The 120000-nt window shown below is 44.8% G+C and overlaps 4 protein-coding genes across 4 annotated transcripts; 2 read left to right on the plus strand and 2 right to left on the minus strand.

Moving 5' to 3' along the window:
• The first annotated feature begins 23392 nt into the window (after positions 1-23392).
• On the plus strand, positions 23393-35401 carry LOC135530043 (ras-related and estrogen-regulated growth inhibitor-like protein). Its single transcript, XM_064958436.1, has 5 exons — positions 23393-23444; positions 23568-23624; positions 25081-25154; positions 32669-32817; positions 35116-35401. Exons 1-5 carry the CDS (start codon positions 23393-23395, stop codon positions 35399-35401), a joined length of 618 nt encoding a protein of 205 aa, XP_064814508.1.
• A 20195-nt stretch (positions 35402-55596) lies between these two features.
• On the plus strand, positions 55597-79611 carry LOC135530045 (interleukin-17 receptor A-like). The gene is made up of 15 exons (XM_064958438.1): positions 55597-56096; positions 57528-57552; positions 58398-58544; positions 59501-59622; positions 59714-59840; positions 60041-60088; positions 62382-62536; positions 65604-65678; positions 65823-65889; positions 65979-66113; positions 69098-69141; positions 69207-69404; positions 70063-70392; positions 77619-78327; positions 78449-79611. Exons 1-15 carry the CDS (start codon positions 55998-56000, stop codon positions 79183-79185), a joined length of 3018 nt encoding a protein of 1005 aa, XP_064814510.1. The 5' UTR covers positions 55597-55997; the 3' UTR covers positions 79186-79611.
• Positions 79612-82747: 3136 nt separating this feature from the next.
• LOC135530044 (transmembrane protein 121B-like) lies at positions 82748-85657 on the minus strand. Its single transcript, XM_064958437.1, is given in 3 exon segments — positions 82748-85054; positions 85057-85116; positions 85119-85657. Coding segments are annotated over 3 exon segments (1224 nt in total). The 5' UTR covers positions 85567-85657; the 3' UTR covers positions 82748-84338.
• A 2096-nt stretch (positions 85658-87753) lies between these two features.
• Positions 87754-116621, minus strand: LOC135530047 (probable E3 ubiquitin-protein ligase makorin-1). The gene is made up of 8 exons (XM_064958439.1): positions 116334-116621; positions 115260-115394; positions 101632-101855; positions 97473-97696; positions 95471-95685; positions 94417-94527; positions 89468-89606; positions 87754-89233 (listed from the first exon to the last, which is right to left on the minus strand). Exons 1-8 carry the CDS (start codon positions 116399-116401, stop codon positions 89018-89020), a joined length of 1332 nt encoding a protein of 443 aa, XP_064814511.1. The 5' UTR covers positions 116402-116621; the 3' UTR covers positions 87754-89017.
• Positions 116622-120000: the final 3379 nt, after the last annotated feature.

Genomic DNA, 120000 nt, shown 5'->3' on the forward strand with positions numbered 1-120000 from the left:
CTGTATGGTCTCATGAATTAGAGACCGACCAACAGGTAACTGTCTGTGTGGTCTCCTGGTGTCTATATGGTCTCATGAATTAGAGACCGACCAACAAAAAGATGACGCTCCTCTGTGATCCCCTAATTGTCTGTAATAATCATGAGTTAGAGACCGACCAACAGGTAACTGTCTGTGGTCTCCTGGTGTCTGTGGTCTCATGAGTTAGAGACCGGCCTACAGGTAACTGTCTGTATGGTCTCCTGGTGTCTGTATGGTCTCATGAATTAGAGACCGACCTACAGGTAACTGTCTGTGTGGTCTCCTGGTGTCTGTATGGTCTCATGAGTTAGAGACCGACCAACAGGTAACTGTCTGTACGGTCTCATGAGTTAGAGACCGACCTACAGGTTACTGTCTGTATGGTCTCATGAATTAGAGACCGACCAACAGGTTACTGCCTGTATGGTCTCATGAATTAGAGACCGACCTACAGGTTACTGCCAACATCAAGTCAACCCTTTGAGTCAATGAGGGACACAACGCATATTGAAATCAGGTTCTTCCACACCGGTGTGACTCCAGAGTTTACGAAGTCATTTTACATCCCATCATGCATGGGTCATGTATAAAGATGCCCAGTAAGCCTGTTATTTGGGACTAGCATGGGTAGAAGAAAGAGATCTCAGAGGAGAGTCGGGGGGGGTTTAAAAGGTGTCTGCTGTCCTATATTATCAGGAAGTCCTTTCACCTGATTGGCCTCTACAGGGTCAAATGGATTTAGATCGGTGGCACAGAGGAAATCTACCTTAAAACCTCTTGTTTTGGCACCTTTAACTTAACTCACCGGGGTCAAATGGATTTAGATAGGTGGCACAGAGGGAAATCTACCTTAAAACCTCTCTTGTTTTGGCACCTTTAACTTAACTCACCGGGGTCAAATGGATTTAGATAGGTGGCACAGAGGAAATCTACCTTAAAACCTCTTGTTTGTACTGCTTCTTAACTCACGGGGTCAAATGGATTTAGATAGGTGGCACAGAGGAAATCTACCTTAAAACCTCTTGTTTTGGCACCTTTAACTTAACTCACCGGGGTCAAATGGATTTAGATAGGTGGCACAGAGAAATATTGATCTACCTTAAAACCTCTTGTTTTGGCACCTTTAACTTAACTCACCGGGGTCAAATGGATTTAGATCGGTGGCACAGAGAAATATTGATCTACCTTAAAACCTCTTGTTTTGGCACCTTTAACTTTAACTCACCGGGTTAAATGGTTAGAGAGCTTGGTGTGGCACAGAGACATGTAGGTCTCCATCTAGCCCTCTTCGCTCGGATCAGACATTTGTCTTCATTTTCTCTTCCCAATTCCAGTTTTCAATTTTGCCAGCTTGTCTCGCATCTCTCAAAATTAGAAATGATCATGGCAAGTAGGTCTGTGGTGGGGGCTATTTCTGTGGACATGGTTGACCTATCATAGTCACCCATCATTCTGACCTATCATAGTCACCCATCATTCTGACCTATCATAGTCACCCATCATTCTGACCTATCATAGTCACCCATCATTCTGACCTATCATAGTCACCCATCATTCTGACCTATCATAGTCACCCATCATACTGACCCTATCATAGTCACCCATCCATTCCCTGACCTATCATAGTCACCCATCATACTGACCTATCATAGTCACCCATCATTCCCTGACCTATCATAGTCACCCATCACACTGACCTATCATAGTCACCCATCATTCTGACCTATCATAGTCACCCATCATTCTGACCTATCATAGTCACCCATCATACTGACCTATCATAGTCACCCATCATTCTGACCTATCATAGTCACCCATCATACTGACCTATCATAGTCACCCATCATTCTGACCTATCATAGTCACCCATCATACTGACCTATCATAGTCACCCATCATACTGACCTATCATAGTCACCCATCATTCTGACCTATCATAGTCACCCATCACACTGACCTATCATAGTCACCCATCATACTGACCTATCATAGTGACCCATCACACTGACCTATCATAGTCACCCATCATTCTGACCTATCATAGTCACCCATCATTCTGACCTATCATAGTCACCCATCATACTGACCTATCATAGTCACCCATCATTCTAACCTATCATAGTCACCCATCATAATCACCCATCACACTGACCCGTCACACTGACCTATCATAGTGACCCATCATACTGACCCATCACACTGACCTATCATAGTGACCCATCATAGTGACCCATCATAGTCACCCATCATACTGACCCATCATAGTCACCCATCATTCTAACCTATCATACTGACCCATCATTCTGACCCATCACACTGACCTAGCATAGTGACCCATCACTCTGACCCATCACAGTGACCTGTCACAGTGACCCATCATTACTGACCCATCATAGTGACCCATCACACTGACCATCACTCTGACCCATCACAGTGACCTGTCACAGTGACCCATCATAGTGACCCATCACACTGACCATCACTCTGACCCATCACAGTGACCTGTCACAGTGACCCATCATTACTGACCCATCATAGTGACCCATCACACTGACCATCACACTGACCCATCACTCTGACCTACAGTATCATACTTTATCCTCCCCTGATGTTGGGTCAGACCATCCTGATACAGAACTCATAAATAGAAACTTTGGGTCAGTCAGTATTAAGAGATATGAAGTTGCTGGGAAGCTCAACGCCAGACCCTTTTATTAGTTTATTGATAGAGTATTACATCATCGTCATGGTGACAGGCCAACTCCAGCTCTGATCTGAGGGGGAGGGAGGGAGGGAGAGGGACGGAGGGAAGGGTAGGGAGAGAGAGAGGGAGGGAGGGAGGGGAAGGAGGGAGATCAGAAGGAAAATGGAACAGAATCATTCAGGCATATCAGCCACCATCCGAGATAAGAAAAACACATTAACTCTCTCTTTTTCTGTCTCTCTCGCTCTCTGTCTCTCAGCCTCCGGGCCGGTGCCTACTCTCAGCCTCCAGGCCGGTGCTGTCTCTCGGCCTCCGGGCCGGTGCCTACTCTCAGCCTCCAGGCCGGTGCTGTCTCTCGGCCTCCGGGCCGGTGCCTACTCTTGGCCTCCGGGCCGGTGCTGTCTCTCGGCCTCTGGGCCGGTGCCTACTCTCGGCCTCCGGGCCGGTGCTGTCTCTCGGCCTCCGGGCCGGTGCCTACTCTCAGCCTCCAGGCCGGTGCTGTCTCTCGGCCTCCGGGCCGGTGCCTACTCTCAGCCTCCAGGCCGGTGCTGTCTCTCGGCCTCCGGGCCGGTGCCTACTCTCAGCCTCCAGGCCGGTGCTGTCTCTCGGCCTCCGGGCCGGTGCCTACTCTCAGCCTCCAGGCCCCGGTGCTGTCTCTCGGCCTCCGGGCCGGTGCCTACTCTCAGCCTCCGGGCCGGTGCTTTCTCTCGGCCTCCGGGCCGGTGCTGTCTCTGGGCCTCCGGGCCGGTGCTGTCTCTCGGCCTCCGGGCCGGTGCTGTCTCTGGGCCTCCGGGCCGGTGCTGTCTCTCGGCCTCCAGGCCTGTGCTGTCTGTAGGACTGTATAGGACTACATCTCTCTCTCTCTCTCTAAACATTGTTCATGATAACGGTAACTACAGACCTGCATCTCTACAGACCTAAAACCACTGACGAATACGAGCTGTTGTTCAAGGGTTGGTTAAATAAATGTTACAACTATTTGGTTTTAATATCATCACGTCTTGAAGAGCAGAGTCACAACGACACATTTCCCTTTATTCCACGTTGACTTCTATCATCAGAGTTATACAGTTATATCCAACAACATAGTGTCAGAGAGGTTTAATAACATGCTGGTCCAACAACACAGTGTCAGAGAGGTTTAATAACATGCTGGTCCAACAACACAGTGTCAGAGAGGTTTAATAACATGCTGGTCCAACAACATAGTGTCAGAGAGGTTTAATAACATGCTGGTCCAACAACATAGTGTCAGAGAGGTTTAATAACATGCTGGTCCAACAACATAGTGTCAGAGAGGTTTAATAACATGTTGGTCCAACAACATAGTGTCAGAGAGGTTTAATAACATGCTGGTCCAACAACACAGTGTCAGAGAGGTTTAATAACATGCTGGTCCAATAACATAGTGTCAGAGAGGTTTAATAACATGTTGGTCCAACAACATAGTGTCAGAGAGGTTTAATAACATGCTGGTCCAATAACATAGTGTCAGAGAGGTTTAATAGCATGCTGGTCCAACAACATAGTGTCAGAGAGGTTTAATAACATGCTGGTCCAATAACATAGTGTCAGAGAGGTTTAATAACATGCTGGTCCAATAACACAGTGTCAGAGAGGTTTAATAGCATGCTGGTTATTAACTATACTGTACCATCAAGTCCTTTTAATAGCAAGATGTTCCCAGGTTACAGCTTATTGGGCTCAGTTAAAATAATAGTTGTTTACGATCAACAGAGAGAGAATCAGACTGTTATATTGACTGGATAACAATCACCATGGTAAACAGAGAGAGAATCAGACTGTTATATTGACTAGATAACAATCACCATGGTAAACAGAGAGAATCAGACTGTTATATTGACTAGATAACAATCACCATGGTAAACAGAGAGGGAATCAGACTGTTATATTGACTGGATAACAATCACCATGGTAAACAGAGAGAGAGAGAATCAGACTGTTATATTGACTAGATAACAATCACCATGGTAAACAGAGAGAGAGAGAGAATCAGACTGTTATATTGACTAGATAACAATCACCATGGTAAACAGAGAGAATCAGACTGTTATATTGACTAGATAACAATCACCATAGTAAATGACTAGATAGAGAATCAGACTGTTATATTGACTAGATAACAATCACCATGGTAAACAGAGAGAATCAGACTGTTATATTGACTAGATAACAATCACCATGGTAAACAGAGAGAGAATCAGACTGTTATATTGACTAGATAACAATCACCATGGTAAACAGAGAGAGAGAGAATCAGACTGTTATATTGACTAGATAACAATCACCATGGTAAACAGAGAGAGAGAGAATCAGACTGTTATATTGACTAGATAACAATCACCATGGTAAACAGAGAGAGAGAGAATCAGACTGTTATATTGACTAGATAACAATCACCATGGTAAACAGAGAGAGAGAGAATCAGACTGTTATATTGACTAGATAACAATCACCATGGTAAACAGAGAGAGAATCAGACTGTTATATTGACTAGATAACAATCACCATGGTAAACAGAGAGAGAGAGAATCAGACTGTTATATTGACTAGATAACAATCACCATGGTAAACAGAGAGAGAGAATCAGACTGTTATATTATTAGATAACAATCACCATGGTAAACAGAGAGAGAGAATCAGACTGTTATATTGACTAGATAACAATCACCATGGTAAAAGAGAGAGAATCAGACTGTTATATTGACTAGATAACAATCACCATGGTAAACAGAGAGAGATCAGACTGTTATATTGACTAGATAACAATCACCATGGTAAACAGAGAGAATCAGACTGTTATATTGACTAGATAACAATCACCATGGTAAACAGAGAGAAGAAGACTGTTATATTGACTAGATAACAATCACCATGGTAAACAGAGAGAGAGAGAATCAGACTGTTATATTGACTAGATAACAATCACCATGGTAAACAGAGAGAGAATCAGACTGTTATATTGACTAGATAACAATCACCATGGTAAACAGAGAGAGAGAGAGAATCAGACTGTTATATTGACTAGATAACAATCACCATGGTAAACAGAGAGAGAGAGAGAATCAGACTGTTATATTGACTGGATAACAATCACCATGGTAAACAGAGAGAGAGAATCAGACTGTTATATTGACTAGATAACAATCACCATGGTAAACAGAGAGAGAGAATCAGACTGTTATATTGACTAGATAACAATCACCATGGTAAACTGAGAATCAGACTATATTGACTGGATAACAATCACCATGGTAAACAGAGAGAGAGAATCAGACTGTTATATTGACTAGATAACAATCACCATGGTAAACAGAGAGAGAGAGAATCAGACTGTTATATTGACTAGATAACAATCACCATGGTAAACAGAGAGAGAGAGAATCAGACTGTTATATTGACTAGATAACAATCACCATGGTAAACAGAGAGAGAGAGAATCAGACTGTTATATTGACTGGATAACAATCACCATGGTAAACAGAGAGAGAGAATCAGACTGTTATATTGACTAGATAACAATCACCATGGTAAACAGAGAGAGAGAATCAGACTGTTATATTGACTAGATAACAATCACCATGGTAAACAGAGAGAGAGTGAGAATCAGACTGTTATATTGACTGGATAACAATCACCATGGTAAACAGAGAGAGAGTGAGAATCAGACTGTTATATTGACTAGATAACAATCACCATGGTAAACAGAGAGAGAGAATCAGACTGTTATATTGACTAGATAACAATCACCATGGTAAACAGAGAGAGAGTGAGAATCAGACTGTTATATTGACTAGATAACAATCACCATGGTAAACAGATAGAGAGTCAGACTGTTATATTGACTAGATAACAATCACCATGGTAAACAGAGAGAGAATCAGACTGTTATATTGACTAGATAACAATCACCATGGTAAACAGAGAGAGAGAGAGAATCAGACTGTTATATTGACTAGATAACAATCACCATGGTAAACAGAGAATCAGACTGTTATATTGAGATAACAATCAATCAGACTGTTATATTGACTAGATAACAATCACCATGGTAAACAGAGAGAGAATCAGACTGTTATATTGACTAGATAACAATCACCATGGTAAACAGATAGAGAATCAGACTGTTATATTGACTAGATAACAATCACCATGGTAAACAGAGAGAGAGAATCAGACTGTTATATTGACTGGATAACAATCACCATGGTAAACAGAGAATCAGACTGTTATATTGACTAGATAACAATCACCATGGTAAACAGAGAGAGAGAATCAGACTGTTATATTGACTAGATAACAATCACCATGGTAAACAGAGAGAGAATCAGACTGTTATATTGACTAGATAACAATCACCATGGTAAACAGAGAGAGAGAATCAGACTGTTATATTGACTAGATAACAATCACCATGGTAAACAGAGAGAGTCAGAATCAGACTGTAACAATCACCATATAAACAGAGATAACAATCACTGTTATATTGACTAGATAACATCACCATGGTAAACAGAGAGAGAGAGAATCAGACTGTTATATTGACTAGATAACAATCACCATGGTAAACAGAGAGAATCAGACTGTTATATTGACTAGATAACAATCACCATGGTAAACAGAGAGAGAATCAGACTGTTATATTGACTAGATAACAATCACCATGGTAAACAGAGAGAGAGAATCAGACTGTTATATTGACTAGATAACAATCACCATGGTAAACAGAGAGAGAATCAGACTGTTATATTGACTAGATAACAATCACCATGGTAAACAGAGAGAGAATCAGACTGTTATATTGACTAGATAACAATCACCATGGTAAACAGAGAGAGATGGTGAGAATCAGACTGTTATATTGACTAGATAACAATCACCATGGTAAACAGAGGGAATCAGACTGTTATATTGACTAGATAACAATCACCATGGTAAACAGATAGAGAGTCAGACTGTTATATTGACTAGATAACAATCACCATGGTAAACAGAGAGAGAATCAGACTGTTATATTGACTAGATAACAATCACCATGGTAAACAGAGAGAGAGAATCAGACTGTTATATTGACTAGATAACAATCACCATGGTAAACAGAGAGAGAGAATCAGACTGTTATATTGACTAGATAACAATCACCATGGTAAACAGAGAGAGAGAGAGAATCAGACTGTTATATTGACTAGATAACAATCACCATGGTAAACAGAGAGAGAGAGAATCAGACTGTTATATTGACTGGATAACAATCACCATGGTAAACAGAGAGAGAATCAGACTGTTATATTGACTAGATAACAATCACCATGGTAAACAGAGAGAGAGAATCAGACTGTTATAATGACTAGATGACAATCACCATGGTAAACAGAGAGAGAGAGAATCAGACTGTTATATTGACTAGATAACAATCACCATGGTAAACAGAGAGAGAGTGAGAATCAGACTGTTATATTGACTAGATAACAATCACCATGGTAAACAGATAGAGAGTCAGACTGTTATATTGACTAGATAACAATCACCATGGTAAACAGATAGAGAATCAGACTGTTATATTGACTAGATAACAATCACCATGGTAAACAGAGAGAGAGAATCAGACTGTTATATTGACTGGATAACAATCACCATGGTAAACAGAGAGAGAGAATCAGACTGTTATATTGACTAGATAACAATCACCATGGTAAACAGAGAGAATCAGACTGTTATATTGACAGATAACAATCACCATGGTAAACAGAGAGAGAATCAGACTGTTATATTGACTAGATAACAATCACCATGGTAAACAGAGAGAGAATCAGACTGTTATATTGACTAGATAACAATCACCATGGTAAACAGAGAGAGAGAGAGAATCAGACTGTTATATTGACTAGATAACAATCACCATGGTAAACAGAGAGAATCAGACTGTTATATTGACAGATAACAATCACCATGGATAAACACCATGGTAAACAGAGAATCAGACTGTTATATTGACTGGATAACAATCACCATGGTAAACAGAGAGAGAATCAGACTGTTATATTGACTAGATAACAATCACCATGGTAAACAGAGAGAGAGAATCAGACTGTTATATTGACTAGATAACAATCACCATGGTAAACAGAGAGAGAATCAGACTGTTATATTGACTAGATAACAATCACCATGGTAAACAGAGAGAGAATCAGACTGTTATATTGACTAGAATCAGACTGTTATATTGACTAGATAACAATCACCATGGTAAACAGAGAGAGAGAATCAGACTGTTATATTGACTAGATAACAATCACCATGGTAAACAGAGAGAATCAGACTGTTATATTGACTAGATAACAATCACCATGGTAAACAGAGAGAGAATCAGACTGTTATATTGACTAGATAACAATCACCATGGTAAACAGAGAATCAGACTGTTATATTGACTAGATAACAATCACCATGGTAAACAGAGAGAGAGAATCAGACTGTTATATTGACTAGATAACAATCACCATGGTAAACAGAGAGAGAATCAGACTGTTATATTGACTAGATAACAATCACCATGGTAAACAGAGAGAATCAGACTGTTATATTGACTGGATAACAATCACCATGGTAAACAGAGAGAGAATCAGACTGTTATATTGACTAGATAACAATCACCATGGTAAACAGAGAGAGAATCAGACTGTTATATTGACTAGATAACAATCACCATGGTAAACAGAGAGAGAATCAGACTGTTATATTGACTAGATAACAATCACCATGGTAAACAGAGAGAGAGAGAATCAGACTGTTATATTGACTAGATAACAATCACCATGGTAAACAGAGAGAGAATCAGACTGTTATATTGACTGGATAACAATCACCATGGTAAACAGAGAGAGAGAATCAGACTGTTATATTGACTAGATAACAATCACCATGGTAAACAGAGAGAGAGAATCAGACTGTTATATTGACTAGATAACAATCACCATGGTAAACAGTTATATTGAGAGAGAATCAGACTGTTATATTGACTGGATAACAATCACCATGGTAAACAGAGAGAGAATCAGACTGTTATATTGACTAGATAACAATCACCATGGTAAACAGAGAGAGAGAATCAGACTGTTATATTGACTAGATAACAATCACCATGGTAAACAGAGAGAGAATCAGACTGTTATATTGACTAGATAACAATCACCATGGTAAACAGAGAGAGAATCAGACTGTTATATTGACTGGATAACAATCACCATGGTAAACAGAGAGAATCAGACTGTTATATTGACTAGATAACAATCACCATGGTAAACAGAGAGAGAGAATCAGACTGTTATATTGACTAGATAACAATCACCATGGTAAACAGAGAGAGAATCAGACTGTTATATTGACTAGATAACAATCACCATGGTAAACAGAGAGAGAATCAGACTGTTATATTGACTGGATAACAATCACCATGGTAAACAGAGAGAGACTGTTATATTGAATCAGACTGTTATATTGACTAGATAACAATCACCATGGTAAACAGAGAGAATCAGACTGTTATATTGACTGGATAACAATCACCATGGTAAACAGAGAGAGAATCAGACTGTTATATTGACTAGATAACAATCACCATGGTAAACAGAGAGAATCAGACTGTTATATTGACTAGATAACAATCACCATGGTAAACAGAGAGAATCAGACTGTTATATTGACTAGATAACAATCACCATGGTAAACAGAGAGAGAGAGAATCAGACTGTTATATTGACTAGATAACAATCACCATGGTAAACAGAGAGAGAATCAGACTGTTATATTGACTAGATAACAATCACCATGGTAAACAGAGAGAGAGAATCAGACTGTTATATTGACTAGATAACAATCACCATGGTAAACAGAGAGAATCAGACTGTTATATTGACTAGATAACAATCACCATGGTAAACAGAGAGAATCAGACTGTTATATTGACTAGATAACAATCACCATGGTAAACAGAGAGAGAATCAGACTGTTATATTGACTAGATAACAATCACCATGGTAAACAGAGATAGAGAATCAGACTGTTATATTGACTAGATAACAATCACCCATGGTAAACAGAGAGAGAGAATCAGACTGTTATATTGACTAGATAACAATCACCATGGTAAACAGAGAGAGAATCAGACTGTTATATTGACTGGACAACAATCACCATGGTAAACAGAGAGAGAGAGAATCAGACTGTTATATTGACTAGATAACAATCACCATGGTAAACAGAGAGAGAGAATCAGACTGTTATATTGACTAGATAACAATCACCATGGTAAACAGAGAGGAATCAGACTGTTATATTGACTAGATAACAATCACCATGGTAAACAGAGAGAGAGAATCAGACTGTTATATTGACTAGATAACAATCACCATGGTAAACAGAGAGAGAGAGAATCAGACTGTTATATTGACTAGATAACAATCACCATGGTAAACAGAGAGAGTGAGAATCAGACTGTTATATTGACTAGACAACAATCACCATGGTAAACAGAGAGAATCAGACTGTTATATTGACTAGATAACAATCACCATGGTAAACAGAGAGAGAGAATCAGACTGTTATATTGACTAGATAACAATCACCATGGTAAACAGAGAGAGAGAATCAGACTGTTATATTGACTAGATAACAATCACCATGGTAAACAGAGAGAGAATCAGACTGTTATATTGACTGGATAACAATCACCATGGTAAACAGAGAGAGAGAGAGAATCAGACTGTTATATTGACTAGACAACAATCACCATGGTAAACAGAGAGAGAATCAGACTGTTATATTGACTAGACAACAATCACCATGGTAAACAGAGAGAGAGAATCAGACTGTTATATTGACTAGATAACAATCACCATGGTAAACAGAGAGAGAGAATCAGACTGTTATATTGACTAGATAACAATCACCATGGTAAACAGAGAGAGAATCAGACTGTTATATTGACTAGATAACAATCACCATGGTAAACAGAGAGAGAATCAGACTGTTATATTGACTAGATAACAATCACCATGGTAAACAGAGAGAGAGAATCAGACTGTTATATTGACTAGATAACAATCACCATGGTAAACAGAGAGAGAGAATCAGACTGTTATATTGACTGGATAACAATCACCATGGTAAACAGAGAGAGAATCAGACTGTTATATTGACTAGATAACAATCACCATGGTAAACAGAGAGAGAATCAGACTGTTATATTGACTAGATAACAATCACCATGGTAAACAGAGAGAGAATCAGACTGTTATATTGACTAGATAACAATCACCATGGTAAACAGAGAGAGAGAATCAGACTGTTATATTGACTAGATAACAATCACCATGGTAAACAGAGAGAGAGAGAATCAGACTGTTATATTGACTAGATAACAATCACCATGGTAAACAGAGAGAGAGAGAATCAGACTGTTATATTGACTAGATAACAATCACCATGGTAAACAGAGAGAGAGAATCAGACTGTTATATTGACTAGATAACAATCACCATGGTAAACAGAGAGAGAGAATCAGACTGTTATATTGACTAGATAACAATCACCATGGTAAACAGAGAGAGAGAGAATCAGACTGTTATATTGACTAGATAACAATCACCATGGTAAACAGAGTAAACAGAGAGAGAATCAGACTGTTATATTGACTAGATAACAATCACCATGGTAAACAGAGAGAGAGAGAATCAGACTGTTATATTGACTGGATAACAATCACCATGGTAAACAGAGAGAGAATCAGACTGTTATAATGACTAGATAACAATCACCATGGTAAACAGAGAGAGAATCAGACTGTTATATTGACTAGATAACAATCACCATGGTAAACAGAGAGAGAGAATCAGACTGTTATATTGACTGGATAACAATCACCATGGTAAACAGAGATAACAATCACCAGAGAGAGAATCAGACTGTTATATTGACTAGATAACAATCACCATGGTAAACAGAGAGAATCAGACTGTTATATTGACTAGATAACAATCACCATGGTAAACAGAGAGAGAGAATCAGACTGTTATATTGACTGGATAACAATCACCATGGTAAACAGAGAGAGAGAATCAGACTGTTATATTGACTAGATAACAATCACCATGGTAAACAGAGAGAGAGAATCAGACTGTTATATTGACTAGATAACAATCACCATGGTAAACAGAGAGAGAGAGAATCAGACTGTTATATTGACTAGATAACAATCACCATGGTAAACAGAGAGAGACAATCAGACTGTTATATTGACTGGATAACAATCACCATGGAGAGAGAATCAGACTGTTAGATTGACTAGATAACAATCACCATGGTAAACAGAGAGAGAGAATCAGACTGTTATATTGACTAGATAACAATCACCATGGTAAACAGAGAGAGAGAGAATCAGACTGTTATATTGACTAGATAACAATCACCATGGTAAACAGAGCGAGAATCAGACTGTTATATTGACTAGATAACAATCACCATGGTAAACAGAGAGAGAATCAGACTGTTATATTGACTAGATAACAATCACCATGGTAAACAGAGAGAGAGAATCAGACTGTTATATTGACTAGATAACAATCACCATGGTAAACAGAGCGAGAATCAGACTGTTATATTGACTAGATAACAATCACCATGGTAAACAGAGAGAGAATCAGACTGTTATATTGACTAGATAACAATCACCATGGTAAACAGAGAGAGAGAGAATCAGACTGTTATATTGACTGGATAACAATCACCATGGTAAACAGAGAGAGAATCAGACTGTTATATTGACTAGATAACAATCACCATGGTAAACAGAGAGAGAGAGAATCAGACTGTTATATTGACTGGATAACAATCACCATGGTAAACAGAGAGAGAATCAGACTGTTATATTGACTAGATAACAATCACCATGGTAAACAGAGAGAATCAGACTGTTATATTGACTAGATAACAATCACCATGGTAAACAGAGAGAGAGAGAATCAGACTGTTATATTGACTAGATAACAATCACCATGGTAAACAGAGAGAGAATCAGACTGTTATATTGACTGGATAACAATCACCATGGTAAACAGAGAGAGAGAGAATCAGACTGTTATATTGACTAGATAACAATCACCATGGTAAACAGAGAGAGAATCAGACTGTTATATTGACTAGATAACAATCACCATGGTAAACAGAGAGAATCAGACTGTTATATTGACTAGATAACAATCACCATGGTAAACAGAGAGAGAGAGAATCAGACTGTTATATTGACTAGATAACAATCACCATGGTAAACAGAGAGAATCAGACTGTTATATTGACTAGATAACAATCACCATGGTAAACAGAGAGAGAATCAGACTGTTATATTGACTGGATAACAATCACCATGGTAAACAGAGAGAGAGAATCAGACTGTTATATTGACTGGATAACAATCACCATGGTAAACAGAGAGAGAGTGAGAATCAGACTGTTATATTGACTGGATAACAATCACCATGGTAAACAGAGAGAGAGAATCAGACTGTTATATTGACTAGATAACAATCACCATGGTAAACAGAGAGAGAGAATCAGACTGTTATATTGACTAGATAACAATCACCATGGTAAACAGAGAGAGAGAGAATCAGACTGTTATATTGACTGGATAACAATCACCATGGTAAACAGATAGAGAGAGAATCAGACTGTTATATTGACTAGATAACAATCACCATGGTAAACAGAGAGAGAGAGAATCAGACTGTTATATTGACTAGATAACAATCACCATGGTAAACAGAGAGAGAATCAGACTGTTATATTGACTGGATAACAATCACCATGGTAAACAGAGAGAGAGAGAGAATCAGACTGTTATATTGACTAGATAACAATCACCATGGTAAACAGAGAGAATCAGACTGTTATATTGACTAGATAACAATCACCATGGTAAACAGAGAGAGAATCAGACTGTTATATTGACTAGATAACAATCACCATGGTAAACAGAGAGAGAGAGAATCAGACTGTTATATTGACTGGATAACAATCACCATGGTAAACAGAGAGAGAGAATCAGACTGTTATATTGACTGGATAACAATCACCATGGTAAACAGAGAGAGAGAATCAGACTGTTATATTGACTAGATAACAATCACCATGGTAAACAGAGAGAGAATCAGACTGTTATATTGACTAGATAACAATCACCATGGTAAACAGAGAGAGAATCAGACTGTTATATTGACTAGATAACAATCACCATGGTAAACAGAGAGAATCAGACTGTTATATTGACTAGATAACAATCACCATGGTAAACAGAGAGAGAATCAGACTGTTATATTGACTAGATAACAATCACCATGGTAAACAGAGAGAGAGAGAGAATCAGACTGTTATATTGACTAGATAACAATCACCATGGTAAACAGAGAGAGAATCAGACTGTTATATTGACTGGATAACAATCACCATGGTAAACAGAGAGAGAATCAGACTGTTATATTGACTAGATAACAATCACCATGGTAAACAGAGAGATTCAGACTGTTATATTGACTAGATAACAATCACCATGGTAAACAGAGAGAGAGAATCAGACTGTTATATTGACTAGATAACAATCACCATGGTAAACAGAGAGAGAGAGAATCAGACTGTTATATTGACTGGATAACAATCACCATGGTAAACAGAGAGAGAGAGAATCAGACTGTTATATTGACTAGACAACAATCACCATGGTAAACAGAGAGAGAATCAGACTGTTATATTGACTAGATAACAATCACCATGGTAAACAGAGAGAGAGAGAGAATCAGACTGTTATATTGACTGGATAACAATCACCATGGTAAACAGAGAGAGAGAGAGAATCAGACTGTTATATTGACTAGATAACAATCACCATGGTAAACAGAGAGAGAATCAGACTGTTATATTGACTAGATAACAATCACCATGGTAAACAGAGAGAATCAGACTGTTATATTGACTAGATAACAATCACCATGGTAAACAGAGAGAGAGAATCAGACTGTTATATTGACTAGATAACAATCACCATGGTAAACAGAGAGAGAGAATCAGACTGTTATATTGACTAGATAACAATCACCATGGTAAACAGAGAGAATCAGACTGTTATATTGACTAGATAACAATCACCATGGTAAACAGAGAGAGAATCAGACTGTTATATTGACTAGATAACAATCACCATGGTAAACAGAGAGAGAATCAGACTGTTATATTGACTAGATAACAATCACCATGGTAAACAGAGAGAATCAGACTGTTATATTGACTAGATAACAATCACCATGGTAAACAGAGAGAATCAGACTGTTATATTGACTAGATAACAATCACCATGGTAAACAGAGAGAGAGAGAATCAGACTGTTATATTGACTGGATAACAATCACCATGGTAAACAGAGAGAGAGAATCAGACTGTTATATTGACTAGATAACAATCACCATGGTAAACAGAGAGAGAATCAGACTGTTATATTGACTGGATAACAATCACCATGGTAAACAGAGAGAGAGAATCAGACTGTTATATTGACTAGATAACAATCACCATGGTAAACAGAGAGAGAATCAGACTGTTATATTGACTAGATAACAATCACCATGGTAAACAGAGAGAGAGAGAATCAGACTGTTATATTGACTAGATAACAATCACCATGGTAAACAGAGAGAGAATCAGACTGTTATATTGACTGGATAACAATCACCATGGTAAACAGAGAGAGAATCAGACTGTTATATTGACTGGATAACAATCACCATGGTAAACAGAGAGAGAGAATCAGACTGTTATATTGACTAGATAACAATCACCATGGTAAACAGAGAGAGAGAATCAGACTGTTATATTGACTAGATAACAATCACCATGGTAAACAGAGAGAGAGAGAGAATCAGACTGTTATATTGACTGGATAACAATCACCATGGTAAACAGAGAGAGAGAGAATCAGACTGTTATATTGACTAGATAACAATCACCATGGTAAACAGAGAGAGAATCAGACTGTTATATTGACTAGATAACAATCACCATGGTAAACAGAGAGAGAATCAGACTGTTATATTGACTAGATAACAATCACCATGGTAAACAGAGAGAGAGAGAATCAGACTGTTATATTGACTAGATAACAATCACCATGGTAAACAGAGAGAGAGAGAATCAGACTGTTATATTGACTGGATAACAATCACCATGGTAAACAGATAGAGAGAGAATCAGACTGTTATATTGACTAGATAACAATCACCATGGTAAACAGAGAGAGAATCAGACTGTTATATTGACTAGATAACAATCACCATGGTAAACAGAGAGAGAATCAGACTGTTATATTGACTAGATAACAATCACCATGGTAAACAGAGAGAATCAGACTGTTATATTGACTAGATAACAATCACCATGGTAAACAGAGAGAATCAGACTGTTATATTGACTAGATAACAATCACCATGGTAAACAGAGAGAGAGAGAGAATCAGACTGTTATATTGACTAGATAACAATCACCATGGTAAACAGAGAGAGAATCAGACTGTTATATTGACTGGATAACAATCACCATGGTAAACAGAGAGAGAGAGAATCAGACTGTTATATTGACTAGATAACAATCACCATGGTAAACAGAGAGAGAATCAGACTGTTATATTGACTAGATAACAATCACCATGGTAAACAGAGAGAGAGAGAATCAGACTGTTATATTGACTAGATAACAATCACCATGGTAAACAGAGAGAGAGAATCAGACTGTTATATTGACTGGATAACAATCACCATGGTAAACAGAGAGAGAGAGAGAATCAGACTGTTATATTGACTAGACAACAATCACCATGGTAAACAGAGAGAGAATCAGACTGTTATATTGACTAGATAACAATCACCATGGTAAACAGAGAGAGAGAATCAGACTGTTATATTGACTGGATAACAATCACCATGGTAAACAGAGAGAGAGAATCAGACTGTTATATTGACTAGATAACAATCACCATGGTAAACAGAGAGAGAATCAGACTGTTATATTGACTAGATAACAATCACCATGGTAAACAGAGAGAATCAGACTGTTATATTGACTAGATAACAATCACCATGGTAAACAGAGAGAGAGAGAATCAGACTGTTATATTGACTAGATAACAATCACCATGGTAAACAGAGAGAGAGAGAATCAGACTGTTATATTGACTAGATAACAATCACCATGGTAAACAGAGAGAATCAGACTGTTATATTGACTAGATAACAATCACCATGGTAAACAGAGAGAATCAGACTGTTATATTGACTAGATAACAATCACCATGGTAAACAGAGAGAGAGAATCAGACTGTTATATTGACTAGATAACAATCACCATGGTAAACAGAGAGAATCAGACTGTTATATTGACTAGATAACAATCACCATGGTAAACAGAGAGAATCAGACTGTTATATTGACTAGATAACAATCACCATGGTAAACAGAGAGAGAGAGAATCAGACTGTTATATTGACTGGATAACAATCACCATGGTAAACAGAGAGAGAGAATCAGACTGTTATATTGACTAGATAACAATCACCATGGTAAACAGAGAGAGAGAGAATCAGACTGTTATATTGACTAGATAACAATCACCATGGTAAACAGAGAGAGAGAATCAGACTGTTATAATCACTGTCACCAGTCTGACACCGCTAGACTCCCTGTCACCACTAGACTCCCTGTGACCACTCTGACACCACTAGACTCCCTGTCACCACTCTGACACCACTAGACTCCCTGTCACCACTAGACTCCCTGTCACCACTCTGACACCACTGGACTCCCTGTCACCACTCTGACACCACTAGACTCCCTGTCACCACTCTGACACTGTTTTGACACCACTTGACTCCCTGTCACCACTCTGACACCACTAGACTCCCTGTCACCACTAGACACCCTGTCACCACTAGACTCACTGTCACCACTCTGACACTGTTTTGACACCACTTGACTCCCTGTCACCAGTCTGACACCACTAGACTCCCTGTCACCAGTCTGACACCACTAGACTCCCTGTCACCACTAGACACCCTGTCACCACTAGACTCACTGTCACCACTCTGACACTGTTTTGACACCACTTGACTCCCTGTCACCAGTCTGACACCACTAGACTCCCTGTCACCAGTCTGACACCACTAGACTGCCTGTCAACACTCTGACACCACTAGACACCCTGTCACCAGTCTGACACCACTAGACGCCCTGTCACCAGTCTGACACCACTAGACTTCCTGTCACCACTCTGACGCCACTAGACTTCCTGTCACCACTCTGACACCACTAGACTCCCTGTCACCACTCTGACACCACTAGACTCCCTGTCACCAGTCTGACACCGCTAGGGACCCTGTCACCAGTCTAACACCGCTAGACTCCCTGTCACCCCTCTGACACCGCTAGACTCCCTGTCACCACTCTGACACCACTAGACTCCCTGTCACCACTCTGACACCACTAGACTCCCTGTCACCACTAGACTCCCTGTCACCAGTCTGACACCACTAGACTCCCTGTCACCAGTCTGACACCACTAGACTCCGTGTCACCAGTCTGACACCACTAGACTCCCTGTCACCACTCTGACACCACTAGACTCACTGTCACCACTAGAATCCCTGTCACCACTAGACTCCCTGTCACCCCTCTGACACCACTAGACTTCCTGTCACCAGTCTGACACCACTAGACTCCGTGTCACCAGTCTGACACCACTAGACTCCCTGTCACCAGTCTGACACCACTAGACTCCGTGTCACCACTCTGACACTGCTTGGTTCCCTGTCAAGTCAGATCCTCTAATGTGAAGGTGGCAGCCATAGTTCAGGAGGGTCTGCCTCACAATACTGTTGTGGAAACTGGACTCTACTATAGCCTCATTTTGTCGAGTTATTGTCATTTTCTCCCCTCTTTCACTCCTCTCTCTCTCTTTCCCTCTCTCTGTCCCTCTCGCTCTCTCTCTTCATCTGTCTCTCTCGCTCTCTCTCTTCATCTCTCTCTCCTCCCTCTTCATCTCTCTCTCCTCCCTCTTCATCTCTCTCTCTCCTCCCTCTTCATCTCTCTCTCTCCTCCCTCTTCATCTCTCTCTCCTCCCTCTCTCTTCATCTCTCTCCTCCCTCTCTCTTCATCTCTCTCCTCCCTCCCTCTTCATCTCTCTCTCCTCCCTCCCTCTTCATCTCTCTCCTCCCTCTCTCTTCATCTCTCCTCCCTCTCTCTTCATCTCTCCTCCCTCTCTCTTCATCTCTCTCCTCCCTCTCTCTCTCTCCTCCCTCTTCATCTCCCTCTCTCCATCTCTCTCCTTCCTCTCTCTTCATCTCTCTCTCCTCCCTCCCTCTTCATCTCTCTCTCTCTCCTCCCTCCCTCTTCATCTCTCTCTCTCTCCTCCCTCCCCCTCTTCATCTCTCTCTCTCTCCTCCCTCCCTCTTCATCTCTCTCTCTCTCCTCCCTCCCTCTTCATCTCTCTCTCTCTCTCCTCCCTCCCTCTTCATCTCTCTCTCTCCTCCCTCCCTCTTCATCTCTCTCTCTCCTCCCTCCCTCTTCATCTCTCTCTCTCTCTCCTCCCTCCCTCTTCATCTGTCTTTCTCTCTTCCCTCCCTCTTCATCTGTCTCTCTCTCCTCCCTCCCTCTTCATCTGTCTCTCTTTCCTCCCTCTTCATCTCTCTCTCTTTCCTCCCTCTTCATCTCTCTCTCCTCCCTCTTCATCTCTCTCTCCTCCCTCTTCATCTCTCTCTCTCTTCATCTCTCTCTCCTCCCTCTCTCTTCATCTCTCTCTCTCCTCCCTCTCTCTCTCTTCTCCCTCTTCATTTTTCTCTTTCTCTCCTACCTCTTCATCTCTCTCTCTCTCCTACCTCTTCATCTCTCTCTCTTTCCTCCCTCTTCATCTCTCTCTCTCTCCTCCCTCTTCATCTCTCTCTCTCTTCATCTCCCCCCCCTGGCCTTTTTATTTTTATGACTTACCTCTAGAAAAGTGCCTGAACCAAGCCTGTTCTGCTGATAAGCAGCAAACAGTCCAGAGTATGTACAGCGAGCCAGCTTCCTTTCCCACTTCTACTTCAGTTGATAAGATATAACTTATAAGTTCTGTAAAATGTGTAAAGTGTTTTCGCCTGATGTCATGTCTGGAGCAGATGTACGCTTTTGTGCCAATTTGTGTCAGATGTTTTCCTTCCTAATATCAGAGCTCTGACAGTGTCAATGAAAGGTTTTTTGATTATAAAAGTATACTATATATACAACAGTATGTGGACACCCCTTCAATTTAGTGGATTTGGCTATTTCAGTCACACCCGTTGCAGACAGGTGTATAAAATCGAGGACACCGCCATGCAGTCTCCATAGACAAACATTGGCAGTAGAATGACCTTACTGAAGAGCTCAGTGACTTTCAACGTGGCACCGTCATAGAATGCCATCTTTCCAACAAGTTAGTTCGTTAAAGTTCTGCAAGTGCTGTTATTGTGAAGTGGAAACGTCTAGGAGCAACAACGGCTTAGCCGCGAAGTGGTAGGCCACATAAACTCACAGGACGGGACCACTGAGTGCTGAAGCACGTAAAAATCATCTGTCCTTGGTTGCAACACTCACTACCGAGTTCCAAACTGCCTCTGGAAGCAACGTCAGCACAAGAACTGTTCGTCGGGAGCTTCATGAAATGGGTTTCCGTGGCCGAGCAGCCGCACACCAGCCTAAGATCACCATGAGCAATGCCAAGTGTCTGCTGGAATGGTGTAAAGCTCGTTGCCATTGGACTCTGAAGCAGTGGAAACGTGTTCTCTGGAGTGATGAATCACGCTTCACCATCTGGCAGTCCGACTGACGAATCTGGGTTTGGCAGATGCCTGGAGAACGCTACCTGCCCCAATGCATAGTGCCAACTGTAAAGTTTGGTGGAGGAGGAATAAAGGTCTGGGGCTGTTTTTCATGTCTCGGGCCGATGACATTCTAGACGATTCTGTGCTTCCAACTTTGTGGCAACAGTTTGGGGAAGGCCCTTTCCTGTTTCAGTATGACAATGCCTCCGTGCACAAAGCCAGGTCCATACAGAAATGGTTTATTGAGATCAGTGTGGAAGAACTTGACTGGCCTGCACAGAACCCTGACCCTGACTCATCGAACACCTTTGGAATGAATTGGAACACCGTCTACGAGCCAGGCCTAATCGCCCCCAACATCAGTGCCCGACCTCACTAATGCTCTTCTGGCTGAATGGAAGCAAGTCCCCCTGCAGCAATATTCCAACATCTAGTGGAAAGCCTTCCCAGAAGAGTGGAGGCTTTTGTAGCAGCAATGTTCCAACATCTAGTGGAAAGCCTTCCCAGAAGAGTGGAGGCTGTTATAGCAGCAATGTTCCTACATCTAGTGGAAAGCCTTCCCAGAAGAGTGGAGGCTGTTATAGCAGCAATGTTCCAACATCTAGTGGAAAGCCTTCCCAGAAGAGTGGAGGCTTTTATAGCAGCAATGTTCCTACATCTAGTGGAAAGCCTTCCCAGAAGAGTGGAGGCTTTTATAGCAGCAATGTTCCAACATCTAGTGGAAAGCCTTCCCAGAAGAGTGGAGGCTGTTATAGCAGCAATGTTCCTACATCTAGTGGAAAGCCTTCCCAGAAGAGTGGAGGCTGTTATAGCAGCAATGTTCCAACATCTAGTGGAAAGCCTTCCCAGAAGAGTGGAGGCTGTTATAGCAGCAATGTTCCAACAGCTAGTGGAAAGCCTTCCCAGAAGAGTGGAGGCTGTTATAGCAGCAATGTTCCTACATCTAGTGGAAAGCCTTCCCAGAAGAGTGGAGGCTGTTATAGCAGCAATGTTCCAACATCTAGTGGAAAGCCTTCCCAGAAGAGTGGAGGCTGTTATAGCAGTAGAGAGGGGACTAACTCTGTATTAATGGCCATGATTTTGGAATGAGATGTTGGACGAGCAGGTTTCCACATACTGTTGGTCATGTAGTGTATGATGGGCTATTTTATAGGTCACTGAGGTCTTGATGTTACTCTGTGTTGATGGTCTGTGTTGCTATGAGTGAACACATTCATATAGGTCATTCTAGAACCTACTGAATTGAGTCTCTTCAACGAGGAGAATAAAGAGGGTGGGAGGGAAAACACAAACACTACCTCCCCTCTCCATGAAAAACAAGAGTGCTTCTCATTTCTAAAAGCATGCCTCTGATGTCCGTGTCTCACTCACTTCAACCAATGTGTTCGTCATAGTGACGTTGTGATCGAGCTGCTCCTCTCCCCTCTCTCTCTCTCGGTTCAGAACAGCGCGTGCCTCAAAACCCTGAGATAAACCGCTGTACGCAGCGCCGGTACCGGGACGCCGCTCCAACAGATCAACACTTGAACAGAGCGGCAGAGTGGAAACGGTCACACCACTATGGATGCGTCCTGCTCGATATTTTTAAAACTCTTCTTTTGGTGGTAGTGTAATGTAGACTTCAAGGGATTCGATTTTTCAAAGGGATTATTGTTTTTTTTCTTTGAAGTGGTAAACTTTAACAACCACTTTTTAAATCGTAAGGGAATCAAACCGCCATAATGAATGATATTAAACTTGCGGTTTTGGGAGGCGAAGGAGTCGGGAAATCAGGTAAGACAAATGTTTTACCTGTCATGTAAAAACGTTTTTGTTCGGTTGGTTTGGCTTATTGTTTGTCCAAATGTGTACATTGTTCGTAGGCTATTGATTTTAACTATTGTATTCCCTCCTCAGCTCTCATCGTTCGATTCCTGACGAGGCGATTTATCGGCGAATATGCCTCATCATCAGGTAAGGTCTCTAACATACTTAGTTTGCTAAAATAGACTTGTGTAACATGAATACAACTTCATGCTAATTATTAAGAAACAATCTGTAAACAAAACAACAACAAAAAACTTGCAAATGTTTTGTTTTCCAATGGATCTTTGATCCATTGTCATTGATTTTACGCATCATTACGCACGTCCAGTTCTGACATAATTACGTAATTGTTCGATTTCCTGACGTTACCAAGTGAACACATTGTCCTTCATCAGATGGTAGATGATTGGCTACAGCTAGACTCCTTCCTTCAGAAGTATTGTTCAGTTGTATTGTAAGCTACATGCTGTATTGTCGGATACATGTTGTGTTGTCGGCTACATGTTGTGTTGTCGGATACATGTTGTGTTGTCGGCTACATGTTGTATTGCAGGATACATGTTGTATTGTTGTCGGACAAGGATACATGTTGGATACAGGACACATGTTGTATTGTTGTCGGATACATGTTGTATTGTTGTCTGCTAAGATGCTGTATGTGCTCCATGTGTCGGCCACGCGCTGTGTTGTCGGCCACGCGCTGTGTTGTCGGCCACGCTCTGTGTTGTAGGCCACGCGCTGTGTTGTCGGCCACGCGCTGTATTGTAGGCCCCGCGCTGTGTTGTCGGCCACGCGCTGTGTTGTCGGCCACGCGCTGTATTGTAGGCCACGCGCTGTGTTGTCGGCCACGCGCTGTATTGTAGGCCACGCGCTGTGTTGTCGGCCACGCGCTGTGTTGTACATGTTGGATTATTTGTATGAAATATTTTAGGCTACAGTGATACAAAATAAAAGTATCTAGTCAATATTGGTATTAGTCTGTGTGTTGTCATTATTTAGTATTGATCATATTTCTATGGGCAGTAGGTTGAATAACACTCCTTTGGGCAGTAGGTTGAATAACACTCCTTTGGGCAGTAGGTTAGATGGTGACTGTTGTGGAAACTGGACTTTACCGTAGCTTCATGTTATCTAATTATTGTCATTTTCTCTCCTCTCTTTCACTCACCCATCTCTCTCTCTCTTTCTGTCTCTCTCTCTCTCTTTCTGTCTCTCTCTCTCTTTCTGTCTCTGTCTCTCTCTCTCTTTCTGTCTCTCTCTCTCTCTCTTTCTGTCTCTCTCTCTCTCTTTCTGTCTCTCTCTCTCTTTCTGTCTCTCTCTTTCTGTCTCTGTCTCTCTCTCTCTCTTTCTGTCTCTCTTTCTGTCTCTCTCTTTCTGTCTCTCTCTCTTTCTGTCTCTCTCTTTCTGTCTGTCTCTCTCTTTCTGTCTCTCTCTCTCTTTCTGTCTCTCTCTCTCTCTCTCTCTCTCTTTCTGTCTCTCTCTTTCTGTCTCTCTCTTTCTGTCTCTCTCTATCCCCCCCTCTCTCTCTCTCTGTTTCTTTCTCCCTCTCCCTCTCTCTCCCTATATATCTCTCTCTCCCTCTTTCCCTCTCTCTCTCATGCAGAATGCATATACAGGAAGCGTCTGTCTATTGATGGAAGACAGCTGAATCTAGAACTCTATGATCCATGCTCACAGGTGAGAGGAGGAGGAGAACCACATTGTTGACCATCATGTTTTGTATCACAATTCAGTTATCTGAGTGTCCATCCATTGACATGTATGAACAACGATTTATACGCTGAAGAAAAGCCATCTCTCATACCCAATATTCCTCTATCTGAAATGTATGGCACAGAATTATAAATGTATGGTACAGAAGTATAAATGTATGGTACAGGATTATAAAGGTATGGTACAGGATTATAAAGGTATGGTACAGGATTATAAAGGTATGGTACAGGATTATAAAGGTATGGTACGGGATTATAAAGGTATGGTACGGGATTATAAAGGTATGGTACGGGATTATAAAGGTATGGTACAGGATTATAAAGGTATGGTACGGGATTATAAAGGTATGGTACGGGATTATAAATGTATGGTACAGGATTATAAAGGTATGGTACAGGATTATAAAGGTATGGTACAGGATTATAAAGGTATGGTACAGGATTATAAAGGTATGGTACGGGATTATAAAGGTATGGTACGGGATTATAAAGGTATGGTACAGGATTATAAAGGTATGGTACGGGATTATAAAGGTATGGTACGGGATTATAAAGGTATGGTACGGGATTATAAAGGTATGGTACAGGATTATAAAGGTATGGTACGGGATTATAAATGTATGGTACGGGATTATAAATGTATGGTACGGGATTATAAAGGTATGGTACGGGATTATAAAGGTATGGTACGGGATTATAAAGGTATGGTACAGGATTATAAAGGTATGGTACAGGATTATAAAGGTATGGTACAGGATTATAAAGGTATGGTACAGGATTATAAAGGTATGGTACAGGATTATAAAGGTATGGTACAGGATTATAAAGGTATGGTACAGGATTATAAAGGTATGGTACAGGATTATAAAGGTATGGTACAGGATTATAAAGGTATGGTACGGGATTATAAATGTATGGTACGGGATTATAAATGTATGGTACGGGATTATAAATGTATGGTACGGGAGATATAAAGGTATGGTACGGTATTTATAAAGGTATGGTACAGGATTATAAAGGTATGGTACAGGATTATAAAGTCAGTGCAGTGAAAACCCCTGACAGAGTAATCAATCTCACTTATTGTGCCCAGCCATGCATGCAGCAATGCCTTCCTCTTTCCCTGTCTCCCTCCCACCCTCCCACTTTCTGTCTCCCTCCCACCCTCCCTGTCTCCCTCCCACCCTCCCTCTTTCCGTCTCCCTCCCACCCTCCCTGTCTCCCTCCCACCCTCCCTGTCTCCCTCCCACCCTGCCTCTTTCCCTGTCTCCCTCCCTCTTTGCCTCTCTCGCTCCCACACTTCCTCTTTGCCTCCCACCCTCCCTCTTTCCCTGTCTCCCTCCCACCCTCCTTGTCTCCCTCCCACCCTCCCTCTTTCCCTGTCTCCTCCCACCCTTCCTCTTTGCCTCTCTCCCTCCCACCCTGCCTCTTTCCCTGTCTCCCTCCCACCCTTCCTCTTTCCCTGTCTCCCTCCCACCCTTCCTCTTTGCCTCTCTCCATCCCACCCTGCCTCTTTCCCTGTCTCCCTCCCACCCTCCCTCTTTGCCTCTCTCGCTCCCACACTTCCTCTTTGCCTCTCTCCCTCCCACCCTCCCTCTTTCCCTGTCTCCCTCCCACCCTCCTACCCTCCCTGTCTCCCTACCTCTCTCCCTCTTTCCCTGTCTCTGTCTCCCCCCTCTCTCCCTGCCTCTATCCCTTCCTCCCTCTTTCCCTGTCTCCTCCCTCTTTCCCTGTCTCCTGCCTCTGTCCCTGTCTCCTGCCTCTGTCTCCTGCCTCTGTCCCTGTCTCCTGCCTCTGTCCCTGTCTCCTCGCTCTCTCCCTTCCTCTCTCTGACACTTTCCTCCCTCTGTCCCTGTCTCCTCCCTCTGTCCCTGTCTCCTCCCTCTGTCCCTGTCTCCTCCCTCTGTCCCTGTCTCCTCCCTCTCTCCCCTCTCTCTCTTTCTCTCCCTGTCTCTCTAACCCTTCTTATATAGTCACAGCCAAAGTTCTGCACTGCATTCAATACATCACTATAAATCAGACCAGAACCATTTCCCCCACAGTTAATACATCACTGTAAATCAGAACCATTTCCCCCACAGTTAATACATCACTGTCAACCAGAACCATTTCCCCCACAGTTAATACATCACTGTCAATCAGAACCATTTCCCCCACAGTTAATACATCACTGTCAATCAGAACCATTTCCCCCACAGTTAATACATCACTGTCAATCAGACCAGAACCATTTCCCCACAGTTAATACATCACTGTCAATCAAAACCATTTCCCCACAGTTAATACATCACTGTCAATCAGAACCATTTCCCCCACAGTTAATACATCACTGTCAATCAGAACCATTTCCCCCACAGTTAATACATCACTGTACATCAGAACCATTTCCCCACAGTTAATACATCACTGTCAATCAGAACCATTTCCCCCACAGTTAATACATCACTGTCAACCAGAACCATTTCCCCACAGTTAATACATCACTGTCAATCAGAACCATTTCCCCCACAGTTAATACATCACTGTCAATCAGAACCATTTCCCCCACAGTTAATACATCACTGTCAACCAAAACCAGAACCATTTCCCCACAGTTAATACATCACTGTCAATCAGAACCATTTCCCCACAGTTAATACATCACTGTAAACCAGAACCATTTCCCCCACAGTTAATACATCACTGTCAATCAGACCAGAACCATTTCCCCCACAGTTAATACATCACTGTCAATCAGAACCATTTCCCCCACAGTTAATACATCACTGTCAATCAGAACCATTTCCCCACAGTTAATACATCACTGTCAATCAGAACCATTTCCCCCACAGTTAATACATCACTGTCAATCAGAACCATTTCCCCCACAGTTAATACATCACTGTCAATCAGACCAGAACCATTTCCCCCACAGTTAATACATCACTGTAAATCAGACCAGAACCATTTCCCCCACAGTTAATACATCACTGTCAATCAGAACCATTTCCCCCACAGTTAATACATCACTGTCAATCAGAACCATTTCCCCCACAGTTAATACATCACTGTCAATCAGAACCATTTCCCCCACAGTTAATACATCACTGTCAATCAGAACCATTTCCCCCACAGTTAATACATCACTGTCAATCAGAACCATTTCCCCACAGTTAATACATCACTGTCAATCAGACCAGAACCATTTCCCCCACAGTTAATACATCACTGTAAATCAGAACCATTTCCCCCCAGTTTCCCCACAGTTAATACATCACTGTCAATCAGAACCATTTCCCCCACAGTTAATACATCACTGTCAATCAGAACCATTTCCCCACAGTTAATACATCACTGTCAATCAAAACCATTTCCCCCACAGTTAATACATCACTGTCAATCAGAACCATTTCCCCCACAGTTAATACATCACTGTCAATCAGACCAGAACCATTTCCCCCACAGTTAATACATCACTGTCAATCAGAACCATTTCCCCACAGTTAATACATCACTGTCAATCAGAACCATTTCCCCCACAGTTAATACATCACTGTCAATCAGAACCATTTCCCCCACAGTTAATACATCACTGTCAATCAGAACCATTTCCCCCACAGTTAATACATCACTGTCAATCAGAACCATTTCCCCCACAGTTAATACATCACTGTCAATCAGAACCATTTCCCCCACAGTTAATACATCACTGTCAATCAGACCAGAACCATTTCCCCCACAGTTAATACATCACTGTAAATCAGAACCATTTCCCCCACAGTTAATACATCACTGTCAATCAGAACCATTTCCCCCACAGTTAATACATCACTGTCAATCAGAACCATTTCCCCACAGTTAATACATCACTGTCAATCAAAACCATTTCCCCCACAGTTAATACATCACTGTCAATCAGAACCATTTCCCCCACAGTTAATACATCACTGTCAATCAGACCAGAACCATTTCCCCCACAGTTAATACATCACTGTCAATCAGACCAGAACCATTTCCCCCACAGTTAATACATCACTGTCAATCAGAACCATTTCCCCCACAGTTAATACATCACTGTCAATCAGACCAGAACCATTTCCCCCACAGTTAATACATCACTGTCAATCAGACCAGAACCATTTCCCCCACAGTTAATACATCACTGTCAATCAGAACCATTTCCCCCACAGTTAATACATCACTGTCAATCAGACCAGAACCATTTCGCCCACAGTTAATACATCACTGTAAACCAGAACCATTTCCCCCACAGTTAATACATCACTGTCAATCAGACCAGAACCATTTCCCCCACAGTTAATACATCACTGTCAAGCAGACCAGAACCATTTCCCCCACAGTTAATACATCACTGTCAATCAGAACCATTTCCCCCACAGATAATACATCACTGTCAATCAGACCAGAACCATTTCCCCCACAGTTAATACATCACTGTCAATCAGACCAGAACCATTTCCCCCACAGATAATACATCACTGTCAATCAGACCAGAACCATTTCCCCCACAGTTAATACATCACTGTCAATCAGAACCATTTCCCCCACAGTTAATACATCACTGTCAATCAGACCCATTTCCCCCACAGTTAATACATCACTGTCAATCAGAACCATTTGCCCCACAGTTAATACATCACTGTCAATCAGACCCATTTCCCCCACAGTTAATACATCACTGTCAATCAGAACCATTTGCCCCACAGTTAATACATCACTGTCAATCAGAACCATTTCCCCCACAGTTAATACATCACTGTCAATCAGACCAGAACCATTTCCCCCACAGTTAATACATCACTGTCAATCAGACCCATTTCCCCCACAGTTAATACATCACTGTCAACCAGAACCATTTCCCCCACAGTTAATACATCACTGTAAATCAGAACCATTTCCCCCACAGTTAATACATCACTGTCAATCAGAACCATTTCCCCCACAGTTAATACATCACTGTCAATCAGAACCATTTCCCCCACAGTTAATACATCACTGTCAATCAGACCAGAACCATTTCCCCCACAGTTAATACATCACTGTAAATCAGAACCATTCCCCCACAGAAGGAAGACTTTGAATTTGCTCTGAAGTGACAGGAGCATTACCACTAGGAGTTGGATGGGTTTGCAATAACAGAGTGGATGTGGCCAGAAGTGGGCGAAGGCAACCTTGGGTTATAATTCAGCAATGAGGCCAGAGGATGTGTGATATATGGCCAATATACCACGGCCAAGGGATGTTCTTAGGCACGACCCAACGCGGAGTGCCTAGATACAGGTGTTTGCCGTGGCATATTGGCCATATACCACAACCCCCCGAGGTGCCTTATTGTTATTATAAACTGATTACCAATGTAATTAGAGATGTAAAAATAATTGTTTTGTCATACACGTGGAATACGGTCAGCCAATCAGCATTCAGGGCTCGAACCACTCAGTTTATAATTATGATTCATCAAAGTAGAATGAAAGCTATTATTTCAGCATGTGTAGTCAGATCACTTAGTGGAGGCTGGGGTAACTTTACATCAGAGGACAGGCCTAGTGGAGGCTGGGTAACTTTACATCAGAGGACAGGCCTAGTGGAGGCTGGGTAACTTTACATCAGAGGACAGGCCTAGTGGAGGCTGGGTAACTTTACATCAGAGGACAGGCCTAGTGGAGGCTGGGTAACTTTACATCAGAGGACAGGCCTAGTGGAGGCTGGGTAACTTTACATCAGAGGACAGGCCTAGTGGAGGCTGGGTAACTTTACATCAGAGGACAGGCCTAGTGGAGGCTGGGTAACTTTACATCAGAGGACAGGCCTAGTGGAGGCTGGGTAACTTTACATCAGAGGACAGGCCTAGTGGAGGCTGGGTAACTTTACATCAGAGGACAGGCCTAGTGGAGGCTGGGGTAACTTTACATCAGAGGCCAGGCTTAGTGGAGGCTGGGGTAACTTTACATCAGAGGACAGGCTTAGGGGAGGCTGGGGTAACTTTACATCAGAGGACAGGCTTAGGGGAGGCTGTGGTAACTTTACATCAGAGGACAGGCTTAGTGGAGGCTGGGGTAACTTTACATCAGAGGACAGGCTTAGTGGAGGCTGGGGTAACTTTACATGGGTGGACAGGCTTAGTGGAGGCTGGGGCAACTTTACATCAGAGGACAGGCTTAGTGGAGGCTGGGGTAACTTTACATGGGAGGCCAGGCTTAGTGGAGGCTGGGGTAACTTTACATGGGTGGACAGGCTTAGTGGAGGCTGGGGCAACTTTACATCGGAGGACAGGCTTAGTGGAGGCTGGGGTAATTTTACATGGGAGGACAGGCTTAGTGGAGGCTGGGGTAACTTTACATCAGAGGACAGGCTTAGTGGAGGCTGGGGTAATTTTACATGGGTGGACAGGCTTAGTGGAGGCTGGGGTAACTTTACATGGGAGGCCAGGCTTAGTGGAGGCTGGGGTAACTTTACATGGGAGGCCAGGCTTAGTGGAGGCTGGGGTAACTTTACATGGGAGGCCAGGCTTAGTGGAGGCTGGGGTAATTTTACATGGGAGGACAGGCTTAGTGGAGACTGGGGTAACTTTACATGGGAGGCCAGGCTTAGTGGAGGCTGGGGTAATTTTACATGGGAGGCCAGGCTTAGTGGAGGCTGGGGTAACTAATATATAAATATAATAATATAATAATAACTTTACATGGGAGGCCAGGCTTAGTGGAGGCTGGGGTAATTTTACATGGGTGGACAGGCTTAGTGGAGGCTGGGGTAACTTTACATCAGAGGACAGGCCTAGTGGAGGCTGGGGTAACTTTACATCGGAGGACAGGCTTAGTGGAGGCTGGGGTAACTTTACATCAGAGGACAGGCTTAGTGGAGGCTGGGGTAACTTTACATCAGAGGACAGGCTTAGTGGAGGCTGGGGTAACTTTACATGGGAGGACAGGCTTAGTGGAGACTGGGGTAACTTTACATCAGAGGACAGGCCTAGTGGAGACTGGGGTAACTTTACATGGGAGGACAGGCTTAGTGGAGGCTGGGGTAACTTTACATGGGAGGCCAGGCTTAGTGGAGGCTGGGGAAACTTTACATGGGAGGACAGGCTTAGTGGAGGCTGGGGTAACTTTACATGGGAGGACAGGCTTAGTGGAGGCTGGGGTAACTTTACATGGGAGGCCAGGCTTAGTGGAGGCTGGGGTAACTTTACATCAGAGGACAGGCTTAGTGGAGGCTGGGGTAACTTTACATGGGAGGCCAGGCTTAGTGGAGGCTGGGGTAACTTTACATGGGAGGCCAGGCTTAGGGGAGGCTGGGGTAACTTTACATCAGAGGACAGGCTCGTTGTAATGAATGGAATGGGGTTTCTCTCATTCCATTCCAGCATTATTCTATTCCAGCCATTACTATGAGCCCACCCTCCCTTCACCAGCCTCCACTGGTGTGTATCAGATTGCTTGGTTATAGTAACAAGTCCTTGCTGTTTGTGTTGCTCTGCAGGCCTGTGAGGGGAAGTCGACTCTGACCGACCAGATCCACTGGGCTGATGGCTTCATAGTGGTCTATGACATCAGTGACCGCTCCTCCTTCATCAAGGCTAAAGCCATAGTACACCTGATCAGAGAGTTAAACCTGGGAGTGGCCAAGAGGTAACCACACACCTGTTCAGTCCATCCACTCACCTGTCCAGTCCATCCACTCACCTGTCCAGTCCGTCCACTCACCTGTCCAGTCCGTCCACTCACCTGTCCAGTCCGTCCACTCACCTGTCCAGTCCGTCCACTCACCTGTCCAGTCCGTCCACTCACCTGTCCAGTCCGTCCACTCTCCTGTCCAGTCCGTCCACTCACCTGTACAGTCCGTCCACTCACCTGTCCAGTCCGTCCACTCTCCTGTCCAGTCCGTCCACTCACCTGTCCAGTCCGTCCATTCTCCTGTCCAGTCCGTCCACTCACCTGTCCAGTCCGTCCACTCACCTGTCCAGTCCGTCCACTAATACACCTGTCCAGTCCGTCCACTCACCTGTCCAGTCCGTCCACTCACCTGTCCAGTCCGTCCACTCACCTGTCCAGTCCGTCCACTCACCTGTCCAGTTCGTCCACCCTCCTGTCCAGTCCGTCCACTCACCTGTCCAGTCCGTCCACTCACCTGTCCAGTCCGTCCACTCTCCTGTCCAGTCCGTCCACTCACCTGTCCAGTCCGTCCACTCACCTGTCCAGTCCGTCCACTCTCCTGTCCAGTCCGTCCACTCACCTGTCCAGTCCGTCCACTCACCTGTCCAGTCCGTCCACTCACCTGTCCAGTCCGTCCACTCTCCTGTCCAGTCTGTCCACTCACCTGACACTTGGCGTAGGGGGAGAGTGGAGGCAGTGGGACTTGACATTCCATCCTATTATTGTCATTGTGCATCAATAGATTGGACGTCTATGTGTGTTGAACAGCCGCCCACACTGCCCAACAACTGTTACATCAGGTAGTAATCCCATTGTTAGATTTTACCACAGAGATTCAACTCTCTGGCTCATGTCCATGTGACAATTAATCAGCACCTTTTTTATTTAATTTTTTTCAGAGCCAAGATCTAGTGTCTGTATGACCTTCAGTTCTTGCTGGTAGTAATTCCAATACACCACTAACTCATCATTCTGCCCCCATACCAATCCTCTAATAAATATCTAGCTGCTATTGAATTCTCCTGTCACTATGAGAATTCTATTGCTGTTGAGGCATCTCATGTCATCTCTCTATTATGGCTGAACAGATTGCTGAATTGTTTTCACTACTGGTCTTCAGGGTAATGAGGAAACATTTGTCTAGTGGTCTTCAGGGTAATGAGGAAACATCTGTCTAATGGGGATGAGGGAACATCTGTCTAGTGGGGATGAGGGAACATCTGTCTAGTGGGGATGAGGGAACATCTGTCTAGTGGGGATGAGGGAACATCTGTCTAATGGGGATGAGGGAACATCTGTCTAATGGGGATGAGGGAACATCTGTCTAATGGGGATGAGGGAACATCTGTCTAGTGGGGATGAGGGAACATCTGTCTAATGGGGATGAGGGAACATCTGTCTAATGGGGATGAGGGAACATCTGTCTCATGGGGATGAGGGAACATCTGTCTAATGGGGATGAGGGAACATCTGTCTAATGGGGATGAGGGAACATCTGTCTAATGGGGATGAGGGAACATCTGTCTAATGGGGATGAGGGAACATCTGTCTAATGGTCTTCTAGGGATGAGGGAGCATTTCTCTAAGGGTCTTCTGGGTAATGAGGGAGTCTTCACCCACAGCATTCAAAGTTACTACATACTGTAAATGCCCCACCAAAATAGTTTGTGGACAACAACAACGACAGACCTAGAGTTTAGCACCGACACATACAATGACGATACCCTCAACTCTCCATCGAGGTTTTAGTCTCGTAGGTTACATCTGAAAAGGGCTATTCCCTATAAAGAGAGCAATACTCTGGACTGCTTCTTGACCTCATTTTGACATGCCTCTGGTAAGAAATAGTGTCATGTAAAATGGAAGAGGGTGTCATTTTCAGATGTCCCGTAGTCTTTAAATGTCACTCAACCTGTCCTCCTGGTTTGTCTTGTCTTACATCCAGGGACTCGTTATGTCCGTCCTTATTGTGTCTCATATATTTTTATTTCCTGCTAATCCTGTCTTCCTCTCTGTCTCTCTCTCTCTGTCTCTCTCTCTCTGTCTCTCTCTCTCTGTCTCTCTCTCTCTGCCTCTCTCTCTCTGTCTCTCTCTCTCTCTCTCTCTGTCTCTCTCTCTGTCTCTCTCTCTCTGCCTCTCTCTCTCTGCCTCTCTCTCTCTGCCTCTCTCTCTCTGCCTCTCTCTCTCTCTGTCTGTCTCTCTCTCTGTCTCTCTCTCTCTGTGTCTCTCTCTCCCTCTCTCTCTCACTCTCTCTCACACACACACACACATCAGGGATGCAGACACTCTGGTGTTCCTGGTGGGTAACAAGCAGGACCTGTGTCACGTGAGGGAGGTGCGTCGAGAGGAAGGCCAGCGTCTGGCAGCCGAGTCCCAGACCCAGTTCTACGAGCTCTCAGCCGCAGAACACTACCAGGAAGTGGTCCTCATGTTCTCGAAGATGGTCCACAACGCCAGCCTTGGGTGCAAGGCCAAGGAGAGGAGACGGAGACCTAGTGGCTCCAAGTCCATGGCCAAACTCATCACTAATGTCTTCGGGAAGCGGAGGAAATCAGTGTGAAAGGGGAGATGGGAAAGGTCAAGTGTTTACCCCAGGCCTAAAGAAGCCTTGTTACTTTGTTACTCCCCTTGGAACTGTTGTTGAATGGTGAAAGGGATTGTGGGAAAAGGTCGATAACGTTGAATGGACCCACCACCAACAACAACATGGGCTTCACCTACTTTACTTGCTGTTGCTATTATTATTGTTGATCATGAAAAGAGTCAATAATAATTAGACCCCCCACCAACCTCCACTCCTCTGGTTGCCAACCACCAAGGGACAGCTCTATGTGGTATAAATGGTTCTACACTTAGAACAGAGCTTAGTGCTCTATGTGGTATAAATGGTTCTACACATAGAACAGAGCTTAGTGCTCTATGTGGTATAAATGGTTCTACACTTAGAACAGAGCTTAGTGGACTGATAGGACGGCTGCTGCTTACAGACTTTCTGACTCGTGCTTACCATACTCTCTACTGTGTGTGTTTGTGTGTGTGTGTAAATGATACCACAGGGAGACTCCGTTTTTAGCTATGTAAAGTAAATGACACAACAGGGAGACTCTATTATTAGCTATGTAGAGTATATCACCACATGGGGAGACTCCATTATTAGCTATGTAAAGTAAATGATACCACAGGGAGACTCCATTATGAGCTATGTAAAGTAAATGATACCACAGGGAGACTCCATTATTAGCTATGTAAAGTAAATGACACCACGGGGAGACTCCATTAGTTGTTATGTAAAGTAAATGATACCACAGGGAGACTCCATTATTAGCTATGTAAAGTAAATGATACCACGGGGAGACTCCATTAGTTGTTATGTAAAGTAAATGATACCACAGGGAGACTCCATTATTAGCTATGTAAAGTAAATGATACCACGCGGAGACTCCATTATTAGCTATGTAAAGTAAATGACACCACGGGGAGACTCCATTATTAGCTATGTAAAGTAAATGATACCACAGGGAGACTCCATTATTAGCTATGTAAAGTAAATGACACCACAGCGAGACTCCATTATTAGCTATATAAAGGAAATGACACCACAGGGAGACTCCATTATTAGCTATGTAAAGTAAATGACACCACAGGGAGACTCAATTATTAGCTATGTAAAGTAAATGATACCACAGCGAGACTCCATTATTAGCTATGTAAAATATATGATACTATAGGGAGACTCCATTATTAGCTATGTAAAATATATGATACTATAGGGAGACTCCATTATTAGCTATGTAAAGTATATGATACTACAGGGAGACTCCATTATTAGCTATATAAAGTAAATGACACCACGGGGAGACTCCATTAGTTATGTAAAGTAAATGATACCACGGGGAGACTCAACTATTAGCTATGTAAAGTAAATGACACCACGGGGAGACTCCATTATTAGCTATGTAAAGTAAATGACACCACGGGGAGACTCCATTATTAGCTATGTAAAGTAAATGACACCATGGGGAGACTCCATTATTAGCTATGTAAAGTATATCACCACATGGGGAGACTCCATTATTAGCTATGTAAAGTAAATGATACCACGGGGAGACTCCATTAGTTGTTATGTAAAGTAAATGATACCACAGGGAGACTCCATTATTAGCTATGTAAAGTAAATGACACCATGGGGAGACTCCATTATTAGCTATGTAAAGTAAATGACACCACAGGGAGACTCAATTATTAGCTATGTAAAGTAAATGATACCACAGCGAGACTCCATTATTAGCTATGTAAAATATATGATACTATAGGGAGACTCCATTATTAGCTATGTAAAATATATGATACTATAGGGAGACTCCATTATTAGCTATGTAAAATATATGATACTACAGGGAGACTCCATTATTAGCTATGTAAAGTATATGATACTACAGGGAGACTCCATTATTTGCTATATAAAGTAAATGATACCACAGGGAGACTCCATTATTAGCTATGTAAAGTAAATGACACCACGGGGAGACTCCATTAGTTATGTAAAGTAAATAATACCACGGGGAGACTCCATTATTAGCTATGTAAAGTAAATGATACCATGGGGAGACTCCATTATTAGCTATGTAAAGTAAATGACACCACGGGGAGACTCCATTATTAGCTATGTAAAGTAAATGACACCATGGGGAGACTCCATTATTAGCTATGTAAAGTATATCACCACATGGGGAGACTCCATTATTAGCTATGTAAAGTAAATGATACCACGGGGAGACTCCATTAGTTGTTATGTAAAGTAAATGATACCACAGGGAGACTCCATTATTAGCTATGTAAAGTAAATGACACCATGGGGAGACTCCATTATTAGCTATGTAAAGTATATCACCACATGGGGAGACTCCATTATTAGCTATGTAAAGTAAATGATACCACGGGAGACTCCATTAGTTGTTATGTAAAGTAAATGATACCACAGGGAGACTCCATTATTAGCTATGTAAAGTAAATGACACCATGGGGAGACTCCATTATTAGCTATGTAAAGTATATCACCACATGGGGAGACTCCATTATTAGCTATGTAAAGTAAATGATACCACGGGGAGACTCCATTAGTTGTTATGTAAAGTAAATGATACCACGGGGAGACTCCATTACTGGCCCTATTGCCTCTACTGCTCAATGCATGCCACAGTGGCAGACACAGTCCATGTTTCATACATCTTTCATTATGACTCATCTGTATCCCAAATAGCACCCTATATATATATAATGCACTATGTTTGACCAGAGCCCTATGGGCCCTTATCGAAAGTAGTGCACTAAATAGGGAACAGGGTGCCATTTGGGCTGCTGCCTGAATACCGCTACTGAAGAGAGCCAGCAGTTTATTGGCATGGAGGTTGTTTTTGGGGGGAAATTCTCTCTGTGGTTTCCATGGAAAGGTAATGTTTCATAAAATAATGTCTGTCTGTTTAGTTCCATCTTCATGTTGTTAATTATAAACTCATAAAATAATGAATGTCTGTCTGTTTAGTTCCATCTTCATGTTGTTAATTATAAACTCATAAAATAATGAATGTCTGTTTAGTTCCATCTTCATGTTGTTAATTATAAACTCATAAAATAATGAATGTCTGTTTAGTTCCATCTTCATGTTGTTAATTATAAACTCATAAAATAATGTCTGTCTGTTTAGTTCCATCTTCATGTTGTTAATTATAAACTCATAAAATAATGTAAAACTATAATAAACACTGTAATCAAGTCTAGTTGTGGTTTTATGGAGGTGTGTGTGTGTGTGTGTAAGTAAAGAAATAAACCAACTGTAAAAAGACATTTGAAAATAACAGTAGCGGGGCTATATACAGGCACCGGTTAGTCAGGCTGATTGAGGTAGTATGTACATGTAGATATTGTTAAAGTGACTATGCATATATGATGAACAGAGAGTAGCTGTAGTGTAAAAGAGGGGTTGGCGGGTGGTGGGACACAATGCAGATAGCCCGGTTAGCCAATGTGCGGGAGCACTGGTTGGTCGGGCCAATTGAGGTAGTATGTACATGAATGTATAGTTAAAGTGACTATACATATATGATAAACAGAGAGTAGCAGCAGTGTAAAAGAGGGGTTGGGGGGGAACACAATGCAAATAGTCTGGGTAGTCATTTGATTACCTGTTCAGGAGTCTTATAGCGTGGGGGTAAAAACTGGTGAGAAGCCTTTTTGTCCTAGACTTGGCACTCCGGTACCGCTTGCCATGCGGTAGTAGAGAGAACAGTCTATGACTGGGGTGGCTCCGGTCTTTGACAATTTTGAGGGCCTTTTTCTGACACCGCCTGGTGTAGAGGTCCTGGATGGCAGGGAGCTTTGCCCCAGTGATGTACTGGGTCGTACACACTACACTCTGTAGTGCCTTGCTGTCGGAGGCCGAGCTCTTGCCATGCCAGGCAGTGATGCAACCAGTCAGGATGCTCTCGATGGTGCAGCTGTAGAACCTTTTGAGGATCTCAGGACCCATGCCAAATCTTTTTATTTTCCTGAGGGGGAATAGGCATTGTCGTGCCCTCTTCACAACTGTCTTGGTGTGTTTGAACCGTTCCAGTTTGTTGTTGATGTGGACACCAAGGAACTTTAAGCTCTCAACCTGCTACACTGCAGCCCCTTCGATGAGAATGGTGGCGTGCTCGGTCCTTCTTTTCCTGTAGTCCACAATCTCCGTAGTCTTGGTTACGTTGAGGGATAGGTTGTTATTCTGGCACCAACCGGCGAGGTCTCTGACCACCTCCCTATAGGCTGTCTCATCGTTGTCGGCAATCAGGCCTACCACTGTTGTGTCGTCTGCAAACTTATTGATGGTGTTGGAGTCGTGCCTTACCTGACCATGCAGTCGTGGGTGAACCGGGAGTACATGAGGGGACTGAGCACGCACCCCTGGGGAGCTCCAGTGTTGAGGATCAACGTGGCAGATGTGTTGTTACCTACCCTCACCACCTGGGGGCGGCCCGTCAAGAAGTCCAGGATCCAGTTGCAGAAGGAGGTGTTTAGTCCCAGGTTCCTTAGCTTAGTGATGAGCTTGGAGGGTACTATGGTATTGAACGCTGAGCTGTAGTCAATGAACAGCATTCTCACATAGGTGTTCCTTTTGTCCAGGTGGGAAAGGGCAGTGTGGAGTGCAATAGAGATTGCGTCATCTGTGGATCTGTTTGGGCGGTATGTAACCACTAGGTAGCCTAGTGGTTAGAGTGTAGGGGCGGCAGGTAGACTAGTGGTTAGAGCGTAGGGGCGGAAGGTAGACTAGTGGTTAGAGCGTAGGGGCGGCAGGGTAGCCTAGTGGTTAGAGCGTAGGGGCGGCAGGGTAGCCTAGTGGTTAGAGCGTAGGGGCGGCAGGGTAGCCTAGTGGTTAGAGTGTAGGGGCGGCAGCTAGACTAGTGGCTAGAGTGTAGGGGCGGCAGGGTAGCCTAGTGGTTAGAGTGTAGGTGCGGCAGGTAGACTAGTGCTTAGAGCGTAGGGGCGGCAGGGTAGTCTAGTGGTTAGAGTGTAGGTGCGGCAGGTAGACTAGTGGTTAGAGCGTAGGGGCGGCAGGGTAGCCTAGTGGTTAGAGTGTAGGGCGGCAGGTAGCCTAGTGGTTAGAGCGTAGGGGTGGCAGGGTAGCCTAGTGGTTGGAGCGTAGGGGTGGCAGGGTAGCCTAGTTGTTAGAGCGTAGGGGTGGCAGTGTAACCTAGTTGTTGGAGCGTAGGGGTGGCAGGGTAGCCTAGTGGTTGGAGCGTAGGGGTGGCAGGGTAGCCTAGTTGTTAGAGCTTAGGGGCGGCAGGTAGCCTAGTTGTTAGAGCTTAGGGGCGGCAGGTAGCCTAGTTGTTAGAGCTTAGGGGCGGCGGGTAGCCTAGTTGTTAGAGCGTAGGACTATTAACCTAAAAGGTTGCAAGATCAAATCCCCGAGCTGACAAGGTTAAAATCTGTTGTTCTGCCCCTGAACAAGGCAGTTAAGAACAAATTCTTATTTTCAATGATGGCCCCGAGGTAAAAGAACAAACACATTTATCATCTCTACAAATCACACGGATTTAAAACCCAAAATACCACGGGTGTCTTTTTGTGTGTAAATCAACACCTATTTGGATGGTTTCTTGGTAAAGGGGATTATGATCTCATCCAGCTCAGACATTTCCAGCACTCTAGTGTTGTCTTTCCATTCTAGGGCTTCGCTCTCTCTTAAGAATCAACCAGACAATTAATACTCATTTTACTGTAAATCAACCAGATAAATAATACTCATTACTGTAAATCAACCAGACAAATAATACTCATATTACTGTAAATCAACCAGTCAAATAATACTCATATTACTGTAAATCAACCAGTCAAATAATACTAATTTTACTGTAAATCAACCAGACAATTAATACTAATTTTACTGTAAATCAACCAGTCCAATAATACTCATATTACTGTAAATCAACCAGACAATTAATACTCATATTACTGTAAATCAACCAGTCAAATAATACTAATTTTACTGTAAATCAACCAGACAATTAATACTAATTTTACTGTAAATCAACCAGTCCAATAATACTCATATTACTGTAAATCAACCAGACAATTAATACTAATTTTACTGTAAATCAACCAGTCAAATAATACTCATATTACTGTAAATCAACCAGTCAAATAATACTAATTTTACTGTAAATCAACCAGTCCAATAATACTCATATTACTGTAAATCAAACAGACAATTAATACTCATATTACTGTAAATCAACCAGTCCAATAATACTCATATTACTGTAAATCAACCAGACAATTAATACTAATTTTACTGTAAATCAACCAGTCAAATAATACTCATATTACTGTAAATCAACCAGACAAATAATACTCATATTACTGTAAATCAACCAGTCAAATAATACTCATATTACTGTAAATCAACCAGTCAAATAATACTAATTTTACTGTAAATCAACCAGACAATTAATACTAATTTTACTGTAAATCAACCAGTCCAATAATACTCATATTACTGTAAATCAACCAGACAATTAATACTAATTTTACTGTAAATCAACCAGTCAAATAATACTCATATTACTGTAAATCAACCAGTCAAATAATACTAATTTTACTGTAAATCAACCAGTCCAATAATACTCATATTACTGTAAATCAAACAGACAATTAATACTCATATTACTGTAAATCAACCAGTCCAATAATACTCATATTACTGTAAATCAACCAGACAATTAATACTAATTTTACTGTAAATCAACCAGTCCAATAATACTCATATTACTGTAAATCAACCAGACAAATAATACTAATTTTACTGTAAATCAACCAGACAAATAATACTATTTTTACTGTAAATCAACCGGACAAGAAGCATATTTGATGTTTTCGTTGGTAAAGAGGATTATGACCTCACCCAGTTCAGCCATTTTCAGCGCCTGAGCTGTGCTTTGGCTTTCCATGCTCGGGGCGCTCTGCTATAGCCTGGTTACACCACACTGAAAGCTGCTCTCACCTTTGGCTTTCCATGCTCGGGGCGCTCTGCTATAGCCTGGTTAAACCACACTGAAAGCTGCTCTCACCTTTGGCTTTCCATGCTCGGGGCCCTCTGCTATAGCCTGGTTAAACCAGACTGAAAGCTGCTCTCCCTTTGGCTTTCCATGCTCGGGGCGCTCTGCTATAGCCTGGTTAAACCAGACTGAAAGCTGCTCTCCCTTTGGCTTTCCATGCTCGGGGCCCTCTGCTATAGCCTGGTTAAACCAGACTGAAAGCTGCTCTCACCTTTGGCTTTCCATGCTCGGGGCCCTCTGCTATAGCCTGGTTAAACCAGACTGAAAGCTGCTCTCCCTTTGGCTTTCCATGCTCGGGGCGCTCTGCTATAGCCTGGTTAAACCAGACTGAAAGCTGCTCTCCCTTTGGTTTTCCATGCTCGGGGCGCTCTGCTATAGCCTGGTTAAACCAGACTGAAAGCTGCTCTCCCTTTGGTTTTCCATGCTCGGGGCCCTCTGCTATAGCCTGGTTAAACCAGACTGAAAGCTGCTCTCCCTTTGGCTTTCCATGCTCAGGGCGCTCTGCTATAGCCTGGTTAAACCAGACTGAAAGCTGCTCTCCTTTGGTTTTCCATGCTCGGGGCGCTCTGCTATAGCCTGGTTAAACCAGACTGAAAGCTGCTCTCCCTTTGGCTTTCCATGCTCGGGGCGCTCTGCTATAGCCTGGTTAAACCAGACTGAAAGCTGCTCTCACCTTTGTCTCAATTCAGAATACCTCTTGGCAATACTCAACTAGACAAAGAATGGTGTTTAAAGCTGTGGTGTTATGGTGTGAAGCAGGTTGACAGGTTGGTTGTCACACCTGTACGAATCTCTTCTCACACACACACACACACACACACACACACACAGAGACACACACAGACAGAGAGACACACAGTTGCCATCAACATCCCCCAGGCCTCAAGCCCTTCTCTACATCAGGGTGTGACAGTGTGAATGAGTCTGTTTAACAGACTACCTATACATAGCTGCTCTGCAATGGGGGGGAGAGGGAGAGAGATCATCGGAAAGTCAACATAGCTGCTCTGCAATGGGGGGAGGGAGAGGGAGAGAGAGATCATCGGAAAGTAAACATAGCTGCTCAGAGAGAGAGAGAGAGAGAGAGAGAGAGAGAGAGAGAGAGAGAGGAGAGAGGTCATCGGAAAGTAAACAAACACAAAGCCCAGATGCTCTCGTTGCGTCTGACAACAGCTAGGCCCCGAGGCCGACTCACGGAGTAGAAAATAGACCCAGGCCCCGGTCAATCTCACACGTCGGAGGGTCATTATCTGTTATGTCGTCTGAAGCAGTTTCCTTTCCCATTAGGATGGGCAGTGTTAGTGGTGGTTGAAGAGACATGACAATATTCTCCACAGATGACTACGTTTCACCCAAACCATGTGGTTTAACTTCCCATGAGTGATCTGATACATAGTGTACATTACCCATCCTGACCAGGGAATAGGGTTCCATTTAACCAGGGAATAGGGTTCCATTTAAACAGGGAATAGGGATCCATTTGACCAGAGAATAGGGTTCCATTTAAACAGGGAATAGGGATCCATTTGACCAGAGAATAGGGTTCCATTTAACCAGGGAATAGGGTTCCATTTGACCAGAGAATAGGGTTCCATTTGACCAGGGAATAGGGTTCCATTTGACCAGAGAATAGGGTTCCATTTGACCAGGGAATAGGGTTCCATTTGACCAGAGAATAGGGTTCCATTTAACCAGGGAATAGGGTTCCATTTGACCAGAGAATAGGGTTCCATTTAACCAGAGAATAGGGTTCCATTTAAACAGGGAATAGGGTTCCATTTAAACAGGGAATAGGGTTCCATTTAACCAGAGAATAGGGTTCCATTTGACCAGGGAATAGGGTTCCATTTGACCAGAGAATAGGGTTCCATTTAACCAGGGAATAGGGTTCCATTTAAACAGGGAATAGGGTTCCATTTAAACAGGGAATAGGGTTCCATTTAACCAGAGAATAGGGTTCCATTTGACCAGGGAATAGGGTTCCATTTGACCAGAGAATAGGGTTCCATTTAACCAGGGAATAGGGTTCCATTTAAACAGGGAATAGGGTTCCATTTAACCAGAGAATAGGGTTCCATTTAACCAGAGAATAGGGTTCCATTTGACCAGAGAATAGGGTTCCATTTAACCAGAGAATAGGGTTCCATTTGACCAGAGAATAGGGTTCCATTTGACCAGAGAATAGGGTTCCATTTGACCAGAGAATAGGGTTCCATTTGACCAGGGAATAGGGTTCCATTTAACCAGGGAATAGGGTTCCATTTGACCAGAGAATATGGTTCCAGTTGACCAGAAAATAGGGTTCCATTTGACCAGAGAATAGGGTTCCATTTGACCAGAGAATATGGTTCCAGTTGACCAGAGAATATGGTTCCAGTTGACCAGAGAATAGGGTGTCATTTGACCAGAGAATAGGGTTCCATTTGACCAGAGAATAGGGTTCAATTTGACCAGAGAATAGGGTTCCATTTGACCAGGGAATAGGGTTCCATTTGACCAGAGAATAGGGTTCCATTTGACCAGAGAATATGGTTCCAGTTGACCAGAAAATAGGGTTCCATTTGACCAGAGAATAGGGTTCCATTTGACCAGAGAATATGGTTCCAGTTGACCAGAGAATATGGTTCCAGTTGACCAGAGAATAGGGTTCCATTTGACCAGAGAATAGGGTTCCATTTGACCAGAGAATATGGTTCCATTTCACCAGAGAATAGGGTGCCATTTGACCAGAGAATAGGGTTCAATATGACCAGAGAATAGGGTTCCATTTGACCAGAGAATAGGGTTCCATTTCACCAGAGAATAGGGTTCTATTTGACCAGAGAATAGGGTTCCATTTGACCAGAGAATAGGGTTCAATTTGACCAGATAATAGGGTTCCATGTGACCAGAGAATAGGGTTCCATTTGACCAGAGAATAGGGTGTCATTTGACCAGATAATAGGGTTCCATTTGACCAGAGAATAGGGTTCCATTTGACCAGAGAATAGGGTTCCATTTAACCAGGGAATAGGGTTCCATTTGACCAGAGAATAGGGTTCCATTTGACCAGAGAATAGGGTTCCATTTGACCAGAGAATAGGGTTCCATTTAACCAGAGAATAGGGTTCCATTTCACCAGAGAATAGGGTTCCATTTGACCAGAGAATAGGGTTCAATATGACCAGAGAATAGGGTTCCATTTGACCAGAGAATAGGGTTCCATTTGACCAGAGAATAGGGTTCCATTTGAGCGACAGCCTGACAGCCCAAATCAAAACAAATATTATCTGTCACGTGCTTCGTAAACAACAGGTGTAGACTAACAGTGCAATGCTTACTGACGGGCCCTTCCCAACAACAGGTGTAGACTAACAGTGTCATGCTTACTGACGGGCCCTTCCCAACAACAGGTGTAGACTAACACTGTAATGCTTACTGACGGGCCCTTCCCAAAAACAGGTGTAGACTAACAGTGTAATGCTTACTGACGGGCCCTTCCCAAAAACAGGTGTAGACTAACACTGTAATGCTTACTGACGGGCCCTTCCCAAAAACAGGTGTAGACTAACAGTGTCATCAATGTCGAGGTAATAACTTACTTTAAACACGGGCCCTTCCAGAACAACAACAGGTGTAGACTAACACTGTAATGCTTACTGACGGGCCCTTCCCAAAAACAGGTGTAGACTAACAGTGTAATGCTTACTGACGGGCCCTTCCCAACAACAGGTGTAGACTAACACTGTAATGCTTACTGATACCCTTCCCAAAAACAGGTGTAGACTAACAGTGTAATGCTTACTACACGGGCCCTTCCCAACAATGTAGAGAGAAAGAAAATAGAGAAATAATAGAAAAGTCATAATAAATCCACAATGAGTAACGATAACTTGGCTACATACAGGGAGTACCAGTACTGAGTCAATGTGTAGGAGTACGAGGTAATAACTTGGCTATATACACGGGGTACCAGAACCGAGTCAATGTGCAGGGGTACGAGGTTATACCTTGGATATATACACGGGGAACCAAAACAGAGTCAATGTGCAGGGGTACGAGGTAATAACTTGGCTTTATACACGGGTACCAGAACCGAGTCAATGTGCAGGGGTACGAGGTAATAACTTGGTTATATACACGGGGTACCAGAACCGTGTCAATGTGTAGGGGTACGAGGTAATAACTTGGCTATATACAGGAAGAACCAGAACCGAGTCAATGTGCAGGGGTATGAGGTAATAACTTAGCTTTATACAGGAAGTACCAGAACTGAGTCAAATTGCAGAGGTACGAGGTCATAACTTGGCTATTAACAGGATAGATACATTTTTAGGGCCTCATCAGCCGGTGACTGATGTGGTAAAACTCCTCAATGCCATTGGATGAATCCCGGGACATGTTCCACTCTGTGCTGGAGATGCAGTCCTGGAGCTTAGCATCCTCTATATTGAACGCGTCACTGGTACTTCCTGTTTGAGTCATGTTTGCCAAATGGAGGGTAGAGCTTTGTGTGCATTTCTGTATGTGGCCACCAGGAGCGCCACTTCTGAATTAACAATTTCCTGTTTGCTTATGGGCCAATTTAATATTTTTATTTTTATTTATTTTTTACCTTTATTTAACTAGGCAAGTCAGTGGAAACAGGCTAATTCTTATTTACAATGACGGCCTAGGAACAGTGGGGTTAACTGCCTTGGAATAGTGGGGTTAACTGCCTTGGAATAGTGGGGTTAACTGCCTAGGAACAGTGGGGTTAACTGGCTAGGAACAGTGGGTTAACTGGCTAGGAACTGTGGGTTAACTGGTCTAGGAACAGTGGGTTAACTGGTCTAGGAACAGTGGGTTAACTGTCTAGGAACAGTGGGTTAACTGCCTAGGAACAGTGGGTTTAACTGCCTTGTTCAGGGGCAGAACAACAGATGTTTTACCTTGTCAGCTCAGGGGATTAGATCTAGCAACCTTTCAGTTACTGGCCCAACGCTCTAACCACTAGGCTACCCTGCCGCCTCTACACTCTAACCACTAGGCCACCTATACAGCTGGTTGAGTGCGGTCTTAGTGCCAGCATCAGTTAGTGGTGGTAAATAGACAGCTACCATTAAAATATAGATGAAAACTCTGTCTGTAAAATAGTGTGGTCTGCAGCTTATCATGAGGTACTCTACCTCGGGTGAGTAGAAACTCAAGACTTCCCTAATATTAAAGAACCAGCTGTTGTTAACAGAGAGACACACCCTCCCCCTTTAGCTTACCCCCAGCTACCGTTTGGGTCCTGCCTATTGCATAGAAAAACCAGCTAGATGGACACTGAGTGGACAAAACATTAGGAACACCTGCTCTTTCCATGACATCGACTGACCAGGTGAATCCAGGTGATAGCTATGATCCCTTATAGAATCATAGATAGATGTCACAAATCCACTTCAGTCAGTGTAGATGAAGGGGAGGAGACAGGTTAAATAAGGATTTTTTTAAGCCTTGAGATAATTGAGACATGGATTGTGTATGTGTGTCATTCAAAGGGTGAATGGGCAAGACAAAATATTTAAGTGCCTTTGAACAGGGTATGGAAGTAGGTCCCAGGTGCACCCATTTGAGTGTGTCAAGAATTGCAAAGATGCTGTTTTTTTTTCACGCTCAACAGTTTCCCCTGTGTATCAAGAATGGTCCTACACCCACTGGACATCCAGCCAACTTGGAAAAGGAAGAGACTGCGTAAGACATGCGGGGCACCCTGACGAAACTACCACCTTTCCCCTCCGGGTTTATTTGGCGAACGTTCAATCACTGGAGAATAAACTGGAGCAGCTCCACGTCGAAGGTTAGCGATGGCTGTCCTGATGTCCTGAAACCTCTTTCTGGTCGTAGGAAACAGAAACGACGGTGGAAACAGAAGCTCAAGATGAGCTCAAAACAAAAAAAACAAGAAAGCAGAACTGGTCAGGAGCGAGTAAAACGGCAGCTGTCCATTGCAGCGTCATACCACCTAACGGCCATGTGTGAAGTGTCTGTAACAGTTCAGGATGGGGGGGGTCACCGTGCCTCTCCAGTAGAGCAGAGACTCTGTCATGGGGGCTGTTCAGAGAGGTTGTTTAATGCCTAATATCAAACCTGGGAGTCACCGTGCCTCTCCAGTAGAGCAGAGACTCTGTCATGGGGGCTGTTCAGAGAGGTTGTTTAATGCCTAATATCAAACCTGGGAGTCACCGTGCCTCTCCAGTAGAGCAGAGACTGTCATGGGGGCTGTTCAGAGAGAATGTTTAATAATGCCTAATATCAAACCTGGGAGTTGTGTGCTGCTACCCACAGCAGGTACAGGTGTTCTCACTGTTGTTATGGGACAGGACATGGGCTGATGAAGAGGAGCATCTAGCAGGTGGGACTGAGATGTTTAGACACTGAGTGGGCTTGAAGTGTGTGTGTGTGTGTGTGTGTGTGTGTGTGTGTGTGTGTGTGTGTGTGTGTGTGTGTGTGTGTGTGTGTGTGTGTGTGTGTGTGTGTGTGTGTGTTACAGTAATATTCGTTGTAGGCTATCATTAATCCTCATTGGAGACACGTTAGTTGAATCATGAATCACTATTAATTTTCCTGTTTCCTCTGGGCAGCTGCTGTTTCCACTGGGCCTCTGCTGTTTCTACTGGGCCTCTGCTGTTTCTACTGGGCCTCTGCTGTTTCCACTGGGCCTCTGCTGTTTCTACTGGGCCTCTGCTGTTTCTACTGGGCCTCTGCTGTTTCTACTGGGCCTCTGCTGTTTCTACTGGGCCTCTGCTGTTTCCTCTGGGCCTCTGCTGTTTCTACTGGGCAGCTGCTGTTTCCACTGGGCCTCTGCTGTTTCCACTGGGCCTCTGCTGTTTCTACTGGGCCTCTGCTGTTTCCACTGGGCCTCTGCTGTTTCCACTGGGCCTCTGCTGTTTCCACTGGGCCTCTGCTGTTTCCACTGGGCCTCTGCTGTTTCCACTGGGCCGTCGCTGTTTCTACCGGGCCGTCGCTGTTTCCACTGGGCAGCTGCTGTTTCCACTGGGCAGCTACTGTTTCCTCTGGGCCGCTGCTGTTTCCTCTGGGCCTCTGCTGTTTCTACTGGGCAGCTGCTGTTTCCACTGGGCAGCTGCTGTTTCCACTGGGCAGCTACTGTTTCCTCTGGGCCGCTGCTGTTTCCTCTGGGCAGCTGCTGTTTCCACTGGGCCTCCGCTGTTTCCACTGGGCCACCGCTGTTTCCTCTGGGCAGCTGCTGTTTCCTCTGGGCCTCTGCTGTTTCCACTGGGCAGCTACTGTTTCCTCTGGGCCTCTGCTGTTTCCACTGGGCCGTCGCTGTTTCCACTGGGCAGCTGCTGTTTCCACTGGGCAGCTGCTGTTTCCACTGGGCAGCTACTGTTTCCACTGGACAGCTACTGTTTCCACTGGGCAGCTGCTGTTTCCACTGGGCAGCTACTGTTTCCTCTGGGCCTTTGCTGTTTCCACTGGGCCTCTGCTGTTTCCACTGGGCCTCTGCTGTTTCCACTGGGCAGCTGCTGTTTCCACTGGGCCTCTGCTGTTTCCTCTGGGCCTCTGCTGTTTCCTCTGGGCCTCTGCTGTTTCCTCTGGGCCTCCTCTGTTTCCACTGGGCCGCTGCTGATGTTGTCACTTGCCGGTTCCCCTCTTTCCACTGGGGCCTCTTTCTACTGGGCCTCTGCTGTTTCCAAACGGCGCCATATTCCCAACATAGTGCACTACTTTTGACCAGAGCCCCATAGGCCCTTGTCAAAAGTAGTGCACTGGGGAATAGGGTGCCATTTGGGACAAAGACCTAGTGCTCCACCACATAAGATGGCATTATAATTAGAGCAATAAGGCATGGGGGGGGGTGGTATATGGCCAATATACCACGGCTTAGGGATGTTCTTAGGCACGACGCAGGATTCATAGGAGTGACTGAAAGGACTGTTAGGATGTTAGTTAATTTAGTAGTCTGGGTTGTCAGGTCATATAGAGGATTCATAGTAGTAACTGACAGGACTGTTAGGATGTTAGTTAATTTAGTAGTCTGGGTTGTCAGGTCATATAGAGGATTCATAGTAGTAACTGACAGGACTGTTAGGATGTTAGTTAATTTAGTCGTCTGGGTTGTCAGGTCATATAGAGGAATATATACGTGTGTTGTCACTTGTTAAGCATCCTAAGTAGTATATATGTGTTGTCGTCCACTTAAAGGATGACTGAGTTAGTAGTTTTATTTTTTGCCATTATTTCATTTTTTTGGACATGTCAATTTTATTTTCTGAGATTTTAGAGAATTCTGAAAATATTTTTTCGTAGTGTTCAATATCGGTCCGGTATATCAGGAAATCGTCTGCAAATAAGTTTAGTTTATATTCATGTTTACCAGTACTGACACCTGTTACGTTTGTGTCCAGTCCAATTATTCTTTAAGCGGTTCAATTGCCAGTGGAAACAGGAGGGGAGAGAGAGGACATCCCTGTCTTGTGCCCCTTTTCTAAAGTCATTTCATCTGGTAATGTATTATTTGTGTATATATTTTGCTTTAGGACATTTTATATAAAAAATGTATCAAATTTTGTTTTTTCAGCTGGAAAACTGAAAGCTTCCATAGTTTTGCTTTAAAAAAGCGAATTTGATACGGTAGAAAGACTTTTCGGCATCAACAGCCATGATTGACGAATCTATATCCTGTTTTTTAGCGTACTGTATTAAAGTGAAACATGTTCTTCTGTTAGTTTGTCTATTTTGAACCTGTTGAAACTCCATTAACCCGGATCCGGGATCGTGACTAAAGCCTCAGGCTCATTAGCATAACGCAACGTTTTGATTTATAAAAGTCGCAAATAAAATGAAAATAATGCGCCTACTCTCAATGTTAGTTAATTCTTAACAACACTGTCATCTCAGATTTTCAAAATATGCTTTTGAACCATAGCAATTCAGTTAATTTGTGTCTGAGTATGTCTAAGCATAGCTTAGCATTTTGAGTAGCATTTAGCACGCTAAACATTTTCACAAAAACCAGATAACCAAATAAATAAAATAATTTACCTTTGATATATTTCGGATGTTTTTTGAGGAGACTCTCAGTTACGTATTTAGCAAATGCGCAGTTTTTCCTGAAAGCGTCATAGATGTGTGTAGGAGAAACTCCGTTTTGTACATCATGTTTGGCCACCTGGTCAATTATTTGTTTAAGGGTCGAACGAACCTGAAAATTCAGTCACCTACAACGTAAAACTTTTTCCGAATTAACTCCATAATATCAGTGGAAACATGGCAAACGTTGTTTGGAATCAATCCTCTTGTAATTGATTTTCACATATCTTTCATTGTAATCTATCGTTTGTTTTAGCCTGCATTCTCCTCTAGGAATTCTGTGGAAAAATACTTGCAGCTGACTGAAAGCTTCCAATTTTGCGCAACACCGGGCGGACACCTGGTAAATGTTGGTCTCTTATGGTCAATCTTCCAATGATTGCCTACAAATACGTCATAGCTGCAGACACCTTGGGTTATCTAGAAACACATAGTTACTAGTTCTCGTTATACATATTCACAGTTACATATAAGGAGACAATGGAAAACAGAGCCTCTAATATCCTGCTCATTTCCTGGATGCCGTTATCTAATCTATGGTTTTGAATAAGTTATCACGTTCATAGTTAGGGCACGTCACAGAGAATATCTTTGCAGTTCTGGACACGTTATCAGTTATACATAGTTTTCTTTTATCTAGTTATCAAAGCTATCAATTATATGCATAGTCGAAAGCATCTTTTTGTGACAAAATATAGATGTTTAAAACGAGGAACGTTTTTATGTGGAAAAATCTGAAATGTGCAGGGGCCCCAGAGTTGTCAACAGGTTAACAGACAATTGAATCCATTAAATTGTTTTGATTGATATGTACAGTGGGGCATATTTGTAAAGAATTCCCGATTGAATCGTTTTAGACATAAGGCCGTGCTAACTGGTCAAAGAGTCTGAATACTTTCCCGAACTGTTACCGTGTCAAAATGGGACAAACAGCATCCTTATGATGCAATACCTCTGTAAATGTTCTGTCTCTCAGCACAATGATCTATCTCATTCAGTCATTAACGTGTCTCATTTTCAAAGTGACAAATGAATAGGAAAAACTGAGACTGTGCAGGGGTCAGTTGTAATTTGACATTCTGTGTGGCTGATCGGTAAGAACATCTTTCACGCTAGTTGTTAAATGTCAGGAATTGTGAAAATACTGATGTTTAAATGTATTTGGATACTCAACTGTATATAGTTATCTAATTATATATAGTTATGTAGTTATAGTTGTTTTTACTGGTCAATAGGGAATACCCATATGTCAAATAGTTCTATAGTATGTAGTGGTTGTTTTTTAGTTATTTAATTATACATAGTTTGTAAGTCGCTTTGGACAAAATACTTCCTCTGGTAGTAAGCCTACACTCTTAGAATAAATAATCTAGTTCTACACAGTAACTGAATATAGTTATATATAGTTATCTAAAACACATAGTTATAAATTGTTCTCTAGTTATACATAGTTATATATAGTTCTCTAGTTATACATAGTTATACATAGTTATCTAATATATATAGTTCTCTAGTTATACATAGTTATATATAGTTATCTAATTATACATAGTTATATATAGTTCTCTAGTTATACATAGTTACATATAGTTCTCGAGTTATACATAGTTATATATAGTTCTCTAGTTATACAGTTATATATAGTTATCTAGTTATGCATAGTTGAAGTCGGAAGTTTACATACACTTAGGTTGGAGTCATTAAAACCACTCCACAAATGTCTTGTTAACAAACTATAGTTTTGGCAAGTCGGTTAGGACATCTACTTTGTGCGACACAAGTCATTTTTCCAACAATTGTTTACAGGCAGATTATTTCACTTATAATTCGCTGTATCACAATTCCAGTGGGTCAGAAGTTTACATACACTAAGTTGACTGTGCCTTTAAACAGCTTGGACAATTCCATTGGGTCAGAAATTTACATACACTAAGTTGACTGTGCCTTTAAACAACTTGGACAATTCCAGAAAAATATGTCATGGCTTTAGAAGATTCTGATAAGTTAATTGACATCATTTGAGTCAATTGGAGTAGTACCTGTGGATGTATTTCAAGACCTACCTTCAAACTCAGTGCCTCTTAGCTTGACATCATGTGAAAATCAAAATAAATTAGTCAAGACCTCAGAAAACAATTGTAGACCTCCACAAGTCTGGTTCATCTTTGGGAGCAATTTCCAAACGCCTGAAGGTACCTCGTTCATCTGTACAAACAATAGTACTTAAGTATAAACACCATGGGACCACGCAGCCATCATACCGCTCAGGAAGGAGACGTGTTCTGTCTCCTAGAGATGAACGTACTTTGGAGCGAAAAGTGCAAATCAATCCTAGAACAAAAGCAAAGGACCTTGTGAAGATGCTGGAGGAAACAGGTACAAAAGTATCTATATCCACAGTAAAAATGAGTCCTATATCGACATTACCTGGAAGGCCACTCAGCAAGGAAGAAGCCACTGCTCCAGAACCTCCATAAGAAAGCCAGACTACGGTTTGCAACTGCACATGGGGACAAAGATCGTACCTTTTGGAGAAATGTCCTCTGGTCTGATGAAACAAAATAGAACTGTTTGGCCATAATGACCATCGTTATGTTTGGAGGAAAAGGGGGAAGCTTACAAACTGAAGAACCCCATCCCAACTGTGAAGCACGGGTGTGGCAGCATCATGTTGTGGGGGTGCTTTGCTGCAGGAGGGACTGGTGCACTTCACAAAATAGATAGCATCATGAGGAAATAAAATTATGTGGATATATTGAAGCAACATCTCAAGACATCAGTCAGGAAGTTAAAGCTTAGTCGCAAATGGGTCTTCCAAATGGACAATGACCCCAAGCATACTTCCAAAGTTGTGGCAAAATGGCTTAAGGACAACAAAGTCAAGGTATTGGAGTGGCCATCACAAAGCCCTGACTTCAATCCTACAGAACATGTGTGTGCAGAACTGGAAAAAGTGTGTGCGAGCAAGGAGGCCTACAAACCTGACTCAGTTACACCAGCTCTGTCAGGAGGAATGGGACAAAATTCACCCAACTTATTATGGGAAGCTTGTGGAAGGCTACCCAAAACGTTTGACCCAAGTTAAACAATTTAAAGGCAATGCTACCAAATACTAATTGAGTGTATGTAAACTTCTGACCCACTGGGAACGTGATGAAAGAAATAAAAGCTGAAATAAATAATTCTCTCTACAATTATTCTGACATTTCACATTCTTAAAATAAAGTGGTGATCCAAACTGACATAAGACAGGGATTTGTTACTAGGATTAAATGTCAGGAATTGTGAAAAACTGATGTTTAAATGTATTTGGCTAAGGTATATGTAAACTTCAACTGTATATAGTTATCTAATTATATATAGTTATGTAGTTATAGTTGTTTTTAGTTATTTAATTATACATAGTTATATATAGCTATCTAATAGTTATATATAGTTATCTAGTTATATATAGTTATCGAGTTATACATAGTTATATAGTTATGTAGTTATAGTTGTTTTTAGTTATTTAATTATACATAGTTATATATAGTTCTCTATTTATACATAGTTATATATAGTTCTCTAGTTTATAGTTATATATAGTTCTCTTTATTAGTTATATATAAGTTATACATAGTTATATATAGTTATCTACTAGTTATACATAGTTATATATAGTTATCTAGTTATACATAGTTATATATAGTTATCTAATTATACATAGTTATATATAGTTCTCTAGTTATACATAGTTATATATAGTTATCTAGTTATACATAGTTATATATAGTTATCTAGTTATACATAGTTATATATAGTTATCTAATTATACATAGTTATATATAGTTCTCTAGTTATACATAGTTATATATAGTTCTCTAGTTATATAGTTATACATAGTTGTATAATCAAAAAAGGTTATCAAATACAAATATGATAACTTGGAGTGAAACAAGTCTAACTGGAAATACAAACATGCAATGACTATAATACACGTGTACTGTATGATACGCTCTCAAATGGCACCCTATTCCTTCATAGTGCACTACTTCTGGCCCGATCCCTATTGGACCTGGTTAAAAGTAGTACACTACACAGGAAATAGGGTGCCATTTTGGGAGAACGCCTATATACCCACGCACCTGACACACACAGAGTGGAAGGAAAGAAAACAATATTTCCAGTAGGTCAGGTGTTCTTTTCATTTGCATAACCACCAGGAAGTTACAGTAAGTTAACCATTTAGACGTTGTTCCGACCTTCCTTCACGGGTAGTTCTGGGGATTTACCTTCATGAGACATTTCGTGGACTCCTCGTGTGAATGGCATCTAATTTATTGTCTGTCTAGTATAGCCTGCTGGATTGTACAGTAAATGCGCGTTTGCAGATTAGAGATAGTTTTTCTTTGTTTCAATGGCGACGTGTGCGTTACATGTATGATTCCCAATGACAATTGGAAATGTGTTGTTTTTGAGCTGTGAAAATGATTCGCGGAAGGAAAGCTACTTGCTTTTGACCTAACGAAAATGAAGTTACTTCTCACGGTGGGATTGTTGTTGGCGTTTGTCTCTACTTCATCAAGTCTACGGATCTTGGAATGGCCCACACTAAACTGTACTCAAGAGGTAAATGACGGCTGACTTTTAAAAATGTATTCGGCAAAAGAGTCAAACTCTCTCAGTGCATTTGCGTCAGTACATCCGGCGGTGATTGGGAGTCCGGTAGTGCGGCGCACAATGGTCCCAGAGTCGTCCGGGTTTGACCGGGGTCGGACGTTATTGTAAATAAGAATTTGTTCTTAATTAACTGACTTGCTTAGTTAAATAAAAGTGACATAAAAAATAAAAGATGTAATTGCCGTATCTATAATCCGTCCATCAGGCTGACTTGAATTATGCCTCAGGCTACTCATTTTCTTGATCATGATAAGATAAATGTCTTATCGAAAGAGATGACTACTCATTCTATCATTCTTTGAAATTGTCATATTATTAACAAAAAAATACCACTAATCTCAGCAAGTACATTTATTTGTAAATCATTCAAAACTATTAAAAGACAAATGCAGCTGTTTTAAAAATAATATTAATCTAATTTACAGCCTTGTGATGTCACTGAGCAGGCCTTGTGATGTCACTGGACAGGCCTTGTGATGTCACTGGGCAGGCCTTGTGATGTCACTGAGCAGGCCTTGTGATGTCACTGGACAGGCCTTGTGATGTCACTGGACAGGCCTTGTGATGTCACTGGAGGCCTTGTGATGTCACTGACAGGCCTTGTGATGTCACTGGGCAGGCCTTGTGATGTCACTGGGCAGGCCTTGTGATGTCACTGGACAGGCCTTGTGATGTCACTGGACAGGCCTTGTGATGTCACTGGGCAGGCCTTGTGATGTCACTGGCAGGCCTTGTGATGTCACTGGACAGGCCTTGTGATGTCACTGGACAGGCCTTGTGATGTCACTGGGCAGCCTTGTGATGTCACTGGGCAGGCCTTGTGATGTCACTGGGCAGGCCTTGTGATGTCACTGGGCAGGCCTTGTGATGTCACTGACAGGCCTTGTGATGTCACTGGGCAGGCCTTGTGATGTCACTGGGCAGGCCTTGTGATGTCACTGGGCAGGCCTTGTGATGTCACTGGGCAGGCCTTGTGATGTCACTTTACAGCCTTGTGATGTCACTGGGCAGGCCTTGTGATGTCACTGGGCAGGCCTTGTGATGTCACTGGGCAGGCCTTGTGATGTCACTGGGCAGGCCAACATTTCCAGTGGTCTTTTGTGAACTAGTTTACCACCTGGCAGGCCAAAACTCCATCCCGCTAAAACGGGCAGCCATTTCAGGAAGGCTTTTCAAACAGCACTTTATACTAAACAGGCATTATCAACATTTTCACAATATTATTCCAACCTCATAGTGTGGAAATATATCTAAAACAGAGAAAAGTCAGGTTTATACGATTATACGATTAGTCCCATCGTACATTCTAAGTTGTTGTTGTTTCTTGTTCTATGGTTTTCATTTGTTCATGTGCCTGTGTGCATTCCTCTTTTTGTGCAGGGTTTGAGATGCGAAGCCAACATCAGTGAGTAGTATCTCTAAACGTACCGTAGACTGTTACTATTGGTCCACACAGTGTTTTCCATTGTGTGGTTATTGTGTTCAGACCAGCTGGGATCACGGTTGCCTGGTTCCTTTATGATGTGATAGTTGATCACGTCCTTCATCAATAAGTGTAATAAAGAAAACATTTCTGTTCAAAGTAGACATATTGGATTAAAATCCCCTCCGCTCCCCTCCCCCCTCTGCTCTGCTCCCCCCTTCCCTCCCCTCTCCCCCCTCCCCTCCCATCTCCACCCCTCTCCCCCCCTCCCCTCCCATCTCCTCCCCTCCCCCTCCCCCCCATCTCTCCCCTCCCCTCTCCCCCCCTCCCATCTCCTCCCCTCTCCCCCCTCCCATCTCCTCCTCTCCTCCCCTCCCTCTCCCTCCCCTCCCATCTCCCTCCCCTCCCCCCTCCCCCCCCCCTCCCCTCCCATCTCCTCCCTTCTCTCCCCCTCCTCTCCCCCTCCCTCTCCCCCCCCCTCCCCTCCCCCCTCCCCTCCCATCTCCTCCCTCCTTCCCTCCCTCCTCCCCTCCCATCTCCCCTCTCTCCCCCTCCCTCCCATCTCCTCTTCTCTCCTTCCATCCCCTCTCCCCCTCCCCCCCATCTCCCCCCCTCCCCCTCTCCCTCCCCCCCTCCCCCTCTCCCCCTCCCTCCCCCCTCTCCCCCTCCCCCTCTCCTCCCCCTCTCCCCCCCTCTCCCCTCCCCTCCCCCTCCCCTCTCCTCCTCCCCCTCCCTCTCCTCCTCCCCCTCTCCCCTCCCATCTCCTCTTCTCTCCTCCCCCTCCCCTCCCCCTCTCCACCCCTCTCCCCCTCCCCCCGCCTCCATAGATAACTGCCTGGATCCTGGGTGGTTGAAGCCTCGGCGCTACACTCCTAACAGCCCAGTGAACCTAGAGGTGGAGCTGGACACTAGAAAAGATGAGGAGGGACACCTGGTGCCTGTTTTAGTGGCCCGATGGAAAGCTCAGGATGACGGTGGGTTGACTGGCCACTATCACAATGTGACATGACCTTGCCTCCCTATTAAAGCTCACTAATCCATAGGGTGCTGTTTGTTACATGTGTTATAAGTGGAGAGGAGCACTAGAAGTATATCAGCACTTTGTGACTTTTACGCTTCTTCTTCACCTTCTTCTTCTCCTTCACCTTCTTCACCTTCTTCTTCTCCTTCACCTTCTTCACCTTCTTCTCCTTCACCTTCTCCTTCACCTTCTTCACCTTCTCCTTCACCTTCTTCTTTACCTTCTTCACCTTCTTCTTCACCTTCTTCTCCTTCACCTTCTCCTTCACCTTCTTCACCTTCTCCTTCACCTTCTTCTTTACCTTCTTCACCTTCTTCTTCACCTTCTTCTTCTCCTTCACCTTCTTCTTCTCCTTCACCTTCTTCTTCTCCTTTATCTTCTTCTTCTCCTTCACCTTCTTCTTCTCCTTCACCTTCTTCTCCTTCTTCTCCTTGATCTTCTTCTTCTCCTTCTTCTCCTTCACCTTCTTCTTCTCCTTCACCTTCTTCTTCTCCTTCATCTTCTTCTTCTCCTTCTTCTCCTTCACCTTCTTCTTCTCCTTCACCTTCTTCTTCTCCTTCACCTTCTTCTTCTCCTTCACCTTCTTCTTCTCCTTCATCTTCTTCTTCTCCTTCATCTTCTTCTTCTCCTTCATCTTCTTCTTCTCCTTCTTCTCCTTCACCTTCTTCTCCTTTACCTTCTTCTTCTCCTTCACCTTCTTCTTCACCTTCTTCTTCTCCTTCACCTTCTTCTTCACCTTCTTCTTCTCCTTCACCTTCTTCTTCTCCTTCTTCTTCTCCTTCATCATCTTCTTCTTCTCCTTCTTCTCCTTCACCTTCTTCTTCTCCTTCATCTTCTTCTTCTCCTTCTTCTCCTTCTTCTCCTTCACCTTCTCCTCCTCCTTCTTCTCCTCCTCCTTCTTCTCATCAGGAAGCATTAGTTCCCTGAAAGGAACAGAGCTTCATGTTTTGATGGAAGCCACCAACCAGAATCTGTGTGTTCGGTACCAATTCTTCGACAAGATGTCCATGCGTAATCCAGCACATGAACAGGTAAGGACGGCATTACAAGTGATCAATTTAATGGTAAATATCCATTCACACGTGACTCACCCTAGTAAACAGACTGTCTGTTTTCCCTCAGTGGTCTTTCTCCCTGGATCGAGTGGTGGTTGAACCCGGCCTGTCATACGTTGTCTCAGTCTCCAACCTCCCCAAACCCAACCTGAAACACTCTGGTTACAACATCGATCAACATATCACTGTGCCCGGTGAGAACCGTACCTTTTGGTGAGATTAGTAAAACACAGTGTAGAGACTTTGTACATAGGTCTACTGTCTGTTCCTACTGCACATAGGATTGGCATCAACAGCTTTTCATTCAATTCCTGAAACATACGTTTTATAACGTTTAAGTTAAAAATTCAGTTCATTCATGAACAGTGAGGTAATAGATGTTATTTAACCTTAGATTGTAAAGATCCCAAGATTCAGAGGAGCAAGGTGTGTTTGGAGAGCGGTGAGTGACCAATCACATTACTGTTATATTATATGAGTGACCAATCACATTACTGTTATATTATATGAGTGACCTGTCACATTACTGTTATATTATGTGAAGTGGTGAGTGACCAATCACATTACTGTTTATATTACGTGAAGTGGTGAGTGACCAATCACATTACTGTTTATATTATGTGAAGTGGTGAGTGACCAATCACATTACTGTTTATATTATATGAGTGACCAATCACATTACTGTTTATATTATGTGAAGTGGTGAGTGACCAATCACATTACTGTTTATATTATATGAAGTGGTGAGTGACCAATCACATTACTGTTTATATTATGTGAAGTGGTGAGTGACCAATCACATTACTGTTTATATTATGTGAAGTGGTGAGTGACCAATCACATTACTGTTTATATTATGTGAAGTGGTGAGTGACCAATCACATTACTGTTTATATTATGTGAAGTGGTGAGTGACCAATCACATTACTGTTATATTATATGAAGTGGTGAGTGACCAATCACATTACTGTTTATATTATGTGAAGTGGTGAGTGACCAATCACATTACAGTTATATTATATGAAGTGGTGAGTGACCAATCACATTACTGTTTATATTATGTGAAGTGGTGAGTGACCAATCACATTACTGTTATATTATATGAAGTGGTGAGTGACCAATCACATTACTGTTTATATTATGTGAGTGACCAATCACATTACTGTTTATATTATGTGAAGTGGTGAGTGACCAATCACATTACCGTTATATTATGTGAAGTGGTGAGTGACCAATCACATTACTGTTTATATTATATGAAGTGGTGAGTGACCAATCACATTACTGTTTATATTATGTGAAGTGGTGAGTGACCAATCACATTACTGTTTATATTATGTGAAGTGGTGAGTGACCAATCACATTACTGTTTATATTATGTGAAGTGGTGAGTGACCAATCACATTACTGTTTATATTATGTGAAGTGGTTGACCAATCACATTACTGTTTATATTATGTGAAGTGGTGAGTGACCAATCACATTACTATTTATATTATGTGAAGTGGTGAGTGACCAATCACATTACTGTTTATATTATGTGAAGTGGTGAGTGACCAATCACATTAATGTTTATATTATGTAGTGGTGAGTGACCAATCACATTACTGTTATATTATATGAAGTGGTGAGTGACCAATCACATTACTGTTTATATTATGTGAAGTGGTGAGTGACCAATCACATTACTGTTTATATTATGTGAAGTGGTGAGTGACCAATCACATTACTGTTTATATTATGTGAAGTGGTGAGTGACCAATCACATTACTGTTTATATTATGTGAAGTGGTGAGTGACCAATCACATTACTGTTTATATTATATGAGTGGCCAATCACATTACTGTTTATATTATGTGAAGTGGTGAGTGACCAATCACATTACTGTTTATATTATGTGAAGTGGTGAGTGGCCAATCACATTACTGTTTATATTATGTGAAGTGGTGAGTGACCAATCACATTACTGTTTATATTATATGAGTGGCCAATCACATTACTGTTTATATTATGTGAAGTGGTGAGTGACCAATCACATTACTGTTTATATTATGTGAAGTGGTGAGTGACCAATCACATTACTGTTTATATTATATGAGTGGCCAATCACATTACTGTTTATATTATGTGAAGTGGTGAGTGACCAATCACATTACTGTTTATATTATATGAAGTGGTGAGTGACCAATCACATTACTGTTTATATTATGTGAAGTGGTGAGTGACCAATCACATTACTGTTCTATCTTAAGATCAAGTCATACAGGTATAATGTTCATAGTGTATTGTGACGGGTCTTGACTTGGACTGAAACAGGTTCCAGTCCTCATTTTGGGTGCCACTGTTTATACTCACAGGAACTCCTCAATACTTTTATATAAATACATATAAATAAATAGACAATAACAATAAAATATAATATTCTATAAGAGGTGTACGCACACAAGTAGTAGAACGTTCCAGTAGTAGAATGTTCCAGTAGTAGAACGTTCCAGTAGTAGAACCTTCCAGTAGAACGTTCCAGTAGTAGTAAAATGTTCCAGTAGTAGAACATTCCAGTAGTAGAACATTCCAGTAGTAGAACATTCCTGTAGTAGAACATTCCTGTAGTAGAACATTCCAGTCGTAGAACATTCCAGTAGTAGAACATTCCAGTCGTAGAACATTCCAGTAGTAGAACGTTCCAGGATGCTGCTACTCAGTGCTGACATGGTTCCTTTGTTGCTGTGTGAAGGGAGTCTGTGGAGACCTAACACTACGCTGGAGCGGTCTACTGGACCACAAGGCAGAACCACGCTCACTGTTGGGTTCAGTACAGACCAGCACTCACACAACTACCGAGTCTCACTACTGTGCTCCAGCAACCGACAATGGCAGGACACAGACATGGTATGGTTATTGATGTTATGAAGGGCTTATGAAGGGCTTATGAAGGGCTTGTGAAGTCAATAGGTATATGTAGGTTCCCTTTAACTAATTAGTCCTCCCGAGTGGTGCAGCGGTCTAAGGCACTACATCTCAGTGCTAGAGGCGTCACTACAGACCATGGTTCGATCCCGGGCTGTATCACAACTGGTCGTTGATCGGGAGTCCCGTAGGGCGGCGCACAATTGGCCCAGCGTTGTCCGGGTCAGGGGAGGGTTTGTCCGGGGTAGGCCGTCATTGTAAAATTAGAATTTGTTCTTAACTGACATGCCAAGTTAAATAAAAAAATAAATAAACTAAAACGTGTCCCAAATGACACCCTACTCCCTATCAAGTGAACTACTTATCGGCTTCTGGTCAAAAGTAGTGCACTATATAGGGAATAGGGTGCTCTATTATTTATTTTTTTACATCCTTCTCATTGCGTAAAGAACTGCATCATCAGCAGAATTGTGTCTGTCGCTCGCTACACCACGTCAAAGGACATCGGTTGATTTTTTTTTTTTTACCTTTATTTAACTAGGCAAGTCACTTGAGAACAAATTCTTATTTTCAATGACGGCCTAGGAACAGTGGGTTAACTGCCTGTTCAGGGGCAGAACAAACGATTTGTACCTTGTCAGCTCGGGGGTTTGAACTTGCAACCTTCCGGTTACTAGTCCAACGCTCTAACCACTAGGCTACCTGCCGCCTCTACACTCTAACCACTAGCTACCCTGCTGTAGGAGACGTGTTGTTTTCCCTTCCAGTGGTTTGACCTAGAACATTTAGGTTTTCAAAGCGAGACACTGCACATCCTGTGTCACACTTCATCGCTGTGGTTCTGACCCACATTCTAATCTTCTTCTAATCTTCTTCACACGTACAGAGCATTCGGAAAGTATTCAGACCCCTTGACCTTTTTGTTACATGTTGTTACGTTACAGCCTTGTTCTAAAATGGATTACATTGTTTTTTTTACTCATCAATCTACACACAATACCCCATAATGACATCACAGTACCCCATAATGACATCACAATACCCCATAATGACATCACAATACCCCATAATGACATCACAATACCCCATGATGACATCACAATACGCCATAATGAAAAAGCAAAAAACAGTTTTTTTAGAAATTGTATTAAAAAAAGCCTGGAAATATCACATTTACATAAGTATTCAGTATTTTGTTGAAGCATCTTTGTTAGAGATGACAGCATCGATTCTTCTTGGGTATGACGCTACAAGCTTGGCACTCCTGTATTTGGGGAGTTTCTACCATTCTTCTCTGCAGATCCTCTCAAGCTCGGTGTCAGTTTAGATGGGGAGCGTTACTGCACAGCTATTTTCAGGTCTCTCCGGAGATGTTCGATCGGGTTCAAGTCTAAGCTCTGGCTGGACCACTCAAGGACATTCAGAGACTTGTCCCAAAGCCACTCCTGTGTTGTCTTGGCTGTGTGCTTAGGGTCATTGTCCTGTTGGAAGGTGAACCTTCCCCCAGTCTGAGGTCCTGAGCGCTCTGGAGCAGGTTTTCATCAAGGATCTCTCTGTACTTTGCTCCGTTCATCTTTCCCTCGATCCTGACTAGTCTCCCAGTCCCTGCCGCTGAAAAGCATTCCCACAGCATGATGCTGCCACCACCATGCTTCACTGTAGGGATGGTGTCAGGTTTCATCAGACCGGAGAATCTTGATTCTTATGGTCTGAGAGACCGTTAGACCAAGCTGGCTGTCATGTGCCTTTTATTGAGGAATGGCTTCCGTCTGGCTGCTCTACCATAATGGCCTGATTGGTGGAGTGCTGCAGAGATGAGTGTCCTTCTGGAAGGTTCTCCCATCTCTACAGAGGAACCCAGGAGTTCTTGATCACCTCCCTGACCAAAGCCCTCCTCCCCCGATTGCTCAGTTTGGCTGGACGACCAGCTCTAGGAAGAGTCTTGGTGGTTCCAAACTCCTTCCATTTAAGAATGATGGAGGCCACTGTGTTCTTGGGACCTCATGGCCTGGTTTCTGCTCTGACATGCACTGTCCACTGTGGGACCTTATATAGACAGGTGTGTGCCTTTCCAAATATATGTCCAATCAATAGAATTTACCACAGGTGGACTCCAATCAAGTTATAGAAACATCTGAAGGATGATCAATGGAAACAGGATGCACCTGAGCTCAATTTCCAGTCTCGTAGAAAAGGGTCTGAATCCTTATTTAAATAAAGTATTTCTGGTTTTTATTTGTAATACGTTTGCCAAAATTTCTAAAACCATGTTTTTGCTTTGTCATTATGGGTTATTGTGTGTAGATTGCTGAGATGTTTTGATATTTAATTGAATCCATTTTAGAATAAGGCTGTAACATAACAACATGTGGAAAATGTCAAGGGGTCTGAATACTTTCCCAAGGCACTGTGTACCTGCGCCTTTTTGATTTATTTTTATTTTATCTTTATTTAACCAGGCAGGTCAGTTAAGAACAAATTCTTATTTTCAATGACGGCCTTGGAACAGTGGGTTAACTGCCTGTTCAGGGGCAGAACGACAGATTTGTACCTTGTCAGCTCGGGGATTCGAACTTGCAACCTTTCGGTTACTGGTCCAACGCTCTAACCACTAGAAAGATAAGGGAGTTCATATCTGTCACGGGATTCTTCTGTTGAAGGAGAGGCGGACCCAAATGCAGCGTGGTTATTTTTGTACATTTTTGTATCATTGTATTATTTTTGTACTTTAATAAAGATGAAAATAGAACAATCTACAAAACAAGAAAGGTGAAAAAACCAAAACAGTCCTATCTGGTGCAACAAAGACAGGAACAATCACCCACAAACCCCAACACCAAACAGGCTACCTAAATATGGCTCCCAATCAGAGACAATGACTAACACCTGCCTCTGATTGAGAACCATATCAGGCCCAAACACAGAAACAGACAAACTAGACACACAACATAGAATGCCCACTCAGATCACACCCTGACCAACCAAAACATAGAAACATACAAAGCAAACTATGGTCAGGGTGTGACAATATCTTGTGTTTTTCCAAAAGACCAACCAGACAAGGCTGACTGTCGTGTTTGACCTGGAGAAGTGGCCCCAGACCTGTTGCTATTTTGATGTGGAGGTAAGTCCCCCTTTACAACTTTACAACCTACTTGTTTCCGTCAAATTTGCTCGTCAGCGTTCAGCAACGCTAGACGTTTATGTTGTTGACCTGTTGTGTGTACCTGATAGTGGCCTAGTAAAAGCTTCGTTTTCGTCCTACTAGATCCATCCATTTTTTAGCCAGTGCAACAACGACTGTGTACGAAGAAGGAAAACGTTTAACATATGTGGTAGGTTCATCCACAAGTCTATTACATTACGTGGTAAAAATAGGATAGATTTCATGTTCTCCACTAACAACACACTGATGTGATTTCAGAGACCTCTCCGACTGTGTTAACGGGAGATTCTTCATCTCCTAAAGTCTACACAGCCACAGCAGCCGCGGTGGTGCTGCTGGTCGGTGGAATGGTCTGCTGTCTCGTCTGTCAACTACGGACACGGAGAAAGAAAGGTGAGTTGAGGAGAGATGCCATTATCGCTCACTTATTATCTCTCACTTAATATCGCTCACTTATTATCGCTCACTTATTATCTCTCACTTAATATCGCTCACTTATTATCTCTCACTTATTATTGCTCACTTATTATCGCTCACTTATTATCTCTCACTTATTATCGCTCACTTATTATCTCTCACTTATTATCTCTCACTTATTATCGCTCACTTATTATCTTATTATCGCTCACTTATTATCGCTCACTTATTATCTCTCACTTATTATCACTTATTATCTCTCACTTATTATCGCTACACTTATTATCTCTCACTTATTATCTTATTATCTCTCACTTATTATCTCTCACTTATTATCGCTCACTTATTATCTCTCACTTATTATTATCTCTCACTTATTATCGCTCACTTATTATCACTTATTATCTCTCACTTATTATCGCTCACTTATTATCTCTCACTTATTATCTCTCACTTATTATCTCTCACTTATTATCGCTCACTTATTATCTCACTTATTATCTCTCATTATCTCTCACTTATTATCGCTCACTTATTATCTCTCACTTATTATCTCTCACTTATTATCGCTCACTTATTATCTCACTTATTATCTCACTTATTATCTCTCACTTATTATATTATTATCTCTTATTATCACTTATTATCGCTTATTATCGCTCACTTATTATCTCTCACTTATTATCTCTCACTTATTATCGCTCACTTATTATCTCTCACTTAGTATCTCTCACTTATTATCTCTCACTTATTATCTTATTATCTCTCACTTATTATAACTTATTATCTCACTTATTATCGCTCACTTATTATCTCTCACTTATTATCTCACTTATTATCACTTATTATCTCTCACTTATTATCTCTCACTTATTATCTCTCACTTATTATCTCTCACTTATTATCGCCACTTATTATCTTATTATCGCTCACTTATTATCGCTCACTTATTATCTCTCACTTATTATCTCACTTATTATCTCTCACTTATTATCTCTCACTTATTATCTCACATATTATCTCTCACTTATTATCTCTCACTTAATATCGCTAACTTATTATCTCTCACTTAATATCGCTCACTTAATATCTCTCACTTATTATCTCTCACTTATTATCTCTCACTTATTATCTCACATATTATCTCTCACTTAATATGTATTGGAAATCGGTTATTCGGTGCTCCTCAGTGACAAACAAGTTATTTTGACAAGTCTCTATTTGACTTACTTTGGCTGTTCAGAAATGAAGGCATTTATAATATGTATATAATATGCTTCATTACTGCACGGTCATGTAGCCATAACTAAATGCATGACATTAATTAAGACATTAGCAGAATATGATGGTTAAGAAATGAGGATGGATTTTGGGACTAAATGGTCTGTGGGAGGAGAGGAGGAGCATCAATCTGACTTCCTGTTTCATAGTTTCATCCTTCCCTCTCTGTCTTTTCTCTGTCTTTGTCTCTCCCTCCCTTCCCTCTCTCTCTCCTCTCCTCCTTCCCTCTCGGTCTGTCTCTGTCTCTCCATCTCTCTCTCCCTCCCTTCCCTCTCTCTCTCCCTCCCTACCTCTATCTCTCTTTCCCTCCCCTCCTTCCCTCTCTGTCTTTCTCTGTCTCTGTCTCTATCCTCCCTTATTATCTCTCTCTTCCTCTCCTCCTTCCCTCTCGGTCTGTATTCTCTCTCCGTCTCTCCCTCCCTCCCTACCTCTATCTCTCTCTTGCACTCCCCTCCTTCCCTCTCTTTCTCTGTCTCTCCCCTCCCTTCCCTCTCTCTCTCCCTCTCCTCCTTCCCCTCTCGGTCTGTCTCTGTATGATGGTCTCTCTCTCCCTCCCTTCTCTCTCTCTCCCTCCCTTCTCTCTCTTCCCTCCCCTCCTTCCCTCTCTGTCTTTCTCTGTCTCTCTGTCTCTCCCTCCCTTCCTCTCTCTCTCCCTCCTTCCCTCTCGTTCTCTCTCCTCTGTCTCTGTCTCTCCATCTCTCTTTCCTTCCCTCTCTCTCTCCCTCCCTACCTCTATTTCTCTCTTTCTTCCCTCTCTGTTTTTCTCTGTCTCTCTGTCTCTCCCTCCCTTCCCTCTCTCTCTCCCTCCTTCCCTCTCATTCTCTCTCTGTCTCTGTCTCTCCATCTCTCTCCCTCCCTTCCCTCTCTCTCTCCCTCCCTACCTCTATTTCTCTCTTTCTTCCCCTCTCTGTTTTTCTCTGTCTCTCTGTCTCTCCCTCCCTTCCCTCTCTCTCTCCCTCCTCCCTCCATTCTCTTCTCTGTCTCTGTCTCTCCATCTCTCTCCCTCCCTTCCCTCTCTCTCTCCCTCCCTACCTCTATTTCTCTCTTCCTTCCCTCTCTGTTTTTCTCTGTCCCTCTGTCTCTCCCTCCCTTCCCCTCTCTCTCTCTCCCTCCTTCCCTCTCATTCTCTCTCTGTCTCTGTCTCTCCATCTCTCTCCCTCCCTTCCTCTCTCTCTCTCTCTCCCTCCCTACCTCTATTTCTCTCTTCCTTCCCTCTCTGTTTTTCTCTGTCCCTCTGTCTCTCCCTCCCTTCCCTCCTCTCTCCCTCCCTACCTCTATTTCTCTCTTTCCCTCCCCCTCCTTCCCCTCTGTCTCTCTGTTTCTCCCTCCCTTCCCTCTCTCTCTCCCTCCCCTCCTTCCCTCTCTGTCTCTCTCTCTCCCTCCCTTCCCTCTCTCTCCCTCCCCTCCTTCCCTCTCATTCTCTCTGTCTCTGTCTCTCCCTCCTTTCCCTCACTCACTCTCTCCCTCCCTACCTCCATCTCTCTCTCTCTCTTTCCCTCCCCTCCTTCCCTCTCTGTCTCTCTCTCTCCCTCCCTTCCCTCTCTCTCTCCCTCCCCCTCCTTCCCTCTCGTTCTCTCTCTGTCTCTGTCTCTCCCTCCTTTCCCTCACTCACTCTCTCCCTCCCTACCTCCATCTCTCTCTTTCCCTCTCCCCTCCTTCCCTCTCGGTCTCTCCTTCAGCCCCACCAGGCCCCTATCCCCCAGCTATAGAGCCAGAGGCCCAGTCTCTCCTCTCCTCTTCTCTCCTCTCTTCTCTCTCCTCCCCCTCTCTCCTCTTCTCTCCTCTCTTACTCCTCATCTCCCCAGGGTTCCTCCCAAGGTGTTGGTGATCTACTCTCAGGACCATCCTCTCTACAGGAAGATAGTTCTGAAGCTCTGTGCCTTCCTCCAGGCCAAGTGTGGAACTGAGGTTGTGTTGGACCTTCTAGACACAACCTGGCTGGGCACTGTGGGGAGACTACCCTGGCTGGAGTGGCAGAGACAACAGGCGGGTAGACACCAGGAGTGCTGATCTAGGATCAGGTGTCCCTTGTTCATGTAATATCCATCAATATAATCTAAAAGGCTAAACTGCTCCTAGATCAGTTGTCCTACTCTGAAACGCTTTATACATACAGGCCTAGTAGAGAAGAGGACGAGACGGAGGAAGTAAAAGTGTTGTTGGTTCCCTGTACCGTTGTTCCCTTTAGCAAGGAAAGAAATCTGTTTCCACAGATGGATGGATTGATAAATCTGTCTCTCCTCTCCTCCCCTCTTCTCTCCTCTCTTATTCTCTCCTCCCTCTCTCCTCTTCTCTCTCTCTCTTATTCTCTCCTCCCCCTCTCTCCTCTTCTCCTCCTCTCTCTCCTCCCCTCCCCTCTCTTCTCTTCTTTTATTTTCTACTCTTCTCTCCTCTCCTCCTATATTCTCCTCTTCTTTTGCCTTCTCCTCTCTCCTCTTCTCTTCCCTCCTCTCCTCTCTTGTCCTCTCCTCCCACTCTCTCCTCTTCTCTTCCCTCCTCTCTTGTCCTCTCCTCCCCCTCTCTCCTCTTCTCTTCCCTCCTCTCCTCTCTTGTCCTCTCCTCCCCCTCTCTCCTCTTCTCTTCTCTCCTCCCCCTCTCTTCTCTTCTCTTCTCTCCTCTCCCTCTCTCCGCTTCTCTCCTACAGGTCAACAAATCATCAGACAAGATCCTGGTCCTCTGTTCTCGTGGCGTCCAGGCCAAGTGGAGGGCGATGTGTGGCCAGAGTCGTGTGACGTTGAGAGAGGACCTCCGGTCGCCCATCGACGACATGCTGACGCCGGCCCTCAACCTCTTCCTGCCTGACATGCAGCAGGCCGCCGCGCTGGGGAAGTACATGGTGGCCTACTTTGACGAGGTCGGCAGCGAGCGAGACGTGCCGTCTGTCTTCGACATCGCTGTGAAGTACAAGCTGATGAAGCACTTTGAGGAGCTCTGCTTCAGGATCCTCGACCAGGAGAAGTACGCACCGGGACAGGTCAGTTTGTTGATGGGATCTCCCTATGCTTCCTGCCTGGTCTGTTGTTCTGTACCCTAGTGTATGGGACAGGTACGGCCAGTCTGGTCCCAGCTTTCTAAAGGTAATAGTTAGGGGATGCACGATATATCGGTGAACACATCGGAATCGGACGATATTAGCTAAAAAATGACGACATCTGTATCGGCCCGATGTCTAGTTTAACGTCGATGTTAAAAACCGGATGTCAAAGCTGACGCGCATACCTACATACCATACCTACATACCATACCTACATACCATACCTACATACCATACCTACATACCATACCTACATAACATACCAACATACCATACCATACCAACATACCATACCTACATACCATACCTACATAACATACCATACCTACATACCATACCTACATACCATACCTACATACCATACTTACATAACATACCATACCTACATAACATACCATACCTACATAACATACCATACCGACATAACATACCTACATACCATACCTACATAACATACCATACCTACATACCATACCTACATAACATACCATACCTACATACCATACCGACATAACATACCTACATACCATACCTACATACCATACCTACATAACATACATAACATACCCTACATACCATACCTACATACCATAACTACATAACATACCATACCTACATACCATACCTACATACCATACCTACATACCATACCTACATACCATACCTACATAACGTAATGACGCCACGTAAAATGTTACGCTACACCTGCAACACAGCATCCCTAACCTCGCCCACAATGTCTGCTGTGTGGATCGAGCAGTCAACAAGTCCAGCAGCCATTTGAAAGAGTTTGGGTCTTTGAGTGTCAAAAAAGATACAGTAGCTCTGTCAAAGCTGTACAGAAAAGTCTGCAACCAATCAAACACCGGCCACGAACGATGTGTTTACAATACCGCGTTGGTAATATAGCATCATTTGTTCGACCGCAACTTCTGGGGTAGCGAGCTTTAGCTTGGTACCTAGCTAGCTTTAGCTTTGTACCTCGTTAGCTTTAGCTTGGTACCTAGTTAGCTTTAGCTTGGTACCTAGTTAGCTTTAGCTTGGTGCCTAGCTAGCTTTAGCTTGGTACCTAGTTAGCTTTAGCTTGGTACCTAGATAGCTTTAACTTAGTGCCTAGCTAGCTTTAGCTTGGTGCCTAGTTAGCTTTAGCTTGGTACCTAGATAGCTTTAACTTAGTGCCTAGCTAGCTTTAGCTTGGTGCCTAGCTAGCTTTAGCTTGGTACCTAGCTGGCTTTAGCTTGGTGCCTAGCTAGCTTTAGCTTGGTACCGAGCTAGCTTTAGCTTAGTACCTAGCTAGCTTTAGCTTGGTACCTAGCTAGCTTTACCTAGCTAGCTTTAGCTTGGTACCTAGCTAGCTTTACCTAGCTAGCTTTAGCTTGGTACCTAGCTAGCTTTACCTAGCTAGCACCAATACAACCAGCCTGAAAACAATGACCATTAGAAACTGCAGTCATTTCCATTATTCTTAGCAAGGATTTAGGAATCCTTGTGAGTAAGTATTAGCTAGGTTGCCACTTGGTTGTTCGACTATTGAAATTGAACTTCAGTTCATGAAAATAAATAGCTAGCCAGCTCCTTAACCCTGTTGCCCAAAGCTAACGTTATAAGCAGCCAGCTAGCTTCATCTGGCTAGTGAGGCTCGACCGGACCGGGTTATGTGTTGTGAAGCTAGCCACAATAAGGATGAGGCACAATAGTGGAATTTGCGGATTGCCTTCAAAATAAAAGTACCTCTTTGAAAGTGAGGCAGAAGGTTACAATTGGTGGAGTCATGACATATTTAGACTAGATCATGTTAAACAAGGTTGGAATGTGAAGCAATGAACTGGGTCAACTCGGTGACATCCTGCCCACAAATGTTCTATGGAATTGAGGTCAGGGCTTTGTGATGGCCACTCCAATACCTTGACTTTGTTGTCCTTAAGCCATTTTGCCACGACTTTGGAAGTATGCTTGGGGTCATTGCCCATTTGGAAGACCCATTTGCGACCAAGCATTTACTTCCTGGCTGATGTCTTGAGATGTTGTTTTAATATATCCACATAATTGTCCTGCCTCATGATGCCATCTATTTTGTGAAGTGCACCAGTCCGTCCTGCAGCAAAGCACCTCCACAACATGATGCGGCCACCCCGTGCTTCACGGTTGGGATGGTGTTCTTTGGCTTGCAAGCCTCCCCTTTTTCCTCCAAACATAGCGATGGTCATTATGGCCAAACAGTTCTATTTTTGTTTCATCAGACATCAGACATTTCTCCAAAAAGTATGATCTTTGTCCCCATGTGCAGTTGCAAACCGTAGTCTGGCTTTTTTATGGAGGTTCTGGAGCAGTGGCTTCTTCCTTGCTGAGTGGCCTTTCAGGTTATGTCGATATAGGACTTGTTTTACTGTGGATATAGATACTTTTGTACCTGTTTCCTCCAGCATCTTGACAAGGTCCTTTGCTGTTCTGGGATTGATTTGCACTTTTCGCTCCAAAGTACGTTCATCTCCAGGAGACAGAACGAGTCTCCTTCCTGAGCGGTATGACGGTATGGTGTTTATACTTGCGTACTATTGTTTGTACAGATGAACGTGCTACCTTCAGGTGTTTGTAAATTGCTTCCAAGGATGAACCAGACTTGTGGAGGTCTACAATTTTTTTCTAAAGAAACAATTCTGAGGTCTTGGCTGATTTCTTTGATTTTCACATGATGTCAAGCAAAGAGGCACTGAGTTTGAAGGTAGGCCTTGAAATACATCCACAGGTACACCTCCAATTGACTCAAATTATGTCAATTAGCCTATCAGAAGCTTCTACAGCCATGACATCATTTTCTGGAATTTTCCAAGTTGTTTAAAGGCACAGTCAACTTAGTGCATGTAAACTTCTGACCCACTGGAATTGTGATACATTGCATTATAAGTGAAATATTCTGTCTGCAAACAATTGTTGGAAAAATGACTTGCAGAAAGTAGATGTCCTAACCGACTTGCCAAAACTATAGTTTAACAATAAATTTGTGGAGTGGTTGAAAAAACGAGTTTTAATGACTCCAACCTAAGTGTATGTAAACAACTGACTTCAACTGTAGCTATATATGTAGCTAGCTAACGATAGCTACTACTGAAACAGACGATAGCTACTGAAACAGACTGTCGTGTTGCATCCATGAGCTAGCTAGCTAACGATAGCTACTGAAACAGACTGTCGTGTTGCATCCATGAGCTAGCTAGCTAACGATAGCTACTGAAACAGACTGTCGTGTTGCATCCATGAGCTAGCTAGCTAACGATAGCTACTGAAACAGACTGTCGTGTTGCATCCATGAGCTAGCTAGCTAACGATAGCTACTGAAACAGACTGCTAACGATAGCTACTGAAACAGACTGTCGTGTTGCATCCATGAGCTAGCTAGCTACTGAAACAGAATCCATGAGCTAGCTACTGAAACAGACTGTCGTGTTGCATCCATGAGCTAGCTAGCTAACGATAGCTACTGAAACAGACTGTCGTGTTGCATCCATGAGCTAGCTAGCTAACGATAGCTACTGAAACAGACTGTCGTGTTGCATCCATGAGCTAGCTAGCTAACGATAGCTACTGAAACAGACTGTCGTGTTGCATCCATGAGCTAGCGATAGCTACTGAAACAGACTGTTGTTGCATCCATGAGCTAGCTGCTAACGATAGCTACTGAAACAGACTGTCGTGTTTCCATGAGCAGCATAACATAGCTACTGAAACAGACTGTCGTGTTGCATCCATGAGCTAGCTAGCTAACGATAGCTACTGAAACAGACTGTCGTGTTGCATCCATGAGCTAGCTATAACGATAGCTACTGAAACAGACTGTCGTGTTGCATCCATCAATGTAGCTACTGAAACAGATGTTGCATCCATGAGCTAGCTAGCTAACGATAGCTACTGAAACAGAAAATGAGCTAGCTGAGCTACTGAAACAGATGTTGCATCCATGAGCTAGCTAGCTTTTTGACCAGCACTGAAGGTGACGTGACAACTTTACCAGCATCATAGTATACTGTACGTATCGATGAATGACACATGAAATACGAGTGATCAATGTGTCAATGTGTCATAACTACGTAAAAAAAATGAATGAACATGTTAAATTATTAAGTGACGTGCAGTCATATTCAGATCCTGATTGGTCAAATTGTATATTTATCGTGTATCTTGTTTGACATGTAAAGACCCTAACAGCGTTCCATAGAAATCCTGGTTGAGAAAGAAAACGACTGAACAGCGAAACAGCACAGGAAGTGAAAGAAACAGGTTTTGATGATGTTTTACTGGTAATGGGGACATAAGTAAATGCCAACAAAATGACTTTAAGGGTCAGTGTGTGTGTGTGTGTGTGTGTGTGTGTGTGTGTGTGTGTGTGTGTGTGTGTGTGTGTGTGTGTGTGTGTGTGTGTGTGTGTTTGTGTTTGTGTGTGTGTGTGTGTGTGTGTGTAACCTTTATTTAACTAGGCAAGTCAGTTAAGAGCAAATTCTAACTCACAATGACGGTCTACCCCGGCCAAACCCGGACGACGCTGGGCCAATTGTGCGCCGCCCTATGGGACTCCCAATCACGGCCGGATGTGATACAGCTCTGGATTCGAACCATGGACTATAGTGACGTCTCTTGCACTGAGATGCAGTGCCTTAGACCTCTGCGTCCATGTGTGTGTTAACTATTTAACTTAAAAGGCTAAAAGTTTAAATATCGGTTATTTGTTTGGCAAGGAAAATATTGGTTACCGGCCAAACATGTCATACTGGTGCATCACTAGTAGCAGTGAGGCCCACAGTGGAAATAAGGTGCTAGCTTCTGGGCCTGGCTCCTTAGTGGGTGGGCCTGGCTCCTTAGTGGGTGGGCCTGGCTGCCAAGTGGGTGGGCCTGGCTCCTTAGTGGGTGGGCCTGGCTGCCAAGTGGGTGGGCCTGGCTCCTTAGTGGGTGGGCCTGGCTCCTTGGTGGGTGGGACTGCCTGCCAAGTGGGTGGGCCTGGCTCCTTAGTGGGTGGGCCTGGCTCCTTGGTGGGTGGGCCTGGCTCCTTAGTGGGTGGGCCTGCCTGCCAAGTGGGTGGGCCTGGATCCTTGGTGGGTGGGCCTGCCTGCCAAGTGGGTGGGCCTGGCTCCTTAGTGGGTGGGACTGGCTGCCAAGTAGGTGGGCCTGGCTGCCAAGTGGGTGGGACTGGCTCCTTGGTGGGTGGGACTGGCTGCCAAGTAGGTGGGCCTGGCTCCTTAGTGGGTGGGACTGCCTGCCAAGTAGGTGGGCCTGGCTCCTTAGTGGGTGGGACTGCCTGCCAAGTAGGTGGGCCTGGCTGCCAAGTGGGTGGGCCTGGCTCCTTAGTGGGTGGGACTGGCTGCCAAGTAGGTGGGCCTGGCTCCTTAGTGGGTGGGACTGCCTGCCAAGTAGGTGGGCCTGGCTGCCAAGTGGGTGGGCCTGGCTCCTTAGTGGGTGGGACTGGCTGCCAAGTGGGTGGGCCTGGCTGCCAAGTGGGTGGGCCTGGCTCCTTAGTGGGTGGGACTGGCTGCCAAGTGGGTGGGCCTGGCTCCTTGGTGGGTGGGACTGCTGCCAAGTGGGTGGGCCTGGCTCCTTAGTGGATGGACCTGGCTGCCAAGTGGATGGGCCTGGCTCCTTAGTGGATGGGCCTGCCTGCCAAGTGGGTGGGCCTGGCTGCCAAGTGGGTGGGCCTGGCTCCTTGGTGGGTGGGACTGGCTCCTTAGTGGGTGGGACTGCCTGCCAAGTGGGTGGGCCTGGCTGCCAAGTGGGTGGGCCTGGCTGCCAAGTGGGTGGGCCTGGCTGCCAAGTGGGTGGGCCTGGCTGCCAAGTGGGTGGGCCTGGCTCCTTAGTGGGTGGGCCTGGCTCCTTAGTGGGTGGGCCTGCCTGCCAAGTAGGTGGGCCTGGCTGCCATGTGGGTGGGCCTGGCTGCCAAGTAGGTGGGCCTGGCTGCCAAGTGGGTGGGCCTGGCTCCTTGGTGGGTGGGCCTGGCTCCCAAGTGGGTGGGCCTGGCTGCCAAGTGGGTGGGCCTGGCTGCCAAGTGGGTGGGCCTGGCTCCTTAGTGGGTGGGCCTGGCTCCTTAGTGGGTGGGCCTGCCTGCCAAGCAGGTGGGCCTGGCTGCCAAGTGGGTGGGCCTGGCTCCTTAGTGGGTGGGACTGGCTCCTTGGGTGGGTGGGACTGCCTGCCAAGTGGGTGGGCCTGGCTGCCAAGTGGGTGGGCCTGGCTGCTAAGTGGGTGGGCCTGGCTGCCAAGTGGGTGGGCCTGGCTGCCAAGTGGGTGGGCCTGGCTCCTTAGTGGGTGGGCCTGGCCCCTTAGTGGGTGGGCCTGCCTGCCAAGTAGGTGGGCCTGGCTGCCAAGTGGGTGGGCCTGGCTGCCAAGTAGGTGGGCCTGGCTGCCAAGTGGGTGGGCCTGGCTCCTTAGTGGGTGGGCCTGCCTGCCAAGTAGGTGGGCCTGGCTGCCAAGTGGGTGGGCCTGGCTGCCAAGTAGGTGGGCCTGGCTGCCAAGTGGGTGGGCCTGGCTGCCAAGTGGGTGGGCCTGGCTGCCAAGTAGGTGGGCCTGGCTGCCAAGTGGGTGGGCCTGGCTGCCAAGTGGGTGGGCCTGCCTGCCAAGGGCCTGGGCCTGCCTGCCAAGTGGGTGGGCCTGGCTGCCAAGTGGGTGGGCCTGGCTGGGCCAAGTAGGTGGGCCTGGCTGCCAAGTGGGTGGGCCTGGCTGCCAAGTGGGTGGGACTGGCTCCTTGGTGGGTGGGCCTGCCTGCCAAGTGGGTGGGCCTGGCTGCCAAGTGGGTGGGCCTGGCTGCCAAGTGGGTGGGCCTGGCTCCTTAGTGGATGGGCCTGGGCCTGCCAAGTGGGTGGGCCTGGCTCCTGATTAACTGGGCCTGGCTGCCAAGTGGGTGGGCCTGGCTCCTGATTAACTGGGCCTGGCTGCCAAGTGGGTGGGCCTGGCTCCTGATTAACTGGGCCTGGCTGCCAAGTGGGTGGGCCTATGCCCCCCAGCCACGGCTGCGCCCCTGCCCAGTCATGTGAAATCCACAGATTAAGGCCCAATAAATTCATTTCCATTGACTGATTTCCTGATATGAACTGTAACTCAGTAAAATCTTCAAAGTTGTTGCGTTTATATTTTTCTGTTCAGTATATTTTGAACGTGTCAAATAAAATGAATGATTTAATTCAAATCAGGTCAGCCACATCGAGGGGATCGGAGTGGAAGAGTACTTCAAATGTCCACCGGGGAGAGATCTGCGCGACGCCATCGAAGCCTTCCAGGCCTTCCAGTTAGAGAACCCAGACTGGTTTGAACAGGAGTGTGTTGACATCAACGCAGAGGAGGAAGTGTTCGCAGTGACAGAGTATGACGCTCTACTGGAAAAGCCGGTCGCGCCTGTTCTAGAGTTTGTTCCAGAATACAGGAAGGGGCCTCCTGTTCTAGAGTTTGTTCCAGAATACAGGAAGGGGCCTCCTGTTCTAGAGTTTGTTCCAGAATACAGGAAGGGGCCTCCTGTTCTAGAGTTTGTTCCAGAATACAGGAAGGGGCCGCCTGTTCTAGAGTTTGTTCCAGAATACAGGAATGGGCCTCCTGTTCTAGAGTTTGTTCCAGAGTACAGGAAGGAGCCTCCTGTTCTAGAGTTTGTTCCAGAATACAGGAAGGGGCCACCTGTTCTAGAGTTTGTTCCAGAATACAGGAAGGGGCCTCCTGTTCTAGAGTGTGTTCCAGAATACAGGAAGGGGCCACCTGTTCTAGAGTGTGTTCCAGAATACAGGAAGGGGCCTCCTGTTCTAGAGTGTGTTCCAGAATACAGGAAGGGGCCTCCAATCTCCAGCTATGATGTAGAGATCAATGAAGACAGCCAGGGAGTCCAGGTCTCGACTCCTGAAGTGAAACTGGAAGGTAAGGTTATCAGAGGGGAGTGGAATAATAGCACAAACAGACTGGTGCCCAGGCTAAAGGGGTTTGGTACAACAGAAGAAATGTCTGTCTGGGAGGAATTAATGAAGTCGTCTTCTTCCAGGTCATGGGTCGTGTGTGCTGGAGCTTCTTCCAAGGGTCAGCTCCGAAGGCCACCAGGTGTACCCATCATACCCAGTCGTTGAGGCCCCACCCGGGGTACTTATATCTGATCTGCACCCCCATGCCCTGGAGAGTCAACCCTGTGGGTTGTCAGATCTTCTCCCGAGTGAGCCACCCTTGGCCAGAGAGAACTGTCTCCACCTACAGGAGAGGTGGGGAACAGCAGATCGTTGCCCTCGAGAGAACGAGGAAGAGGAGGAGGCATACAGTCCTTCTTGTCAACCCTCGGTTGACACCCTGGAACAACTCATGTCTCTCCAGCTGTCACTCTGTGGTCTCAGTGGTATCCCAGAAATCACCTCTGTGTCCACAGAGAACGGCTACCTATCACAACCGCGTGGAGAGATGGACCTATCACTTCCTGTCAAGGTGGGCCAATCACGACTGTCCTTCAGCTCCATCCAGGTTACCCCACCTGTACCGATGGATGGTCAGATTCAGTACCTCCTTCCCCTGCCAGAGAGAAGCCACTCCCAGCCGGTGGAGATGGAGGAGGGTGGGGAGGTGATGGAGCCTGCTGCCCAGGAGAAGAGACCTGTCAGTGGGTCAGACCTGGGCTATATCTCCAGGAGCTCCTTCCAACAGTACTCTTCTGTCCACTACCCTGTAGGAGAGGACAGCGACAATCCACTGGTGGCACTGGCCAGGCTACAACAGGCTCTCTACCTAAACAATTAAATACTCTGGCTTCTGCAATAAAATGTGGAGAGAACGTTCGTAGAAAACAGGTGTTAATCAAATACTCTGGATCATAAACACTTTAGTTGTTCAGCATCGTCTTTTCATATTGTTATAACACTATTGTCTATAAAAGTTTTCCTTGTTTGAAATGATGAACAAACCTGGAGTCAATGAATCAGGCAATGGGTTTGTACAGCATAATCCATATATTTTGTTCTGACATCACTTCCTTATATCTGGTTGTACAAGACAATAAAATGTGATCGTGTCCATATTGCAGATATACAGAATACACATCATTCTACACGTAGAATTTGCTTTCTGTAAACAATAACCAGTCTCTGTGTTCCTGTACACTATTTGGGAATCAAGATTTTTGTCCCAAATAGCACACCTATTCCCTACATAGTGCACTAATTTTGACCAGAGCCCAAGCCTCAAATAGAAAATCCCATTTAATGGGTTCAAGAAAACGTTCATGCTGGAAACAGAAGCATAGTATCTGTTAAATATAAATCCCATGTTAACAAATCAAATTGAGTCAGTCAGAGTTAGTCTTGGTCTCTTTTAACAAGTATTGTAGATCCAAGAAAGAAAGCCCTTGGTGGTTCAGTACTTCTTCTATTGGCCTGTAACTGGACATAAAATATATATTTTTTGTTGTTGTCCGTACATACATTGTTACAACCTGTCTTTTATCTAGCCTGGGTACCTGTCTGATTGTGTTGTTATGACAACTCATGACAATGAGAAATGGAGTTGGTGAGAGCACAAACAGATCCAGGGGGCCAGGCTATCTTGTATCATCTCTAAACAGATCCAGGGGCCCAGGCTATCTTGTATTCTCTAAACAGATCCGGGGCCCAGGCTATATTCTCTAAACAGATCCAGGGGCCCAGGCTATCTAAACAGGGGCCCAGGCTATCTTGTATCATCTCTAAACACATCCAGAGGGCCAGGCTATCTTGTATCATCTCTAAACACATCCAGGGGGCCAGGCTATCTTGTATCATCTCTAAACAGATCCAGGGGGCCAGGCTATCTTGTATCATCTCTAAACACATCCAGGGGGCCAGGCTATCTTGTATCATCTCTAAACACATCGAGGGGGCCAGGCTATATTGTATCATCTCTAAACACCAAGTACAAATTGTAACCTTTTCAATATCTCAATATGCAGCAGTGGCAATATGCAGCCAACACAAGGCTAGGTAGAAGGACACCTCAGTCCAATCAGCCAACACAAGGCTAGGTAGAAGGACACCTCATTCCAATCAGCCAACATAAGGCTAGGTAGAAGGACACCTCATTTCAATCAGCCAACACAAGGCTAGGTAGAAGGACACCTCAGTCCAATCAGCCAACATAAGGCTAGGTAGAAGGACACCTCATTCCAATCAGCCAACATAAGGCTAGGTAGAAGGACACTTCAGTCCAATCAGCCAACATAAGGCTAGGTAGAAGGACACCTCAGTCCCATCAGCCAACACAAGGCTAGGTAGAAGGACACCTCAGTACCATCAGCCAACACAAGGCTAGGTAGAAGGACACCTCAGTCCAATCAGCCAACACAAGGCTAGGTAGAAGGACACCTCAGTTCAATCAGCCAACATAAGGCTAGGTAGAAGGACACCTCATTTCAATCAGCCAACGCAAGGCTAGGTAGAAGGACACCTCAGTTCAATCAGCCAACATAAGGCTAGGTAGAAGGACACCTCAGTTCAATCAGCCAACACAAGGCTAGGTAGAAGGACACCTCAGTTCAATCAGCCAACATAAGGCTAGGTAGAAGGACACCTCATTTCAATCAGCCAACACAAGGCTAGGTAGAAGGACACCTCATTTCAATCAGCCAACACAAGGCTAGGTAGAAGGACACCTCAGTCCAATCAGCCAACATAAGGCTAGGTAGAAGGACACCTCAGTTCAATCAGCCAACACAAGGCTAGGTAGAAGGACACCTCAGTCCAATCAGCCAACACAAGGCTAGGTAGAAGGACACCTCATTTTAAATCCCTCAATATAAATATCCTAGTTTGACTTTATATGATAAAATATAATTTCCTTTTATTCCACAACACTTCATGAAGAAACCCATCAACAATCCTCCATTGTTCACTTCACACTGCACTCAAAAAGGCACTTTTCTTAAGTGTTTTTCTTCTTCATTTCTATTCATCACCACCTGCATAATCATCATAGCCTGGTCTCAGATCAGTTGGTGTTCTAGCCATCTCCATACCACACAAACAGTTTGGCGTGCATTGAGGCTGAGTAACAAGGAGCTGGCGTGATGGCACGTACAGACTGGAACCCAGGCTATATTCAGCTCACTCTTTTTTCCCCATCAGGAAGTGAAGGACAAGCAGGAACAGGAAATGTCAAAGATCACCATTAGGTTGAATGAATTATATCACATCCAAGATCTATTTTAATGACCAGAGGGCGAGGCACTGGAAACTAAAGGGACTACTTTTTGTAACACAGTAAATACAAGATGGCGGTTGATGTTGCGTAACTGTACAATAGTGTCTTCTCTGCAGACTGCGGTCATTACCAATATGTATTTGGGTACTTTTTTTTTTATCAAACATCATTTTTGGTGTTTTTCACTGTATGAGAAGATCAATGAGGAGAAACAGAGACCTACAGTTTGAGATGACAAGTGTACGATCGTGATTTATTCTCCGATCTGTCTGTAATTCCTGCATTCTCTCGACCCTGTTCTATCGGTTGCAGAGTGACCTATATTTCTCTCATCCACATAAGAGTCTTCTGTTAGGTAATAATAGCAGTGGTTTTTGTGTGTTTTTTCTTAAATCTAGAGTTCCGGCAATAGGATGTCAAACACCTCGCATATCAACGCCACACCCATCTGATTACGCATATCAACGCCACACCCATCTGATTACGCATATCAACGCCACACCCATCCGATTACGCATATCAACGCCACACCCATCCGATTACGCATATCAACGCCACACCCATCTGATTACGCATAGCAACGCCACACCCATCTGATTACGCATATCAACGCCACACCCATCTGATTACGCATATCAACGCCACACCCATCTGATTACGCATATCAACGCCACGCCCATCTGATTACGCATATCAACGCCACGCCCATCTGATTACGCATATCAACGCAACGCCCATCTGATTCATATCAACGCCACACCCATCTGATTACGCATATCAACGCCACGCCCATCTGATTACGCATATCAACGCAACACCCATCTGATTACGCATATCAACGCCACACCCATCTGATTACGCATATCAACGCCACACCCATCTGATTACACATATCAACGCCACACCCATCTGATTACGCATATCAACGCCACACCCATCTGATTACGCATATCAACGCCATGCCCATCTGATTACGCATATCAACGCAACACCCATCTGATTACGCATATCAACGCCACACCCATCCGATTACGCATATCAACGCCACACCCATCCGATTACGCATATCAACGCCACACCCATCTGATTACGCATATCAACGCCACACCCATCTGATTACGCATATCAACGCCACACCCATCTGATTACGCATATCAACGCCACACCCATCTGATTACGCATATCAACGCCACACCCATCTGATTACGCATATCAACGCCACACCCATCTGATTACGCATATCAACACCACACCCATCTGATTACGCATATCAACGCCACACCCATCTGATTACGCATATCAACGCCACACCCATCTGATTACGCATATCAACGCCACACCCATCTGATTCCACAAACACACATTCCTTCATAGCACCTTGGAGCAGATTGTCTCATCATGTTTGATCGAAACAATATCACATTTATATTCACTTTTTTGAAGCTCCGTTCATTTCTGGGTGACAAATTGGCAAGGCTGACACTGTATAGATTCCATCAGTCAAGACTGTCAGTACACATGTTGACAGACAGACAGACAGACAGACAGACAGACAGACAGACAGACAGACAGACAGACAGACAGACAGACAGACAGACAGGTTACAGACAGACAGACAGAGACACAGTATATTAAAGAGGATGCTCTATTGCTGCCTGCTCTATCTCATATCATCATGACACAGAGAGACAGCCAGACAGCCAGCCAGCCAGCCAGACAGACAGACAGACAGACAGACAGACAGACAGACAGACAGACAGACAGGTTACAGCCAGCCAGACAGACACAGAGAGACAGACAGACAGACAGACACAGAGAGACAGCCAGACAGACAGCCAGACAGACAGACAGACAGACACAGAGAGCCAGACAGACAGACACAGAGAGCCAGACAGACAGACACAGAGAGAGACAGACAGACAGACAGACAAACAGACAGACAGACAGACACAGAGAGACAGACAGACAGACAGACAGACAGACAGACAGACAGACAGACAGACAGACAGACAGATCATCATGACACATTGTCGTGCCACTTCAAAGCATACAGTAAAATACATATGGTGATGTCAAATTCTTTAAGAAATATCAATTGATTTATATTGATAACATGAAATATTCCCCCCGAAATAGTTTAGGAAATGAGAGGACATGATTAAACATTAGAATCATTACAAATACCGCAATTACACACTAATTAGGTATCTATATTACCACAAGGTTTCCATCTATTCATTGATTAGGAAATGCTATTTGGAAGTTTCACAGATTGAGAGACAAGACTTCACCAATGTAAAACATGACTTTACATCGACATTGACACCATATCCAAGACTCCCATTTCAAAACGACAATCGTTGGCCAGTGGCCAGCTCTTACGCAGGTGTAGTTGATGCATAATGATTCTGTAGCACCTGTTGTTATCAAATGTTCTTCTGACATCTGAATAAGGCTGTCGTTGATTGACACCTGTGGGTGTGCATCCTCATTGGCACCCCATTCCCTATATAGTGCACTCCCTTTGATTAGAACCCTATTAGCCCTGGTCAAAAGTAGGTGCACTATATAGGGCATAGGGTGCCGTTTAAGGGCGTATCCCTGTCCCTCAAAATTCTTCCTTCAGCATCACTCATGTGCCTTCCACCCTCCAGGGGGATAAAATAAAATCCCGGCCGTTTTAGGTCTCGGTGGTGACGGCCAGGGTGAGATGCAAGCCGGGCCTATGACTGCGTGGTAACCGCCAGCGTGTTAACATATCCATGGGGACACATATCGTTCTCTGAGACACAGTGAGAGAACTGCGCCGGGTTGCTTCCCTCACCGAACCTCCTGACTCCCCGCACTGTGAAACACTGTTCTATCAGCTCCAGACACTTACAGGCCAGGAAGAACATATTCTTGAACATGAACACTGAGACGGGCATCTTGTGAACATACACCTGGAAACACCGCACCACCAGAAGTGGAGCGTTGACCAACACACCGACCAGGAACCTAGCCCAGACCCAGCGACAGCGCATCTCGGAGGCTGTCAACTCGTATAACCACACCACTGGGACGCCCAGGGCGATGAAATAGACCGAGATGACCGTGTATTTTAAATAGACCGTCGGTATCTCGTTCTTCAGAAACAACTCCACCAGGGTAAAACAGTCTGCGAGGTCCAGACAGGTGGTTATGAAGCAGCTTTGGGACCGGTGGCGCGTCGCTCCGTTCTGGTCCTCGGTGATAGAATTGACGAGACAGTAGAGTAACGGGACCGAGAGCAACGTGATAATCTTAAATCCGGTTACACCGAACGGAACTTTGAGCGCGATGAGATCTAATATCGAAGTCTCTAGAATGAGGACTATTTTAGGGGTGCAGGCGATCACGTAGATTAACCAGGCCAGGTAGGCGTAGGTAAACTCGCCGAGATTACAGCCGAATATAGAGTTCTTTGGTGGAACCCACACGCCCGCTCTCTCTTGCTCCTGGCGTTCTTCATGAAGAAGATCCCCAGCCAGAGATCACCACCAGATCCGTGGCGATCCACGAACACCAGTACAGATCCGTGAAGATAATGAGGTAGAAATCTAGAATGCCTCCTTGGAATATCAGAATGAGGAAACACAGGATCTTGTAGAGAACGTTCCTCTTGGACCTCTGGCCGAACAAGGGAGCGGTCTGCATGAATTCCTCAGAGGTCATGATATAGGCGTCTGTAATAGCGGAGGATACTCCGGATACCAGCGGCTTGATGGAGCTCTCGTCTGGGTTGATGCTCCCCGCGGACGTCTGTGTGTCCCTCCTGGACGAGGCGCTACGTATGAACAGCTGTCCGACTCCGTAGTCCGGGGCGAATGAAACCGGTGAGTCCGGGCAGATCACAGCTGCTTGGGGATGGGGATAGCTGGAGCTGGCCTTGGGATTGTCGGCGGCACCAATTTCTGCTATCATTGTATGCATGTATTTGCGCGTTCGCTTCTCTTTCTCTCCTCTCGTATTTTTCTTCCCTTGTTTGGTAGTGATAGATGCTTTGAGCACAGAGTTTCTAAATCCAGAGGCGCAATATCGCGATACTTCCGGGAACAAGCCAGTGTTGAGGGCTTGAGAAGTCAATGAGAGACGTGAAAAATTCCACCTTAGTTAACTTTCTCAAAATCTAAAGGCACAACCTATATTCGAGCCAATGTCTTAAGTAGTTGAACGTGTTGTCACTCCAACGTCGTGAAAGTGACAAACTGACACGTTTTAATTTTCCTTAAAAAAAAGACTTTATATTGAAGGAGTGGCCTTTAATTTGACGGCATGCACAATGGCGTAATTTTTCCGCATGCGCCTAGCTTGCCAACATTGCCATGACATCGCCTACAAGCGTGATCGGAGATTTCTATTGGAGAAGCAGTTTCTACCCGTCTTCCTACTGTACTGTCTTTGCTTTTAGGTTGGAGCGCGAGAGGGGGCGTGGCGTAAACCAAGGCATGGAGTTTCTCTCCCACTGGAATGAAATGCGGTGGACGGAATTATTGTTGTGTGCAGATGCGTATCACCAATCGTTTTGTTCATTTGAGCTTTCCAGGGTTTTTAAATTGAGACTCCTTTCCCAATATTCGGCAACATTGGACACGAATCATACTGTTGATATAACGGTTGATCTATCCCTAGGATTTGTTAAGCAACATCCCTTGGTATTATAGGAGTGCCTGGCAAATGATAGGCAAGGCTATTTATAAAGTGAGGAGCCAGGAATAGATTAGTTATAATTCCATCACCTCTTCAGAGATGTCATACCCAGGCTTCATCCCACCCTGTTAAATGGACTACCAGAACCTGTTACCCAGCCTTCATCCCACCCTGTTAAATGGACTACCAGAACCTGTCACCCAGGCTTCATCCCACCCTGTTAAATGGACTACCAGAACCTGTTACCCAGGCTTCATCCCACCCTGTTAAATGGACTACCAGAACCTGTTACCCAGGCTTCATCCCACCCTGTTAAATGGACTACCAGAACCTGTTACCCAGGCTTCATCCCACCCTGTTAAATGGACTACCAGAACCTGTTACCCAAGCTTCATCCCACCCTGTTAAATGGACTACCAGAACCTGTTACCCAGGCTTCATCCCACCCTGTTAAATGGACTACCAGAACCTGTTACCCAGGCTTCACCCCACCCTGTTAAATGGACTACCAGAACCTGTTACCCAGGCTTCATCCCACCCTGTTAAATGGACTACCAGAACCTGTTACCCAGGCTCCATCCCACCCTGTTAAATGGACTACCAGAACCTGTTACCCAGGCTTCATCCCACCCTGTTAAATGGCCTACCAGAACCTGTTACCCAGCCTTCATCCCACCCTGTTAAATGGACTACCAGAACCTGTTACCCAGGCTTCATCCCACCCTGTTAAATGGACTACCAGAACCTGTTACCCAGGCTTCATCCCACCCTGTTAAATGGCCTACCAGAACCTGTTACCCAGGCTTCATCCCACCCTGTTAAATGGCCTACCAGAACCTGTTACCCAGCCTTCATCCCACCCTGTTAAATGGACTACCAGAACCTGTTACCCAGGCTTCACCCCACCCTGTTAAATGGACTACCAGAACCTGTTACCCAGGCTTCATCCCACCCTGTTAAATGGACTACCAGAACCTGTTACCCAGGCTTCACCCCACCCTGTTAAATGGACTACCAGAACCTGTTACCCAGGCTTCATCCCACCCTGTTAAATGGACTACCAGAACCTGTTACCCAGGCTTCACCCCACCCTGTTAAATGGACTACTGGTGTCTCCATGTGTCCAGAACACCGGGACCTCGGTTACCCAGGCTTCAATTCCCCGCCGGACACAGACATGTCATTAAACATGCCGAGGTTGACTGGCTGGGACGGCAACAGACCTTCAGAGTGAGGACAAAGCACAGCAGAGAATGCTAAACCTTGAACGACTGTTCCAACAAAATAATAAAATAACAAAATAATGCATTCTGGGTAACACAACAGATCACATAGAACCACTACGTCAGAGCCCCCACTTAAAACGTAAGTGAAATTACAAAACTTATAAAGACACAAGTGTACTACAAGCCGTAATATCGGAGCACAAGTTTAATGATCAATAATTAATATTCCACTCAGTCAAGCAACCCTGGTATCTTTGATAATAAACTTTTAATTTCAAGTCATGATGGATGGTTGTGGACCATAGAAAATCAACAAGAGAAACATAATATACAGTGCATTCTAATGGGAGTTCAAAGAGAAGTAGTAGTGACCAGACCGGACTGTGTTCAACATGGCACCCTCTCTAGACCACTGGTAGTTCCACTAGAGCCCTACGGTATAAGGATCAGACCTGGTAGAGTTCATGCCCCCGAGGGGGGGGGGGGGGTGCAATGCAACAATATTGGGAAGGTGTTCCTAATGTTTTGTCCACTCAGTGTATCGTCACAATATGGCGCCATAGTGCCACTCGATGACTCTATCAGCTCGGTTCTGAGGAGAGACTTGTCATTAGGTACCACAGGTGTTCCTGAATAATAGCTGCGATTCGATTGGGGCAGGGGACGGGACGGTAAAATAAAAGTGGACTTGGGCCCATTTAAAACAAACAACAACTTTAGATATTGTAAGTTGTTACCCGAAGTCAGACCCCCCCCTCCTTGACAGATGAGTCGTCCTCCTCCCCCTCCTTGACAGAGGAGTCGTCCTCCTCCCCCTCCTTGACAGAGGAGTCGTCCTCCTCCTCATCCCCCTCCTTGACAGAGGGAGTCCCCACCACCAGGGAGGAGGGAAAGAGAGTGAATCAAGAGGGTACACATGTGAATTTACGAAGTCGACAGGACTGCCGTCTCCCTCCACCCAATATACTCAGTGCATGACCAGAGGACTACAATACCCATGACCACCACAGACATGACATCATCACCAGGAAGTATAGTTGTGTAGAGTTGGTTTTGGTGCATCATCCTCAAAACAAAAACAACAAAAAAAACAAGTCTTAAAAACATCACCTGGGTAAAAATGGTAAGTCAAACCCACGTCCACAAATAAACTGTTTATTAGCGATATTTTCAAAAATGTTAAATTTTTTTCCCCTTGTTTTTTTGTTGTTGTTATTTTTTTTTTTTTACATGAACCTGACATGGATAAATTCACAAGGACAGGATGTTTCTAGAAAAATGGTTTCACACCCACCTGTTTCTCATTTACATTTTTTCCCTCATTTACACTCTTTATTCTTTTTTCTTCTTCTTCATGTAGTTGATTTCTGAATGAACGGCCTGCCCCAAAGGCACTGCCACAACAGAGGAGAGAAGCTACTGTCCAAACACACAAGACAGTCCATTCTACAGCGCGGTGAAGAGGGGTAGTCGAAACGATGAAGGGGTCTAAACATTAGGGAGTGGTGCTATAGGTAAATCTCGTAGATATCGTCCAGCTCTTCGTGAAACAAGTCCCATTCGTCCTCCGAGTCCGTGACGTCGTCGTCGGTTCCCGCGGCGAGGAGCATGAGGAGCATCTCGCTCAGTTCAAAGGTCACCATCTCCTCGTCCTCGTTGTCCAAAGAGTCGCTGCTGTTCTCCCGCTCTTCAAACAGGTCCCACAGGGGTGTCCTCCTCGAGTTCTGGAGGGGAGAACAGGAATATAAAAATAAAATAAAAAACAGGAATTAGTTTCGGTATTACGAAAGCAGAACAGGAAGCGTTTACAATAGGGCTGAGAACGTCTGGACTGTAAACACAAGATGTCCAAATGCCAGATCAGTGTCTGTTAAATGAATTTACCCCCCATAGTAAAACTAAAAATGGTCTCGATCTATTTCTGACAGAAAGGACATTTTGTCAGGGCAGCGTCTCACCCTGTTCCTGCCGTTGCACCCTGCTGGTCTCCTCTGGGGCTCCTCCAGCCGTCCGCCAGGGAAGGCGTGTTTGTAGAAGCAGTTGGAGCCAAACGGGCAGGTGCCCCGACCCTGGTCGAAGTAACGACAGGCTTTGGTCCTGAGGAACAGAGACGGACCGTCAGCAGAGGACTGTGATTATTACAGATATAGATAAGGAACAGCGAGACAGACCCCCCCCCCTCCTATCGTCAGTACATATCTTAACCCCCCTCTCGTCATCAGTACATATATCTTACCCCCCCCCCCTATCATCAGTACATATCTTACCCCCCCCTATCATCAGTACATATCTTACCCCCTCCTATCATCAGTACATATCTTACCCCCCCCCCCCCCTATCATCAGTACATATCTTACCCCCCCCCCTATCATCAGTACATATATCTTACCCCCTCCCATCGTCAGTACATATCTTACCCCCCCCCATCATCAGTACATATATCTTACCCCCCCCTATCATCAGTACATATCTTACCCCCCCCCCTATCATCAGTACATATATCTTACCCCCCCCCATCATCAGTACATATATCTTACCCCCCCCCATCATCAGTACATATATCTTACCCCCCCCCCCCTATCATCAGTACATATCTTACCCCCCCCTATCATCAGTACATATCTTACCCCCCTATCATCAGTACATATCTTACCCCCCTATCATCAGTACATATCTTACCCCCCCCCCTATCATCAGTACATATATCTTAACCCCCTCTCGTCATCAGTACATATCTTACCCCCCCCTATCATCAGTACATATCTTACCCCCCTATCATCAGTACATATCTTACCCCCCCCCCCTATCATCAGTACATATCTTACCCCCCTATCATCAGTACATATATCTTACCCCCCCCTATCATCAGTACATATATCTTACCCCCCTATCATCAGTACATATATCTTACCCCCCCCATCAGTACATATATCTTACCCCCCCCTATCATCAGTACATATATCTTACCCCCCCTATCATCAGTACATATATCTTACCCCCCTATCATCAGTACATATATCTTCTTACCCCCCCCCCTATCATCAGTACATATATCTTACCCCCCTATCATCAGTACATATATCTTACCCCCCCCCCCCTATCATCAGTACATATATCTTATCATCAGTACATATATCTTACCCCCCCCTATCATCAGTACATATATCTTACCCCCCTATCATCAGTACATATATCTTACCCCCCTATCATCAGTACATATATCTTACCCCCCCCTATCATCAGTACATATATCTTACCCCCCCCTATCATCAGTACATATATCTTACCCCCCCCCATCATCAGTACATATATCTTACCCCCCCCTATCATCAGTACATATATCTTACCCCCCCCTATCATCAGTACATATATCTTACCCCCCCCTATCATCAGTACATATATCTTACCCCCCTATCGTCAGTACATATATCTTATCCCCCCCCCCTATCGTCAGCACATATCTTACCCCCCCTATCATCAGTACATATATCTTACCCCCCCCTATCATCAGTACATATATCTTACCCCCCTATCATCAGTACATATATCTTACCCCCCCCCCTATCGTCAGCACATATCTTACCCCCCCCCCTATCGTCAGTACATATATCTTACCCCCCCCCTATCATCAGTACATATATCTTACCCCCCTATCATCAGTACATATATCTTAACCCCCCCCTATCATCAGTACATATATCTTACCCCCCCCTATCATCAGTACATATATCTTACCCCCCCCTATCATCAGTACATATATCTTACCCCCCTATCATCAGTACATATATCTTAACCCCCCCCTATCATCAGTACATATATCTTACCCCCCCCCCTATCATCAGTACATATATCTTACCCCCCCCCCCCTATCATCAGTACATATATCTTACCCCCCCCTATCATCAGTACATATATCTTACCCCCCCTATCATCAGTACATATATCTTACCCCCCCCTATCATCAGTACATATATCTTACCCCCCTATCATCAGTACATATATCTTACCCCCTATCATCAGTACATATATCTTACCCCCCCCTATCATCAGTACATATATCTTACCCCCCTATCATCAGTACATATATCTTACCCCCCCCTATCATCAGTACATATATCTTACCCCCCTATCATCAGTACATATATCTTACCCCCCCCTATCGTCAGCACATATCTTACCCCCCCCCCCCTATCATCAGTACATATATCTTACCCCCCCCCCCCCCTATCATCAGTACATATATCTTACCCCCCCTATCATCAGTACATATATCTTACCCCCCCCTATCGTCAGCACATATCTTACCCCCCCCCCTATCATCAGTACATATATCTTACCCCCCCCTATCATCAGTACATATATCTTACCCCCCTATCGTCAGCACATATCTTACCCCCCCCTATCATCAGTACATATATCTTACCCCCCTATCATCAGTACATATATCTTACCCCCTATCATCAGTACATATATCTTACATATCCCCCCCCTATCATCAGTACATATATCTTACCCCCCCTATCATCAGTACATATATCTTACCCCCCCCTATCATCAGTACATATATCTTAACCCCCCTATCATCAGTACATATATCTTACCCCCCCCCTATCATCAGTACATATATCTTACCCCCCCTATCATCAGTACATATATCTTACCCCCCCTATCATCAGTACATATATCTTACCCCCCCCCCCCTATCATCAGTACATATATCTTACCCCCCTATCATCAGTACATATATCTTACCCCCCTATCATCAGTACATATATCTTACCCCCCCCTATCATCAGTACATATATCTTACCCCCCTATCATCAGTACATATATCTTACCCCCCTATCATCAGTACATATATCTTACCCCCCTATCATCAGTACATATATCTTAACCCCCCTATCATCAGTACATATATCTTACCCCCCCCCCTATCATCAGTACATATATCTTACCCCCCCCTATCATCAGTACATATATCTTACCCCCCCTATCATCAGTACATATATCTTACCCCCCCCCCCCCATCATCAGTACATATATCTTACCCCCCCCTATCATCAGTACATATATCTTACCCCCCCCTATCATCAGTACATATATCTTACCCCCCCTATCATCAGTACATATATCTTACCCCCCCCTATCGTCAGCACATATCTTACCCCCCTATCATCAGTACATATATCTTACCCCCCCTATCATCAGTACATATATCTTACCCCCCCCCCTATCATCAGTACATATATCTTACCCCCCCCTATCATCAGTACATATCTTACCCCCCCCCTATCGTCAGCACATATCTTACCCCCCCCTATCATCAGTACATATATCTTACCCCCCCCTATCATCAGTACATATATCTTACCCCCCCTATCATCAGTACATATATCTTACCCCCCTATCATCAGTACATATATCTTACCCCCCCCCCTATCATCAGTACATATATCTTACCCCCCTATCATCAGTACATATCTTACCCCCCCCTATCGTCAGCACATATCTTACCCCCCCCTATCATCAGTACATATATCTTACCCCCCCCTATCGTCAGCACATATCTACCCCCCCCCCTATCATCAGTACATATATCTTACCCCCCCCTATCATCAGTACATATATCTTACCCCCCCCTATCATCAGTACATATATCTTACCCCCCTATCATCAGTACATATATCTTACCCCCCCCTATCATCAGTACATATATCTTACCCCCCCTATCATCAGTACATATATCTTACCCCCCCCCCCTATCATCAGTACATATATCTTACCCCCCCCCCTATCATCAGTACATATATCTTACCCCCCCCCCTATCATCAGTACATATATCTTACCCCCCTATCATCAGTACATATATCTTACCCCCCCCCCTATCGTCAGCACATATCTTACCCCCCCCTATCATCAGTACATATATCTTACCCCCCTATCATCAGTACATATATCTTACCCCCCCCTATCATCAGTACATATATCTTACCCCCCCCTATCATCAGTACATATATCTTACCCCCCCCTATCATCAGTACATATATCTTACCCCCTATCATCAGTACATATATCTTACCCCCCCCTATCATCAGTACATATATCTTACCCCCCCTATCATCAGTACATATATCTTAACCCCCCTATCATCAGTACATATATCTTACCCCCCCCTATCATCAGTACATATATCTTACCCCCCTATCATCAGTACATATATCTTACCCCCCCCCCCTATCATCAGTACATATATCTTACCCCCCCCTATCATCAGTACATATATCTTACCCCCCTATCATCAGTACATATATCTTACCCCCCCCTATCGTCAGCACATATCTTACCCCCCTATCATCAGTACATATATCTTACTCATCCCCCCCCCCTATCATCAGTACATATATCTTACCCCCCTATCGTCAGCACATATCTTACCCCCCTATCATCAGTACATATCTTACCCCCCTCCATCATCAGTACATATCTTATCCCCCCATCATCAGTACATATATCTTACCCCCCCTATCATCAGTACATATCTTAACCCCCCTATCATCAGTACATATATCTTACCCCCCCCCTATCGTCAGCACATATCTTACCCCCTATCATCAGTACATATCTTACCCCCCCCTCCATCATCAGTACATATCTTATCCCCCCATCATCAGTACATATCTTACCCCCCCCCATCATCAGTACATATATCTTACCCCCCTATCATCAGTACATATCTTAACCCCCCCCTATCATCAGTACATATATCTTACCCCCCTATCGTCAGCACATATCTTACCCCCACCCCCATCATCAGTACATATCTTACCCCCATCATCAGTACATATCTTACCCCCCCCATCATCAGTACATATTGTATCCCCCCCCCATCATCAGCACATATCTTACCCCATGCCATCCTTGTATTTCTGTATCAGTTTCTGCTTATCTTCCTTGTCCTCCACCCAGTACTCACTGGGGATGACGAAGTTGGACGTTATCCGACACTCTGGACAGGACCTGGGAAGAGAGAGAGAGAGGTTTAGTCGGACGGGACAGGACCTGGGAAGAGAGAGAGGTTTAGTTGGACGGGACAGGACCTGGGAAGAGAGAGGTTTAGTTGGACGGGACAGGACCTGGGAAGAGAGAGAGGTTTAGTTGGACGGGACAGGACCTGGGAAGAGAGAGAGGTTTAGTTGGACGGGACCCAACACTCTAAACAGCTGTAGTAGTCTCGTCTACCTCAATAAGCTGTAGTAGTCTCGTCTTCCTCAATAAGCTGTAGTAGTCTCGTCTTCCTCAATAAGCTGTAGTAGTCTCGTCTTCCTCAATGAGCTGTAGTAGTCTCATCTTCCTCAACAAGCTGTAGTAGTCTCATCTTCCTCAACAAGCTGTAGTAGTCTCATCTACCTCAATAAGCTGTAGTAGTCTCGTCTACCTCAATAAGCTGTAGGAGTCTCATCTTCCTCAACAAGCTGTAGTAGTCTCGTCTACCTCAATAAGCTGTAGTAGTCTCGTCTACCTCAATAAGCTGTAGTAGTCTCATCTACCTCAATAAGCTGTAGTAGTCTCATCTACCTCAATAAGCTGTAGTAGTATTGTCTACCTCAATAAGCTGTAGTAGTATTGTCTACCTCAATAAGCTGTAGTAGTATTGTCTACCTCAATAAGCTGTAGTAGTATTGTCTACCTCAATAAGCTGTAGTAGTATTGTCTACCTCAATAAGCTGTAGTAGTATTGTCTACCTCAATAAGCTGTAGTAGTCTCATCTACCTCAATAAGCTGTAGTAGTATTGTCTACATATTGCAGCATACACTGCTTTGGTTTTAGGTCTATATTTATTTATTGTCATGTGTTCATTGTATTTTTTACTATGTGCTGCAAAAGTAATTGTCCCTCGGGATAAACACTACTTCCTAACTTGATTATCTTGTCCCTCAGGATAATAACTACTTCCTTACTTGATGATCTTGCTCTCGAACGTCTTGGCGCTCCTCCACTTGCGGATGCACTTGAGGCAGTAGCAGTGGCAGCAGTTGGACAGGATGCCGAAGCGTCTCTCACTGGGGTTGGCCTTGTCAAACACCACCTCCATACACACGCCACACTGCATGTCCTTACTGCGCTGGATGGCAAACGACAGCTCCATGTCCTTCTCATGGGCCTCGATGCAAGCCTGAAGAGGAACAAAGGTATAGCTAACCACTAATGCATTATGAAGCCTGGGGGGTACTAAAGGTATAGCTAACCACTAATGCATTATGAAGCCTAGGGGGGTACTAAAGGTATAGCTAACCACTAATGCATTATGAAGCCTGGGGGGGATACTAAAGGTATAGCTAACCACTAATGCATTATGAAGCCTGGGGGGGGGATACTAAAGGTATAGCTAACCACTATAATGCATTATGAAGCCTGGGGGGGTACTAAAGGTATAGCTAACCACTATAATGCATTATGAAGCCTGGGGGGGGGTACTAAAGGTATAGCTAACCACTATAATGCATTATGAAGCCTGAGGGGGGGGTACTAAGGGTATAGCTAACCACTATAATGCATTATGAAGCCTGGGGGTGGAGGATAAAGGTATAGCTAACCACTATAATGCATTATGAAGCCTGGGGGGGGGGTAAAGGTATAGCTAACCACTAATGCATTATGAAGCCTGGGGGAGACCGTAATACATAAATACAGTATCTGACAGTAAAACAAGGAGACTAAGTACCACACAGCTGAGTTACATTAATTAACGCCTCACAAATGCATCTTGATTTGACCTTGGTGTGTTCTGACGGAGGGGCGCGTGTTGACAGGTACAGGTGTGTTCTGACGGAGGGGCGCGTGTTGACAGGTACAGGTGTGTTCTGACGGAGGGGCGTGTGTTGACAGGTACAGGTGTGTTCTGACGGAGGGGCGCGTGTTGACAGGTACAGGTGTGTTCTGACGGAGGGGCGCGTGTTGACAGGTACAGGTGTGTTCTGACGGAGGGGCGCGTGTTGACAGGTACAGGTGTGTTCTGACGGAGGGGCGCGTGTTGACAGGTACAGGTGTGTTCTGACGGAGGGGCGCGTGTTGACAGGTACAGGTGTGTTCTGACGGAGGGGCGCGTGTTGACAGGTACAGGTGTGTTCTGACGGAGGGGCGCGTGTTGACAGGTACAGGTGTGTTCTGACGGAGGGGCGCGTGTTGACAGGTACAGGTGTGTTCTGACGGAGGGGCGCGTGTTGACAGGTACAGGTGTGTTCTGACGGAGGGGCGCGTGTTGACAGGTACAGGTGTGTTCTGACGGAGGGGCGCGTGTTGACAGGTACAGGTGTGTTCTGACGGAGGGGCGCGTGTTGACAGGTACAGGTGTGTTCTGACGGAGGGGCGCGTGTTGACAGGTACAGGTGTGTTCTGACGGAGGGGCGCGTGTTGACAGGTACAGGTGTGTTCTGACGGAGGGGCGCGTGTTGACAGGTACAGGTGTGTTCTGACGGAGGGGCGCGTGTTGACAGGTACAGGTGTGTTCTGACGGAGGGGCGCGTGTTGACAGGTACAGGTGTGTTCTGACGGAGGGGCGCGTGTTGACAGGTACAGGTGTGTTCTGACGGAGGGGCGCGTGTTGACAGGTACAGGTGTGTTCTGACGGAGGGGCGCGTGTTGACAGGTACAGGTGTGTTCTGACGGAGGGGGCGCGTGTTGACAGGTACAGGTGTGTTCTGACGGAGGGCGCGTGTTGACAGGTACAGGTGTGTTCTGACGGAGGGGCGTGTGTTGACAGGTACAGGTGTGTTCTGATGGAGGGTCGTGTGTTGACAGGTACAGGTGTGTTCTGATGGAGGGGTCGTGTGTTGACAGGTACAGGTGTGTTCTGACGGAGGGGCGTGTGTTGACAGATACAGGTGTGTTCTGACGGAGGGGTGTGTGTTGACAGGTACAGGTGTGTTCTGACGGAGGGGCGTGTGTTGACAGGACCGTTACCTTGGTGTGTTCTGATCGCTGTGCGTCGTTGGAGGGATGGAGCACCTGCAGACCGCACATGTCACACACGTCGCCGTGGAGATAGGCACAGTTGAGTCCATAGCGACACTCCCCCATGGCGGCGTAGGGACACAGAGTCTTCCTCAACTCCTTATCGTCTCCCGCCGGGTCTTTCTCTCGCTCCATCAGAGGACTCATCCCCGAGCCTTCAGACTTCACCGGGTCTGACGAGGGAGGGGGAAGAGGAGGGGGGAGAGAGGTGAGCGAAAAGGAGAGAGAGGTGAGCGAGCCAGACACACACCCTGAATTAAGACACATGGAAACAGTCATCGACTTGGCGCCAACAAAATGGTGCCATTTATTTACCTCATGAGTCTGGTGGTCCTATAAACCAACTTGTAAATAAAAAGATGCTAAAATGCCCCCAAAAGGAAACAAAATCAACCAGAAGTCGCCCTCTCCCGTCTCCCTCCTCGCTCTCTCCCTCCCTCCCTCCCTCCCTCTCCCCTCGCTCTCTCCCTCCCTCCCTCTCTCTCCCCTCGCTCTCTCCCTCCCTCCCTCCCTCTCTCCCTCCCTCCCTCCCTCTCCCTCCCTCTCCTCCCTCCTCGCTCTCCCCTCGCTCTCCCCTCGCTCTCCCCTCGCTCTCCCTCGCTCTCTCCCTCCCTCTCCCTCGCTCTCTCCCTCCCTCTCCCCTCGCTCTCTCCCTCCCTCTCCCCTCGCTCTCTCCCTCCCTCTCCCCTCGCTCTCTCCCTCCCTCTCCCCTCGCTCTCTCCCTCCCTCTCCCCCTCTCCCTCCCTCTCCCCTCCCTCTCCCCTCGCTCTCTCCCTCCCTCTCCCTCCCTCTCCCTCGCTCTCCTCCCTCCCTCCCTCCCCTCGCTCTCCCCTCGCTCTCTCCCTCCCTCTCCCCTCGCTCTCTCCCTCCCTCTCCCTCGCCTCTCTCACAGAAAATACACCTGCTCAGTGGGAGACTGGATTGAGGAGCATTTGGCAGCAGACCAAACAGAAAGGGGATTCTGGGTATTCCAAGATGGCACCCCCATTTCCTATATAGAGCCATAATTCTGACCGTGCCCACAGGGGCCAAAAGTACCGACTTAGTAGGTGACTGACAGTACATCATGTCCATCCTACAGGGAGACAGGAGGGACAAACAGAACGTGTCTTATTGACTTAGTAGGTGACTGACAGTATATCATGTCCATCCTACAGGGAGACAGGAGGGACAAACTGAACGTGTCTTATTGACTTAGTAGGTGACTGACAGTATATCATGTCCATCCTACAGGGAGACAGGAGGGACAAACAGAACGTGTCTTATTGACTTAGTAGGTGACTGACAGTATATCATGTCCATCCTACAGGGAGACAGGAGGGACAAACTGATCGCTACATTCCAATCATCCATAAAGGCTTTTCATTTCACACCGCGTCCGGCCACATGGCAGAAGTTGGCAGCGACTGGCACTGTTGGCATATCAGTGGCTCAAGCTGAGGACACCCTGACAGACTGACACAAACTCACCCTGTCAGCAGTTGGGCTAACTAAGGACACCATCTGCCTCTCAAATGGAACTCTATTCTGTACAGAGCGCACGGATTAAGACCGTAGTAACTAGGGTGTCCTTTTGACCGTAGTAACTAGGGTGTCCTTTTGACCGTAGTAACTAGGGTGTCCTTTTGACCGTAGTAACTAGGGTGTCCTTTTGACCGTAGTAACTAGGGTGTCCTTTTGACCGTAGTAACTAGGGTGTCCTTTTGACCGTAGTAACTAGGGTGTCCTTTTGACCGTAGTAACTAGGGTGTCATTTTGACCGTAGTAACTAGGGTGTCATTTTGACCGTAGTAACTAGGGTGTCCTTTTGACCGTAGTAACTAGGGTATCATTTTGACCGTAGCTTTGCTCTCCTCCTCCACTTCCACAGTTGAGCTAGCTAAGGATACCAGTCCCAAACAGCCCCCTATTCCCTATACACACAGTGTACAAAACATTAGGAACACCTTTCCATGACATAGACTGACCAGGTGAAAGATATGATCCCTTATTGACGTCACTTGTTAAATCCACTTCGATCAGTGTAGATGAAGGGGAGGAGAGAGGTGGTTTAAAAAATAAAATAAAAATAAGTCTTGAGATGGATTGTGATGTGTGCCATTCAGAGGGTGAATGGACAAGACTAAATATTTCTGTGCCTTTGAACGGGGTATGGTAGTAGGTGCGAGGCGCACCGGTTAGAGTCAAGAACTGCAACGCTGCTGGGTTTTTCCGCACTCAACAGTTTCCTGTGTGAGTCAAGAATGGTCCACCACCCAAAGGACATCCAGCCAACTTGACACAACTGTGGGGAAGCATTGGAGTCAACATGGGACCAGCATCCCTGGGGAAGCATTGGAGTCAATATGGGACCAGCATCCCTGTGGGAGCATTGGAGTCAATATGGGACCAGCATCCCTGGGGAAGCATTGGAGTCAACATGGACCAGCATCCCTGGGGAAGCATTGGAGTCAACATGGGACCAGCATCCCTGGGGAAGCATTGGAGTCAACATGGGACCAGCATCCCTGTGGAAGCATTGGAGTCCACATGGGACCAGCATCCCTGGGGAAGCATTGGAGTCAACATGGGACCAGCATCCCTGGGGAAGCATTGGAGTCAACATGGGACCAGCATCCCTGTGGAAGCATTGGAGTCAACATGGGACCAGCATCCCTGTGGAAGCATTGGAGTCAACATGGGACCAGCATCCCTGGGGAAGCATTGGAGTCAAAATGGGACCAGCATCCCTGTGGAAGCATTGGGGTCAACATGGGACCAGCATCCCTGTGGAAGCATTGGAGTCAACATGGGACCAGCATCCCTGTGGAACGCTTTCCACACCTTGTAGAAGCCAGTAGGGCTGCACGATTAATCAAATTCAGATGGAAATTGCAATACATTGTCTACCCCTGGTGTGGTGCCTAGTTGGTACCTGGGGCCCTCCAGGAACAGGGTTGTCTACCCCTGGTGTGGTGCCTAGTTGGTACCTGGAGCCCTCCAGGAACAGGGTTGTCTACCCCTGGTGTGGTACCTGGAGCCCTCCAGGAACAGGGTTGTCTACCCCTGGTGTGGTGCCTAGTTGGTACCTGGAGCCCTCCAGGAACAGGGTTGTCTACCCCTGGTGTGGTGCCTAGTTGGTACCTGGGGCCCTCCAGGAACAGGGTTGTCTACCCCTGGTGTGGTGCCTAGTTGGTGCCTGGGGCCCTCCAGGAACAGGGTTGTCTACCCCTGGTGTGGTGCCTAGTTGGTACCTGGAGCCCTCCAGGAACAGGGTTGTCTACCCCTGGTGTGGTACCTGGAGCCCTCCAGGAACAGGGTTGTCTACCCCTGGTGTGGTGCCTAGTTGGTACCTGGGGCCCTCCAGGAACAGGGTTGTCTACCCCTGGTGTGGTGCCTAGTTGGTGCCTGGGGCCCTCCAGGAACAGGGTTGTCTACCCCTGGTGTGGTACCTGGGGCCCTCCAGGAACAGGGTTGTCTACCCCTGGTGTGGTGCCTAGTTGGTACCTGGGGCCCTCCAGGAACAGGGTTGTCTACCCCTGGTGTGGTACCTGGGGCCCCCGGGGAACAGGGTTGTCTACCCCTGGTGTGGTACCTGGGGCCCTCCAGGAACAGGGTTGTCTACCCCTGGTGTGGTACCTGGAACCCTCCAGGAACAGGGTTGTCTACCCCTGGTGTGGTACCTGGAGCCCTCCAGGAACAGGGTTGTCTACCCCTGGTGTGGTGCCTAGTTGGTACCTGGAGCCCTCCAGGAACAGGGTTGTCTACCCTGCACTAGCTGAACTGAGCCCTACATTAGTTTGACAGTACACTTTACTGATGAAGAATTTCAACTGAAAGGCTGGTGCTCGCAAACCTCAGACTTCCCCGGAGATCACAGGGAGACAACATGGCTCTGGGGTTAAGAGAAGCTTTAGCAGCCTGGGTCCTGAATGAGAACCAGCCAGTGGGACAGCAATCACGACGTGGTAAAGACCACCGCGTTGAATGACTGGACCAGACAGGCTGCACCTTGCTATCGGTACGTGTTACATGTTAAGGCACTTTAACTTAATAATTTCAATAATAATAATAATAAAGTAATTATGTACAAGTAGGCTTCTGTCACAAGCTTCTGAGACACACTTACCCCTTCCACAATAGTATGGCTGGCCTGGTACAAACTCCGCCGCCATAACCCAGTCCCCTGCCCCTGATCCATGAGGGTTCTCTGGGCCGTCTGCCGACTGACCACCCGCCGATCCACTGGGAACGGGGGCTGGAGCGCTGGCGGCGAGGGACGTAGGAGTGAGAAGGGCGCAGGCGGAGGCAGGGGGTGGCAGCGACGGCACGTCTTCTTTAGAGTGTTCAAACCTGGGAGGGAGGGGGGGAGAGAGAGAGAGAGAAGGGGGGGAGAGAGAGAGAAGGGGGGGAGAGAGAGAGAAGGGAGGGGGGAGAGAGAGAGAGAAGGGGGAGAGAGAGAGAGAGAAGGGGGAGAGAGAGAGAGAGAAGGGGGAGAGAGAGAGAGAGAGAAGGGGGAGAGAGAGAGAGAGAGAAGGGAGAGAGAGAGAGAGAAGGGGGAGGGGAGAGAGAGAAGGGGGAGAGAGAGAAGGGGGGAGAGAGAGAAGGGGGGAGAGAGGAGAGAGAGAGGGAGAGAGAGGGAGAGAGAGGGAGAGAGAGGGAGAGAGATTGGGAGAGAGTTAAGGGAGAGAGATGGTAAACAGAGAGGGAGAGAAAACATAACTCAAAATCAATCCAAAGAGGGAGAGGGAGGGAGAGGGAGGGAGAGGGAGGGAGAGGGAGGGAGAGGGAGGGAGAGGGAGGGAGAGGGGGAGGAGGGAGGAGGGAGAAGGGAGGAGGGAGGAGGGAGAAGGGGAGGAGGGAGAAGGGAGAGGGGAGGAGGGAGAGAGAGGGAGAAGGGGGAGGTCAGAGAGCAAATGAGACAGGTCAGAGGCAGAGAAAGACGAGACAAAATAATAATTTAAATGATTCAATGTGCAGGTTCTCTTGCAGGGAACTGAACTCATCTTTACAACCAACTTTTAATTGAAGACAAAACTTCACCGTAGCTCCCTCAGAACCTTACACTATTGACATATATTTTAATATTTATTTAACATTGAACTAGTTAACTTGTTGGAGATCATTTTATATAGATGGTAAACAGAAGGGGGCCTAATATTGTTATATTGAAAACATAACTCAAAATCAATCCAAACCTGTGCTGTGGTTCCTAATACGCAAGTCGACTGTTGTCGTTAGAATTATATATATATTATTGGATGTAATGGTATGTTGTTTTGTGGCTGTGTAAAGGCCATTACCTGCCCTCGGACTACGGATGCTAATTAGCTTTTGGCTAACCCCGGGCACACTTACATGGATGTTATATTATTGTAAAATTGATGTGTGTGCATTGTCCCCTATAAATATAGTAACAGTCTACAGAGATGTCTATAAAATCCCAACTGAGTAGTGTAGTACTAGTCTACACACTATACAACTCAGTTGGAATTCTATATATAAACATCTGTGTCGACGATAACTAACGTTCACATAACATGTTCTCAGGCTAGCATCTTCTCAGCTGTCAACGTTATAAACAGAGAGAGTACAGACCACTGCTATGAAGAGTCAAGATGTCAACATTAAAACAGAGAGAGTACAGACCACTGCTATGAAGGAAGAGTCAAGATGTCAACGTTAAAAACAGAGAGAGTACAGACCACTGCTATGAAGAGTCAAGATGTCAGCATTAAAAACAGAGAGAGTACAGACCACTGCTATGAAGGAAGAGTCAAGATGTCAACATTAAAAAACAGAGAGAGTACAGACCACTGCTATGAAGAGTCAAGATGTCAGCATTAAAAACAGAGAGAGTACAGACCACTGCTATGAAGAGTCAAGATGTCAACATTAAAAACAGAGAGAGTACAGACCACTGCTATGAAGAGTCAAGATGTCAACATTAAAAACAGAGAGAGTACAGACCACTGCTATGAAGAGTCAAGATGTCAGCATTAAAAAAGAGAGAGTACAGACCACTGCTATGAAGAGTCAAGATGTCAACATTAAAAACAGAGAGAGTACAGACCACTGCTATGAAGAGTCAAGATGTCAACATTAAAAACAGAGAGAGTACAGACCACTGCTATGAAGGAAGAGTCAAGATGTCAGCATTAAAAACAGAGAGAGTACAGACCACTGCTCTGAAGAGTCAAGATGTCAACATTAAAAACAGAGAGTGTACAGACCACTGCTATGAAGGAAGAGTCAAGATGTCAGCATTAAAAAGAGAGAGTACAGACCACTGCTATGAAGAGTCAAGATGTCAACATTAAAAACAGAGAGAGTACAGACCACTGCTATGAAGGAAGAGTCAAGATGTCCCTCTGGGGACTGGGCCTCGGTTTAGACTACAGCTGAAGACCTCTGGGGACTGGGTCTAGGTTTCTACTAGTCTACTTAGAGACCCAGACCGTCTCTACTACTGCTGCTGCTAGCCACCCTGGCCTTACAGACAAACTCAAGCATTGGGCAAACAAGAGGTGCAGATGGTGGGAGCAAGGACCGGGGGGCGGGTGGAGAGACCGGAGGGGGATGAGGAACACGTTAATAAAATGACTTAAGAGCCGTGGAATCACACGAACCAACAGGGGAGGAGGGCAGTCAAAGAGAACAGCGAAGAGAGACACTGTTATGCAATTACCATCCTGCCCTGCAGTTCTCTCTCCCATCCTGCCCTGCAGTTCTCTCTCCCATCCTGCCCTGCAGTTCTCTCTCCCATCCTGCCCTGCAGTTCTCTCTCCCATCCTGCCCTGCAGTTCTCTCTCCCATCCTGCCCTGCAGTTCTCTCTCCATCCTGCCCTGCAGTTCTCTCTCCCATCCTGCCCTGCAGTTCTCTCTCCCATCCTGCCCTGCAGTTCTCTCTCCCATCCTGCCCTGCAGTTCTCTCTCCCATCCTGCCCTGCAGTTCTCTCTCCCATCCTGCCCTGCAGTTCTCTCTCCCATCCTGCCCTGCAGTTCTCTCTCCATCCTGCCCTGCAGTTCTCTCTCCCATCCTGCCCTGCAGTTCTCTCTCCCATCCTGCCCTGCAGTTCTCTCTCCATCCTGCCCTGCAGTTCTCTCTCTCCATCCTGCCCTGCAGTTCTCTCTCCATCCTGCCCTGCAGTTCTCTCTCCATCCTGCCCTGCAGTTCTCTCCATCCTGCCCTGCAGTTCTCTCCCATCCTGCCCTGCAGTTCTCTCCCATCCTGCCCTGCAGTTCTCTCCATCCATCCTATAGAATAATGAGAGCTGATACATCCATCATATGGACCTTCCTCCCTCCTCTAGCCCCCCTCTTCCTCCTAACTCCCCCTAACTCTTCTTCCTCCCTCCTCTCGCCCCCTTATGGAATAATGAGGGCTGATACATCCCCAACATATGGACCTTCCTCCCTCCTCCTCCCCCACCCCCTCTTCCTCCTAACTCCCCCTAACTCTTCTTCCTCCCTCCTCTAGCCCCCCTATGGAATAACAACATATGGACTGACTGAGGAATGTTCCTTCATACCAACATCAGGTCAATGCTACACATGTTCAAGTCCTCCTTTAGGTCTAGTTACATACCAACATCAGGTCAATGCTACACGGTTCTGGTCTAAGCCGTCTCAGTGGGAAAGCTAGAAGGCAAATGCTCACAGAGTCAGCAGCCTATGGATGGACTATGCAAATCCTTGTTATTACCATCTCGGCTAGACGGCTAACAAAAGCAAATTGAGTGCATCCCAAATAGCACCCTTATCCCGATATAGTGCACTACATTTGATAAGGGCCCTGGGTCAAAAGTAGTGCACTAAATAGGGAAAGGAGGAGCCTTTTTTGGGGACACAGACAAATTCTCTAAACAGACAGTTGACCTGGAAGCATGCTAGCAGCGGTAACTATGGGATGGTAACTATGGAGATGCTGCTAAAAGCAGACCAATAGGAGAGAGAGACGCTGTCTGAATGAACTGGTTGAACTCGTGTTCTGGTTTAAAGACTCAATGAGGAGTATATATATATATATATATATAGCCTGCATCGTGGCTCCTGGATATCATTGGTTTAGCCTATTGTTAAAAAAATATATTAAAAAAATAAACGCAAATAGTAGTCCATTTAAACATGTTTACTCGTACCTGCTAGCCCATTACAAAACTCTCACTTCACATAATACATACGACTCCTCAAAGGAGTGTCTCAACTCGGCACAATTAAAACATGTTTACTCGTACCTGCTAGCCCATTACAAAACTCACTTCACATAATACATACGACTCCTCAAAGGAGTGTCTCAACTCGGCACAATTAAAACATGTTCACTCGTACCTGCAAGCCCATTACAAAACTCTCACTTAACATAATACATACGACTCCTCAAAGGAGTGTCTCAACTCGGCACAATTAAACATGTTCACTCGTACCTGCTAGCCCATTACAAAACTCACTTCACATAATACATACGACTCCTCAAAGGAGTGTCTCAACTCGGCACAATTAAAACATGTTTACTCGGCGCCATTTCAGTCTCAAGCCCATTTCCCAGCCGGCCATTTTGTTTTTAAAACAGATAACACCATGAAAGGCCTTGCTTGGACAAACATTCCTAGGAGTAACACAACAACACCGGATAGAATTACAACCTAAGATTATTTACACAGTAAGAGACATTGTAGGGCAGTCTGACTTCCTCAGAACACAATGTAAATATGGGTGTTTGATTTGGAGTGTTCTGAGTTGTTGGGTAATTGTCATGTTGACCTAGCGAGCCTGGGCGGTTTGGACAATCTTGCCCACTCCAACGGTCATTGTAATGACCAACCATAGGAGTTGGCAAGACCTCAAACATCTGGGACCAGGCTAATGTTTAACATCTGGGACCGGGCTAATGTTTTCCATCTGGGACCGGGCTAATGTTTTCCATCTGGGACCGGGCTAATGTTTTCCATCTGGGACCGGGCTAATGTTTAACATCTGGGACCAGGCTAATGTTTAACATCTGGGACCAGGCTAATGTTTAACATCTGGGACCAGGCTAATGTTTTACATCTGGGACCAGGCTAATGTTATCCATCTGGGACCGGGCTAATGTTTTCCATCTGGGACCGGGCTAATGTTTTCCATCTGGGACCGGGCTAATGTTTTCCATCTGGGACCGGGCTAATGTTTTCCATCTGGGACCAGGCTAATGTTTTCCATCTGGGACCAGGCTAATGTTTTACATGTCAGTCATTTAGCAGACGCTCTTATCTAGAGAGACTTACAGTTATTGCATTCATCTCCAGATAGCTAGGTGGACCAGTCATAGTCAGGACATTCATCTCCAGATAGCTAGGTGGACCAGTCACAGTCAGGACATTCATCTCCAGATAGCTAGGAGGGACAACAACACATCCCATTTACCCCACTGTCCTGACTTTAGATAGGGGGGCTTGTTCCACCATTGGGGTGCCAGGACAGAGAAGAGATTTGACTGAGTTGAGAGGGTGCTGCACTCCTGTATGGGTGGGAGAGCACAGAGACCAGAGGTGGCGGAATGGAGTGCTCGCGTTGGGATGTAGGGTTTGAGCCTGAAGGTGAGGTTCCCCTTGCTTCTCCGTAGGCGAGCACCAGGGTCTTGAAGATGCGAGATACGACTGGAAACCAGTGGAGTGTACGGAGGAGCGTGGCGACATGGGAAAAAGGTTTGAACACCAGGCGACTGCGGCGCTCTGGATACATTTCAGGGGGTCTTGGAGTGAGCAGACCTTCCCCGGGAGAGAGGAAGAGCAGCTCTGTTTTGTCGAGGTTCAAGTGGTGGGCCGACATCGAAGCTGAGATGTCTGCCAGGCACGCAGAGATGCGCGTCGCCACCTGGGTGTCAGAAGGGGGGGAGGGGAGGATAAAAGTAGTTGAGTGTCATCCGCTTAGCAATGATAGGAGAGGCCATGTGAGGATGACAGAGCCGAGTGACTTGAAGAGAAAAGAGAGGGCCTAGAACCAAGCCCTGGGGGACACCACTAGTAAGTGGTGCAGATTCAAATCCACTCAACATCACCTGGTAGGAGCGGCTTGCCGGGTAGGACGCAATCCAGGAGGGTGCAAAGTCTGAAATGCAGAACCCTCTAAAAAGGTAGAAAGTTGGATCGGATGGTTCACGGTGTCAAAGGCAGCAGATAGATTTAGGAGGATGAGAACAGAGGAGAGAGAGAGAGGGAGTCAGCTTTGGCAGAGCGGAGAACCTCTGTGACAGAGAGAAGAGCAGTCTCGGTTGAGTGACCCGTCTTGAAGCCTGACTGGTTAGGGTCAAGAAGATCGTTCTGAGAGAGATAACGAGAGAGTTGGTCAGAGAAGACCCCCCCCTTCAAGCGTTTTGGAAAGAAAAGAATAACGGTCTGTAGTTTGACGTAATAGATGTTGAGTGTTGGTTTCTTGAGGGGAGATCTATGTGAGTGGGACCACTGGACTCCGTAGGCTGAGTGAATGAGGAGCGGCTGTAGTCAACCATTTTGTTTCAAAGTGGTTGACAAAGTCCTCCACAGAGAGGGAGGAGAAAGTGGAGAAGAGTTTCAGGGTTGAAGGAAGAAGCTTGAAATGTAGAGTGATAAAAAGCAGCTTCAGCAGCGCAAACAGAGGAGGAGAAAGTAGAGTGGAAGGATGATAGGCCCTCCAGAAGTTACATTTCCCTCCATTTCCGCTCAGCGAGTCACTCAGCCAGGAGGTCGGGCCAGGAAGAAAGGGGACAGAGAGTCTAACAAAGAAGAGAGTAGGGCCGAAGAGGCAGAGTCAGGAGACAAGAGGGAGAAGCATTTAGCAGAAGGAAGAGAGGATAGGAGAGAAGAGGAGAGAGTAGTGGGAGAGAGAGAGGGGGCGAAGAATGCGGCATAGCATGACCATATGGGTAGTGGCTGGGGGAGAGATGGAGAGGAGAGTAGTAGGGGGGTGCAATGGGTTTGGCAGGCGATCAGCCTCTAGTGAAGATGAGGTCAAGCTTATTGCCTTGTGAGTGGGAGGTGACTGGGAAAGGGTGACTGGGAAAGGGTGACTGGGAAAGGGTGACTGGGAAAGAGGAAAGGACTGGAAAGAAAGCGGGGGAGAGAAATCAATTGAAGTCAGCCGTCGGGAGGGTTGAAGTTACCAAGTACGATGAGTGGTGAGCCATCGTCAGGAAATGAGCTCCTCAAGATGTCAAGCTCATTGAGGAACTCTCCAAGAGCACCAGAGGGGTATCCTACGAAGCAGGTTTGAGGAGTTAGCGAGGCGACTGAGTTCAACTCGGGATAACTGGTCATACAAAAGTGGCTGAAATTTTAGCCTAGTGCGTTTCTATGGCAACGAGTTCTTCAGAACGAACCTGCTCTGGGGCAGGTTAACACACGGCTAACTCCACTTACCCTGAACAAAATGACTGACCCGCGAGTTGAGAACCAATTAAAATCTAATTACCTCCCGCTTGCAAAGATTGCATCCCCTTAATTTGAGGAAGATGACTGATTAAATATTTAAAAATTTTTATGAGTGATTTTTTTGGGGTGTTAGTCATGTATAATATATAACATTACACATTTAGTAATGACACAACACATTTTAAAACTTCATGCAATGTACCACTTTTGCATGACTTAATATCGGAAAAGGTGTAGGAAAAGAAGCGCCTGTGCATGGATAAGATAAGCACACCAAAGATAGCAGCACCGATAATAAAGACGCCACTTCTAAGAGCCTGCTTCACACCGTCGCCTGCTTCACACCGTCGCCTGCTACACACCGTCGCCTGCTTCACACCGTCGCCTGCTTCACACCGTCGCCTGCTTCACACCGTCGCCTGCTTCACACCGTCGCCTGCTTGCCTGACCTGGAATGTGAAGGTCACTGAAGCTGGGAAGGTTTTCTAAGTCGCTCTATATTGCTTCCTGCTATACCCCTCAGGTGGGAGATAGATAATGTTACGCTTCAGAGGACAAGTGACAGCATTTAAAATGAGGAGATGGACAGGTGAGAGAATCTCCACTTAGGAGAAACGAGTAGCCCTGTGCCAAAACCACCATGACCCAGATGCTCTCGGACAACGAGAGAAAACATAGGCAGATGAAGAAACAGCAGCTGGAGGCGCAGTGTGCTCTGGGTAATCCATGTCTCCATTAGGAGGCTGGTATGACGGCAGATGTTGTCCCATTACTAGGGCCCTTAATGATCTCTCGCCTGATCCCCGGTATGGGCATGTGCATGCAAGCAACGTGAACAACATGTTGACATGAGGAAACCGCTGTTTCGTGGCGTTGCGTTCTTAGGGTGTCAGATGATTCCCCAGAAGAGAATTCCACTATATAGCCTGCTAACGGTTCTCAGAAGAAAAGCTGACTGACCAGTCACAGTCAATACTAAAACATACTGTATCCTACTGCCGTCTCAGTCAATACTAAACATACTGTATCCTACTGCCGTCTCCGTCAATACTAAACATACTGTATCCGTCAATACTAAAACATACTGTATCAGTCAATACTAAAACATACGGTATCCTACTGCCGTCTCAGTCAATACTAAAACATACTGTCTCCGTCAATACTAAACCTACTGTATCCTACTGCCGTCTCAGTCAATACTAAAACATACTGTCTCCGTCAATACTAAACCTACTGTATCCTACTGCCGTCTCAGTCAATACTAAACATACTGTCTCCGTCAATACTAAACATACTGTATCCTACTGCCGTCTCAGTCAATACTAAACCTACTGTATCCTACTGCCGTCTCAGTCAATACTAAAACATACTGTCTCCGTCAATACTAAACCTACTGTATCCTACTGCCGTCTCAGTCAATACTAAACATACTGTCTCCGTCAATACTAAACATACTGTATCCTACTGACGTCTCAGTCAATACTAAACATACTGTATCCTACTGCCGTCTCAGTCAATACTAAACATACTGTATCCTACTGCCGTCTCCGTCAATACTAAACATACTTTATCCGTCAATACTAAACATACTGTATCCTACTGCAGTCTCAGTCAATACTAAACATACTGTATCCGTCAATACTAAAACATACTGTCTCAGTCAATACTAAAACATACTGTCTCAGTCAATACTAAACATACTGTCTCAGTCAATACTAAACATACTGTCTCAGTCAATACTAAACATACTGTATCAGTCAATACTAAACATAGTGTATCCTACTGCCGTCTCAATCAATACTAAACATACTGTCTCCGTCAATACTAAAACATACTGTCTCAGTCAATACTAAAACATACTGTATCCTACTGCCGTCTCAATCAATACTAAACATACTGTATCCGTCAATACTAAAACATACTGTATCCTACTGCCGTCTCAGTCAATACTAAAACATACTGTATCCGTCAATACTAAACATACTGTATCCTACTGCCGTATCAGTCAATACTAAACATACTGTATCCTACTGCCGTATCAGTCAATACTAAACATACTGTATCCTACTGCCGTCTCAGTCAATACTAAAACATACTGTATCCGTCAATACTAAACCTACTGTATCCTACTGCCGTCTCAGTCAATACTAAACATACTGTATCCTACTGCCGTCTCCGTCAATACTAAACACTGTATCCTACTGCCGTCTCCGTCAATACTAAACCTACTGTATCCTACTGCCGTCTCCGTCAATACTAAACCTACTGTATCCTACTGCCGTCTCCGTCAATACTAAACATACTGTATCCTACTGCCGTCTCAGTCAATACTAAACATACTGTATCCTACTGCCGTCTCAGTCAATACTAAACCTACTGTATCCTACTGCCGTCTCAGTCAATACTAAAACATACTGTATCCGTCAATACTAAACATACTGTATCCTACTGCCGTATCAGTCAATACTAAACATACTGTATCCTACTGCCGTATCAGTCAATACTAAACATACTGTATCCTACTGCCGTCTCAGTCAATACTAAAACATACTGTATCCGTCAATACTAAACCTAATGTATCCTACTGCCGTCTCAGTCAATACTAAAACATACTGTATCCGTCAATACTAAACCTACTGTATCCTACTGCCGTCTCAGTCAATACTAAACATACTGTATCCGTCAATACTAAACCTACTGTATCCTACTGCCGTCTCCGTCAATACTAAACCTAATGTATCCTACTGCCGTCAATACTAAACATACTGTATCCTGCAGCCAATGGCCTGCATCTAAGATGTAAACACAGCCTTTGATCGGCTGTCAGTGTGTTAACTGAAGCTCCCAAAGACTGAAATAAGATATCTGTTTGAGTGCACTTGAAGTATGCAGAATGCAATATGAACGGTCTTTATCATTCTTGGCATCCGACCGCAAGGAGCATACAGAGTGTAGTGTATACAGCCCAGTACTTCACCGAGGCCGAGCTTCCTGCAATCCAGGACCTCTATACCAGGCGGTGTCAGAGGGTAGTGTATACAGCCCAGTACTTCACCGAGGCCGAGCTTCCTGCCATCCAGGACCTCTATACCAGGCGGTGTCAGAGGGTAGTGTACACAGCCCAGTACTTCACCGAGGCCGAGCTTCCTGCAATCCAGGACCTCTATACCAGGCGGTGTCAGAGGGTAGTGTATACAGCCCAGTACATCACTGGGACAGAGCTCCCTGCCATCCAGGACCTCTATACCAGGCGGTGTCAGAGGGTTGTGTATACAGCCCAGTACTTCACCGAGGCCGAGCTTCCTGCAATCCAGGACCTCTATACCAGGCGGTGTCAGAGGGTAGTGTATACAGTCCAGTACATCACTGGGGCCGAGCTTCCTGCCATCCAGGACCTCTATACCAGGCGGTGTCAGAGGGTAGTGTATACAGCCCAGTACATCACTGGGGCCGAGCTCCCTGCCATCCAGGACCTCTACACCAGGACCACGATACCACCTTCCGTGATTGGCAGACGTAGTACCATGGAGAGTACACAAGTTCTGATTGGTTTACAGTTTAGTACTCCGCGGCGTTTGCCTGTCCAGCTAGCAAACTTAAGTACTTTGAAATAATTTGCAAAAATTGACTTTGCCAATCAGAAATTTGTTCAGAATAAATAAATATACACAAAATGTAAAAACAAGCTCCTCCCTCCACAGTAGTGCTGAGTGGTTAACCAACATTAGGTTTTTTCATTATTTATTTATTTTTTAAACAAATTGACCGACATTGATTCAATGACTTGAATTCCATTTCGTTCTGGTGTTTGTGAGCCCAACACGCAGTTTCTCTAGAGAGAAATCAAATGATTTCCCAGATTTCTCTCAAATTAAGTTAGGAACGATGTAGGAAGTGGTAGATTTCATTAAGCAAATATTCAACCTAGTTTAGCGCAGAAATGTGGTAATTACCTACAATGACCATAATTCATTGCGCCATTTTTTTTGTCCGACTCAGAGAGTGATCAGAGAGAAAGAGGCGAATGCGAGATGTTTTACTCTTAGAAAAATAAGTACAACGACTTTCTATGGGCTTATTTTGGATCTAAGCTTGTCAGCTTGCCTTCCTGCCTTTGGGACAATGACTGCCATTGTTAGGGCCGGGGACATGAGCATCTCATCAATGTTAACAGATCTTTGACGGATACACTTTTCGCCTGCTACGTTGGGCTAGATACACTCAGAGCACATGAGAGAGAAACTCACACAACAACGACAGGGACAGAGACAGTTTGTGAAAGTATACCTCATCTACTATGAAGAACTAGTACAATGAGTTTCAGACAGCTCTGCAGCCATACTTGGGCAGGCTAGCTAAGTTTAGAATGAGTACAGACTACAGGCAGTACAGTGTGGGCAGGCTAGCTAAGTAGAATGACTACAGACTACAGACAGTACAGTGTGGGCAGGCTAGCTAAGTAGAATGAGTACAGACTACAGGCAGTACAGTGTGGGCAGGCTAGCTAAGTAGAATGAGTACAGACTACAGACAGTACAGTGTGGGCAGGCTAGCTAAGTAGAATGAGTACAGACTACAGGCAGTACAGTGTGGGCAGGCTAGCTAAGTAGAATGAGTACAGACTACAGGAAGTGCAGTGTGGGCAGGCTAGCTAAGTAGAATGAGTACAGACTACAGGCAGTACAGTGTGGGCAGGCTAGCTAAGTAGAATGAGTACAGACTACAGGCAGTACAGTGTGGGCAGGCTAGCTAAGTAGAATGAGTAGACTACAGGAAGTGCAGTGTGGGCAGGCTAGCTAAGTAGAATGAGTACAGACTACAGGAAGTGCAGTGTGGGCAGGCTAGCTAAGTAGAATGAGTACAGACTACAGGCAGTGCAGTGTGGGCAAGCTAGCTAAGTAGAATGAGTACAGACAGTACAGTGTGGGCAAGCTAGCTAAGTAGAATGAGTACAGACAGTACAGTGTGGGCAGGCTAGCTAAGTAGAATGACTACAGACTACAGGCAGTGCAGTGTGGGCAAGCTAGCTAAGTAGAATGAGTACAGACAGTACAGTGTGGGCAGGCTAGCTAAGTAGAATGAGTACAGACAGTACAGTGTGGGCAGGCTAGCTAAGTAGAATGAGTACAGACAGTACAGTGTGGGCAGGCTAGCTAAGTAGAATGAGTACAGACTACAGACAGTACAGTGTGGGCAGGCTAGCGAAGTAGAATGAGTACAGGCAGTGCAGTGTGGGCAGGCTAGCTAAGTAGAATGAGTAGACTACAGGAAGTGCAGTGTGGGCAGGACAAAGTTAGACGGCCTGGCTGGCTGCAACTGCCTGAACAGAGATGAGGTGATCAGGCTACTTTAAGGAATGAAAAATAAGTCATTAAAGAAAACTAAGTAATATCCAAAACTGAAATATTTATAATTTCATTGACGTCTATCCAATGTGGAACTTAGAGACAATGGAATATTTGTAATGTTTTGGCAATTGAATGTTCACTCTTTTGGGCTTTGGAATTTCCATGAAAAGCTCTAAAATAATTGTAACGCAATTTCATGTAAATATCTGACCCGACCTCAAAAAGCACCAAATCACTCAGAGTTCTATAATCTCAAAAACTAAAGCAGATAGCTTGCTATGGCCCACCACCTACCAGATAGCTTGCTATGGCCCACCACCTACAAGGGGGCTTGCTATGGCCCACCACCTACCAGATAGCTTGCTATGGCCCACCACCTACCAGGCAGCTTGCTATGGCCCACCACCTACCAGGCAGCTTGCTATGGCCCACCACCTACCAGGCAGCTTGCTATGGCCCACCACCTACAAGGCAGCTTGCTATGGCCCACCACCTACAAGGGGGCTTGCTATGGCCCACCACCTACCAGATAGCTTGTTATGGCCCACCACCTACCAGGCAGCTTGCTATGGCCCACCACCTACCAGGCAGCTTGCTATGGCCCACCACCTACAAGGCAGCTTGCTATGGCCCACCACCTACAAGGCAGCTTGCTATGGCCCACCACCTACAAGGCAGCTTGCTATGGCCCACCACCTACCAGATAGCTTGTTATGGCCCACCACCTACAAGGCAGCTTGCTATGGCCCACCACCTACCAGGCAGCTTGCTATGGCCCACCACCTACCAGATAGCTTGCTATGGCCCACCACCTACAAGGCAGCTTGTTATGGCCCACCACCTACAAGGCAGCTTGCTATGGCCCACCACATACAAGGGGGCTTGCTATGGCCCACCACCTACCAGGCAGCTTGTTATGGCCCACCACCTACAAAGGGGCTTGCTATGGCCCACTACCTACAAGGGGGCTTGCTATGGCCCACCACATACAAGGAACATATTAAACTTTAAATAAGGTTTACCTGCATCGGTCGCCGAACACACAGTTTCCTTTCTGAAAGAACTTGCAAATCATAGCTGCAGCTGGTTGACTGGTGTTGAGATCATGGGAATATCGACAGTTGATGCCTTCTTTGCAAAGCCCATGCATGAAATACCTGCGAATAAACCAAAAGACAAAAAAGTCACACAAATGATTTGAAATTTGCTCTGTTGAAATACCTGCGAAATGGAAAGACAAAATTGAAAATGTCTGTTGAAGTTATTTCACGTCGATTACAACAGAGGTGTTCAAACAAACAGCCTGAATGTAGCTTTTGAACCAAACGATGATGCTCGCTGTAAAACGTTACTGTGGGAATATGAAGACTAAAAACAATTCTTCCTGTTATCAATATTATTATTTTTTTAATCACTTGCGACAAAATAAAGGCCTAAATGATACCAATATTTCAGGAGCTTTGACTCAATACTCCATTGGTGTAACGACAACTAATATCCAGCGGAATTCAAAGACCAGTGGATAACTAGTAAACACAGTAGCACTATTACAGAAGTGGCGTTGATGACCACGTTCAGAGTGTAATTAACATTAGATAACAAAGTAAACACTGGCTTATATAATTCTAGCGAGTTAGCTGGTTGTCTCTACCGCATTTCATCTTTGGTCGAGGAATGCGAGCTCTGCGAAATATCCAACCATATTTACACCCCCCGGAATCATTTCAGTGTTTGGCTGATAAATATTATCATATTAAAATCATAAAATGGTTTAATTATATTGAATTCAGTGTCTGTTTGCCGCTGGTTTTCCATGCGTTTTCCTGTTGTGTTGCCATTGCGGATGTTACTGTGTTTCACTTTGAATCGTATGGGGGAATATCTCTCTAGTTAATAATGTCTCAACTGCAGGACGAACCAGTTTTACCATCGGCTGCCTGTATCACAACAAAACACAGCTGGGCTTGCTACCGGAGCACAAAAGACGGCGTTGTAAAGTCGCTTAACAAACGGCCAAAACCCCCGGCGTCTTGGTTACAAACCATGAACAACATCAACATAGTGGTGCTAAATTGATCCCCGGGTCTTGTCGTTACCTGCAGGTGACGTGTTTGGTCCAGGTTCCTGGTATTGCTGGAGCCGCTGAAGCTGCTGCCTCCGCCATTGCTGTTATGTTGAGGTTGAAGCCCAGTACCCGGATCTTCCCGGAAAGTCGATCTCCGAATCGGGAATCTTCGGAAAATCGACGCTGCTGCTGTTTCTCTTCATGTGACCTGTAATGTAATGAAGCCGAGTACCCGGATCTTCCGGAAAGTCGAGCTCCGAATCGGGGATCTTCGGAAAATCGACGCTGCTGCTGTTTCTCTGCGTGTGACCTGTAATGAAGCCCATGCACCAACCTACCTACCGCCAGAGGGCACGCCAGAGCAGCAGGATATTTCAGGCAAATCAATCAAATAATCTGAACACAGATAGAACAATGAGCCAGATATTTTACCGGATGTATAAATGTGAAGCATCTGGTTGGGTCAAATATGGGGATGAGAAGAAGCCCAGTGGACGGCAGTGGAGAAGATCGAGGGCGATTCATTTTGACCGAGATTATGTAAATTCTCATCTATGAATAATTTGATCTCAATACAGTCTTCTGTTCCCCAAACAAGAATTTGTTACAAACGGAGTGGACACATTTTTGTTGATTTTACCCTTTGCCAAAGTTGTAAAATGTTTTGTTGTTTAGGAACGTAGGCATCCCCTAACGGAAATATGCAAATAATGAACGTACCAATAGGATCGAGCTAGCTAGGATCTGCTCCCTGCTTGCTTGTTCCGCCCACTATGACTAATTTGTTCCCATCGGAAACGACAGGCTGGCATATCTTGGGTCAGTTGTAAAAATCTTTGATTCACATTATGAGGTCATAATAAACTGGCAGAACAGATATGCTGTTATGCAAATGCAACATCACATCTTGAGGTGTGCAGCGGTCTAAGGCACTGCATCGCCAGTGTCACCACAGACCTTGGTTCGATCCCGGGCTGTATTACAACCGGCTGTGATCGTCCCATAGGGTGACGCCAAATGGCCTAGCGTCGTCCGGGTAAGTGGAGGGTTTGGCCGGGGTAGGCTGTCATTGTAAATAAGAATTTGTTCTTGAACGACTTGTCTAGTTAAATAAAAAATACATTTTTACATCGATTGCGTAAATCACCCTTTCATATCAGAATTTACACAAAGTCATTTAAGAAGTAGACAATTCATTATGATGTAGTTGTAACACTATCTATGTGTTCAGAGAACAAAATGGAGCTCAACTCAACGACTCTGAATGAAAGAACAGGAACAAATGCATAGATTCTCTTAACTACAGATTCTAACACCAGATAATGTGAGTTAACCACATTTCTTTGGTATCCATTATTATTTACCTTTATTTAACTAGGCAAGGCAGTTAAGAACAAATACTTATTCACAATGACGGCCAAGGAACATTGGCAGAACGACAGATTTTTACCTTTTCAGCTCCGGGATTCAATCCAGCAACCTTTCAGTTACCGGCACCACACGCTAACCACGAGGCTACCTGCCACCCCATACTAACCACTAGGCTAACTGCCACCCCATACTAACCACGAGGCTACCTGCCACCCCATACTAACCACGAGGCTACCTGCCACCCCATACTAACCACGAGGCTACCTGCCACCCCATACTAACCACTAGGCTAACTGCCTCTAACCACGAGGCTACCTGCCACCCCATACTAACCACTAGGCTAACTGCCACCCCATACTAACCACGAGGCTACCTGCCACCTGCCACCCCATACTAACCACTAGGCTAACTGCCTCTAACCACGAGGCTACCTGCCACCCCATACTAACCACTAGGCTAACTGCCACCCCATACTAACCACGAGGCTACCTGCCACCCCATACTAACCACTAGGCTAACTGCCTCTAACCACTAGGCTACCTGCCACCCCATACTAACCAGTAGGCTAACTGCCTCTAACCACTAGGCTAACTGCCTCTAACCACTAGGCTACCTGCCACCCCATACTAACCACTAGGCTAACTGCCTCTAACCACTAGGCTAACTGCCTCTAACCACTAGGCTACATGCCACCCCATACTAACCACTAGGCTAACTGCCTCTAACCACTAGGCTACCTGCCACCCCATACTAACCACTAGGCTAACTGCCTCTAACCACTAGGCTAACTGCCTCTAACCACTAGGCTACCTGCCACCCCATACTAACCACTAGGCTAACTGCCTCTAACCACTAGGCTACCTGCCACCCCAAACTAACCACTAGGCTAACTGCCTCTAACCACTAGGCTAACTGCCTCTAACCACTAGGCTAACTGCCTCTAACCACTAGGCTACCTGCCACCCCATACTAACCACTAGGCTACCTGCCACCCCATACTAACCACTAGGCTACGCGCCACTAGGCTACCTGGTTATACTGGGAGTTATAGGGTAGGTACTGTTTGGTGTAGCACAGAGAATTGCCAACCAACCTCAGCAATACCGTCTTCTGTCCTTGATTTGTGTACGTCATCTTGTCTATTTCAAGTCTTCTCATTGGTTGAGACGGGAGGGTTTCCACCCCAAAGTGTCACATGTCATGATGACAGACTCCTGTATCGAAAATTTTACCAAAACTTTTTTTTGCTAACTTACATTTTACCTGGTGTTACAATGTGTAGATTGTATTCCCACTGGGTCGGTCTAGACATCCTAAACAGGAAATGCTATTGACTTACTCCCAAAGGAGTTATTGATTTTCACAGGTCTGTGTGTGTCGCTGCTGGCGGGGTAGATCATTCCATTTCCACCCCTTTCCAATCCTCTGCTACATCAATACTTCAACCCCTGTGAACTTCATAGTATGGAGTAAATCAAATCCAAGTTTATAGGTCTCGTACGCTGATTTGCAGATGTTATCGCAGGTGAAATGCAGCAGTGCAGTAATATCTAGCAACACGATAACAATACACACATCCATCCAAAAGTGAATGAGCTGTCAAGAGTCCTGAATATAAATATATATGTACACTACATTCGGGAAGTATTCAGATCCCTTCCCTTGTCCCACATTTTGTTACATTCCAGCCTTATTCTAAAATGGATGAAATAAAACAGGTTCCTCATCAATCTACACACAATACCCCATAATGACATCACAATACCCCATAATGACATCACAATACCCCATAATGACATCACAATACCCCATAATGACATCACAATACCCCATAATGACATCACAATACCCCATAATGACATGACAATACCCCATATTGACATCACAATACCCCCATAAGGTTTTTTTAGACATTTTTTTGCAAATGAATGAAAAATAAAAACAGTGGTCCTCCCGAGTGGCACAGCGGTCTAAGGCACTACAGCCTGGGGTTTGATCCCAGTGGCACAGCGGTCTAAGGCACTACAGCCTGGGGTTTGATCCCGAGTGGCACAGCGGTCTAAGGCACTACAGCCTGGGGTTTGATCCCGAATGGCACAGCGGTCTAAGGCACTACAGCCTGGGGTTTGATCCCGAGTGGCACAGCGGTCTAAGGCACTACAGCCTGGGGTTTGATCCCGAGTGGCACAGTAGTCTAAGGCACTACAGCCTGGGATTTGATCCCGAGTGGCTCAGCGGTCTAAGGCACTACAGCCTGGGGTTTGATCCCAGGCAGTGTAACAAACTGCCGTAACCCGGGAGTCCCAAAGGGCGGAGCACAATTGGCC

This window comes from Oncorhynchus masou, unplaced genomic scaffold, assembly GCF_036934945.1.
Source record: "Oncorhynchus masou masou isolate Uvic2021 unplaced genomic scaffold, UVic_Omas_1.1 unplaced_scaffold_1241, whole genome shotgun sequence".
In the NCBI taxonomy this organism is placed as follows: Eukaryota; Metazoa; Chordata; class Actinopteri; order Salmoniformes; family Salmonidae; genus Oncorhynchus; species Oncorhynchus masou.

What these genes read in the sequence shown, in the direction of transcription:
- LOC135530045 (XM_064958438.1), top strand. Translation starts at nt 55,998, where the DNA reads ATGAAGTTACTTCTCACGGTGGGATTGTTGTTGGCGTTTGTCTCTACT. An exon ending in GTTGCTATTTTGATGTGGAG is followed by an intron (nt 65,679 to 65,822) that starts GTAAGTCCCCCT and finishes TCGTCCTACTAG; the next exon opens with ATCCATCCATTTTTTAGCCA. An exon ending in CTATAGAGCCAGAGGCCCAG is followed by an intron (nt 69,142 to 69,206) that starts TCTCTCCTCTCC and finishes CTCTCCTCTCTT; the next exon opens with ACTCCTCATCTCCCCAGGGT.
- LOC135530047 (XM_064958439.1), bottom strand. Translation starts at nt 116,401, where the DNA reads ATGGCGGAGGCAGCAGCTTCAGCGGCTCCAGCAATACCAGGAACCTGG. An exon ending in ACCAAACACGTCACCTGCAG is followed by an intron (nt 115,395 to 116,333) that starts GTAACGACAAGA and finishes GTTTATTCGCAG; the next exon opens with GTATTTCATGCATGGGCTTT. An exon ending in GTGTTCGGCGACCGATGCAG is followed by an intron (nt 101,856 to 115,259) that starts GTAAACCTTATT and finishes CCTCCCTCCCAG; the next exon opens with GTTTGAACACTCTAAAGAAG.
- LOC135530043 (XM_064958436.1), top strand. Translation starts at nt 23,393, where the DNA reads ATGAATGATATTAAACTTGCGGTTTTGGGAGGCGAAGGAGTCGGGAAA. An exon ending in TCTATGATCCATGCTCACAG is followed by an intron (nt 25,155 to 32,668) that starts GTGAGAGGAGGA and finishes GTTGCTCTGCAG; the next exon opens with GCCTGTGAGGGGAAGTCGAC. An exon ending in AACCTGGGAGTGGCCAAGAG is followed by an intron (nt 32,818 to 35,115) that starts GTAACCACACAC and finishes CACACACATCAG; the next exon opens with GGATGCAGACACTCTGGTGT.